The sequence below is a fragment of the Carcharodon carcharias genome, chromosome 16 (genome assembly GCF_017639515.1).
Source record: "Carcharodon carcharias isolate sCarCar2 chromosome 16, sCarCar2.pri, whole genome shotgun sequence".
Classification (NCBI taxonomy): domain Eukaryota; kingdom Metazoa; phylum Chordata; class Chondrichthyes; order Lamniformes; family Lamnidae; genus Carcharodon; species Carcharodon carcharias.
In genome coordinates this window covers 52,472,531-52,616,709 of record NC_054482.1, presented here as the reverse complement: position 1 = coordinate 52,616,709, position 144,179 = coordinate 52,472,531, and the positions used below count along the sequence as shown (strand labels likewise).

The following is a 144,179-nucleotide window of genomic DNA, read 5'->3' as shown; positions in this document are numbered from 1 at the left end:
GAGCATTTTCAATGCTGCCTGCTGTGGTTCACTTTCAGTTGTCCATCTGAGCTGACCTGCACCTCCACCACCCACTGATCATACTCCCATGCAGCATCTGATCTCACCCACCACAACTGTTGTTTCACTTTCGATTTGGACAGCATGGTTCTGATTCAGCTTTTCATGAGCTCCCCCATCTTTTCCCCTTCCCCAGTCATCCATTTCCTTACCCCCATCATTGTTGACCCCGCTGGAATCACCTTCCACCTCCTCTCCATGACCTACAATGGAGGGGGATGTCCAGGTGAACATGCACGTTCTCTTCCTTCCTGAAAATCCCACCCCCATCCAGGTTAACATACCCGACCTCCTCCTTCCCACCCACACGGTCCGTGTCTGCCTCCGAGTCCCCACCAACCACCCTCTCCGTCCCTTCTACCGACACCATCAAACTCTCACCATCCCACCCTATCATCTCACTCTGCCCTCAGTCATACTCACCATTCCCTCGTTCCACACACCCACCCTCAGTTCACTCCCCAGGAGGCAGCCATGGACCCATCAGACCCCTCCCTTGCATCTTCACCTGGACATCCCCCACCTCTGGACCCCTTCCCCCCTCGGAACACCTTCCCTCCACCGGACTCCCCCCACCCCGGACTAAACTACTGGTTAGTCCTTCCCCCTTCCTGACTCCCTCAGACACCCTTACTTCTTCCGCCACCCTTAGTCCTTCCCCCCTCCTGCCTCTTTCCTCCAGTCTTACTTCTTTCTCCCACTTTACTCTTTCCCCTTCCCCTTCAACTCCTTCCTACATTCTTACTTCTTCCTCCAGCCTTACTCCCTCTCCTCTCCACATTCTTACATTCTTTCCTCCTTCTGGACTCCCTCCCCTTTCTGCAGTCCATCCTCACCTGGACTCCCTCCCCTCTTCGCACTCCTTCCCCACTCTGAACTCCTTCTCTTACACTTCAGACACCCCTTGCACCTACCTTCCCAGTTGCCATCTTCTCCCTGTTACCCACTCCTCCCCACATACTCCCTCCTCCATCCCAACCTCCCCCCGACACCTTCATCCCCCCTCCCAACCTCACCCTATCCTGACACCTTCATCCCTCTCTCCCAACCTCACCCCATCCTGACATTTTCATTTCTCCCCTCCCAACCAAACCCCATCCTGACACCATCACTCACCCCCTCCAAATCTCACCCCATCGTGTCACCTTCATTCCCCCTTCTCAACCTCACCCCATCCTGACACTTTCATTTCCCTTCCAACCTCACCACATCCTGACATCTTCATTCGACCCCTCCTAACCTCACCCCTTCCGACACCTTCATTCCCCCCCTCCCAACTTCACACCATCCTGACACCTCTTCCTCTCCCAGTCAATTCTAGACCTTTGTCTCCCACCCCTCGGTATACTGTCCTCTCCCAAACACACCAGGACCTTCCTCTCCCCCCCCGCCTCGATCATCATCCATTGTGAGCAGACTCTCAGTGGTGACTTTCCAACTTCCGTGAGCTGCTTCGCAGCAGAGCCGTGTCCATGAGAATCCACCCAGCATGTCATGGATGTTCCTCCAATGTTCTGTTGCCGTCTGGCTCCAGCACATTCAGCTCTTTGGGTGTCCGAGATGTGAGCAAAGTCCTGGCAGTAAGTACCGACTTCTGCACATCACGCTTGTCAAGACGTATTCTGCACCAGCGTGCGATCACACTGATGTGGGCAGACAATCAAGCGGGGGGATGATTCCGGTGGGCTGACATTATAATGATGTACAGAAATATTACAATAAGGTTCCGGGTGTCCGATGGAGGGGAATGCAGCCCGCCATCAACAGGCTGAGCAGATGTTCAAAAACTGGTTTCACGATGTCGTGAAACCGATTTTTCGCCTTCTCAACATATTGCCTGCTCATGCCACCGAGCACGCCTGACACCAGCAGCCATAGAAAATTCCGCCCTTAGAGGTTCACACCTTTTAAAAAATATTCTGCTTTCCTATTTTTACTACCAAAGTAAGTAACCTTACTCTTCCTCACATTATATTTCATCCACCACCTTGTTGCCCAATCATTTAGTCTATTTGCCTTTGAAGATTCTTTGTGTCTTCCTCACAGCTTAGTTTCCACCAAGTTTTGCATCTCAGTTTCTTCACCCAAATCATAAATATGGATTGTTACGAGGCCCCAGCACTGATTCTTGCGGCATTCCACTAGTTACAGCCTGCCAACTTGAAATGCCCCATTCATTCCTACTCTCTGTTCTCTGTCCATTAACTAATCCTCTATCCATGCTTATATATTACTCCCAACTCCAAGAGCCCTTATTTTGCATATTAATCTTTTGAGTGGCATTTAATCATATGCCCTTTGGAAATCCAATTACATTACATCTACTGGCTTCCCTTTATCTACCCTCCTAGTTACATCCTCAAAAAACACTCATAAATTTGTCAGACATGATTTCTCTTTTGTAAAACCATGTTGACTTTGTCTATTCATGCTATGATTTTCTAAGTGCATTGTTAAGGCTTCTTTAACAATAGATCCCAGCATTTTCCTGATGACTGATGTCAGGCTAATTGGATTGTAGCTCCCTGTTTTCTGTCTCCCTCCTTTCTTGAATAGCAGTGTTATAATTGCTATTTTCCAATCCACTGGGGGCGTCCTAGATTCTCGGGAATTTTGGAAATTCATAACCAATGCATCCATTATCTCTGCAGCTACATCTTTCAGAACCCTAGGATGTAGACATCAAGTCCTGGGAATTTGTTGGCTTTTTGTCCCTTAAGTTTTTCTAATACCTTTTCTCTGCTAATATTCATTACCTTATGTTCCTCACTCTGATTGGTGCCATGGTTATCCCCTTTTTCTGGTACGTAATTTATGACTTCTACTGTGAAGATGAACACAAAATATTTGTTCAATTTCTCTCTCCTCCATCCCAGGATAAGATCTGTCCCACCAGCACACTGGTATAAGAGGAAGTGGCCTAAGTGTTCATAAAACTGACTCTGGATGCCATCAAGTCTCATGATTACTACCTACTTCTCTGCCTTAGTTGATGATTCAGTAGTCCTCCATATTAAACAGTTGGAAGAAGCATTGAGGGTAGCAAGAGCACAGAATGGGTGTAGGACTTCAATGTTTATCACCAAGAGTGACTCGTAGCACCACCACTGACTGAGCTGGCCAAGTCCTGAAGGACATATCTGCTAGACTGGGCCTGCAGTAAGGGAATCAACAATAGGGAAAAGCCTTCTTGACATTGTCCTCACCAATCTATCTGTTGCAGATGCATCTCTCTTTGGCAGCATTGGTAGGAGTAACCACTACATAGTCCTTGGGGAGACTAACTCCCATCTTCACATTGATGGCACCCTCTATCATGTTGCACGGCACTACTACCATGCTAAGTGAGGCTGATTCAGAACAGAGCAGCTCAAAACTGGGCATCCATGAGGTACTCTGGGCCATCAGCAGCAGTACATCTGTACTCAACCACAATCCGTAACCTCATGGTCCGGCATATCCCTCACTCTACCATTACCATAGAGCAAGGGAACCAATTCTAGTTCAATGAAGAGTGTAGGAAAGCATGCCAGGACCAGAACCAGGCATACCTAAAAATGAAGTGTCAAGCTGGTGAAGCTGCAACAGAGGACTACTTGCCATAAAACAGAAGCTGCATGTTACAGACAGAGACAAGTGATCCTACAACCAAAGGATCAGGTCTAAGCTCTACAATCCTGGCACATCCAGTTGTGAATGATGGTGGACATATGAACAACTAAACGTAGGAGGCTCCACAAATATCCCCATCCTCAATGATGTGGGAACTCAGCATGTAAGTGCAAAGTACAAGGTTGAAGCATTTGTAATAATCTTCAGCCAGGTGCAGACTAAATGATCCATCTTGGCCTCCTCCTGAGGTCCCCAGCATCATAGATGTCAGTCTTCAGCTAATTTGATTTACTCCATGTGATATGAAGTAACGGCTGAAGGCACTGGATACAGAAAAAATTGTGAGGCCCGACAATATTTCGGGTGTAGTGCAAAAGACCCCTGCCTCAGAATTAGCTGCACCCTTAGTCAAGCTGTTTCAGTACAGCTAAAACACTGGCATTTACCTGACAGTGTTGAAAACTGCCCATGTATGTTCTGTCCTCAAAAAGCAGAACACATCCAATCTAGCCAATTAGTGACTTAACAGTCTACCCTCAATAATCAGCAAAGCGATGGAGGTGTGATTGACAGTGCTATCAAGCAACACCTTCTCAACAATAACCTGGTCCCATTGCTCAGTTTGGGTTCTGCCAGGACCATTCAACTCCAAACCTCATTACAGCCCTGGCCAAACAGGGAAAGAGATTTTACTATTGTTCCTTGATGCCACGCTTGCCTCTGGAGGTGAGGTGAGAGTAACTACCTTTGACATCAAAGCAGCATTTCACCAAGTGTGGCATCAAGGACCCCTAGTAAAATCAAAGTCAGTGGGACTCAGGAAGAAAACTCTCCACCTAGCACAAAGGGAGGTGGCTGTGGTTGTTGGAGGGCAATCACCACAGCCCCAGGACATTGCAGCAAGAGATCTCAGGGTAGTGTCCGAAGCCCAACCATCTTCAGCTGCTTCACAAAAGACCTTCCCTCCATCATAAGATCAGAACTGGAGATATTCATTGATGATTGTACAGTGTTCAGTACCATTTGTAGCTCCTCAGATACTGAAGCAGACCCTGTCCACATGGACAACATTCAGGACTGGACTGATAAGTGGCAAACAATATCCTTTCCACACAAAAGTCAGGCAATGACTATCTCAGAGAATCCAACCACCTCCCTTTGACATTCAACAGCATTGCCATTGCTGAATTCCTCATAGTCCACATTCTGAGGGTTACCATTGACCAGAAACCTAACTGGACCAGCCGTATGAATACCTTGCAGGTAAGGTGGTGGGAATTCTGTGTTAAGTAACTCACCTCCTGAATCAAGAAGCTTGATGCCACCCAGGACAGAGGAGTCCATTTGACTGGCACTCCATCCACCACCTTAAACACTTACTCCTTCTACCATCAGTGCACAGTGACAGCAGCGTGCATCTCTACATGATGTAATGCAGCAATTCACCAAGGGTCCTTTGAAAGCACCTTTCATACCCATGATCTTTACCACTTAGATGGGCAAGTGCAGCAGGCACAGGGGAATGTCACCACCTTCTAGCTCCCCTTCTAGCCAAACACCATTCTGACTTGGAACTCAATTGCTATTCCTTTACTGTCACTGGGTCAAAAATCTGGAACTTTTCCATGACAGCACTATGGGTATACACCACACAGACTGCAGCAGTTCAAGAAAGAGGTTCACCACCACTTTCTCAATGATAATTAGGGATGGGCAATAAATGCTGGCCTTGTCAGTGCCACCACATTCCATGAACAAATGAAAAAAGAGAATTGCTCCCTGAACAACCTGGTAGATATGCCCTCCTACTACAGCTCTTCCTTGCTGTTTCTCCTCCCTCTTCCAGCAGTTCGTCCTGCTCTGTGTTGGCTCTGCTCATTCACTCTGTAATACTGTAATCCAAGATGGATGCATACCATATTACCCATGTCTGGGAGCAGGTTTTTTGTGCAGAATCCTTGAATTCAGGACAAAATCTTTCAGCATGTACCAAACCTCTGCCAGAAGATTTCTGTGACATTAAACAATGCTGGAAACCACCAAACACTTCTACAATTGCAGCAAGAGGCAGTAGATCTCAATCAGCAACTCAAGAAGCTTGACACCACCCAGGACAAAGGAGCCCATTTGATTGGCACTCCATCCACCGCCTTAAACATTCACTCCTTCCACCAACAGTGCACAGTGGCAGCAGTGTGTACCATCTACAAGATGCACTGCAGGAATTCACCAAGATCCTTAAAAAGCCAGGACCACTACCATCAAGAAGGACAAGGGCAGCAGATAGATGGGAACACCACCACCTGGAAGTTCTCCTCCAAGCCACCCACCATCCTGACTTGGAAATATATCGCCGTTCCTTCAATGTCACTGGGTCAAAATCCTGGAACTCCCTCCCTAACAGCACTGTGGGTGTACCTACACCACATGGACTGCAGCGGTTCAAGAAGGCAGTTCACCACCACCTTCTCAAGGGCAACTAGGGATGGGCAATAAATGCTGGCCCAGCCAGCAAAGCCTGCATCCTGTGAATGAATAAAAAACTAACCTGAAAGTGGCTGCTAATCACTTTATATAGCACTAATGGGGCGTTCTTCCTGCTGTTGAATGCATGTTAGGCTCAGGGTGTTTAAAAGACAGTGTTGGATGGAGTGTGAGCTCCAAAATGCAGCAATGATTGACATAATGATCTGCCTAATCTGACAGAAAATCTGACAGAAATTCCCTGCACGCACACTAATGCCATCATCAATATGGTCCCCCACACGGCTAGCACCAGAAGTGTGCGTGTGTGCCGCTGACACTATTTTGAAGGCAAAATAACATTTATAGTTTGAAAAAGGGGTGCTATGGAACTGAATTTTGAGGTCCCATGTCTATTTCTGGTGAGGATTCTTGTGGTCTCTATTTTTGCCTTTGCCCGTATGGCGGGTGGCACACTTCCGGCACATACCGAGTATGTGTGACCTGTCCACCATATTGGATGCTTTGTTTTGCGTCTGAAAAGTGGATGCACACTACCGAATTTCTAGGCTACAGAATCTATAAATTAGACAAGAAAGCAAACTGCTGAATGTATATTTATATTTAAACTATTTGCTGTAAAAAAAAACAAAGATCAGACCTCTCAGGCTGCAAGAGCAGCTTTAAATGATTCAGTTTTTCAAGGTGGTTTCTTTCATCTTTCAGTCCTTCTCATCTTGTTTTGTGTCATTATTGCTCCAACTCTTTTGTATGCTGCCCATCTTTCTCTAGTTGTCATTATTCAGTGCCCATCAACAGATGAGATATGTTTGGTAAAAACCTATCAGGTAGGCTGGACACCAGATAATTGAGGTGATGACTAGTGCGAGCAAAAGACAATTGATACTGATAGTGTCAGAGGGTATATCTAAAAGGATCTGTACCCTCCATCTCCTTTGCCCTTTTTTCTCATATTGGTGGAATATGGAATAACTTGGACATATCTGATATATGTCAAGTAGTGACACATCCATACATAGCAGCTCCTGAGAAACAGGCTGTGGCAACAGAGATAGCTGTTTCTATTGGTTTACAATGCAGGTGATTATTGAATACAAATTAAAGTGATGACCTGACTTCAAATATTTTAAAGAGGCTCAGATATGTAAAAATGTGTTTTGGCAAACCTATTTTTTGGTGCATCATTTTCAATTTGTGCAAATGATGTGATAGGTTTTAATTTATTTTGTTCTGTCACAATATCCTAAATAATGGTTTGTCCAATGTTTTTTTCATAATTTTTTGTGAATGTGGTGGCCCTTTGAAGGGAGATATCATAATGTTCCAGAATTGAATTCCTGAAATTAGTTTAAAAATGATATAAGCAATTTTTGTGTGTAATTCTCCCCTTTATCTCTCTTCCAGTTCCTTTATTTTTCCTCAGTTAGGAGGGCACAATGGATGTGATCAGGAAAACTAATCTAAGAATTACACCAGTCTGTACATTGCTTTTCTTTGCCTTTCTCTCTCTCAATGATCATGCTCAGGCTGATAAAACTCGCTTTAATAGGAAATGAGAGTGGAATGTTGGATGAGTTTCATTTCAATCTTAGGACTCTGAATATTAGCTTCCAGAACAAAGAAGAATTTTTATTTTTTTTGTTCCCCTCCCTCCAATTTTTGGTTTTTTTCTCTCACCTGTATGACTCTGGACAGCAAGATAACTTTCAAGTTGGGAACATGCATTTTACCTCTGAAAAATTGACACTAATGCTGCAAAAGTGACGTCCCAATCTTGCATACCTATTTTGCACACAGAATTCATCACCAATCATCATTTTGAATCAGGCCTTCTTATTGTCCAGTGGGTCTATCTAAAATCGATGGGTGTCTATTTAAGTTGCTCTTTAGGGGCATGTGCTCTTTTAGAACCCAAAACTCTTTTTTCAGCAGTCCAGGTAGCAATTCTAAAACAATCACAGAAATCAAAGGCAGTTATAAGAGAGGATGGGAAGATTAAGTTTTATCATTTGAACATTTGCATTCCTATTGTGCCTTTGTTTTCTTCTTGATTAGCTGAAAGAATGCTTTATGATAGGGAGATCTTGTTGTGCAGTGGTAGCATCCCTACCTCTGGGTTCAAGTCCCAGTTCAGTACTTGATGGCCATGGAAAGTGTGTGGCTAAATAAGTTGATTATCAGTCTGTAAATCCTCCCAATACGCCTGGTGGCAGGCAGTATGAGTGGGAGAGTTTCCTGGTCATCAGTACTGCAAAAGGCAATGCCAAACCACTGCAGTTCTTTGTCAAGCATAATCATGGACCAATCCAATGGAAGTCCATGGTTCTCCTAGGGCATGGTACCTGAAGGAGGAGGAATGCTTAATGATGAGTACTCTATATCTTGAATAAAGAACTGATTTGTCCCGTCTTGTGCAAGCTCATTTATGGTACAGCATTATAGGATTACTGCTAGCAACATTTATAAGGGTAATCAGCTGCTTTCAGGTAAATCACTGAATAATTTCTTTGACCTTCTTGTGTTCTACTTTTGAGTTTTCTTGGATTTTTGCCTCCTGAAATTGATAGTAATTGTATTGAAAGTAATTTGGTAATTCAGATACAGAAAGAGACACAGAGGCAGAGGAGCATGAGTGGTAGTCAGACACTGAAGATGATCAGGAAGAGTAAGGCACAGTTGAGCTGCTAGCTATAAGGAGTCTTCATCCGTAGTTCATTGAGGAGTGCATCAGCTGAAAGCTTATTATCCTGCAGTCGGCTGTCCCTCCCAATATCAGTCCCAGTCCTTCTATCCTCCTTAGGACTGCCACAAATACAAGCATGAACTTTCTGAAAAAAAATACATGATCATCAAATATCCACAAGCAAGCTCTGAGCAACATGAATCTTGGAAAAGAGTCTATCTTACCGTTAACTGCTGTTCACCTTGGTGCAATCCATTCACATCTGTCCTAAATGCTTTTCTATCTACTCTATTGCTCCCACAAGGTTCTCCCTGATTGGCTTCATTTTGGGAGATAGAAAGCAGCTGGGCTTCCAATAAGGATGCTTCAAATGTCCGTAGTGAGTGTCATCGAGGACCTTGTGCCTAGCTGTAGTCTGGGGCACCTCCATCTAGCCCAGCTGTTTTTCTGCACCAGTGCTGGCACTGGATGAAGGTATTTCAGGGGAAACAGGCCTAGTGTCAGCCTGAGAGAGGACATTAGTTTAAACAGATTGTTTAAAGGATTTGGAAAAGGCCATTACAACAACAAGCCTTTTCAACATTAACACGACCCCACCTGCCCATCTTCTCACTATATCCCTCAAATTTTTTCTCCTTCAAAAACACAGCTAATTCATTTTAAGTCCAACTATAGTGTCCCCTTCATGGATTTCCCTGGTAAGTTGCTGCATTTGTGAAAAAATACATTCTCCCTGAGTTGCCTTCTTATCCCAAACTACCCAAATTTGTCAGTTGTGTCCCCCAATACCGGAAACCTTGAATAATTTACTTAGATCAAGTACCCTTTAAAATCTTGAAAATTTCATTGTCAGTCTTGAAGTCCCCTCTTTTCCAAAATGGAACAAACTCAAATTCTGTTACCTTTTCTCGTAGGTTCAGTTCCTGTCATCATATTGGTTGCTCACCCCAAGCACTCACAAGAGCAATAATGTCCTTGCTATGGTTCGGAGATCAGGACTGCACATGGTAATTCCAGTTGGCATCTGATCAATGCCTTACACAGCAACAATAAGTTCATATGTTTTGTCTGTGTATCTCTTCCCATTATCCACATTTCACAGAAATGGGACCCTGCACTAAGCTGATGTTTAATGCTCCAATTGTAAGATGTGGTACAGTGATGAAGGATTACCAAAGGTGATTAAAATACAAGGAGGAACCAAGCAGTGATTACTCTCAGAAGCCTAAGATATTAAAGAAGAAAGTGCTATAATAGAAAGAAAGAAGTTACAAAGTAGTTGTTCATACATCTGGATCTCCTGTGAGAGATCATTTTTATAGCTCCGTGTCATCAGAGTAAAACATTACATGGAAGCAAAGGCGATTTCCACTTTTTTTGTTCCATTGATCAGAAGCGTTTCAAAAAGTCAGTGGCAATCGATAAATAGATTCACTTTTTTCTGCTTTGTTCAGTCGAATCCTGTTGTGCTGAGCAGCAGTCTAAGCAATGATGGGCCATTTAAACTGAGTTCTGATGAAGGCCACACCCAAAACACGATCTTACTTTTTTTTGATGCTGTGTATTTCCAGCATTTTTTGTTTTTAACTTTGAAAAATCCACATATGAAGCCCCCCCTTCATCAATCTTTGATGGGGTTGATGAAGAGGTATCAGTTATCGTGGTCTGGGAAGTAATACCTTTGCACCAGTAAGCACTTTCAGGTGAAGAGAGGAGAAAACTGAAAATGAAGAAACTTCTTCAATGTACATCTACATTTAAATTCATGATTTTTTGAAAATTCATTCACCGGATGTGGGCTTCGCTGGCTGGACCAGCATTTATTGCCCATCCCTAGTTGCCCTTGAGAAGCTGGTGGTGAGCTGCCTTCTTGAACTGCAGCAGTCCATGTGGTGTGGGTACATTCACAGTGCTGTTAGGGAGGGACATCCAGGATTTTGACTCAGCGATAGTGAAGGAACAGTGATATATTTCCAAGTCAGGATGGTGAGTGACTTGGAGGGGAACTTCCAGTTGGTGATATTCCCATCTATCTACTGCCCTTGCCCTTCTAGATGATAGTGGTCATGGGTTTGGAAAGTGCTGTCAAAGGAGCCTTGGTGAATTCCTGCAATGCATCTTGTAAATGGTACACACTGCTGCCACTGTGCATCGGTGGTGGAGGGAGTGAATGTTTCTGGATGTGGTGCCAATCAAGTGGGCTGCTTTGTCCCAGACAGTGTCAAGCTTCTTGAGTGTGGGAGCTGCACTCACCCAGGCAAGTGGGAAGTATTCCATCACACTCCTGGCTTGTGCCTTATGGACAGACGGTGGACAGGCTCTGGGGAGTCAGGAAGTGAGTTACTTGTCACAGGAATCCTAGCTTCTGATGCTACTGATACCTATCTGTATTGCAGCATTGTTACATTCTGTTGAATCTATTATTTTTAAATTCCATCAATAAACAAAGTTCAAATGAACATCTGAATGTTAATGACATTAGCAGCATGAAACTGTGTTCCACAAAGAGGCAAATACATCAGCCTAGAGTTTCCTCAGACCTGTCCCTGTAACACCATCAAAAGCGTGGTGGAAACCCCTGTATACTCATGTAAACTGTGTCACTGCCGCACACCGAGTAAAGCTACAGTGGGACCAGTGCCAAGGAAATTCCCAGCCCATGGTGAAGATACAAATGTGAATTTTGGGACTGAGTACACTAGGGAATAGGGCAATTGTACTGTGATGCCAATCATAGCACTGCCATTATCTCAACTTTTGGGTCCTGAAATTTCAAGTATGCCAGATGGTGTTTTATATAGTATCCTTAATGTAATGAAATGCCCCAAAGCACTTAATAAGGCATTAATTAGTTAAAAAAAATTGAAACTGAACTAAAGGAGATATTGATGGTCAAAAGTTTGGTCAAAGAGTTAGGTAGGGAGCATCTTAAAGGAGGCATGAGAAGTGGAAAGGTTTAGGGTTTGGATTCCAGAACCATAACTGGAATTAAGTATATCTTCAGTAAGGCAAGTACAGTAAAATTTGATGTAATAACCTATTGGACCCATTTTCTGAATTATAATTATGTTTTAATAATTGCAATAACACCGCTTTCTCATATCACGACCCATCATTCACTCCCGTAAAACTTCTGCCCACTGTGACTGGGAAAGGGAATTTCAATTTCTCTATGCTGTCCATGTTTCAGTTTTCTACCCATCGAAACAGATCATGATATGACATGCAGGACTGCATGCAACATGGACCTGTGGAGCCCACGCCTATGAGTCCTGGCCAAATGTTCTGATGGAGACTTGTAAACACAGCTCACCATAAAGTTAACTAGCATTGATTACCAGTTGTGTTAATTGCACACAGGCTTGGGCATAGGGATGGGGGGAGCATTATTTATACGACAGGTCACACCTGCCCCCATATGGTCTCATCCACAGGAACGTTCAAACAAAGCTGCGGGAATAGTGGGAAGAGTGGAGGGCACCATAGCAATGTGGGAAGACATGATGGAAGAACTTCCAGAAGTTTTTGCAGCTCTTCACAAGGTTAGATATTTAATCCTTGGGCATTTTATTACAGAATTTATTTTAATGAGTGGGAAGAATTGTGCGGGGCAGGGAGTATTTTTCTTGATCCTCTGTGCTGGAAGAATTCTCAATGCGGCATTGATTACATAATAAAGATATACAAATAGCAGTAGTTATTTTTGGTTTACCATTAATCTCTGGCAATTAGAATAAAACTAATTTAAATAAAAATAAAACTCCTACCTCCTGCTCTCACTTTCTTTGCTCGTCTCATCCATCCTTTCTTTCTCTCCACTCCTTTTTTTATTATTTACTCTTGACTAACCACTCTCAACTTTGCCCCAACAATATACCTTAATATTCCAGCAATATGGTTTTGTATTGGGTAAGAGTTGACAATCCCAGTGCATGGTGCTTATCTGACACTCTTCTGAGACTGGGGTTAAGTGATATTGCTGGGATAGAGCTTTACTCTACATCAAAGCTGTGCTACGCCTAAGCTAGGAGGAGCACTAGGTGGGCCATATAGAAGCAGCTTCATCCTCTATCTAATGTGCACTGTCCTGACATGTAAGTGGTTGCTAAATTAGGAATGTCCCATTCCTCAGCACACACATTTCTTGATGTCTCTTGACAAACACAAATCTTTTTCTAATAATTATTTTCTATGTTTTCTTTTATTGTTTTTATACAGCTGCTTTAACAAAGTTATTTCATTCATTATATACACAGACAGGACAAATTCTTAGTTATCCATTGTTAATATATTACAGACAAAAATATTTCTGAAAATGATATGCTAAGGAGATAAAACATTTTTAACAATAGGATGTTTTACAAAAACTAATTGCATGAAAATAAAGAGATTTATATTTTGTTTGAAATATGTATATTTTAATGCAACCTAATTCTGCATTTCTGGCAGAACAATTCAGTATCAACTGCCAAACAAGCAAAAAGATTTGCCAAACCCTCAATTACAACGACACAATCTACTATGCTGCAAAGATTTGTCTCATGTCTCTTGTGCAATGTAACAGAAATGGTGTGTAGTTGTGCAGCTGCCTCATTCCCTCATCCAGAACTCTACCACCTGCATTATGTCCTGCACCAAGTCTTCTTCACTTATAACATTACTGCCTGGCATTATCTTGACTGGCACAACATATCCACTCATTCTATCAAAGAAAACTTGTCACATTTTAATGCAAGTCATCATGAGTGAGATCAAGTAACTGTACTAAGTTAGTCCATTTTAAGCAAATATAGTCACCATAGACTGAGTGCACTGTTAATGATTCTTCACTAGGGGAGGAAGCTTCAACTTGTTTACCAGTTTTGGACTGAATTCTCCTTTTCCTGCCAGGGGCTGTAGGCAAACTATTCTGCAGAACACCAAGCACCTTTGTTTTTTTTCCATTTATTGGGTTACATGAAAGGAGGAATAAGTGGAATAGATGGAACTATATTGGAACATCTGTCTACAGTTTGCTTACAGGTTGGGCTGGACTTCACAAGAACACAAAGAAATGTTAGGAACAGGAAAGAGCCTTTAAGTCTTGATAAATTGACACCATCAACTCATCTTCATACCATGTCCCTCAATCAATTTTTTCTCTTTAGAAATACATCTAATTGTTTGTCAAACCTTATATTTGTACTAAGATAAAAGCAAAATACTGTGGATGCTGGAAATCTGAAGCAACAACAAAACTTGCTGGGAAAACTCAGCAGGCCTGACTTTATCTGTGGAGAGAAAGACAGAGTTAACATTTCAACTCCATATGACCCTTCTTCAGAACTAAAGAGAAGTAGAAATGTGGTGAAATTTATACTGTTTAAGAGGGATGGGACAGGTGAAGCTGTATAGAGGGCCAGTGATAGGTAGAGGCAAAGGAGAGATTACAAAAGATGTCATAAACAAAAGGTCGAGGGGGTGTTGATGGTGGTGATACTGGCTAAAGGAGGTGCTAATGGTGAAGTTAAGAGTAGAAAGCAGGATGAGCAAGTGATAGATGGCCCTAGTGGGTCTGGGGTGGGGGGAGGGACAGTGTGGAAAAAAGATCGAAATAGGCTAAAAGGTGGGGATAAAACAATGAATGGAAATAAATTTTTAAAATAATAACAGGAAGAGGTGGGAAAAATAAATATATATAAAAATTAAAAAACAAATATTGAAAAAAGGGATCAAAAAGGGGTGAGGATGGAGGAGAGAGTTCATGATCTGAAGTTGTTGAACTCAGTGTTAAGTGCAGAAGGCTGTAAAGTGCCTAATCGGAAGATGAGGTGCTGTTCCTCCAGTTTGTGTTGAGCTTCACTGGAACATTGCAGCAGGCCAAGGACGGACATGTGGGCTTGAGAGAAGGGCGGTGTGTTGAAATGGCAAGCAACAGGAAGGTCTGGGTTATGCTTACAGACAGACCAAAGGTGTTCCACAAAGCGGTCACCCAGTCTGCGTTTGGTCTCTCCAATGTAGAGGACACTGCATTGGGAGCAGTGAAAGCAGTGGACCAAATTGACAGAAATACAAGTGAAGCGCTGGTTCACTTGAAAATAGTGTTTGGGCCCTTGGACAGTGAGGAAGGGGGAAGTAAAGGGGCAGGTGTTGCACCTTCTGCGATTGCATGGGAAGGTGTCGTGGGAGGGAGTTGAGGTGTAGGGGGTGATGGAGGAGTGGACCAGGGTGTCCCAGAGGGAACGATCCCTATGGAATGCCAACAGGAGAGGTGCTTTCTACCCTTAATGTCACCATTAGCATCTCCTTTAGCCAGTATCACCACCATCAACACCCCTTCGACCTTTTGTTTATGACATTTTTTGCAATCTCTCCTTTGCCTCTACCTATCACTGGCCTTCTATCCAGCTTCACCTGTCCCACCCCCCTTAAGCAGTATATATTTCACCACATTTCTACTTCTCTTTAGTTCTGAAGAAGAGCCATATGGACTCGAAACATAACTCTGTCTTTCTCTCCACAGATGCTGTCTGACCTGCTGAGTTTTTCCAGCAATTTTTGTTTTTGTTTTTATATTTGTACTGTTGGATGCTTCTCTTTGTAATATATCAAAAAGTGAAAAATAATTTTATATATATATATTTAGTTAAAACATTGGCTGCTAGCAAAGGGTGTTTGCTCAAAATGTTTCCTCTAATATATCAATTGCCATTAAGCCAGGTGCCCAGTCTCTGACCTGGAGGCATGGTTATTAGTACTGTCAGCAGGATCTACAGGCCAAGGTAGCATTCTGCAAAGAAAGCAGCTGACTTTATATATAAAAAATGTTCCTCTGGAGAGCTTTGTTTCATCAGTTCATTTGCAGATATATAAAAAAGGTTCTGTCTCTCTGGTCCTGAGTTCTGACCCAAAATCTCACCTGTAACCTGACCGCTGACCTTATCTGCATATTCAGACCCAGGGTGGTTCAGTGGATCAAACGATTTTCCTCCCCTTTCAGTGCTCTGTTTTCCTACTGAGCTGATTGCAAATGACAATATTATATGGAGCTTAATGAAGATCCCACAAACAATTTGCACCATGGATTTACAGACCTAATATCTTCTGAAGTTCCCAGGGCTGCTGACACAACACTTTAGGAATGCAGTCCAATCTGCTTTCCTCTCTGGGGTAACAGTTTGGTTTCATCCATCTGATTTGCAGCTCTCCAGAATACAGTTTGCTGTATTCAGGAGGAAGCTTGTGTCTGATGGTGATTCTTCTTTAGGCTCTAACATCCAACCTTTCTCTATTTTTCCTTATAGCTATGCACATTGCTCTTCTGAATTTTCCTCTCCTAAACTCCAATTTTCCTCTACATCAACTGCCCTACATGCTTTTCCTTCTACCCATATCCTGCTGTATTAAAATTAATACTCATCATTCTGCCGTAGTCTAGCTGATTCTTTTCTAAGAATTCCAAAATGAAACTTCTTTTTCCTTGCATTCCATAGAATTTTAAAATTCAAGTTTAACATCATTAACTGCTACTTCTTGGTTTATTTCGTGTTGTCCCTACCTTTTTTATTCTAGGCGGGTCCCTGCATGTTGGACCTTTCTCTAGGTTTTCCAGCAAAAGAAAACAAAATGAAATCTAATTTCTGCCATTTTTATCACCACAGTTTCATATACCTGGTATTAACCTGAGCATGCAAATGTTGCATTTAGAATGTAGCAATGTTAGAAACAGGAAAAGCCATAAGGTTCATCAAGACAATTTTTATATGGATGCCTCTGACTGTCTCATATATGCCAACCATCTGCATTTGATAATAAAACATAAAACGTTAAATAAAATTGGCAAAACTCAAAATAGAGCAAAAGGTTCATCTCTCCAAATACACATACAGTAAGCAAGTGGTAACATGTAAGATGCTAATTTTTCACTGAAGATGCTGCAGCATTCTATGGGCACTGTCCATCATATAGTGTCTTGTCCAAATGACCATTCTTCACAATTTAATGTGGACAAACCTTAGGGCGCATCATAGCTGAACCCATTGCAGTCCACATTCAATAACCATGCAAGCACACTTTACAGCAATACTCAAAGCACACCAATCAGGAGCAAGAACACTGGATGAAATTTCTGTCTTCCGTGGCACAGGAGTACTGATCTCTGTTGTAGAGCCCTTTTCTCTCAACATGTTGTCCTTGCTAGGGTTAGCTGATTCAATACAGTTAAGGCATTGAACATTGAATCTTCCTGACCTATATGGCTCAGTGCTGTATTGAAAAATCTGAAATAGCTGAAAGAGCAATTCTTCCTTTCATATTATCTGATTCTTGTCTGCTTATTCAGTGCATTTTGAACATTATGCAATTGGAATGTTTTGCATTGATGTTACCAGAGAAACATCAGTATTTACCCTGTAGCCATAATCTCTCCATGCTATTTCTGAAATGCAACTCAGATGATTTTGCTTTATTTAGATGATACTTTTGTTTCTGCCCTTTCTGTAACTATTTTTAAAATATCGTGCATTTGGGATGTACAATTTCTCTTTTTAATTTTTGAATGAGAATGAACTGAGCCATTCATTCAGTTTTACAAAAAGACCATTGACCACATCTTGGTCTTTGTAGATACTAATTCCAACTAAAAGCAGCCTCAGTCCTGATATATAAACTGGCAGGGGATTCCAGCTGGAATCTGAGTTGTTTCAATGCTGTCAGAAATCATTGACAACCTTTCTGATTAAAAGATGTAGCTTGCATTTTACAACTATATCTTAAAAGTTGTTCTTGCCACATGTAATATATCACTCTATGTGCACGCTGGGAGGAGGAGGAAACTGGTTCCACTTCAGTCCAATGGAAACCAAACAGCTTTTATTTCACCGACTTAAGGAACATTGGGTTAGGTTACCATACTCAGGCTCCCAGATTGCACAGCAATTTCGGTATGCTTACAGAAAGAAACCCTGGTTAAAATGTGCCCTGGTAGGGAGATGTCAACCCCCATCCCAACCACCACCACTCTCCGCCCACCCCCATCCATTTGCATCCTCCTTAGTGGAAGCAACTTCGCATTTAAGCGATGGTCATTTTTTTCTGGAAGGTTTTTTTTAATGTTAATTATTCATGAATGATAACTAGCTATGAATCAATTATTATTGTTTAACAACATTGCACCACAGTTCCAATGTAAACTTCAGCTGCAATTAGCGTTTTAAGCAGTGCACGCAGAAAATGCTTAAAGCTACACAAAAAGATTTTCGATAATGGGCTGAGTTAGCATTAAGGGGTTAAAGTTTCCCACCATGCATCTTTCTCAATTTATAAAATTGAGATCCTTCCATAAATCAAAAGTTACAAACAGACTTTGCAACGTCATAACTCTTGCGAAGACTCGTTCTTTGATTGATTCCTGTACACACATTTCGTCCTATTACCATAACGCGTTCTTGCGGCACAATTCGAGAAGAGTGAGAGAAGAGCAACTCACACAAGTAAATAACAAATGGCCTCAGCTCCTCCTCATCTGGAGTGATTGTGCTACAATGTTCCATCATATCAACAGCAAAAGAGAGTCTTAGGGTTTGGGCAATCAATTACAAATATGTGTAGAGGCAGACACAATCATTTCCCTGATTGTCACCAGTCGCAGCTTTTGACACAGCAAAGTGATCCATCAGTCTATTTTCACTGACACACACAGAGAAAGATGGCCAGTTCTTGAGGACTAGCAGGCTCCTGGATTGGCTGATGCTATCTTTTCTTAATCTAACCAACCATGGTGTATAACCTCATTTCAATTCTATTTTTAACGTAATTCATTGGTTAGTTGAAGTAATTTTCGATCATATTCTACAACTGTTTGCCTTTTCACCAGCTTCAAAAAGGAAGAAAAGGAATCTTGAGCCTGTGTGTTCTAAACTAAACATCACACAATTTGTTTCATTTTCTAGCACTGGTACTTAAATAAGTAGCAAAGGCGATATGTTCTCATCGTCGAGATAATGGTTAACTGTTTGAAAAAAACCGAACATGGTCTTACACTTTAATTTTACTCCAATCGTATGTAAACCAGCGAATCTATCAAAGGTTCAATCTCATAGCCAAAGTAAAAGAGAATTCGTGTACATTTCAGTGCATCTCAAGAGCACATTAATCTTTAAGTGATCGTGGCACGCCTCCCTGTACAACTCAACAGTGAGATTAAAAAGCTAAAGGCATTTTTAGAAGCCTTTTAGACTTTTGATCTCGAGAAGGCATTTCTGTATTCTGTAATGTGACTGTCGAACTGTTGGACTTTGAGGGTGTAAACAAGCACTCCCAATGCAATCTTTTCTACAGACCCATGGGAATTTCGCTGTGAGAAGAAAATATTACTAGTTGTATGGGAGGGTCAAGTAACCTTGTGCCTGCAATTCAGCCACATTGTAGTGAAAAAAAATTAGACACATATCACTGCATTTGGAAAGTTTCAAGTGCTGTTGTATTGACATTTATGACATGCTGTAAAGAAATGGCGGGAGATTTATCTACCACCTTATTTCTGAATGTATAGAGGCACATCACGGATACTTTAGCAAAATTCTGCCTACTTTGCTCACTCGTGCTTGATCCAGACTGGAAGCTATTTAAGGTTTTCCTTTCTTCCTGGAGATACAGACTTAAAAGATGTACATCCTCTGAATGATTATTTTAGTGAATGAACTGCCTCGGATTGGATTGAATCAAATAAACGGGAAAAGTTTAAGATTCAATGCCCCCGGCCAGTGCTCAGTTAGCTTCGTAACAATTCACCTCAGTGTCCCTGAACTACAGAGGGTAAAAAAATGAGGGTTCTTGCTTCTGATCCCGTTATTCCTGTTGGAAAATGCAGGGATGTGGCTGGTAAATGAGGATTGGATTGGTTTGGATTGTGCTGCGATGCCCTCAATGGCATACAGCCGTCCAGATTTTATAGAGGCGATGTGAAAGAGAATCGGGCAGATTGTAAACTGGCGGCTGATTTACCAGTTTGTTAACGTCCATTTTGCGCTCCGGCTGAGGCAAATTTCATCCCCATAATCCACGTTCACATATGATCAATGGGGACTTTAGCAAGTTACCAGAGGGTAGCTGGTGTTTTTAAAGTTGTCCCCCAACCAGAAATAAAGGCTAAAAATGTACACATTTTCCATCAGTACCTGTAAAGAATATTTTAGGGACAGGCCCTTCACCAGGACATTGATGTTCCACATCCCCGGGGCTCCGACATAGATCAGGGTCCAGTTATAATGATAACAGCTATTATGAGAGCCAAGCATGGGAAAGGTGAAAGCATGGGAAACATCAATGTACATGGAACAGAGGGCTAAGAATGGATTCGCCTCTGATGTTGCGGAGTTCGTAGTCTCAGCCATTACGGGAGTAAAATTATGAACAAAAACAAAAATACCTGGAAAAACTCAGCAGGTCTGGCAGCATCTGCAGAGGAGCACAGTTAACGTTTCGAGTCAGAATGACCCTTCAACAGAACTAAGAAAAAATAGAAGAGGTGAAATATAAGCTGGTTTAAGGGTGGGTGGGAGAGGTAGAGCTGGATAGAGGGCCAGTGATAGGTGGAGATAACCAAAAGATGTCACAGAAAAAAGGACAAAGAGGTGTTGAAGGTGGTAATATTATCTAAGGAATGTGCTAATTAAGGGTAGAAAGCAGGACAAGCAAAATTAAAATTATGAAGTAAGGAATAAGAAGGGAAGTCAGGCAAAACTTTTGAAACAAAAGGTGAAGTTAAGGAATGCCATTCTGTTGAAAGGTCAGCAACCTGAAACATTAACTCTGTTTCTCTCTCCACAGCTGCTGCCAGACCTGCTGAGCCTTTCCAGCATTTTCTGATTTTATTGCAGTCTAACTGGGTTTGAAAGACAATTAAATGTGCTTGGAAAGGAGAAGGATTGAAGAATGTGGTGATAAGATGGGCAGGTAATGCTGATGTTTCATAAATGAATATATTCTTGACCTTAATAGGTTTTCCTCTTCTGGAAGATTCTAATCATCACTTTGCATCATGGATCATTTGCAACAGTAGCTCTGATCAATTTTTTTCTCCCTTACATTTATTATGGACAGGGGAGAGATAGGCAAACTGCACTGATTTCTTCTCATCACCTGTCCATAAGAAGGAGGTGTATTGAGTCAATTTTTTAAGTAAGCAGTGGCGTGTTTTCCAAAACCCTCAGTTTGTGTGATCCAGTTTACTAATAACCTGCAGCAAACAAATGTTATGATTAACTCAGAAGGTTAGTTTATTTCACGTTCAAAACCCAGGATGGGGAGCGTTAGCAACTTCCCACTTCAGCACACATACACACACACACAGAGTAAAGTGGGGGTGAGGTGGGGTGGGGATAAGAAAAGGATTTTTACAACAATAGATATTAACAGTACAAAGACCACAGAAATGAATATTAGTTCACATGATTTCCAGAGTCAGAGTCCAATGAGGAATTCTTTCACGTAGGAGTTCGAGTTCAGTTCGCCAAAGACAGGATTTGTAGGGTTCACTTTGCAGTTGGTGTGGATACCGCAGATAAAGTAGGTACACAGAGACTGGATCAGTTCTGCAGGTGATGGTCAGACACCTTCCAGCAGAGATAGGCTTGGACGAGCTCAGAGATGGTAACCAACTACTTGCTCAGCCGAGCAGCTAGAGTCTTTCCAGTTGATGTTAAAACAGCAGACTGAGGATTTCTCAGTCCTCAAAGGCATATAGAGATTTCAAAATGGTCACTCAAGTCATGTCATATCCACAACGACATCCAAAAGGGATGTTTATCCAGTTTCTGGAACTGGCTTTGGTTTCAGGACTGATAATGTCCCAGTCGTTAATTGTTGAAGGAGTTACCATCCATATTTAGGGTCTAGCATCAGGAAGCCATTACCTAGGCAGACCCACTGACCCCACTGGCAAGGTGAGCTTATCAAATGCAAATGACATCCCTTCGGTTCCCTTTTGAAATGAACCTGGACAGTCGCAGGTGTGAAATGAGTCAGTTAGCAGCTCTACAGGTATAATGAGTTTCAGTTGATTTCATGATTACAAGGGGTCTGTTCAATGAGATGTGAGATTTCACCAACTGAGAAAATAATTTTTTGGTTCTTGTAACTCATGGTGGTAGCTCCCAGAACAAAGGGCCAGCCCTATAGTCATGTGACTTGTAGCAGTCATCTTTGTTTGGTTCACTTTTTAAAAAGAATAAAGTTCTGGGTTTCTGTTCATACCACATGGAACCCAAAACATCAAAAAACAACGATGAGCAGAGGATTTAAAATCGAAGGAATTGAGGATGGAGAGTTGACATGAATCAAGTCTTTAAAATGAAAATGAATGGTTAATTAGAAGTAAGTCATTCTGCTACTTAGGGTGTGGTTTCAGGGGTAAAAGACATTGGTTGAAGATAGTCAAACTACTAATGGAGCCAGAGAGTCATAGGAATATGTTCTCAGAATGAGTCAAATGCAGAATGGACTTCTATCATAGATAGTAGGGATCATAAGATCATAAGAAATAGGAGCAGGTGTAGTCCATTCGGCCCATTGAGCCTGCTCTGCCATTCAATAAGATCATCTGCTCTGATTGTGCCCTTAACTGTACTTTCCTGCTTGCTCACCATAGCCCTTGTCTCTCTTGTAGGCCAAATTGTATTAATTAATTGATCTCCTTTCCAAAGAGGTTGGATGATTATTTGGAAGAGGGTGAGATTGAAGGTTATAGGGACAAATTTAGGCCTAGGTGATTAAATAGTTTTCACTTTGTGCTGTATTATTTTATCCATAACATGGCAAGGCTACATGAAATACATTTGTTGTTTTGGCTGTTTTGTAAATTATTCCTGGTATAATTCAACCATTTTAGAGCTAATTAAGTTAAGAGAAACCCTTTTTACATTTGGTAGTGACAGGAAGCTTGACTAAATTCCCATTCCCCTAAGTCTACGGCTTTGACTCCATTTTAATGTTCCTACCACCAAGTTGGATAAAATCAACAAACTAAACAAAGATCGGTGATTGAATCTAGTCTTATCAATGCCTATTCCGCTCAGTGCTTAGACTGAATGGTGCATTGACCAAATAAGCCAACAGAGAAGCTGTTTTTTTTAAAGATTTATTCTTTTCTTTCCTTCTAGATTAGTTGGTCCCTTGCACCTTCTTTCAGCTGGGAGAAGAGATTGTGGATTTTAGTTAGTCCAGTTTTGTTTGACGTTCCATTGTAACTGAGCAGTAGAAGACATGCAAACTCCAACAATGCAAACTGGAAAACCTCTATTTTTATTTTCTAGATTTTTTCCCAAAACACCCTGCTCACTTTTATTCAAGCCACCAACAGTAAAGGTGCTTAAAACATAGGCAACACAGTGCTCAACTGAATAGAAGCTTTTGACCATCTGGCATGAATATTTTAATAATACAAATCTTGTATTTTGAGCAACACTTGATAGCTGGCATGGCAGTTGTGGTTGTTTAGTTTGAAACTAAAAGATACTATAGCATTATTTGAATAAGTGTAGGAGAGGTTTCCCCAAAATTCTAGTCAATAATTATCCCTCAACCAACATCACTGAAACAAATTATTCATTATTTCTTTGCTGTTTTTGGGTCTTGCTGTGCACAAGCTGACTGCCGCATTTCCTATATTACAACACGGACTACACTTCGAAAGTAATTAATTGGCTCTAAAATGCTTTGAGGCATTCTGAGGTCATGAAAGGTGCTTTAAAATGCAAGTCAGTCTTTCTTTCTTATTCAGATATATTTTTTAAAATTCCTATCGGGGCATATGGAACCTTGTTCCAGAGACAGTTCCTTACAAAGAATTTAAGCAAATAGGGGAAAAAAAAGAATGGCCTCAAGAAATATGTCAAAGTCCAGATTTATACTTGGTAATTCGTGGCAATGGTGGGCAGCAATATGTGACCCTCTAATCATGGATTTGTGGTATTTATCTTTATCAATAAGCTATATGAGATGAGCAATCAAGATGATTCACAGTATCAGAAATCTAAGCTAAGCCAAAAGCATTTATCAAACTGGGTCTGCTCTCTTTGCAAAAGAAGTGCCCTTGGATAACCAAAATGGTATTTTCAAGATTATGAAGAGACTTATTGAAGTTGATCTGGGAAGATTGATGAAGAGTTCAAATTGCAGTATATACAAGTTAAACATTGGGAAGTTAGAAGTAAGAAAAGAATTACATTGGAATTTTTTATCAAAAGATAGATTATGTTGCAGGGAAATCCATACAAGTGAGGTGTACAACTGGATGCAAGGGACGATGAAGTGCATTATTAGAGATAAAAAGGATTGTGGAATACTTTGAGAAATTGGAATTAATTCATAACAAAAGAGCAGCCTAGTCTGGCATAATGGCTTCTGTTGCTGATATGTTGTATGTCCTTATGCAATATGGTACTGATACTCGACACAATAAGAAAAGGAAAAATGACAAAAAAATCTATACTGGCTACGACCACCACCAGATTGAGAAATACAATAGAAAAATAACATTGTCTACAAATCTACAAAGAGGCTTTAAGTTTACTTATGTTACCACAGTAAAAAAACTCCGATAAACCTTTATAAATATTACAGCCCAAAATATGTGACTGAAGCTTGTGATTGACATTTGTTTTATCAGTAAGTTGAAGCCTCTGTCCATAATATATCAAGTGCAGCTTATACTCTGATGTGACTTATACGAGTTCACAAAAACCAAGTGCTAAAACCAAAAGCAGGTTGTGATTTATGTTTCATCAAATACTGTACGTCTTTGTCTTAATGTTACTTTTCTGAAGGTGTCGATATATTACCCAGTGCACACAGTGCCATAAAAATTTTTATAACACATCCATCTTGCACATAAGGTGAGTCACAAAACATGAACTAGTCTTCAGAATATTAACATAACTGCATTCTGCATAAGTTGTAACTGTGATGTTGCATCAAGATTGCCAAAATATAGAGTAATTGACCAAAATTTTCTCAAAAAACTCTGGTTCATCGACAAACACTAGTTCTTAAAAAAATGTGTCTAGCAGGAATTAATAGTGATGTAAAAAATTGAACAGGCTGTTATCAGTTAAAGGCATTTTCCAGTGAGCTCAGTTGGCACATGAAGTGCCCAATGTGATACCAAGCGATTTGAAATCAGAAGATTCAATCCTTCAAGATCAAGTTATCTGATCTTAATGGGGTTCCACAATTGGATTCAACATTTTGGAATCAGGGAGGAGAAAGAAGTTCAGTCAAGATTCCTACTCCTGATGGCTATCCAGTTACATCTGCTATTGACCACTCGAGCAAGGGAATAAAGGGTTGTCAGGGCCCAAGCAATCATGGGCTGGATTTGACTTGGTGAGGTGGGTGGGCAGACTGCTCACGCCTCCCCCCAGCAAACTCTCCCTCCTCCCTCCTCCCCACCCCACCAGAAGGAAAGTCAACTCAGTGTCCACTGTTAAAATAATTATCTCCAACAGATATGTATGTTATTGTGCATGTAATACCTATTACAGTGCATTCTTTCATAGAACTTAAGTTTTGAAAGTTTGTACCAAAAAGGGAAGGCCAAGGAAAGTTCCACCGTTTTGGCATCCTGAACAAAATGTATTGAAGTAGGACACAATGAGGAAGAAGAACATGTACAATGTATATTTGGAGATTATGATAATCAAGACAACATTCAGAAGAGCAATCACCATAATAGGGTAAAAGTAGAGTTCTTGCAATAAGCATTAGATTTTTGGACCTTGAGAACTGTCTATTGGTGCCCAGTATAATATCTCCAAATCTTCTTGTGCTTTCAGCAAGAATCAAAGTCTAATGAGAATCTGCACTTGTTGGATTCTCTGTAAATTCTACTTAGCATTTTTTTTAAAAGCATGAAACTTGTTAACATGAAAAGAAAATTCAGCTTTATTAAGTTGCCTCCTTTTACGGATCAAGTAAAATTTATACAGTCAGGGACCGTCCCAATTTGTTTAATTTCCAAGAGGAGAAAGCTCTGTGACTGTTTATGCCCCTTAAAGGACTTGGGGTGAAAATCCAAAGCATTATAATCCTTTTCATTTTCTCAATTTTGTTTATAAGATTCTTGCCAGAAAATTCCTGTTAAGATACTAAGTAAAAATTACCTTACAATTCATTGTATAAATAATTATTTTCTGCCATGCATCAACAACAAAAAATAATTTATTTCCATTCACATTTCTTTTACTTAATTGCCTCCTACCTATTATCATCTTGATTAACTCCTTCAAAAAATGAGTTGCGTACATATGCTTTGGGAATGGGATTTGTGTGTTATGGGTGAGTATGGAGGTAGATGAATAAAAACTTCACAGGATAAAATGGGGGCAGAGAATGAGGTGCTGTCAGTGGAAGGCAGCTAACCAGGTTTGATTTCCCAAATTATGAATAAATATTTAACAAATTTACTCAATTAATTTTTGGGATCAGGAATAATTACACAGAACTTTCCTTCAGGAGATTAAACGCTACGAGGTATATGGGCTGGGGAGAAGTGCTTGAGGAGCTAAGTAGCCTTTTCTCATTCAATATTTTATTTTCTTTCAGTGCATTCCTTTGCTCATTTTGCTGAGGGTGATAATGCTATATAATGAAATACATTGCTAGAGCTGGTAATTTTTTTTGTTTGCCATAACAACCTGCCAACCGCGGAAGAACTCTTCCAAGAGTGTAACATTTCTCTCTATCTCAACACCAGATTTCTTGTGGCCTCTCTGGGAGAGATTGCCAATATTAAAACACAAATGGGCTAGTTTGGTATCATGGACACACGCTGACAAGAACATTTCATATTGGACCTTTATAGCCAATAGAAAAAGAAAGTGTTAGTCCCATCAGTACGGGCTAGAGGTAAAACCTGAAATCTTAAGTGCAAAGACAGATTTGCACAAAGTGCTGTAGTAGGCGGGAAAAAGGACGTTTTACCTGCCGGCCACAAAGGTTGCTTTTCACACCGTATCGTCCACTTCCTGCCTTATTAATTATGCAGGCACAGGAAAAACACCGTCTCACTGGCGGGCAGCCTTAGAATTGCCTGCACACCATTTACCACACCGTTTCCTCACTCCATATCTAAACTTCAACCATTCACATAGTTCTCAATACTTGCAGCCCAGGACTGCACCAGTGAAGACATGGCCCTGAAAGCCAAGAAGAGTTCAATGACCCATCACTGGAATGCCTTTCGGAGGCCCGCCATGATGTCCTCCACTCCCAATCTGGCCGCAGGGAGTTCAACAATCTCACCACTCTGGCTTGGGAGGCAGTGGCAGTGTGGGTCAGTGCCAACGCTGCACTGTAGATATTGGCCATCCAGTGCAGAAAGAGAATGAATGATCTCCTCAGTGCCACCAGGGTAAGGTAGCCATCTCATCACTCTAAATACATACACTCACAAGCCCATCACACATTCACTTGTATCTCACTCACTGCCAGCTGAAGGGACATCACCACTCACTCTCTCACACACACCCTCACATCTCTATCAGGCCTCATCTCCTCTGGAGGTTGTCTCCTTAGCCTTCACCACCTTGAGGTTACTTGCACAGATCAACATGTGCCCCACACTCACCCTGGGATACCCCACATCCCCAGTACAGCCCTCGCCCTGCAGCCTCTCCCCCTTCCCCAAACAAGCACTAGCCATGCAGCCGTTAAAAAGCCACCGCCCCCACTTATAGCTGATCTGATAGGTAGATACCTACCCATGAGCTCCCCTAAAAATGATGTGGTGCTGCCTGTGAAGACTGGCGCTGATGACCATGAGTGCTGCCCGAAGCAAGGTAGGCAAACAAACCTCAAAGTCCCGAACGAAGTGCAGCCCACCAGGTGCATGTTGCTTAAGTACACTTGTGAAATACATCGGCGTGAAATCATGCTGACTTGCCTGGATGATCCAACATGGAGCGATGATTCCAGCAGCCAGTAATTATTATATGCAGATGTATTAAAATGATGTTCCCGATGTCCGGTGGCAGGAAATATGGCCCGCCATTGACAGGTGGAGCGGACGATCGCAAACTGGTTTCAAGTCGTGAAACCAATTTTTGGCCTTCCTGCCATATTGTCCACTCACATCTGCCATGATGCCCGACTCCAACAGGGACGGAAAAGTCCAGCCAGTGTCTAAACAACTGAGCGATCCAGCTCCTCTGCTTCATCCTTTCTTGTATCTCGCTGCCTTGCAGGTTATAAGTTACATAACAATTGCTGCGATAATGATAATTGAATAACAGCCTGAATCTATGGACTCTTTCTGTTGTTTGGTTAATTTAACCCACTGGGGTTATTTCGCATTTCAGTATTATACTAACTGATCCTTTGTACATTTTTGCACCTGTACTTAACCTTCAAAGCTCTAATGTATAGATCTGACACTATATGATCCTTATTCCTTTGATCTTTCATTTTGTTTCTACATACTCATATTCCTGTACCTTCACTTGTGTTGAAATTAAGATTATTACTGCCACCACTCCCACTTTAACTTTATACTTATGGAACTCATTCCAAACTTAGTATAACTCATTCTTTTTATGATCTACAGATTTTGAAAATTCAAGTTGACCTCAATTTAACCACTATTTTTTGATTTCCCGATCTTCTCATTTACTCTTCTCTGCTGGTGCTGTTCTCTGCTACAAACCTTGACTCTTCACCTAGCTTTCACCAATTTTTTTAAAAAAGTAATTAGAAGCTGGGAGGGGAACCATTTGACTTTTACCACGTCAATAATTTGATCTAATTTCCATCTAAAAGAAAATCCAACAACTGGTTAACAATATATAGGTGCTTAAAAAAAAGACCGGATAATGAATAATTTCCCCTCCACCTCCACACCCCCCCACCCAAAAAAAATTCATTTGCTAACTAACAACAGAAAGTAACAGGTGAAAAACAGTAAGAAAGATTGCGGGAGATCAAGATTAAAGCCTCCACAGACAACCACGTACCAGCAAGAATTTGGTTTAATTAATAGCACATTTTACATAATGATTACACTGTAATTGCGCTGACTAGCCTGGTGTCATTAAATATATCCCTGCTCTTTTACAACACCCTTAGGCTAAAAATAATGAGTTACATTGAAAATCACCATGCAACAGGTTTATAAATAACATTAAGCCCCTACAAGATTAGTACTTATAAATAATAAATATTTGCCTTTGTAATTGAACAAAAAATGATGGCATTCCTTCCACCTTCAATGGCAAATTGTCATTTTATGCAGCTGAAAAGAAATTTTTCTCCTTCCTTGTAAGACGTGAATAATTTATTGTGGCTCCACACATCTCTATTTCAGACCCCATGCAGAGTCTAGATTGCATCCTTTACCTCTCAGCCTAACCATAACTAAACAGGGTTGATGAATGCCATGTAGCAAATCATAATGCATGCAGATTCTAAATATGATTCACTCCTGATCCTACACAGTGTGTGTGTGCAACGGTGAGTGAAGGAAAAATAACCTTTAGAAATTCTTCTTGCTGTCTCCACTGAGTATGTTTAATAGCTGGTCTTGTCAATAGATTGAAATTGCATGAAATGCATCAAAAACAGAGGGGGGAAATCAAGAAGGCTTGTCAGAAGGATCACGATAGCCATAGTTTGATGCAAATTATTTTACATGTTTCTGATCATCTTGTAATCTGGAAATACATCAGGAGTTGACATGTAAATTTCGTGGTGTTCTGCTTTCATTTCCAGCAGCAGTGATCAAATACAAGCTGGTCAGCCGCAAAATATATGTATAAATAATTTTCATTTCAAACATATTAACAGTCAAAATATCAGAATCCATCCTGTCAGGTTAACAGAATTTAAGTGTGCCAGATAGCAAAAATTGCAATTTTCAAACGCCAGCAAAAAATTAATGACCATTCTGAAAGGAAAAAAATTTGCAAGTGATTTCAGAAGAGACACGCACAGTGTTAGTGCTGAATTCCAGAGTTTATTTAGTTTAATTCTTGCTGTTATTATTAACCTGTCTCCAATTCAATAATACAGATTTTGCAATCAAAAATTACAGTAATATGGATGATCCTATTTAATGGATTTTTTTTTAAAGGTAAAGTTGGAGCTTAATACACATTGTACCAGTGATGTGTGTTACAGCCGGTCTTTTACCAGCATGAGGGAGCTATAACTCACAGGTCATGAACATACCAGCTCATTGTAAAGGTTCCCTCCATTTTCTTTATTCAGCAATCTTGATGGCTCAGTGATGAGTGTACCAACCAGTGTGGTAAAATGCCATAAAGATTAGAAAGATCCATGTTCAATCCTCAGTTTGTACTGGTAGTTCTTTGCTGGGAAGCAGCAAGAGCACAATTGACCTCAGCATAGGCAGCCAGGCTTTACATTACTAATTGCTACCTATGACCCTTGCCAAAAAGTCTGCCTGTGTGTGCATGCTGAACGAACCTGGGTTGATATGGCTGTGATGTCCTCCAATATTGAATAGTCAATAAGAATTCACTTCTTGACTTCCACATGAAGTGTACCTATTTAGGTGAGGTACCGGAAGGGAGCATAAGAAAGAGGTGTAGTTAAAGAAAATAATCTATGAAGCATTGCTTGGGATTGAGATCAAAATCAGTGAGCTGTCAGCATACATTGTATCAAAGAGTGGGAAACCCCAGGATTTCTAAATTTAGCTGACATGGTTTTAGCTCAGTGTGCATTTCATCACCTCACTATTAACTCACAAAGGTCATGGTAATATCCCCAAATGTCCGCTCTTCATCTCAGCCAAGGTAGAATCGTATAGAATATGAACACATAGTAGAACACACAGAATCATACAGCAAAGAAAGAGGTCATTCTGCCCATTCAGCTGTCTGCAACAGCAACTCAGCTAGTCCCACTCCCCTGACCTTTCCCCATAACTTTTTTTTATTCATTCATGGGATGTAAGCTTCGCTGGCTAGGCCAGCATTTATTGCCCACCCCTAATTGCCCTTGAGAAGGTAGTGGTGAGCTGCCTTCTTGAACCTTTGCAGTCCATGTGGTGTAGGTAAACCCACAGTGCTGTTAGGGAGGGGGTTCCGAGATTTTGAGTCAACAACAGTGAAGGAACGGTGATATATTTCCAAGTCAGGGTAGTGAGTGGCTTGGAGGAGAACTTCAAAGTGGTGTTGGTCCCATGTGTCTTTTTTTATTATTTATTGGTGGGGTGTGGGCGTTACTGTCTAGTCCAGCTTTTATTGCCCATCCCTAATTGCCCTGTTCCTTCTAGAAGTTGTGGTCGCGCGTTTGGAAGGTGCTGTCTAAGGAGTGTTGCTGAGTTCCTGCAGTGCATCTTGTAGATGGTATACACTGCTGCTAGTGTGCATCGCTGGTGGAGGGAATGAATGTTTGTGGATGGGTAGCCAGTCAAGTGGGCTGCTTTGCCCTGGATGGTGTCGAGCTTCTCGAATGTTGTTGGAGCTGCACTCATCCAGGCAAGGGGAGGGTATTCCATCACAATCCTGAATTGTGTCTTGTAGATGGTGGACAGGCTTTGGTGAGTCAAGAGGTGAGTTACTTGCCACAGGATTCCTAGGCCAGAGTCTTTTGCCCGGTGTGCGGGCATGTACCTGACACGCTCGAGCATAAAATGACACATGACGACATCGGGCGAGCATCCTGATGTCATCGCGCACTTGCACGATATTTCAGTTGGCGGGCACGGGCGGGAGTCAGCAGCGTGCTCGCCAACAATTAAGCGGCTTATTAAGGTCCTTAATCAATTAATTGATTGGAATTTTTAATTGCCTGTCCAACTGTTCGGTTGGCAGGAGGGCGAAAAGGCCAAGCAGCCTTTGCATTTTTGGCAAAACCTCATCCACAGGCCAGCGATTAAAAAAATAAAAACATTTTGTACTCATATTTAACATGTCCCTGCTCACGCGGGTGTCACTGGCTATTCCAGTATTTATTGCCAATCCCTAATTGCCCTTTTCCTTCTAGATGGTAGCAGTTGTATTTTTGGAAGGTGCTGTCTAAGGAGCCTTGCTGAATTTCTGCAGTGCATTTTGTAGATGGTACACACTGCTGCTACTGTGCATCGGTGTTGGAGGAAATAAATGTTTTCATTATTGTAAAAACCTTTATTTTTATTGATAAAAATCTTCAGCTCCCTGAGGCAGCTCTGTGCCTCAGGGAGCTCTTACTGTGTGCACTTGCGCACTCTTCAGCACTCAGGCTCCTCCTGCCCCCAACACCCGCAGTGCTGAGCGCTGCAATGCACATTTCATTAATTGGCCAGCCAGCGTGAAATCGCGGACAGGGCCCGATTGTGGGCAGCGGTTGGTTTCTCGGCTGCTCCCAGTCCCGCCCACCACACCCACACGACAAGGGCAAAATCCTGCCCCTAGCCTCTGACTTGCTCTTGCAGCCACAGTGTTTATATGACTAGTCCAGTTCAGTTAAAAGTGGGGGATTCAGCGATGGTAATGCCATTGAATGTCAAAGGGTGATGGTTAGATTCTCTCTTGTTGCAGATGGTCATTGCCTCCCACTTATGTGGCTGAATGTTACTTGCCACTTGTCAGCCCAAGCCTGAATATTGTCCAGGTCTTGCTGCATTTGGTCAAGGACTGCTCCAGTATCTGAGGAATCCCAAATAATCCTGCAAATTATTTTATCTTCAGATAATGACCCAATTTCCTTTCATAAACCAGAATGAATCGGCCTCCACTACATTCTCAGGCAGTTCCCTTCAGATTCTAACCACCTTCTCTGTAAAAAAACATTTTCTTTGTGTGGTCTTTGGTTCTTTTGCCATTCACCTTAAATCGGTATTTTCTGTTTCTCGATCCTTCTGCCAATGGGAACTGTTTCTCCTTGTCTACTCTGTCCAGTCTATACAGACTGGGACAATACAAAGAAATGAAACAGCAGTTAAACACATCAAAATACTGTGATTCCTAAAAATTAAATGGACTCCCCTGATGGCCTGGTGTTAAAAGCAGTGCCACATGTAGTATGTAGCTGCACCAATGTAACAGAGCTCAGGTTCAATCCCTGCAAAAACTGAATTAGTTGATCTAAACTGAGGCAGTTAGAGCACTAGAATAACAACTTTCATTGTGTAATTGGCCTCAGCACTCCTGGTCCACAGAGAGGAAAAAATATTATCCAGATTTCTTTTTCTTCATTGCTATCCGGTGATCCCTGCTGGAAAGTGTATCTCTGGACATTGGATTAAGAAAGGATTGAGCTCAGCGGCCATTCCTCATACAGTCAAATAGGTCACTCAAATTCATTCTTCAATCTCACACATGAAGAATGTATACTTGGCTGAGATACTGGAGGGATCATGGCTCTTATGGAAATGCACCTTGTCAGGGGGCTGCATCTTCAGGAGAAGAAAAAAATCACGGAAGAGGAAAACCCCAGAAACTGTAAGACCTGAGAACTCATTATAGGCTACATTCAGGAAATAAGTGAGCTGATTAACTCTGATGTCAAAAAGGCTGGAAAGCAAAATTGTTTACTAACGTATCAGTTTCTATGCTTCATTTAATAGACTGGGAAAAAAAGGTTGGAGGGGTTGTTGGGATAGGGTTTAACCTTGATGATATTTCCAGTGAAGCAGTATAATGGGCTCTAATTGTCTCAGTGAAAGAACCATGTTGACACTTGCTTTTTTTACCTTGCATTTTTCGAGCACCATGCATTTACCATTATGCTAATTCAAGCGTTATATCTGAAAGTGTTTATATGAATGACACAAGTGCCGGTGCAGGTAAAGGGCTGTGAAATGGTCTGTAAACAGAAAGGAATTGATTCTGGGCAGAAAGCAATGCTGTTAGAGTCATAGACATTGAATGCTGAGAGCCGTGTTTTGCCATCCTGATTACAAGATTGTAATAGACAGAAGCACCAGTATTGCAGAATCAGAAGAGGGAGGACAGAACAACAAACAACAGCCCCTATATTAATACTATCCAAGAAAATTAGATAGCACATTGGCGCAAAGATGATCACCACATTAATTTTCATAAATTTAACTTTAAAAATGAACACTAGAAAAGTACTAAGTATCCATACTGTTAGTTATTTAAAATTTGACCCAGTTCAATCAGGTTCTCAGTGGAATTGTGCACTGTCTAATATAGAACTGCAGTACAGGAAGACCCAGGTTTGGTTCTTCATCTGTGCTCAGTTAGTTGATCTCTGCTGGGGAGAAGTTAGGGTTAGTGTAATTACCCCTGTGTTCAGTACCTATGGGTTAGGGAAGGGGAAATTAGCCAGTATTTCTGCTTCTAATTGCTATCCAGTGACACCTGCTGGAAAATGCACGTACATGGACATCAGGTGAGGACATAATCAGGCTTAGCTAATAATGCCTTCCTAGAGTCAAACAGTCTGTCAGTGCTCACTATCAAGGGTCATGTAAGAAGAACAGTCATTTCAGCAAAGTACCAGAGGGTAGCAGGTGCTTTTAGAACCAAATCTTAGCAGAAGTCAGGTTAGAAGGGAAGAAATACAGAACCATTTTTTAAAAAAAAACAAGGGACATACAGCAGCTCAGCTAGCACCTGCAAGTGTACTGATGGAGGTTGTGTCCAAAGTATTGACTTATTTTTCCCTTTCAGTTTCAGATTGCCCAGATATGCATTTTCTATTTTTAATTTCTGATTTTTTGAAATCTCTATGTTGTTCTAAATTATTGGAAGTGGTCAGCACAAACTGTTTTCCCAAAGGCCATACTATAGCACTGCTCATGTGCAAGTTTGACCCCTGCGTCTTGACCTCATCTCTCTTTGTCCCTTTCTGACTCGTATAATTCACCGGATTATCTATAATCTTGTTATTGGACATAAATTTTACAAGCTGTTGAGAGTGCGGAAAATCAATACCCTTTAAATGCTGTTTATGTGTGATTAACGGTTAATATCCTCACAAATTATTTAATATAATAAGGTCATTTGTCTTTTGCATGAGTTTGGTATCTTGCAAAGAATAATAGAATAATAAATGAGGACACTGGAAAAAGAGGAGATTTCAGATGCTTTCCTGGGTATGTTTTATTATCCTTATCAGTTTTACAGCCACAAAGCTACACTATGGTTATTTTATGCAAGTAATAAAATTAGGCTGAGATGGAATTAGCAGACTCAAAGCCCTTTATAGGTCAAGTCGATGTTTTATGAGCCTGTGACTCCCCAGCACTATTGTCATGAGGCTAGTTAGAGGGGTCTTTAAGCATGATTTAATATGTCCATGCTTCAGAAAATAGTTAAATAGCTAATTAAATGTAGGAGTTAATTTACATATTAATTGACCTTGCAGTAATATTTATATTGATACTTACATGAGAAGCCTTTTTGCCTTCATTGCCTTTCATCATAGTTAGTCTGAGCAAATATGGTGGAACTTTTTTTTGTTTAAACTAAAGTTTCTTTTTTTATTGTCACCAGAGAGTTGTTGCAATCCCCGAGAATAGCATTGTACATCTGGCCCCAGGTTTTTCTATATTAGCACCAGCTATTGTTTTAGAATAATAGGGAAACATTTAGTAGACAAGGAAGGGTTGCAGGAAACTCTTGGATCTGCGCCTGTTTCAAAGCTGGTGTTAATTATGATAATCATCACGGCTCTTCTGTCAAGCAGTCCCTTGGGTATCAGCTTTGTGACCACGTGGAGAAATTAGCATAACATTTTACCAACAGTTATGAGTCCAGACCATCAACCCACTCCGTTACAACAGTCAGTGCCTGGCATATAAAAATAAAAGATTACAGTGATGTAGTTGCTCGACAAATACAGGCAATTGGCAAAAGCAGCTGTGTCCGGGCAAATCCACAGGAGCCACATGATGTGGCTATTACATTTTTGGGCTCTAATTTTTTTGCAGTAGCTTAATTGTTTCAATAATATATTTGATTCTAATCCCATTGCTAAAAGATATTATTCATTTATACATTGGTTGTTTTCAACTTGTGAAAATCGACATTATGCTGCTCACACAATAAGTACAAATGAGGGGTAAGGGTCGGCGGGGGAGTTGGGGGGGGGTAGAGGGGGAGGGTTGGGGGTGACATCTGTGCACTGACAATTATCTAGAGCTTCAAACCCCAGAACATGCTACAATTTCCAAGTGAATGACTCTATAAATGGACACCTGCCATGCTCAGAGCGTGAATCATTGTAGAAGGAGATGAGCACAAGTGGAGGAACAGTCACGGCTAGTTGGCTGCTGATGTGTCAAATACAATCGCTGCTCAGGGTTCAGTGCCTCTGCCAAATGTTAAAGTTATTTGTTCTTGTCAATAAACCCAAACTTTACAGTGACCCCATAGTTTTTATTATGCTACGTGTGCTTAGAGATAGATCTTTATTACTAGCACTAGCTATGAATCTTGCCAGCATTTTTTACAAAGCTTTTTTCTTAATATACCTTTTTCTAAAATAGTGGTTTAATGCATTGGCTAATTAAATGAGAAAAGCTAAAAACAGAATATTGCAATGCTTTCATCCCAAACTTTCCTGTATCATCAAAATAATGTTTATGTTAAGTACTGAATTTTTAAAAAGACTAAGTAATGATATGAGACTTTCAGATGAGATGTTAAATAGACGCCCTATTTGTCAGCTCAGGTGAACATCAAAGATCCCGTGGTGCTGTTCAAAGATCAGGCATTCTCCCAGCATCCTGACCAATGTTACTTCTTCCACGGATGCATCCAAAAACAGATTTGCAAGTCATTCATCTCACTGTGGATCTTGCTGTGAGCAAAATGGCTGCCACATCCACCTACACAACAAACACACTGCACTCCAAAGCAATTCATTACCTGTGAGGTGTCATGGAATATATCCAAACGATGTGATAAGGTGCAATACAAATGTAAATCCTGATAGAATATGGATTTTTTTTTTAAATAAGCTGGTAACCTATGGTATAATATTGAATCACCCAGACCAGATTGCTTCATGTTCCATGCCTGGTCAGTACTGAATTAGTTGATTTGAAGAAGAGTCATTCAACTAGAAATGTTATCTCTATTTCTCTCTCCACAGATGCTGCCAAACCTGCTGAGTTTTTCCAACACTTTCTGATTTTATTTTTGAATTAGTTGATCTCAGCCAAGGATGTGATGGGATGATATGCAATTAATCTTAGTCCCCCTACAGAGAAAGAAAAAGTTATCCAGGATGTCTGCTCCTGATTGTTACTCATTGAACTCCACTGGACAGAGTGTACGTTTAGTCACTGGCTAACTGCATGATCAAGATCAATGCTGCCTGCTGTTGAAAGCTGCTGAGGCTCACTCAATCAGGTCACACATAAAGAATGGCCACTGGGTAAGGCATCAGAGAACTACCTATGACTTATTTGTCAAAAGGATTCTCTGTCTGTGGCTAAAACCAATTTTATACCAGTTGGTAGGGTGACTAGTCCTAAACAGCAGGAGGGTGTAATGGGTTCCACATTATCCATACAATGACGATAGGGGGGGCAGGGGTTTGAGACCCCACACCCATGGTATGCAGATACCAGCCCAGAATCCTGGTTTCATTTGAAATTGTCTGGAGCAGGGTTTGAATCTTTAACCGGAATGATTCAAAGCAGGAATACTATCACAACGCTGAAGGCTCACTCCCCTTTAAGTGGTGCAGCTCTGAAGGTGCACGCCACTGTGCGTCCAATATTTGTGAGAACTTCAGGACTTTGCAAAGTATAATTCACCCTGCCCCAGTATTCTTCTCTTCTCCCCTCGGGGTGCTGTTTCACGCTGGGATATTGTTCCAAAAATGCTGAGGACCCTCCTGTACCTCTCCCAAGAAGCAGTTCTACATGAGCAGAGGCTATTCCACCATGTCACAGCCAAGCCAGTTTCCATCCTCACCAACACACTATACACTTTCCAACAGAAGTCACTCCAGAACAATTCACTAGCTAAGCGTTATTTAAGTGTCCATTCTTTGTGTGTCAGCCTCAATGGCAAGTGTCAAAAGGCTTTTCAACTATAAAGGAGTGACTGCTGAATCTTATCCTGCCCTCAACCAATCTCCACCTTTCCAGCAGGAGTCACAAGATAGCAATCGCAAGGAAGAACCTTGGCTGTTTCCCCTTCTGCCTATTCCAGGGGTACCAAGGACAATCACAGCCCTCCAGCGTCTGTCCTTGCCGAGATAAGCTAACTCATCACAGATGGGACTCAAACCAAAAAACCTTTTTATCTGTATGGATATGCTGGGTGGTAGTTCTATGCACTGAGCTATTAAGGGAGTTATACAGTATACAATTTTGAAACATTGCTGTCTAGCTTTTCTTATTTGAAACCATGTGACAAGTTTTATATTATTATCACTTGTGGTTATGTGAGGATTGTATGGATGACCAGTCAGCCGACACTTATCATGCTTTTGACTGGGAAATCTATTTACAATTCTTTTGAAATGTTGGTCTCTAACATAGATTTTTTTAATGCAGGAGGAAGTAATTTATTTTAAAGAAAATGTTCCATTACAGGAATGGCTTTTTTGTGCCTGGTGTTTACAGTCACTGAAGCTAAATGCTGTATTACAAATGCCTTTGCTATTTGTCTTTTGCTCACCATTGCTAAGTACTGTTCAGGGTATGTATCAATATTAGTTTACAATGTATATATTGATGCCTGTATTATTGTAACACTCATCTGAGCAATGTGTTCTGCATGTATTAGTACCATACTACATGTGTTTATATTAATACTGTATGTTGTGTGTATCAACATCACTCCCAGGTTATGTATAAGGCAGCTTAGAAGCAGAGCAAAACTTTACCCCAATAACGTGACTTAACCCCAAACACAAAATAACTATCCCAATTGCAGCTAAATAATATTTCAATTTCCCACAACAACTATCTTGCCATCTTATTAGCGCTGCATTAATGCCAATTTTGAGTTCCATACTCCGTAGAAACTGGATTGATACTGTCAAACCTTAGTTCATGCAGATCCCAGAGAAAAGAGACTTTGATCCCATCAGTCTGAGCTGGTTTCTAACAGGGACTAGGGGTAATTTGCAACTTTGTTGCCTGGGTATTTACTTGGCAGGATGGAACACTTAATTGGATGAGAATTGAGTGGTTCTAGCATGACCAGCCAATGTGCTCTGCCCTGCTCTGACCAGGTAGCAAAATTGGAAATTACTCCCAAAGTGTGTTAACTCATTATATCACTCAGTAACCCTATAGTCTGTTTTTTTAAACCATACAAGTTGAAAAATATAATTGTAACATTATAATTGTGGAAATGTATAACAGGTCAATGAATAGCCCAATACTGTTTAAAAGCTAAAATTAACAGAAAATCTAACCTGCCATAACTTCTTACAACAATATCAATGAACATTCCCCTTAAATTGGCAGAATATTAGAAATAATCACATCAAAATGTGTTCATGCATTAATATGTTTAACACAATTTTCTTCAGATTCTCTCCTTTTTTTTAATATTTATTCATGGGATGTGGCTGTCACTGGCAACGCCTGCAATTATTGTCCATCTGTAATTGACACTGAGATGATGTTAGTGAGCTGCCTTCTTGAACCACGATAGTCCATATTGTGTAGGTACACCCATAAATCTGTTGGGAGGGTGTTCCAGGATTTTGACCCAGCAACAGAGAAGAAAAGACTATATAGTTCCAAATCAGGATGGTGTATGACCTGGAGGGGAACTTGCAGGTGATGGTGTTCCCGTGCACCTGCTGCCCTTGTTTTCTGGATGATAGAGGTTGTGGGTTTGGAAGGTGCTGTCAAAGAAGCCCTGGGGCAGAATCTTCTGCTTGGTGTTTTGGGGGGGGGGGGGGGGGGGGGGGTGGCTGCCACATGCCGACATGTAAAATGATGTGTGGTGATGTTGGGCATGCATCCCGATGTCACTGTGTGTCATTCTGATCTTCCGTTTGGCGGGCACACACCTGAGTTGGCTGCGCACCCGCCAAGCTGTCAAAGGCCTGTTAAGGCCATTAGTAACCCAATTAAAGCAATTGTCTGGGCTGCCCGTCCAACCTTAAGGCGGCCTTCGCATTTCTCATGAAACCTCATCCATGGGCGGGATGAGATTTCATGAAGGATTTATAACTTAAATAAAATTTTTTATTAAAATTCATAAACATGTCCCAGCACATGTGCGAAAGAACGCAGGCCCCGACCCTCCTTCCTCCCTCCACCCACACAGATAGCACTGAGCACTTCCGGGTGCATGTCACGCTGGGCGGGCCTTAATTGGCAGCCATTACCAGCCATCGGCCTATTTATAAATCCGAGAAGCTGGGGTGCAGGACCAAAGCTAAAGGAATCACCAAGATTGAAAATTTAGAGAGAAGTAAAATAAATCAAGAACTAGCAATTAACTGAAGCCATGTCTGAATTTTAAAAGATGGTAGAAAGAAAGGAAGGTAAGGAGTTACATTGTTAAGACACTTGGCATGAATAATTTAAAGACGATGTAATATATATTTTAAAACAGTGAGAATGGATGAGAATGTATAAGCTAGAGTACGAACAATCTAGGAGGAACAAGAGAGGAAAGTCATGCAAACAACTCTGTTCATAAGTGTATCTTTAAAGTTGAAATATTGTACAATTTTCAAACTAGTGTCCATTTCTGAGTGTAGTACATTTTCTCTATCTTGTAAACATAAGGACTGCCTAGGAAGGTTTTATTTTACATTCAGTTTAGCAAAAATTTATACCTTCTTCCTGGTGCACTTTCAACTTTGTATTGAATTTTAGTTGATAAAAAAATCTATATTGTACACGAGGTGAAACTCAGTAGTGCAACAATATCCTCCCTCACAATGGAAACAAGGCTAGAATAATGCCCCTGGTGGTGAGATAGTGTTATGGTACACTTTATATACTTAACACACAAACTTACTTTTCACAACAGTTGAAAATGTGTTATAGTTAACAATAAACTATTAAAATTGTTAGCTTTTATATACAGTGGAGATGCTGTTTAACAATTTTATATGTATATACTCCTCTAATTTGTACTTACTGTAATATTATGCCCTTTCTGGTTGACAATTGTATAAAAAAAAGAAAAAAACAAGCTTGCATTTCCTGTAAATGGCACAGTGTCATGTTCTCAGGGTGCCCCAAAGGATTCGGTAAGGACACTTAAAAGTCTAATCACTGCTGTCATGCAGACAAACAGGTAACTTGCCCAAAGCAATGACTTACAAAAATTACAGTAAATGACTAGTTCATTTTTCTTGTTGCTTGAGGGAAAAATGTTGGCCAGAGCACATAGTGATTTCCCTGCTATTCTTTAAGTAGTTCCATGGCATCGTTTACATCTACCTGAACAGGTAGGTGGGGTCTTGGTTTAATATCTCATCTGAAAGACAGTGCCTCCAAGAAAACAGAAACCTCTCATATATTTTGCTGAACTAGCAGTGTAGGTTAAGTGCTCAAGTCCAGAAGTGGGGCTTAAATTTGAAATTTTCTCTGTCAACAATAAAAGTTCAACCAAATGAATGGTAATGACTGCACTTTCACTTCTAGAGACTGGTGAAATGCAAGTCTCCTACATGTGCTAACTGCAGCCAATGTAAAATTAATTTGGGTAATCTCAATGGAGTTCTAATGGATATAAGCCCACAGCATAAAATTACATCTAAACTGGTAATGTTAGCCAGAAAGACCACAGAACAGATGAATGGAAATTTAAAAATGTCATAGATGCTGCAAGAGTTAACTGAAAACAGAAAACACAGGAAATACTCAGCAGGTCTGGCAGGGGAAATAGAGACAGAGTTAGTGGCAGTATTTAATGCAGGTGACAAAGCACCTCCTTAGGGAAGGCCCAACAGAATTAAGTGCCTCTCTGGCACTTATGTGACCATCAGCGGGCCATCCCCAGGATTAAGAACCCTGGGGAGCAGAAATCCCACCTCCAAGAGCTGCTAGCCAATCAGAGGCTGGCAGCTGTGAATTACAGGCATTGCCTGGCTACTGCCTGTAATGCATCCAGGGAGTGGCCTAGGATTGCCAAGGGACCCAAGCCATAGATGAGTGTTGATGAAATAGGAGTCACGGGACAGGGATCGTGGGAGAGGGATGGAGGGGGTTGGCGGCAAGAGCACAGGGCTGGCTCCCCTCTTCCTGATGCTGGTCCCTTGATCAATCCCATGAAACTATTAAAATAATAGCAGGGAAACCACTATGTGCCCGGCCACCATTTTCCCTTCAAGCAACACGAAAAACGAACCGGTCATTTATCTTGTTTACTCTATTTTTTATAAGACATTGCTATGGGCAAGTTACCTGCCACATTTACTCTTTGTCTATATGAAGGATACCCCACCCTCACCCACCTCCACCTCCAGAATCCTGCAAGCCAACTCACCAGGATTTGGTCTTCAGGCTTCCAATGTAGCAAATGCCCCAGCACCACTGGTTGAGTACCCATTTAAGGGCCTTAATTAATGGTGGGTTGGGAAAACCATCCATGAGTCTCAGACTCGTTGCTGAAGCAGAATGATGGCAGGGACCCATCACCCTCCTGTCTGATTAAATGCCAGCCCCCATCTCCAAACTTGCATTGGAGGAATGCATTATATCCTGCCCAATGTTTCAGGTCTGTGACCTTTCATCAGGACTGGAGGTGTTCTTATTCTAAGAGTTGTCCATCTGAGATTGAAATTTAGAGATATTGTTGGAGCAAAGTAGAGGAAACATTACCTTGCATCTAACTCCCCTTTACTGAATTTACTGCTTGCATGGACTAATAATGGTCATCAATGTAATTTCTCAATAATCTGGCACATAAAATTAGACATATTTACTGTATTTTAAAAATATTGAAAATAGCACACCTAGCTTTCACCTCATGGTGCATGTTCAAAGTCAACTCAGAGCATAAAGGAATGGCTTGGAAAATGTTCAGTTCCTAGTGGGAAGAAGCTCAGAACACAAATCTGCATCTCATTTGGCACTAATTGTCAATCATACTCAAAGAGCCCACAACAATAAATGGTGGGAAAAGCAATCTAATAAAATACTGAAGCATTCATTCTTTGAAAGCAATGAAACTGTCAAATAGAGAATTATCAACCCAAGTGTGATTAAGTATTGTATTTCTTTACACACTGCGTTTCTGTATAATACATCAAAATTATAATCTTTCAATAAAAAAAAACTCTTAAAAGGGTTTTGAATTAAAGTTATAGCACTCACTCCTAGACCATACTCGCTCATTCCTCTTTATGATAAATGAATCAGTTTTGATTTAATAAAAACGGAACATGCAAACACTTATCATTGAGGTCACCATGACAAAAACAAACTCTCTTGACCATTGCAAACAAAAAAGGTTTTTGAGTTTTTTGTTTAGGAACAGAGGCTCCTTTAAAGCCTAAGTTCCATTCACAAATGAGAGAAAATAAAAAAAAGTCATCAGAGATTGTTTAACTAGGAACTCTATACAACACTATAAATGAATAATGCCTTTAACGGGTTATTTCATTATCTTGTTCCCATTTTCTCCTTCCTTCTAAAGATTTTTGACCCATTTACTTAGAATTACTTGGGCCTTCCAGCACTTTGCCCAGTTGACCATCCATTGTGTGTGAGCCTCCACAGTGAGTGTTGACTGTCTGACTGCTGAAGGCATCACAGGCCAAGCTTGATCCTGTCCTAGCCCAATTTCCACACACATTCACTCAACTTCCATGTACGAATCATTCGTACCAGCCAATTCCAGATACCCTGTTTGAATTTTTCCTTCACTAATCCAGATTGTGAGGCCAGTTGTGGTACCTCCTCTGCAACACTAGCTCAAATAACTCACTGCAATTGAACCTCAGTATCACATCACTCATTTAACCACAACAACTCTTTCATAATTTGTGTACAAGGGGACAGCATGGTAATATAGTGAAATATATCATCACATCACTCACAAGTTGTGCTTTAACAAAAATAACTCGGAATAAGTTTCTCCTGCATCCATTTCCCCCAAAAATTATTGTCTATCTCATGAAGGCAGTGCCACTTTAAGAGGGAGCAGTGATCCTAAAAAAAATTCACAGGTGTCAAGTTGTAAGGTGTTCATCAAGATGACCCTTATATAATTTTCAGTCATGTCACACTTTTCTTGTAATAGAAAATAGCTTGAAATACTAGACAGTAATAATGTTAGCTTACTCAATTTTGTTTCTGAACCTTCATCAATCATTCTGCCATGAATCAGAAGTGTGGTCAAAAGATCGCAAGTATTACCAATCCCCATGCACCGTAGGGAGACTCCTCTCTCCACCCTCCTCCCCTGTCGTATGCAGACAACCACACTGTAATCTCACTAAATAATTCCATTTTAATACCACATACACTTAGCACATCTCCAGATAATAATTTGAAACATCAGGGAGCAGTGCCAAACCACATATTATTACACAAAGCATAGCAGCAAAGTGGTGACACTGACAAAACACTGTCACTGCAACCATCATTTGCAATAAACATCTTATCCACAGTGTTAAAAGCCGACTAGGGTAAAGAGCTCTATCATTCAGTGCCTGACTCTCTACATCTCTTTAATTCTCTAGCAATTATTTTATCTTTTGAAATGCACCAAAAAATCCATTCTTACCTAGCCTTTTATCAAACAGTCTGATTTTTAGGTTTCATACATGCCTATAATTAAGATTGCTGCTTTTTAAGAAAATCATAATTTAATATTTTAATATCTATTTTTGCCCTGCTAGACCATTTGCACTGCACATCTTCTGCACAGGGTGACTTCTTGGATTTAAAATATACCAGATACTTTACTGAGTATTTTTTCCCTTCCCTGCTCTAAATGCTGGAGTTACTGTTCAATGGGCACTGGATGTCATCTACTAACTTGCTCAAATAGCCATTATTCATGTACTTGCCCTCCTATGGGGGAAAGGGGGGTTGGGGGCACCATATACAAGCCCAATCCTGTCCCCTCCCCACTGACCTCCACACATAACATTTCAAGGGAATATTACTGGATAGAATTAGCTGGAGGAACCCTGGCCAGTTTTCTAGCTCTCTAACTCCAGAAGTATTGAAATGAATTGAGGTGCCATCCTGACTGAAATCAGCTAATTCAGCAGACTGGGATTGAACATAGGACTATGCCAGTCAGTATGGCTCTACCAAGAAGTATATTTATTCCTTTGTTCTAATGATATTTTCCTTCATGTACTGACAATAAGTCCTGAACACCATAGGTAAGAGCGTAAATGTCTACACTGTTTCAGCCAAGGCTGCTCCCTAGCTAACTGAGGCTAAAATATCACCAGGTATTAAAGTGTATTGTAGTTTCTCCTACTGCTTTTATTCCTCTTTGTTTTCACTCTCTTTCTTCCTGGCTCATACCCTCCACCCTTCTCTCTGCAGTCTCTCGGCAAAGAAATCTGACACAACTTCCTTTAACTAAGTTAAACGGTTTTGAGTGATAGATCTAAATATTCAAATCACAATCTGACCGTCAACAGTCACCCCAGCCACCATGCTACCTAGTTTCTTGAATTCTGTTTTAGCAGTTTTATTTAAATTTTACTCCCAGTTCTCTAACTTTGATCCCTGCACTCCTGCGTTGATTCCATCCTGAGGTGTATATTCACCAGCTGCTCTCTGGTACCTCACTCAAGTGACTGTTTTTCCTCCGTGAGCCAGGGCAGTGGATGTAAAAATAAACTTATTCAACTATAAAGAATCAGTGTTGAGTCTTATCTGATGCTCAACCCAAGTCTGCACACACACATACACACACTTCTCAGCAGGAGTCATCAGTTTAGGAGTAAGAGTCAGAACCCGAGCTGATTGTTCCTCTTACTGGGACAAGTGCATTGAGGCCGAATGTATGCCCAATCATCTAAGATCAGTTTATGCTCACTCACTCTACCTCCCTGTCGTGCACCAGAGATTGAATGCACTTTTTACCCCTCCAGTTAGTTTTCTTTGTGCAATGTAGATCTAACCAAAAATCCTTTGTAAATATAATTGATTTTTCTTTATTCTATAATGAAAATAATTTTCAATAATCACATTGTAATCTGAAAATGTCAACTCAAAGAGACTATGATTAAGGCATGAATGCTATAAACAGTAATGAACATTAGAATGACAGAACTCTTTGTGCTAAAATGTTAAAGTGATGTATATTGCTCTGCTTATGGGGATCTAACTGAGTTCAGCTTATTTCTTAAAAATTCAGGACCACTGTCTTATTTAAATATCTTTACATTCATAGCATTTTACTGCTTTCAGTTTAAAAGAAAAAGATTAAAAATTTGCATTCTAACTGACATAACACTGAACCATAGATGTTCTTTCCCTTTTCTGAAAAGAGCTGCAATGCCTGGTGTGTTACTGAATCAGTAACAACCAAGTGGCATTTGCTTGATAGTTTCTTTCACCGTCTAGGTTGGTGTAGTTTCATATGCGATGTTAAACCAAATCTTGATTTGCTGATCAGACTGCAAATATTACATAGAAAGTCACTGTTAGAAAGGTGAATGAAGGCAATGGCTTTGTGCTTAATGTCTCAGGTTCTATCCACACCCTGTCCTTTTAGCAATTGCAGTTGATTATGGAGAGGCCACTTCACTGAGGAATCCCATTCTGGATTGCAATCCTGTGACCCTGCTGGCATCAGATAGGAACACAGTCATGCTCAGCTGGTCAAATAACTTTATACGTTTACTGATCAAGTTCCAATAATGAAATGTGTCCAGTTTTTGGGTACTGAATGGCTATTGTTGCTTGGAGTTTTGCCACAGATTAATCAATGCCTTCAGGAGGGGGGCGGGTAGAAACACTTGCCAAAACAACAAAATGAAATGCCTTTGCATGTGCTGGCTTCATCTAACTAGACATGGCTAAGCAAGTTTAGTTAGGTCAGCACATAACCCTTTCAACCCTGTGCTCTGGTTTAAATCCAGTCAATAAATGGGGTGGAAATCTTCTTTCTCTGCTGGCTGCAAGAGTCTTATGTGAAATGTGCCAGATAGAAGGTGCACAGCAGCAACTCACCAGATGCTTTGACAGCATCTTCCAAACCCACGATCTCTACTATATAGAAGGACAAGGGTAGCAGATGCATGGAAACAGCACAATCTTCAAGTTCCCCTCCAAGCCACACACCATCCTGACTTGCAACTATATCACCGTTCCTTCACTGTCGCTGGATCAAAATCCTGGAACTCCCCTCCTAACGCCACTGAGGATATATGGACTTCAATGGTTCACCATCACTTGTCAAGGGCAATTAGGGATGAGCAACAAATGCTAGCCTTCCTAGCAATGGCCACATTCTGTGATAGAATAAAAAAATAAGTTGGGGCAGATTCATTCCAATTTGGTTGTCAAGCCCCAGCATTAATCTATCCCAAGTTGCCCTAATTTTACCAGTTGGTAATCTCACTCAGGTAGGCTCTAGAATGGCTAGTATGAGAGATGGTAAAAGGTTTTGCAGTAGGGGGTGCTATTCAAGTTTGGGGCTGAAATATATTGTTGGGGCTACACCTGACCAGACAGTGTTTGATGCTCGCTAACACTGGGGAACCTGAAGTGAGAAGAATATTTGATTCCCGAGAACTAACATCCTTCACTTTGATGAGCATGTAATTCATGAAAAAGATCCTTAAAAAGAATGTCAGCTGGATCTACGCAGATTTATTTTATTAAAGAAGGAAAATGAAAAATCGTTTTGTTTTGTGGCTGCTGTGGGTTTAATTGATTGTCCTTAAAAGTTTGGAAAAATAAAAACCTAACCAATCTTACAAAGCTCCTTTTTACTGTGGGCTTCTCTGTTCACTGTAGGCTCTCCTCTATTGAAACTGGCAGCTCACATTTTAGCTTTGGACTGAGTCTGTCATCCTGCCCGGAATGTTCCTGCCACTTTACATGAGAGCTCTTCGCTGAAAGACACATGTAGTTTGAATCATACAATCAATAGAACACTTAATGGACAATTAGGAAACAGCTGTAGGCCTGTCAGAGACCCATCTGTACACAAGTTGAACAGCCTCACCCAGGACAGGACCTAGAAAACAAAGTAAATTGCTGCAGGGCATTGGTGCGTAATACAGAAATAAGCTCTATAAAATGTTACTGTGGGATTCATTCATTCTCTGTTATGAAAATTTAAACAGGTGCAAGAAATTAGACAAATTCAGTGAAGGGTTTTAGTCAACTCAGTCTGAGAAATGAGGGGATGAATTGATCAATATGTTTTTTTTTGTAATTTGATCCCGTTGTAAATAAAATGTTCCCATCTAGTTAAGAGAAAGATAGCCTTCTTTTAAGGTTATGCTGTTTTCAGCAGCAATGCAGTGAATTTCTTTTGCTTAATAAATTAGAACAAAGAACAAGCAAGCACACAACTGGAGTTATGTTTTATCTTCAGTACCCCCCTCCCACCACCACCCCTGCCTATGTTCTAAAATTTCTGCCTTTATTTTGCAGAGGGAACCGGCTCAGGCTAAGGTCCAGTTCGATGTGGATGCCACATATCCTCTGGTATCTCAACCAAGTGGCATTTGCTTGATAGTTTCTTTCACCGTCTAGGTTGGTGTAGTTTCATATGCGATGTTAAACCAAATCTTGATTTGCTGATCAGACTGCAAATATTACATAGAAAGTCACTGTTAGAAAGGTGAATGAAGGCAATGGCTTTGTGCTTTCTTGTCCTGTAGACACCTGACTTTGTTCTCCTCAAATGTTAACAGTAATTATAAACAATGAATGCAAGCAAGCTATGGAAAGCACACTATGGAAAGAAACCACAGCCAAGTTCATTTTTCTTCACTCAACAACCCCATAACTGCTTCAACCAGGAATCACAAAGTAATAAAATGCTTTTGGATGAGGAAGTCCTTTTGGACCATCTTAATTAATCCAGCCAGATCATGATCTCCCCCGCCACTGCAATCCCTGCCAGTCCCAATGCAGTGTATAATTTTTCTCTTAATGAGTTCGGGACTTTGGCTTGGAAATCCACTGCACAGTTCCATCACTCTATGAGAAGACCCTCCTGATATGGTCTGAAAGGTAAATTTTAGCAGATTGAACCTGCATCCCCTTGTTCTACTATTATTGTTTATTTTAAAGTAGTGTTCCAGGTTACATTTTCCGTACTGTTTATCATATATAACTCAATAAAATTATCTCTCAGAGACCGTCATTTCAGGCTGACAAATCATTTTGCAATATATGCTCATAACTGACATTAGAGCCCTGGTTTTAACACCCGGCCATCTCTGAACTTTGCGTTCCTCCATTCCCCCACTGAAAAGCCGGAAAGAGTTGGGCAACAGGTGAACATTTGAAAATTCTAGTTCTTGACAATAGAGTAACCTGCCAAGCTCCCAGCTGCTAGAATTCCAGTGACGGTGAATCATGCAATAAATGAGGTGGGGGCCTATTTGACATTCAAAAGTTGAAGACTGGCACGCCATCAGTGCTGCAACATAAGTCAGCTGAATATCAATAAGGACGTAGCCTTGCAGCAGAACCATGGAGATAAAATCTGGTTCCGTTAGAAATTTGCATGGGCCAGGAAGAGTAGTGTGTTCACCCCATAACCGGTCAATGAGTCCTTGGGCCTCACCAGCAAAAGATGCAGTCTGACCGGAACTGGACACAATGCTCAAGGTGCAGTCTGACCAGAACTGGACACAGTGCTCAAGGCGCAGTCTGACCAGAACTGGACACGGTGCTCAAGGTGCAGTCTGACCAGAACTGGACACAGTGCTCAAGGCGCAGTCTAACTAAAATTGGAAATAATGCACAGGGTGCAAACTGAACAGAACTTGAAACAGTGCTGAAGGTGCGGTCTGCCCAGAACTGGACGCTGAGCTCAAGGTGCAGACTGAACAGAACTGGACAGCATGTCAAGGGGCAGTCTGACCAGGACACAATAGTGATCAATTTGCATTCTGATCAGAACCAGACAGAATGCTCAAGGTGCAGTCTGACCGAAACTAGACACTGTGCTCAAGGTGCAGTCTGACAAGAGATAGACACGGTGCTCAAGGTGTAGTCAAACCAGAACTGGACACAGTGGACAATGTGGAGCCTGACCAGTATTAGACACAATGCTTATGACGCAGTCCAACCAGAACAGGATACAATGGTCAAGTTGCAGTGTGACCAGAAGTCAATAGTGAACAATGTGCAGCCTGACCAGAACTGGACACAGATCTAAAAGTGCAGTCCAACCAGAACTGGACACAGTGCTCAAGGTGCAGTCCAACCAGAACTGGACACAGTGCTCAAGGTGCAGTCTGACCAGAACTGGAAACAGTGCTCAAGGTGCAGTCTGACCAGAACTGGACACGCTGCTCAAGGTGCAGTCTGACCAGAACTGGACACACTGCTCAAGGTGCAGTCTGACCAGAACTGGACACACTGCTCAAGGTGCAGTCTGACCAGAACTGGACATACTGCTCAAGGTGCAGTCTGACCAGAACTGGACATACTGCTCAAGGTGCAGTCTGACCAGAACTGGACACAGTGCTCAAGGTGCAGTCTGACCAGAACTGGAGACAGTGCTCAAGGTGCAGTCTGACCAGAACTGGACACACTGCTCAAGGTGTAGTCAAACCAGAACTGGACACAGTGGACAATGTGGAGCCTGACCAGTATTAGACATAATGCTTATGACGCAGTCCAACCAGAACAGGATACAATGGTCAAGTTGCAGTGTGACCAGAAGTCAATAGTGAACAATATGCAGCCTGACCAGAACTGAACACAGATCTAAAGGTGCAGTCCAACCAGAACTGGACACAGTGCTCAAGGTGCAGTCCAACCAGAACTGGACACAGTGCTCAAGGTGCAGTCTGACCAGAACTGGACACGCTGCTCAAGGTGCAGTCTGACCAGAACTGGACACACTGCTCAAAGTGCAGTCTGACCAGAACTGGACATACTGCTCAAGGTGCAGTCTGACCAGAACTGGACATACTGCTCAAGGTGCAGTCTGACCAGAGCTGGACACAGTGCTGAAGGTGCAGCCTGACCAGAAGTGGACACAGTACTCGAGGTGCAGTCTGACCAGAAGTGGACACCGTGCTTAAGGTGAGGTCCATGTACTAGGCACAATGTGACCAGAAATGGACACAGTGGTCAATGTGCTGTCTGACCAGAAATGGATACAGTACACAAGGTTCTGTCTGACTAGAACTGGACACATTCCTCAAGGTGCAGTCTGACCATAACTGGGCATAGTTCGCAAGGTGCAAGCTGGCCAGGAATGTGCAGTGTGGCAAGAACGGAACACAGTGCACAAGGTTCAGTCTGACCAGAACTTGGCACAGTGCTCAATGTGCAGTCCTGCAAGAATGGGACACAGTGAAAAAGAACTGGACACAGTGCTCAAGGTGCTGTTAGACCAGAACCGCACACAATGCTCATGGTGCAGTCCAAACAGAACTGGATGCGGTGCACGAGGTACAATGTGACCAGAACTGGACACTGTGCTCAAGGTGCAGACTGAACAAAATTGGACACAGTGGTCAAATGCAGTCTGACCAGAACTAAACACAATGCTCAAGGTGTAGTATGACCAGAACTGGGTAGAAGGCTCAAGGTATAATATGAGCAGAACTGGACACAATGCTCAAGGTGCATCTGATCAGAACTGGACTCAATGCTCAAGTTGCAGTCTCAACAAAACCAGACGCAGAGCTCAATGAGCAGCCTACAACTGGACACATTGCCAACGGTGCAGTCTGACCAGAACTAAACACAATGCTCAAGGTGTAGGCAGACCAGAATGGGGAACAGTGCTCAAGGTGCAGTCTGACCAGAACTGGACACAGTACTCATGGTGTACTCTTACCAGAATTGAGCAGAATGCTCAAGGTGCAGTCTGACCAGAAATGGACACCATGCTTAAGGTGAGGTCCGTGTACTAGGCACAATGTGACCAGAAATGGACACAGTGGTCAATGTGCCGTCTGACCAGAAATGGATACAGTACACAAGGTTCTGTCTGACTAGAACTGGGCATAGTTCTCAAGGTGCAAGCTGGCCAGGAATGTGCGGTGTGGCAAGAACGGGACACAGTGCACAAGGTTCAGTCTGACCAGAACTTGGCACAGTGCTCAATGTGCAGTCCTGCAAGAATGGGACACAGTGAAAAAGAACTGGACACAGTGCTCAAGGTGCTGTTAGACCAGAACTGCACACAATGCTCAAGGTGCAATCTGACCAGAACTGGATAGAATGCTCAAGGTGCAGCCTGACCAGAAGTAGACACAGTGCTCAAGGTGAGGTCCGAACAGAAATGGACACCGTGTACTAGGCACAATGTGACCAGAACTGGACACAGTGGTCAAGGAGCAGTCTGGCCAAAACTCTTCCCCACACACACACATTCTCTTCCCTCCCCCAACACACTCTCTTCCCTCCCCAAACACACTCTCTTCCCCCCCACCAACACACTCTCTTCCCCCGCAACCAACACACTTTCTTCCCCCACCACCAATACACTCTCTTTCCCCCCCCACCAACACACTCTCTTCCTCATGTCTGACCAGAGCTAGGCACAGTGCTCAAGGTGCAGCCTGACCTGAAATGGACACAGCACTCAGTGTGCGATCTGGCAAGAAAGGGACACAGTGCACAAGGTGCAGTCTGAGCAGAACTGGACACAGTCCTCATGGTGTACTCTTATCAGAATTGAGCAGAATGCTCAAGGTGCAGTCTGACCAGAATTGTATAGAATGCTCAAGGTGCAGCCTGACCAGAAGTAGACACAGTACTCGAGGTGCAGTCTGACCAGAAGCGGACACAGTGCTCAAGGTGAGATCCGAACAGAAATGGACACCGTGTACTAGGCATAATGTGACAAGAACTGGACACAGTGCTCAAGGAGCAGCCTGGCCAGAACTCTTCCCCACACACACATTCTCTTCCCTCCCCCAACATACTCTCTTCCCTCCCCCAACACACTCTCTTCCTTCCCCCAACACACTCTCTTCCCCCCCAACCAACACACTCTCTTCCCCCCCACCAACACACTCTCTTCCTCATGTCTGACCAGAGCTAGGCACAGTGCTCAAGGTGCAGCCTGACCTGAAATGGACACAGCACTCAGTGTGCGATCTGGCAAGAAAGGGACACAGTGCACAAGGTGCAGTCTGAGCAGAACTGGAGACAATGCTGATGGGGCAATCTGACCAGAACTGGAAGCAATGCTCAAGGTGCAGTCTGGCCAGAACTCAACACAGTGCTCAAGTTTCAGCCTGACCAGAAATGCACACAGTTTTCAAGCTGCAGTCTGACCAGAAATGGACACAGTACTCAAGGTGCAGTCTGAACAAAACAGTATACAATGCTCAAGGTGTAGCCTGACCAGAACTCAACACAATGAGCAATGTGCAGTGTGACCAGAAATCGACAGTGATCAATGTACAATCTGACCAGAACTGGACACAGTGCACAAGGTGCAGTCCAAACAAAACTGGACACAATGCTCAATGTGCAGTGTGACCATAACTCGACATTGATCAAAGTGCAGCCTGACCACAACTGGACAGTTCGCAAGTTGCACTGTGACCAGAAAAAGATAGTGCTCAATCTGCAGTCTGACCAGTTGAGGACACAGAATTCAAGGTGCAGCCTGACCAGAACTGGGCACAGTTCTCAAGTTGCACTTTGACCAGAAGTCAATAATGATCAAAGTGCAGTCTGACCAGAACCGGACAAAATGCTCAAGGTGCAGCCTGGCAAGAATGGGACACAGTGCTCAAGGTGTAGTGTGACAAGAGATGGACACTGGACTCAATGGGCAGTCTGACCAGAACTAGACACAGTGCTCAAGGTGCAATCGGACCAGAACTGGACACAGTGCACAAAGTGCAGTCTGGCCAGAACTGGGCACTGTTTTCAAGGTGCAGCCTGACATGAAATGGGCACAGTGTTCAATGTGCTGTCTGGCAAGAATGGGACACAGTGCAAAATGTGCAACCTGACCAGAACTAGACACAGTGCTCAGGTGCAATTGGACAAGAACTGGACACAGTGCTCGAGTTGCAGTCTGAGCGGAACTGAACACAGTTCACAAGGTGCAGACTGAGCAGAACTGGACACAATGCTCAATGTGTAGTCTGACCAGAGCTCAATAGTGATCAATGTGCACTCTGGACAAAACTGGACACAGTACTCACTGTGCAGTCTGACCAATTGAGGACACAGTGCTCAACATGCAGTCTGACCAGAGTTGGACACAATGCTCAAGTTGCAGTCTGATCAGAACAGAACACAGTGCTCAAATGTCTAGTCTGACAAGAGATGGACACAGAAGTAAACATGCAGTCTGACCAGAACAAGACACAGAGCTGAAGGTGCAACCATACCAGAACTGGACACAGTGCTCAAGATGCAGTCTGACCAGAACTGGAGACAGTACTCAAACGTGCAGTCTGACCAGAAGGGGAGACAATGCTCAAGGTGCAGACTGACCAGAACAGGGCACATTTCTAAAGGTGCAATGCAACCAGAACTGGACACAGTGCTAAAGGGACAGTGCAAGCAGAACCGGGCACACTGCTCAAGGTGCAGTCTGACCACAACTGGAAACAGTGCTCAAAGTGCAGTATCACCATAACTGGACAAAGAATTCAACTGCAGTCTGACCAGAACTGGACACAGTGCTCAAGGTGCAGTCAGGCCAGATGTGAGCAGAATTCTCAAGGTGCAGTCTGACCAGATCTGTACAGAATGCTCAATGTGCAATCTGACCAGACATGGACACAGTGCTCCTGTGCAGCCTGACCAATTGAGGGCACAGTGCTTAAGGTGCAGTCTGACAAGGACTGGAGACAGTGGTCAAGGTGCAGTCTGTCCAGGACTGGACAGAGTGCTCAAGGTGCAATCTGTCCAGAACTGGACCCAGTGCTCAAGATGCAATCCGACCAGAGCTGGACACAGTGCTCAAGATGCAATCTGACCAGAGCTGGACACAGTGCTCAAGATGAAATCCAACCAGTGCTGGACACAGTGCTCAAGATGCAATCTGACCAGAGCTGGACACAGTGCTCAAGATGCAATCCGACCAGAGCTGGACACAGTGCTCAAGGTGCAGTCTGACCAGAGCTGGACACAGTGCTCAAGGTGCAGTCTGACCAGAGCTGGACACAGTGCTCAAAGTGCAGTCTGACCAGAGCTGGACACAGTGCTCAAGGTGCAGTCTGACCAGAACTGGACACAGTGCTCAACATGCAGCCTGACCAGCTGAGGACACAATGCTCAAGGTGCAGTCTGACCAGGATTGGAGACAGTGCTCAACATGTATTCTGATCAGAACAGGACACAGTGCTTGAGGTTGAGTCTGAGCAGAACTGGACACTGTGCTCAAGGTGCAGTCTGACCAGAATAGGACACAGTTCTCAAGGTGCAATGCAATCAGAACTGGACACAGAGCTCAAGGCGCTTTCTGATCAGAGCTTGACCCAGTGCTCATGGTGCAGGTCTGACCAGGACTGGATGCAATGCTCAAGATGCAGTCTGACCAGAACTAGAGAGAATGCTCAGGATGCAGCCTGACCAGAACCGGACGCAGTGCTAAAGGTGCATTCTGATAGTAGTGGACATAGTGCTCACGTTGCAGCCTGACCAGATGTTACATAGTACATAATGTGTAGGCTAACTAGGATAGTACTCAATGCTCAACGTGCAGTTTGAGTACATTTGGACACAGTGCTCAAGTTGCACTCTGGTCCAATCAATGTACACTTGTCGTAGTTTCACATATCATGATTGCTGAGTTGCCATAACTTGATATGTTGACTTCCAGGTCTCTTCCTCCTCATGCTTAACTAATTCAACATGTTTCAGGGAGAATATTTGCACCCCATTTCTCCTTCTAATGTAGAAGACTTTATATTTGTCTGCATGTAAATGTTCAAACAGATTTTGCTTTAACTCATGCTGCCCTTTCAATTCCACTGTCCTTTTGAATTTGGTATCTTCTGCATTTTTGGCTAATGTTGAGTTTCTGAATCCAAGTCATTGATATAAATTAGTTGTACATGAGGAAGGGCAACAATGAGGCACCTCTGTCAATGCTCTGCCCCCATCTCACCCATTGTGACATTGCCTCTCTCATTAATGCACATTGTTTTCTATCTGTCTCTTCAGTCCATTTCTCATCCATAACTAAGTTTTGTCCTGAATTCCCAGTTTTGACCTTAATTAACAATTTAGTCTGGAACTTTATCAAATGTCTTCTGGATGCCTACACACCATCACAGGATTGACACCAGTTAATTTTGGTTGTCTTCCCCATCTACAGCTTTGTTGACTGTTGTTTACTATGTGGGATAACAATCAGGGAGGAGAACTGTGATTTATTATCCCTACCTTTCTAAGGGTATGAAGTTAATTGTCATACTCCTACTACATATATTTACCCCATTGTAATGATGTATAGTTATCAACCTAAAGTGTTAACTCTCTCACTTCACAAATGCTGCCAGGTCTGCTGAGAGTTTCCAGCATTTTCTGTTTTTATTATACAGATTTAGCTGCTGACCCTAGTGTATTCTCAATTTGGTGAACTCAACTGTATTATTAACTTTGTTCTCAGTCTCCTGGGCAAGTAAAAAGGAAAAAAAAATCAGTGTTCTTACTTCTGAATGCTACCCAGGAGCTTTTGTGTGTGCCAACATGTGTGCATGTGAATGTACACTTAGTGAGGACAGGATCCAGCTCAACCATGCTGCGCCCCAAAGTCCAAAAGCCAAACAACACTCATTGCTTTGGGTACACAAAACAAGTAGCTGTGTGGTTGAGGCACTTGTTGAAAGTACTCCAGCAAGAGTCAATGGGAGTAAAGTTAATTTTTGGCGGTAGTGCAATACAGGTGACAATCAGTAGCCCTTTTGCTCACTGCCTGATCTTTTCCATTTGCTTCAATAGAAAACAAAATCAAGCAGGTGGAAAATGGGCTGTAACGTTGCTATTGTTGAAGTCCATTTTCATTCCCAATGCTTTCAGGTAAGAAGTAACTTTTTTTTATTCATCCATGGGGTGTGGGCATCGCTGGCCAGGATGGCATTTATTGTCCATCTCTAATTGTTCCTGAGAAGGTGGTGGTGAGCTGCCTTCTTGAACCACTTTGGTGTAGGTGCACCAACAGTGCTATTAGGGAGGGAGTTCTAGGATTTTGACCCAGTGACAGTGAAGGAATGGTGATATGGTTCCAAGTCAGGATAGTGTGCGGCTTGGAAGGGAACTTCCAGGCAGTGGTGTTCCCTTGTGTTCGCTGCCCTTGTCCTTCTAGATGGGAGCAGTAGTGGGTTTGAAAAGTGCTGTTGAAAGAGCCTTGCTGAGTTCCTGCAGTGCATCTTGTAGATGGTACACACTGCTGCTACTGTGCGCCAGTGGTGGAGGGACCGAATGTTTTTGGATGGGATGCCAATAAAGCGGCTGCTTTGCCCTGGATGATGTCGAGCTTCTTGAGTGTTGGAGCTGCATTCATCCGGGCAAGTGAAGGGTATTCCATCATACTCCTGACTTGTGTATGGACAATAGGCTTACGGGAGTTAGGGGATGAGTTACTCGCTGCAGGATTCCTAACCTCTGACCCACTCTTGTAGCCACAGTATTTATATGGCTAGCCCAGTTCAGTTTCTGGTCAATGGTAACCCCCTGGATGTTGATATTGGGGGATTCAGCTATGGTAATGCCATTGAATGTCAAGGGGCAACAGTTAGATTCTCTCTTGTTAGAGATGGTCAATTGTCTGGCACTTGTGTGGCGTAAATGTTAATTGCCACTTGCTGGTCTTGCTGTATTTGGACATGGACTGCTTCAGTATCACGAATGATGATTAACATTGTGCAATCATCAGTAAATATCCCCACTTCTGACCTCATGATGGAAGATCTTTGATGAAGCAGCTGAAGATAATTGGGCCTAGGACACTACCCTGAGGAACTCCTGCAGTGATGTCCTGGAACTGAGATGATTGACCTCCAACAACCACAACCATCTTCCTTTGTGCTAGGTGTGACTACAATCAGCAGAGATTCTAGCTGACTATCACATACCGTTACACTGTTTGGCATGCAAGTAGTCCTGAGCGGTAGCTTCGTCAGGTTGATACCTCATTTTTAGGTATGCTTGGTGCTGCTTCTGGCATTCCATCCTGCACTCTTCATTGAACTGGCAAACAATTTATATTAAATGCCTCTCTTTGATACAAAACTCCGATGTGTATTTAGAGATTATATTACTCTAAGGATAATACTCGTTGATATACTTTAAATTATTTTTCATATTTCTAAAGCAACATTAACATTTAAATTTAATTAACATTATTCAATCTCCACCCCACCCCTCCCCACCCCCACCAACATCCACCAATCATACTGCATATTTTGACCCTCCTAATTTAAAAACCATTACTATCCGGTTGTTCTTACTTAAACATGTTCCTTTCTAGGTTATAAATTGTGATTGATTACACCTATCATGAAAATAGTAGTAGTTTATCCTCAACTCACTAAAAATGAAAATGATTATTTTCAAAAAAAATGTTTTAACATTTTTATAAAGATATAATTGGTAATGTTCAGATCTCTACCCGTGAAGCATTACCCTTTTGTTTTTAATGTAAACATTTCATGCTCGACAAAGGATTGGATTAAAACATTAAGTTGCTGATGCTTTGCTCACTGTGATTATCAATTGATCTGATTCATGATCACAATTACAGCTGACTGCCACTGAGTTAGCACAATGTTTATTGCAGCCCTGTAACAAACTATTAATTGCTTGTGTTAAAGGTGGACAGGGGCAAAAATATTCTTCCAGTCTTTCTATGGCACAGCTGAAACCATTGTGATGAATCTTTACAAGTACACTGTCAAAATTATCTTTATCAAGAAGTATTATTAGGCCATTAAAACATCAGATGTGAATGTTTTTGTACATCATAAAATAATGATGGTTGATAATAAAATATTAACCTTTTTTCTCTTATAGATAACTGGTTGTGCTTTTCCATTATTTTCTGCATTTATTTCACTTTTCCAACATGTGTTTCTTTTATTTTTGTTGCTATATAAATGTATTACCTTCCCATACTGAACTTAACTCATGAAATTCAAAGTAGATCACCTCCTCCTCCAGGTACCATGCCCGAAGAGGGTGTTGGTGATCATGGACTTCTATTGGGTTGGTCCATGATTATGCCTGGCAAAGAAATGCAGTGGTTTGGCATTGCGTTCTGCAGTATGGCTGACTAGGGAACTTTCCTGTATTGCCATCAGATGTATTGGATGGACTTACAGGCTGATAATCAATCTTTTGGCCATGTTATGAAGAAACCTTCTATGGCCATCAATTCCTGAAGCGGGACTTGAATTTGAAGCTTCTAAGCCCAGAGTTAGAAATGCTACGACTGCACCACAAGACCCCCATTAAAACAGATTATTTCCTTTAAAGAAAGGGAATGAATTTGTAATGAAACCAATAACCCTACTATTCGGGCACTGTTTCGTACAATGACAGCACTTGTCCCTTCAGTTCTACCCACAATGCTACCAGGACTCCTTAACACCCTATGAATGTGTGGCACATGTGCCATCAGTCTCGTACATTGTGTTACTGCACACAATACGGCTACCTCAATAATGGGGAAACCAACTCTAGTGGGAAGATTGGATGGCTTCTTTTTTGAACATCTCCAACTGTCAGTAAACATGATCCTCTGTTCTCTGTGCCCTCATACTTTGGCTCCCTCATCTTTTTTATCCCACCTTTCCTTCTGTGGATTGTGATACTGCTCCAGATCAATTGTGATTTATGGTTCCACTCAAGACATTGTCTTTCTCTTTCAGATGTTCATTGGTTTGCCACGCATTTCCAGCCCTAAATTTTTATTGGGTTGAGCAACCTTCAGAAATGATTTTAGGGGTTTTTGAACCAAATGGGTCACCCATGAGCTGCAATTTTATGACTTCCTGAACTGGAGTCCCACTTGCCACGTGTAGAGGCAGCACTAGGAAAAGCAGCAGCATGGGCTGCTTCAGCTGTCAGCCAACTGTATATATAAAATCGGCCCATTAGTTGAGTTCAGTTTCTGGGCTGCTGAAATGACTCCACAAGGTTGGAATATTTGCATAGGGCAGCCCATGCTACCACTGAAGATTGAGCTGTCCTGCTTTATTGCTTTGTTTAGTGCTTCCTTGTCCTCAGTCTATGGACAACAAAAGGCAAGTGTATAGTCTGTGTACTTGATCAAAAAAATACAACTTATTTTTAAAAAAAACCGCAAGTCTGTGTATCAGGCATTTAATTTACATTTGGGAATAGGATTTGAAGGAGTTAACAGATTCTTCCAATCATCCCAAATAAAAGAACTGTGGTGGTACAAACAATTCAAAGAAGGTTTTGCTGATGGACCTTAAACTCTATGATTGCCTCTGCTAATCTCACTAGCTTGAAAGGAATATTTTCAAGACAGGAAGTTTATTTCTACGGGCAGAATCTTCTGTTTGGTGTGCGGGGGTGGGCCCCACATGCCAATGGGTAAAATGATGCGCGGTGACGTTGGGCGTGGGTCCCAACGTCACCAGGCGTCATTCTGATCTTCCATTTGGCAGACGCGCAGCACAGTCAGCTGCGCACCCGCCAAACTGTCAAAGGTCTGTTAAGGCCATTAATGAACTAATTAAGCCTCTTGAGAAAGCTGCCAATCCAACCTTAAGGTTGGCGTGCAGGCGAAGAGCCCAGGCAGCCTTTGCATTTTTCATGAAACCTCATCCACGGGCGAGATAAGGTTTCATGAAGGTTTCATTAATTAAGTATAAATTTTTATGTAAATTTATAAACATGTCCCAGCTATGTGACACTGCCACATGGGGGGACATGTCTGAATAATTTTTTTTTCCACGTTTATAACTTAAGTTAATCTCCCTGAGGCACCTTCGTTCATCAGGGAGATTTCTGCGCTCTTTCGCACAGATGCATGGAAGAGCGCAGGCCCTGAATCTCCCTCCTCACCCCCCCCACACCTGTACAGGTCACGCTGGGCTGGCCTTAATTTTCTCCCCATTGGGTGGGCCGGTTGGGAGTGCGCGCGCTCACCCGCACCCGGCCGGCTGGCCCAACTGGGGGAAAATTCTCCCCTGTATTTTTGTTACATTGCTGTATCCACAATGGATGACAACAATTATAGAGTGCACTTAGAAGACAATCTAATAAACATGTATCAATTGAAATATGTGGAAATTATTTCCCATTGCATGTTGTCCACAGTTTCTCTAACTTGCAGTGAAATAACCCTCCCTTAGTTAAAGCCCAGAACACTGCTGAACTATATAGATCATAAAGGTCACACATTTGTAACCAATCTTGTTGAGTTTCCTGATTTCAGCTGGTATGGCAATAGTGTTATTACAAATCGCCTCAGCGTCCTGTGCAATAGAGATGATACATTTTACAGGCTTCACTCCCCTGATTGTTTCTGGCTGTTGTTAAACACGTTTGGATCGACTGAGTTGCCACTTGCTAAAGTCCTCAATGCTGTTAATTCCTTAGCCACTGCACCCCATCACCTTCCCACCTCCCGCCACCGATGCTGTCTATATTTGAATCATTGATGTTGCTCACTAATGTTGCCTTTTCGTCAAGTCCCTGCTGATCTGCTGCCAGGCTTCTGCAAGACAGTGACCTGGGTACACTTCTGATGCAGGATTTGTAACATCCCAGTTCCTGCTATTCTCTGTTTCTCCTCACCTGAATGTCTCAGTCCTGACTCTTTATCCAATACAGTGGCATCATAAAGGCTATTATTTATTTTTGGCAGCAAAGGTATCACATGGGCACATCAACAGTAATTTTGAGAATTTGACCATCTTCTGCAAAGTTTCCAGATTTATGCAGGAAATAATTCCATCAGTGTTTCTTTAATTTTGTAAAGCAGATGTAACTTTTAATTCAGCCCTTTTCACCAAATCACTTTGCCTCATTTTCTTGCTTTCTCTTCTGAGTTTTAAAAACTTCCATCACAAAAAAAAATATTGGATGCTACTGGGGAGAAAGCTAATCAAAATGTTTGGGGTTAAAGTTTAAGTAGCCCGAGTGACTCTCAAAGTCCAATTTAATCTCCACCTCCCAGTGGTGATTCCTATTGGAAAGTGAGTAGATGGAAGGTACGGATAGAATTAGGCTTGACTGTGATTCTCCCTCTCGCAATGAGGGAATAGCTGGCCAGCAGTCATTCATGCATGAGGAGTGGTCACTGTGGACAAGTAGCCTAAGGCCGATGAACCACTGGAACTGAACAGGGAAAGGAAATTGATTTTTAAAAAAAACCTTGCTTCATTTGCACTGTACCTCAAACTTAAAAATTGTTTCCACAGCACTGTTTGCACATTAATGTTATTTTTCTACCATTAGCTTCTTTTAAGCAAAATGACTGAAGTTATGCGGCCTTAAGTGTCATGTGCTCAATGTGTAAACTCTGTCTCTTTCCCATGGCTACTCATTTCCGCAGGAAAAAATCTTTACAAATTAGACACAGTAAATTGGTCTGATAATAGTTCAAAACTGATATCTGAATAGTGTCACTTTATAGATCTCTTTGTAACCAGGAATTTACTCCACAGAATATATTAGATTTGGAAGGTCTGAATGTCGCTGACATTATTGGCAGCTGTGTTAACAGTGAAAGGAGCGTGCTGTGTATGCCACAGTTATTAAATTTCTCCAGAGACCATGACTCATTTAATCAAATATTCATACCTCTCTGTAAATACACACTGAACAGTGTATCCCCTCAAGAGAAAAGCATCCCAGTACAAGCAACCTTTCATGTAGAAACTGCAACAAAAAAATCCTCAGAACATGTGGTCATGTTTTTGAATTTATAATGTGTGTAACTCTCCACTGCCATTTCCAAAAAGGACATAAGTGAACCCCTCTGACCGATTACAAAATGTTCATGGTCACACAATTAAATTAAAAATTATTCTTTCATTGCTTCATACCAACCATTTTTAATCTGTAACCAAGAGGCCCACAATGAATTCTCCTTCTGTTCCCTTGTTTACCATCAATTCAATGGGCTCTCAAATACAGATGAAAAAAGCCAGGCACCAACCCATAACTACAAGAATTTGTATTTAGCATGACAACAAACCATTGCTTACACTGCCAATAGACCAGTCATAAAAACAGATTTTACATGTGGGCTGTTTCCTGTGGTTTAAGTACACAGTGTACAACCATAAGTTGAAATAACTAGATAACTTTCTCACATTTCTCAAGTTTGATGTTTGTGTTTTTCAACATGTTTTACGAATCTTCAAGGTAAACTAATGTTCTCGATTAACGGTAAACACATTTGCGTGCTGGGATACTTAATTATTTGGATCTTGAAGGTTACAGATTCAACCTTTGGCCTACTTGAGTTAGTTGGGATCAGCCAGTGGCAAAACTATAATCAGTCTCAGGATCCTTGCTCTTGAAAGGGGAAAATTCAGCCAGCATTCCCACAGCTGATTACAATCCTGTAATCTGTGGTGGAATATGTGTGGGTGTGGACATTTGGGTGAGATAGGATTGGATTGTGAACACGTTAGAATGATCACTTGAGTGAGATATTCAAGGTAGATGTTGCATTAACACTGTAGCCAAAATAAACTAGTGCTTTGCAAAAGCAAAGTGCTGTGGATGCTGAAAGTCGGAAATAAAAACAGAAAATGCCAGGCAGCATCTGTGGAAAGAAAAAAAACAGATGTTTCTCTCTCCACAGATGCTGCCTGACTTGCTGAGTATTTTCAGCAATTTTCTATTTTCATATTGTAAACTAGTGCTTTGCATGGTTGGAACTAAAGGGAGAAAACTCAAGGGAAAGCTGGAAGGAAGAAGTATTTCTGTACCTGACCTGAAAGTGCTTAATGGGGCAGGAAAAAGAAAACTTTACCCTGCATCTAATCAATGTTACGCCTCACTTATGAGTGCATGATAAGGCCACGAAGAGAGAACTTTACATCTAAACCATGCTATAAATGATCTCAGAGCATTTGATGATGACACAGGGTACCTGAAATGGATATTGCTCCATTTCCAACATTGGCCAGATAAGCATAAAAACAATTGCCACCCTTCCCCCAAAATAAAATATAACCAGACACATACATTATCTTTCATAATAATTTGCTGTAAATTGCGTCAGCGTCCATTTGACAAATGTCTTGTTACTTTTTAAACACTTGACTATCAAAATTGTTCTCACATCAAGGTGGTGATATCATCCCTGAAAATGTATATGCTGAACTCTTTGGAACTAGGTCCCATGTCCAGTTCCTATTGAGTCGATTTTGTTGATTTCCTCAAGCACAACAAAGGGAATGACATAACTGACCTCACCACCTAGGGAAAGAAAGGGGGAAAACTCCTTCGCTCCTATCCCTAATTACTATCCAGTGGTTCCAGCTGAAAGGTGGGAATGTATACACTTAAGGTCAGGATTGAGCTCAAGCCTGAAGTACATTTCCTCCATAGTCAAATAACTTGGCATTTTCCATGAATCACCATTTGAGAAATTAGATTTTTTTTTTACCTATATGATCTGTAGACCCATGCAAAGAGGGTATATCGATATAATTAAAAGATCTGCAGATAATTTGCAGTGGCACGATATCTCTTGAGTGTCACATTGGACAAACAATTTATGATTTGCCCAATTATGCCATTAACTAAATACAAATCAATCAAAAACCATACAATGAACATCAGAATAAAGTCTGTAATCATCAACCAATCGCATCGCTCAATTATGATCTTTCTAATTCTTTGATTTTTCAGGTCAGGATAACTCCCATTGATAAATTCTCTATGCCTTTTATAATTCACCAATAAGGATGCAAAGGGCTGCATCTTTTAATTCACCCATAAAGAGTGTCATCAACCCCAAAACTCCAGCTAAAGTGAGAACAACAATCTTAAATTGGGGACAGGGAACTGGTGCAGGTCAACAAGGCCAAGTGAAGGGCAAATATCACCTATTGCAGAACAGAATACAGAAAGCTGCATTTTGGATAAATTCTACCATTGAAGGAGTTAAGAAAGATTTTATCCCACAATAAAGGTGATGGAATCATGGGAGATGAGGAAGTGGTCAGAGGTTGCCTTATCAGCCTTCAAGGCCTTGGATGCAGAGGTTGCAATGAGATAGCAGGGTCAAGGGGATATGGGTGGGGAAATTTATGTTATAGGATGGCAGAGAAACTTTTTGGCTGGTACACAATTCTGGTTCAGTTATCAGTCTCATTGTGATGACCCCTGATCAATCTTTACTCTGGTCTCCAGTGGCTGTGATTTAGCTTAGAGCCTGGAAAAACAAAAGATGTATGAAGGAAACTGTAGATGAGAAAAGATGTTCAGATGGGAAAATAAACCCAATATTTACATAACTTTCTGTATGGTCAATTAAAAAAAAGTTTATTTTCATTACTATACATAGTGAGAAACTATCATTTCAGGGAAGATTACTTTTTTATATATACAATAAAATATCCACTTTGTATCTTAGCAAAGTATTTTTAAATCAGCAGCATCAAGCTATATAATTACAGATTCTTTGTATATCAGTACGAATGGATACCCACAGCAGATGCCAGCACTGACAGGGTAGTCCACTGCATTGACCGTGAAATTCCGTTAGAGCAAGACAAACTCCTCATTACTCAATCTCTCCGCTTTCCTCCTTTGAGTCTCTGAGGGCTGTACAGCTGAATCAGTTTTTGGCGTGGAAAGTTTATCAATATCATAATCTCTAGCATGTCCCCTGGAAAAAGTAAACAGTGGATATTTCTCCTTGGAAGACGGTGAATTCAGAACCTAAAGTTTAAATAGAAATAAAATACCTTTCAATTTATTTTCAAATTTGCAAATCACATCTCTTTCTATATAAGGAAAATTAATGTTTTATTTTTAACTGTGGTATTCAGTTTCATTTCCCTCCACCCCCAAATTGGCTGTGCTCTGATACCTCTACCAAAACTGTCATTGTTCATGCAGGATGCTACCGAGTGAGTATCAGCAGATTACAGTAGCCAAACCTGGTTCTTTGCACAACCTGGGCTGGAGGGGTTGGGAGGCAGGTGAGGTGTAAAATAGCAGTGGAAGGGGTTGGGAGGGGAGATTGCCACAGGATATTCTGAATAGAAAGGCAGCGACAAGGATGTCTGCTGACCAGAGGCCTTTGGTCAATTAAAACAATTAATGTGCCAATTAAGTTCTGCTCCTGTATCCATTTTACTGGTGTCAGGATGGGCCCCCCACACATGGGAGGCCACGAGGAAAACCCAGGGGCCTCCCAACATATTTCCATGTGATGGGGGATTGGGCCCTTCCTTAATGGCCATTCCATAGCTGACGGAGGGGCCTCCAGGGCAATGGCTGCCCCTGCTGCCCCCACCTCCCAGCCAGTCTTCACAGGGCTAATAAAATCCATCCCAGGGTGTGGAAAGTACCAGGTTTGGCCACTATAGCCTGCTGATGTACGTAGTTAGGAAAATGCATGAACAGTGACAGTCCTGGTAGAGGTATAAGAGCACAGTCAATTTGGGGAAGGAGGGATTCATCCTTCTAGTCCTGGTATATTAAATTAAAGTATTTTCTTGGCCTCAACATGGAGGCGTACTCTTTTCCCTACAGCCTCAGCAGCGGCCAGCTCTATCGATGGCGCTTCAGAGGTTGCCGAATGGTTGGCCCTCTGATTGGGTTGGAAGCTCTGGGAGGCAGCCACCATCCTCAAATGACAGCAGCAGCCTCTTAATTAGCAATGCTGCCCAGTGTCTTGCTACCCATCCGGGCGGGCTCAGATTCTGCTTTTAGACCCGGAGTGGGACAACCCGATTTTCAATAAAATTCTGGCTCCAAAGTCTACCTGTGCATTTTTCAGGATTCAGAGTAGCAGCCCTTGAGTAATTATTCAGAGAAAAAAACCTGGTTAATATTTCCCTATCTGCATATTGTAACACCCTACCAATGGCCAAGCTGAAATTAGTCAATTTTGCATAATCCAGTGACCAAAAGGGAAACTTCCTGTTCTGCTTGGCTCTATCACACAAAGGAGTATCACTACTGACTGAGCAATTGGGGAGCCAGTGGCCACGTTTTAACAATATTGCAAGCAGACAGTTAGATTACATCTGCTCACCTCACTGCTAAATGGCAGTAGGTAGAATTTCATAAATGTGTATTCAGGTGCACAATGTTGTTCACTGATATCTGATGAAACTACAAATGATTGAACAAAGCTGATGGAGGCGTCCACTTCTCTTCAACATCATATATTTAAAGGTCACCTGAATTGTTTTAAAATTTCAAGTCTAAAACAACTGGCCTGAGTACAATGATGTACTTACTAATTGTGTAAGAGCACCTTTTTCAGTTATCTCCCCATTGACAGAAAACTGTAAATTTTTGTTGACATTTTCAGTGTTAAATTGCATATTTTGTATTTTTGTATTGTGAAGTGTTATTATGGTGACACCAAGTCTGCAGTATAACTGAAGCAAAACAACTGTGCATTGTGAAAATGCATTAGAGTTAATGTATGAAAAGAATCTCCAAATCCTGTCAAGTGCTAGCAATATCTGACACTAAAAAGTAGTGTTCTCAAGTTATGAGATGGATGGAAAAGGAAGCAATGACGCATTCAAAGATCTTAGAGATAAAAGGGAGTTTAAAGATGAGGCAAAAATTGGAGTGAATAAAGGTGTCAAGTTGGTTTTTTAAGCAGGGCTTGATGACCAGTTTTGAAAGGGAGACTGGGTGCAATTTTAATTCAACTCACCAGGCAAAAAACCCACAGGATAGGCTTGAACACCAATTTTACATCCTGCAAAATATTACTCTTATATTGAAATATAAGGTGGGGTGGAAAAGCTGAGTTTCTATTTTTCATTTTAAAAATTTGTGACTGATTTATACTAAATGAGCAATGAAAGAAAAGGCAGAAAAGCACAAAGAATTACATAGGATACCTTTTAGAAAGCACCTGAGCAACAGTTTGCTAATATTCTGACCATTTCTGAACTACAGTTAGGTATGTATCTGCTAAATCAATAGTTTTTACATTTAAAATTGCTCATTCTAATTTTATGCAGAATTGGAACTTCAAGATAAATTAAATTTCCGTACAGTTAAGCACATTTTCACATTCATTAATAGAATCATTTCTTTCCAATTCAAACTAACTTTAATTTGTGTCACAAATGAAATAATTTATCAGAACTACACACAGTGTAAGCTTCATTTAAGTCAGACTGCTAATGTAGGTGATTTGCTAAGCTCCAATTTATTTTACTTTCAATATTGCCATCTGCTGGTGACAATATTGGACAGCTATTTGGAAAATGCCGCAAGACCAAATGAACAGCATTAATAAAAATGGTTAATTTAAACCTAGACTACTCATTGACAAGATATGTGTTTTGGAATATTGCAGGTAGTTATCAACACTTGCCTTAAAAAAAACACTGATAAGTTGGAAAGAAGAGCAACAACTATAGGACCCAAAAATAAATGAACTTGAGGATACGAGCTAATTGAACCAAATTGACAAAGGTGGCCCAGTCAAATTGCTCATTGCGCTTAAGGACTCAAATACCAGGGGATACAAGTTACGAACAGGTAGATTATGAAAAAAGGAAATGAGGCAGAACTTTTTCACTGAAAAGGTTATAGAGATGTAGAATAAATCAGAAAAGTCTCTTGAAGCGGATAATATAAATGCCTTCAAGAAGCAATTATGTAAGTTTCTACAGAGGGAACGACTAGGGGTTATAGTGAGAAGCTGGAGAGGCCATTCAAAAGAGGACAGGTTTGCTGGCCTCTTGATCTTCTTTTCACAAGAATTCTTATGTTCTTATGAAATTGAAATACAACCATGAGGATATCTCAACTCAACACCTTTTGCACTTTTGACAGAGAATAACTTGCCAGTGTCTTCTCAATAGCCTGCCAGTGCTAATCTGCAAATAAATGAGATGCACTTGAAAAGTACATTCCTATGAATTGTCTGCTTCCTACTTCCTACTACCCCTCCTCTAACACCCAAAAAGGTGTGAACAGTAGTTCTCCAACTAATCATATTTTAGCTTGAATTTGGTATCTGAAATTTGATACTATTGATTAAAAGACACTAAAATAGAAGCACAAATGTGTTAACAATGTAGTAGTGGGTAGCACAATAGGTTAGTGCACTTATTTTTAAAATAGATCCAAACTCAGGAATTACACTTGTCTGAGCTATGAAGCTTTCCTCAGCCTGGAGGCTATAAAATTCCTAAGCAACATGTTAATATTAAGCTAATGGGTACAGGTCCACCAAACATAATTGACACTCAATTACCAACATCACACAGAGGAGCCAAAGATTGGCTACTGAAAGAAACAAATTGTCATTACAGTCCAACAGTTTACATTTTCTGAGATTGGGACAAAGCACAGAGATTTATTCTGTATATAACCATATTACCCTGCCCTAGAACTGAAAAATAAGAACTTAAGAAATAGGAGCAAGAGTAGGCCATTTGGCCTCTCAGGCCTGCCCTGTCATTCAATAAGATCATGACTAATCTGTCCCAGGCCTCAACTCCTCTTTCGTGCCAGCTCCTCATAGCCCTCAACTCCACAATATTTCAAAAATCTATCTACCTCTTCTTTAAACACGTTCAGTGATCTAACCTCCACAACACTCTGAGGTAGAGAATTCCAGACATTCACTACCATCCGAGAGAAGAAATTCCTTCACAGCGGAGTTTTAAATGAGCGCCCCCTTACTCTGCAACTGTATCCCCTAGTTCGCAAGTCCCCCACTAGTGGAAACATCTTCTCAACATCGTTTACCCTGTCAAGCCCCCTCAGAATCTTGTACATTTCAATAAGATCACCCCTCATTCTTCTAAACTATAATGAATAAAGGCCTAACCTGTTTAGCTGTTCTTGACAAGTCAACCCCTTCATCCCAGGAATCAGCCCAGAGAATCTCCTCTTAACTGCCTCCAATGCCAGTATATCCTTTCTTAAATACAGGGACCAAAACTGTACACAGTACTCCACGTGTGGTCTCACTAACACTCTCTATAGTTGTAACAAGGCTTCCTTATTTTTAAACTCCAACCCCCTAGAAATGCAGGCTAAGATTCCATTTGCCTTCTTAATTACTTGCTGCATCTGCATGTTAACTTTTTGTGTTTCATGCACAAGAACACCCAGATCTCTCTGTGCTGCACTTTTTTGGAGAATCTCTCCATTTAAATAATAGTCTGCCTTTTGATTTTCCTACCAAAGTGCATGATCACACACTTTCCTACATTAAACTCATCTGCCAAGTTTTTGCTCACTCACTCAACATGTCTATATCCCCCTGCAGATTCCTTATGCCCTCATCGCAACATGCCCTTCCAGCTATTTTTGTATCGTCAGCAAATTTGAATACATTACACTCTGCCCCTTCCTCCAAGCCATTAATATAGATAGTAAATAATTGAGGCCCTAGGACTGGTCCTTGTGGCACTCCACTAGTTATGTCTTTTCAACCTGAAAAAGACACATTAATCCTGACTCTGTCTTTTGTGTGTTAATCAATCCTCAATCCATGCTAACACATTACCCCCCAATGCAGTGAGCTCTTATTTTGTGCAATAACTTTTTAAATTGCACCTTATTAAATGCCTTCTGGAAATCCAAATACACATCTACCGGTTCCCCTTTATCAACTCTGCTTGTTATATCCTCAGAGAACTCTAGCAAATTTGTCAGACATGATTTCCCTTTCACAAAGCCATATTGACTCTGTTTGATTGCATTAAGTTTTTCTAAATGTTCTATTTCTTCCTTAATAATGGACTCTAGCATTTTCCCAACTACAGATGTCAGGCTGACTGGCCTATAGTTTCCTGCTTTTTGTCTCCCTCCCTTCTTGAATAGAGGCACCACATTAGCAATTTTCCAATCCGCTAGGGCTCTTCTGGAATCTAGTGAATTCTGGAATATTTCAACCAATGTCTCCACTATCTCTGCAGCCACTTCCTTTAAAACCCTTGGATGCAGGCCATCAGGTCCTGGTGATTTGTCTGCCTTTAGCCCCATTAGTTTCTCAAATACTTTGTCCCTCGTGATAGAGACTGTTGCAAGATCTTTCCTCCCATTAGCTCCTTGCTTATCTCCACCATGAAGATTGATGCAAAATATTGATTTAAATTATCTGCCCTCATTATCTGTTCCCCATTATTAATTGTCCAGTCACATCCTTCAAGGGTCCCACGCTCACTTTAGCTACTCTATTTCTTTTGATATACCCATAGAAGCTCTTGCTGCTTGTTTTTATATTTCTTGCCAATTTACTTTCATAATCAACTTTCTCCCTCTTTATTAGCTTTTTAGTCTTCCACTGCTGGTTCTTCAAAAATTCCTAATCTTCTGGCCTATCACTAGTTTTCGCCACTTTGTATGCCTTAGTTTTTGACTGGATACTCTCCTTGACCACATTTGTTAACCACGGGTGGCTCATCCTTCTTATCGAGTCCTTCTTTTTGATCGGGATAAATTTTTGCTGAGCATTATGAAATATCTGCTTAAATGTCTGCCACTGCTCATCCACTGATCTTTCCCTTAGTCTATTTTCTTAGCCCGCTTTAGACAACTCTTCCTTCATACCTTCGTAATTGCCCTTATTAAAGTTGAGGACACTGGTTGAGGATCTGAGTTGCTTGCCCTCAAATTGAGTTTGAAATTCTACCATGTTGTGATCGCTACCCCCGAAGGATCCTTAACTATGAGATCTATTAATCCTACCTCATTACACATTACTAGATCTAAAATAGGCTGTTCCCGGGTAGGTTCTGCAATGTATTGCTCCAAGAGTGGCAGTAAATGCCTGAAGTGGAAAGTGTACTATGCAGCAATGTGGCAATCCTGGATTACTTTTCTACTCTCTAGCACAAGAACACCCAAGTTTACTGTAAATGGCCCACACCACTGTCCCTTCCCCGCTGATGAGAAAGGCTAACTCCACTGAATCTGGGATTTTCCAGGTCTGTAAGGCTCAATACCACACCACGTTTGTATTTTTCCATTAAGCCACTAGGGGAGTTCTTTACTTCAAGTGTAATAACAGTTTTGATATATTCCTAGAGAAACAATAGAGAAACACTTAGCTTAGTGGTTCCTCCTGACTTATTGCATCAACAATTCTTACCACACACCTTTGTTACCTCATCAATTATTTTTTCAAAATCATCTTCATTATGCGAGTAAAACCCGATGGTGCAGCTGGGATCCATTTTACTAAATGACATCTTTTTCGGAGAAGGACAGTGATATGACTAAAAGAACAAAGTAGCAGAATTAGTCTACCAGCAAAAGCTCTGAGAGAATAACAATTTGTATTTATATAGCACCTTCAAACATAATCAAAACATCCAAAGGCACATTAAATCTAGTTTAAGTTATTCCAATACAGTTGTATGAACATTAACCTTCTCTCCTTAACATGCATTTTTCTACAGAAAATCCACTTCATCTACTAATTATTGGTACAATGCACACTCCATAACTGACTCACTGTAGAACACAACGTATATAATCTTGTGTAGGGCAGTGTTATTAATGGAAAAGCAAGCAGAATGCAGTGAGATGGACACTATTGGGGTTTATGTTCCAGTCTAACAGGACAGATGGGATGAAAGGTTCTTTTCATTCTTTTCACTGCAAAAATCCAACATGAAATGAATCTCAGTTGCTCTCAAACCAGCTCCTGGTTAGTGTACATCTACAGTATTGAACTGAATGTAATTTAGCATCAGTCTCATTCAGAAAGGACACATAATGACTACAGTGGTAAATGGAAATGTCACACTCGTGGATATGTTCGTGAGGTTGGTGCCTACAGAGGAAGTTTTCATCTGCATCTAACTTGCATTATAACCCACATGGGAGAGGCTGAAATTGAAATATGTTCCATTCTGCCATCATGGTATCAAGAACATGCCTCACCAAGTTTATAAAAGAATTAAATTATTGGAAAAGCCAAAGCTTAAAGAACTATGCCAACTGCTACATTATTGGCAAGCAGGGCAAGATTTTACCTTGGGTGAGTTGTCCCATTGCCAACTGGTGACACGACAGATCATTAATTAAATAATTAAAAGCCCAGTCAACAGCCATTTTCCCAGGCCTTCCAGGGGGCACTATGGTCCAAGGTAGGGCTCCCAGGGCCCCAACGCTGAAGGGCTATCCTTCCGGTCACCGGGGCCTGCCTGCCTGCGAGGGTGCTGCAAAACAGAGGTGCCCTTTCATTCTCTCTACAGCCTCAGCAACGGCCACCTCTTCGGTGGTGCTACTATGGCTGCTGGGCCTTCTAATTGGGCCAGCAGTATGGAGAGAATGGGTCCGTGGGCCTGGTGGCAGTCAATTAAAAGGCTGCCACTGGGAAGATTGCCACCTATTCCCGTTACCCACTTGAGCGGGCTCAGGACCCACATTTGGTCCTGACATCGGGAGTTACCCCGGCTGGGTAAATTCCCTGCTGTAATTTTAACTAAAATGGAATTGTGTTTATATTAGGAATAAAGTGTACTTTGACATAAAATGAAATAATTTTAATTCAATCATAAAGGAGAAAAATAAAATCAACATTTCACATAATATACAAAACTTCACCTCAAGTGGAAAATCCTTTGTTGTGACATCCACGAATGATTGGCAATAATGAGGATCCATGTATATCAAACTGTCATCTTGAAGAACAAAACAGAAGATAAGAAATTCAAAAATACCTAATGAGACATCTTCTTCCAGTCTCATCTCTACAGTTTGTATAATGAGTAAAATAATACCCAGCATATCATTCTGTCAACACAGAGTTTGCTGTTTGAAGCCTATTTTCAGACAAGATTGTATTCCGAATTGTCAAATTGTGCTGTCCAAGCAAAATTTTTACATAACAATTTCAATCTTATTTAAAATTTTCCAAAAATTACTAAATATAAAAAAAAAATTGGTAAAAGAACTGTATATAGCTGAGGCCAAGTTTGAACTCCAGGCAATTGGTCTCAATGCTTTCTATACTACAGAAGAGAAAAGAAACCAGCCACTATCCAATGACTCACGATGAAAAAGTCACAAGCAGGGATGTCAAGAAAGAACAGGGTTTGTCTCATCTGACTAACATGTAGAGAATGGTGACTCATATAAGGCACTGGAGGCAACAGTCAGCACATTACAAGTTTAGAATCCTGCTCCAGACATTCCCTCGGGTGTGGTGATGCTAATCACTCTTGTAAGCACTCTAGGCATCTAAGTTTAGGGATGCTCTTGTGCTAGTGTCCAAATTTGTAGAAAATTATAAAATAAGAGGCATAGTAAAATAATTCTGAGGACCAAAGGAGTTTCCAAGAATAACACGGCTGTGCAAAAAAGTGGAAGATTTGATATAGTAAATAATAAAATAATTACTGTTTGAATGGGGAAAAGGGTGGCAGAGTCAGGTTCACAAGACATTAAAAGCAGTACCTCAAGTGTATAGGCTGTAAAAAGCTAATGGAATGCTGAGTTGTGTAGCAAGGGGTATAGAATATAAAAATTGAAATGTAATGGCAAATTTATATCAAACCAAAGGACCACAGTTGATTACTAAATGCAATTTTAGGCTTCATGCTATAGGAAGGATTTTGAGGTAAAAGTACAGTGCAGATTCACTAGGATGGTGCCTGGTGTGATAAAATTCAAATACAAATAAAGACTTAGGAAAAATTAGGCCTGTTTTCATTAACATAGAGGAGGTCATAGGTGATTTGATAGAAACAGGTTGTTTCCATTGATTGGGGGATTTGAAATGAGGGGACATAGATACAAGATTAAATGGAAAAGACTTAGAATAAAGAGGAGAAAATTATTTTTACATAGGAAGAAACAAGGCTGTGGAATGCAAATCAGAGTTAGTGATTAAAGTAGAGATCATGTCAACATTTAACATTGAATTGACAGGTGGCTGAAGGATTTAGGTATTGGAACAAAGGATCATAGAATTAGGACTTGTGCTCATGTGGAGGATGAACACCAACAAAAGACTAAAAGAAAAGCAAAAGACTGGTTGTGCAAATGGCCTATTTGTGTTTTGTAATTTTAATCTATGTTGAAATACAATATCGAACTATTCAACTGTATAATCCAAAAGGAGTAAACAACAGCATTCATAGAACATAGGAACTGGAGCAGGCCATTCAGCTCCTGAAGTATGTTCCACTGAGGTGATGGCTGATGCATTTCTTAATGGCTGATGCATTTCTTATCTCTATCCACTTGCCTTGGATCAGTATTCTTTTATAGCCTTGTCTAGTGAAAATCTACCAATCTCAGGTTTAAAATTATTAATTAAGCTAGCATCTACTGCTTTTTATAAAAAAGAGTTCTATACTTCTACCACCCTATATGTCAAGTAGTGATGCTTCTCTCGAATTGCCTGACTCTGATTTTAAAGTTATGTCCCGTTATCCGAGACTCCCCCACCAACCTCTATCTACCTTATTAAATCCTTTCAAAGTCCTAAAAAAAATCAACTCATCCCTCCTTAACCTTCTATAATCCAGAAAAGCAACAGCATTAGTGAATTAAAAGATAGGGGAACAGAGAGGCATGTCTGCAGCCACAGACTTAATTCCAAGATTGGATGTTGCTTCCCTGGTACCAAGATCATGGATGTCACTGTGCAGCTGTAGAACAGAGGTGGTAGGGTGAACATCCAGAGGTTATGTTCTACATCAGTATCAATGACATGTGCAGGAAGGCAGACAAGATTCTGCAGGCAGATTTTAAGGAGCTAGGGAGAAATTAATAAATACAAACTCTCCAGATTAGCCCCGGTGTCACCCAAGTACAGAAATTGTAAGACTGTGCATGTTGGGGAAGGAAACAGTTAAAGGAATTCAATTGTTAGTTATTAGTTAACAACCTAAGTGTCCATTTGGTTGTATAAAAGGGATAACGGGTGAGACACGTTCTCTCTGTGAAGTGTTTTATGCATTAGAAATAAAACTCTATCTGAAAGTCAGTCTTGGTCTCAGTCTTTATTGCCTGACAGCTACTGGAGCTTAATAGTGCAGATGGACGTGTGACTTGACAGGTGGTGCATGAGGAGGACTTTAGATACCTGCGGCATTGGGACTGATTCTGGGGGAACTGAGAACTGTACAAGTTGAACTGACTGCACTTGGACTGGGATCAATATCATTGTCTGGAGATTGCTGGTACTGCTGGATGTGGGGAGGGAGAGGGCTTAAACTAGCTTATATAAAAGCAAAATACTGCGGATGCTGGAAATCTGAAACAAAAACAGAAAATGCTGGAAAAACTCAGCAGGTCTGACAGCATCTGTGGAGCAGGTAACAGAGTTAACGTTACGAGTCCGTATGACCCTTCTTCAGAGCTTAAACTAGTTTGATGGGGGATGGGAATCTGGGAGTAAATTCAGAAGAGAGAGAAGCAAAGGTGGAAATATAAGGCAGAAAATTAGTGACTATAGAAGGCAGAGGAAACAATGACTAGAACATAGACAAAGTGATAGTGCCTAATGGTATATACTTCGATGCAGAGAGTCTAGTGAACAAGGCAGATTAGCTAAAAGCACATTTAGACACTTGGAAGTATGACACTATAGCTCTTACTGAAACATGGCTTAAAGGAAGGCAGGTATGCCAGCTCAATATTCCTGGTTGCATGATTTTGAGGTGAGATAGAGTGTTAAGCATCCATCCATCGCAGGAGGCAATGGATTGCACCCAGGGTGTACGTCACTTATCTACTGAACATAATCCATTGTGGCTGTAGAGGCCGACTCGAGAGTGGCAGTCCCTTCCGCAGCTGGCACAGATGAATAGCATAGGTCTGAGGTCAACTAATGATCTTCCTTCCCGGAAAGCTCTTTTCCACCATTTGGTCATTTATTTTGTCCTCTGCTTTTTCCACCCCCTTCCTGGCTACTTTGTCTCCAGGCACTGTGGTCAGCAAGGACTTCCTGTGCATTGACTCTGATCCCGGTCAACTTGAAGCTTTAGGGAAAACATGCTGGGGAACCCTGCACGTTGGTGTATTTCCATATTTGGCAATCTGTCTTGCCAGGGGATGCCCAATATTCATCTGAGGTTGCAGAGGTAGAAGCTGTTCAGCTGCTTTTCTTGGCTTGCACAAGTTATCCATGCCTCTCTACTGTAAAGGAGGGTGCTGAGAACACAAGCCTGGTAAACATGGAGCTTTGTATTTTTGGTAAGTTTGTTGTTGGCTCACACTTGACTTTTCAACTTTGACATACCAGCTGCGCCTGGTATCCCTTACTGAAGTTCACTTGTAAAAGCTTGTAGATCGGTTTTCCTGGGCCTGCAAGGATTTTGGCCTGACAATCAGCATCAGGAAGTCCAAAGTTAGGGCCAGGACGTAGAGACTTGACTTTCCATCAACACTGACAACTTCACTCTAGAGTCTGTTGACAGTTTGGATCAACAATTAGCAGGAACCTGCCCCCTTCAGATAGAGAGGGATTTAAAAAAGGAAGGGATTACAATATTGGTTAAAGGAACAATTATAGCTGTGAGGAGGGATGGTATGCTGGAAGGATCATCAACAAGACCATAAAGGTTGAATCAAAGAACAAAAAAGGGGCAATCACATTGGGGGTCTATAGTAGACCCCAAGCAAACAATCAGAGGGAAATAGAAGAGCAAATGTACAGGCAACTTTCTGAGAGGTACAACAATAGATCAGTGATTGCAGGGGATTTTAACTACTCAAATATTAACTGGGTTTGCATCGTGTAAAATGTATGGGGGGGGTGAAATTCTCAAAATGCATGAAGGATAACATTTTTGGCTAGTATGGGGCAGTTCTGGGCTTAGTTTCAGGGAATGAAGCTGAACAGGTAGAAGGATCAGTCTGACTGCATTTTAGTGACATTAATCATAACTCAGATTTAGCATAGCTATAGAAAAGGACAAAAATCGACGAGGAGTAAAAGTTCTCAACTGGAGAAAAGGAAATTTTACTAAACTGTAATGCAATTTAGCAAAAGTGGTCTTAGAAACAGCTACTTAAAGTTAATGTAGTGATAGGCAAGGGAGGCATTCAATGGCATGCTTTCCTGCACTCCTCAATGAAGCCTCTCGGATGCCCAGATAACTCCTCTATGTTGAACACCACTTGGAAGAAGCACTGAGGGTGGCAAGGGTGCAAAATGTACTCTGGTGGGGGACTTCAATGTCCATCACCAAGAGTGGCTTGGTAGCACCACTACTGACCGAGCTGGCTGAGTCCTAACGGACATAGCTGCTAGATTGGGTCTGCAGCAGGTGGTGAGGGAACCAACAAGAGGGGAAAACATACTTGACGTCATGATGCAGATGCATCTGTCCACGGCAGCATTGGTAGGAGTGACCTCCGCACAGACCTTGTGGAGACGAAGTCCTGCCTTTACATTGAGGATACCCTCCATCGTGTTGTGTGGCACTACCACCATGATAAGTGGTATAGACTTTGAACAGATCTAGCAACTAATGACTGGGCATCCAAGAGGCTTCAATGAGGAGTGCAGGAAAGCATGCCAGGAGCAGCACCAAGCAAACCTAAAAATGAGGTGTCAACTTAGCAAAGCTTCAACTCAGGACTGCTTGCGTGCCAAACAGCGTAAGCAGCATGCAACAGACAGAGCTAAGCAATCCTACAACCAATGTGTCAGAGCTAAGCTCTGCAGTCTTGCCACATCAGCCGTGAAAGGTGGTGGACAACTAAACAACTCAAAAGGAGGAGGAGGCTCCACAAATATCCCCAGGCTCAATGATGGGGGAGCCCAGCACATCAGTGCAAAAGATAACGCTGAAGCATTTGCAACGATCTTCAGCCAGAAGTGTCGAGTCGATGATCCATCTCTGCCTCCTCCAGAAATCCCCAGCATCACGGGTGCCTGTCTTCAGCCATTTCAATTCACTCCACGTGATACCAGGAAATGGCTGAAGGCATTGGACACTGCAAAGGCTGTGGACCCTGACAATATTTTGGCAATAGTACTGAAGACTTGTGCTCTAGAACTTGCCACGCCCCTAGCCAAGTTGTTCCGGTACAGCTATAACACTGGCATCTACCTGGAAACGTGGAAAATTGCCCAGGTATGTCCCATCCACAAAAAGCAGGACAAATCCAAGCCGGCCGATTACCGCCCCATCACTCCACTCTCCAGCATCGGTAAAGTGATGGAAGGGGTCATCAACAGTGCTATCAAGCAGCACTTGCTTAGAAATAACCTGCTCAATGATGCTCAATTTGGCTTTCGCCTGATCACTCAGCTCCTGACCTCATTACAGCCTTGGTTCAAACATGGACAAAAGAGCTGAATTCCAGAGATGAGGTGAGAATGACTGTTCTTGACATCAAGGCAGAATCTGACCAAGTATGGTAGCAAAGAGCCCTAGCAAAACTGGAGTCAATGTGAATCGGTGAAAAATTCTCTGCTGCTTGGAGTCACACCTAACGCAAAGGGTGGTGGTTGTGGTTATTGGAGGTCAATCATTTCAGTCCCAGGACATCACTGCAGGAGTTCCTCAGGGTAGTGTCCTAGGCCCAGCCATCTTCTGCTGCTTCATCAATTACCTTCCTTCCATCATAAGGTCAGAAGTGGGGACATTCGCTGATGTATTCAGCACCATTCGGACTTATTCAGTATCTGAGAAGTCACATGTCCAAATGCAGCAAAATCTGGACAATATCCAAGCTTGTGCTGACAAATGGCAAGTAACATTTGCACCATTAACCGATGCACAGTGGCAAAGTGAACAACTTCACATATTCCCACATTAAACTCATTTACCAGATCTTTGCCCACTCATTCAACCTATCTATATCTATCTGCAACCTCATGTCCTCTTCACAACATACTGTCCTATCTATCTTTGTGTCATCTCCAAATTTAGCTACCATGTCTTCACTCCCCTCATCTAAGTCATTGATGTAAATTTTAAAAAGTTGAGGCTCCAGCACAAACCCCTCTGGGATTCCACTCGTCACATCCTGCCAATCCGAAAAAGACCCATTTAAGACCATAAGACATAGGAGCAGAAATTAGGCCATTCGGCCCATTGAGTCTGCTCCGCCATTCAATCATGACTGATAAGTTTCTCAACCCCATTCTCCCGCCTTCTCCCCGTAACCTTTGATCCCCTTACCAATCAAGAACCTATCTATCTCGGTCTTAAATACACTCAATGACCTGGTCTCCACAGCCTTCTCTGGTAATGAATTCCATAGATTCACCATTCTCTGGCTAAAGAAGTTTCTCCTCATCTCTGTTCTAAAAGGTCTTCCCTTTACTCTGAGGCTGTGCCCTCGGGTCCTAGTCTCTCCTACTAATGGAAACATCTTCCCCATGTCCACTCTATCCAGGCCTTTCAGTATTCTGTAAGTTTCAATCAGATCCCCCCCTCATCCTTCTAAACTCCATCGACTATAGACCCAGAGTCCTCAAATGTTCCTCATACATTAAGCCTTTCATTCCTGGGATCATTCTCGTGAACCTCCTCTGGATCCTCTCCAGGGCCAGCACATCCTTCCTGAGATACGGAGCACAAAATTGCTCACAATATTCTAAATGTGGTCTGACCAGAGCCTTATAAAGCCTCAGCAGCACATCCCTGCTTTTATATTCTAGTCCTCTCAAAATAAATCCCAACATTGCATTTGCCTTCCTAACTACAGACTAAATCTGCAAGTTAACCTTAAGAGAATCCTGGACTAGGATTCCCAAGCCCCTTTGCACTCCAGATTTCTGAATTCGGTCCCCATTTAGAAAATAGTCTATGCCTCTATTCTTCTGACCAAAGTGCATGGCTTCACACTTTCCCATGTTGTATTCCATCTGCTACTTCTTTGCCCATTCTCCTAACCTGTCCAAATCCTTCTGCAGCCTCCCCGCCTCCTCAATATTACCTGTCCCTCTACCTAGCTTTGTTTCATCTGCAAACTTAGCCAGGATGCCCTCAGTTCCTTCATCTAGATCATTAATGTATAAAGTGAAAAGTTGTGGTCCCAACACTGACCCTCACGGAACTCCACTAGTCACCGGCCACCATCCTGAGAAGGACCCCCTTACCCCCACTCTCTGCCTCCTGCCAGACAGCCAATCTTCTATCCATGCTAGTACCTTGCCTCTAACACCATGGGCTCTTATCTTACTGAGCAGCCTCCTGTGCGGCACCTTGTCAAAGGCCTTCTGGAAGTCCAAGTAGATAACATCCATTGGCTCTCCTTTGTCTAACCTACTTGTTACCTCCGCAAAGAATTCTAACAGATTTGTCAGGCAGGACCCCTATTTGTGCATACTCTCTGCTTTCAGCCAGCCAGCCAATCTTCTATCCATGCTCCACCATGAGCTTTTATTTTCTGCAATAACCTTTGATGTGCCACCTTATCAAATGCCTTCTGGAAATCCAAGTGCAGAACGTCTACAAGTTCTTCTTTATCCACAGTGCATGTTGCTCCTGCAAAGAACTCCAATAAATTGGTTAAACATTATTTCCCTTTCACAAAACCATGCTTACGCTTCCTGGTTACCTTGTGTTTCTCCAAGTACCCAGCTATAACCTCCTTAATGATCAATTCCAACACCTTCCCCACGACAGACGTCAAGCTAAACTGGCCTATAGTTTCCTGTTTTCTGCCTCCCTCCCTTCTTGAATAGAGGGGTTAGATTTGCTACTTCCTAGTCAATGGAACTTTACCAGATTCTAGGGAATTTTGGAAAATGAACACCAACACATCTACTACCTCATTAGCCACCTCTTTTAAGACCCTGGGATGAAGTTCATCAGGACCCGGAGACTTGCCAGCCTGCAGCTCAGTCAGTTTCGCAGTACCGCTTCCCTAATACTTGTAATTTCACCAAGTTCCCCTCTCCCTTCCACCTGATTTACAGCTATTACTGTAATGATTTTTGTATTTCTATAATGAAGACCGAAGTAATATATTTGTTCATTTCATCCACCATTTCCCTATTATCTACTATTAACCCCGCATTGTCACTCTCTAGAGGGTCAACACTCACTTTACTTATTCTTTTCCTCTTTAAATACCTGTAGAAACTCTTGCTATCCATTTTTACATTTCTAGCTAGCTTCCTCTCATACTCTTAATTTCTTATTCCTGATTAACCTTTTAGTCATTCACTGCCATTCTTTATATTCTGACCAATCATCTGACCTGCCACTCATCTTTGCGCAGTTATATGCTCTTTCCTTGAGTTCTTAAGTTAACCACGGATGGTGGGTCCTCTCCTTAGAATTTTTCCTTATAGTAGGAATATACTTATTCTGAGTATTCTGAACTATCCCCTTAAATATCTGTCACTGCTACTCTACTGATCTATCCCCGAGCTTACTATCCCAGTTCATTTCAGCTAGCTTAGCTTTCATGCTCACATAGTTGCCCTTGTTTAAGTTTAAAATATTAGTCTTAGACCCGCTCTTCTCCCTTTCAAACTGAATGTAAAATTCAATCATATTGTGGTCAGTGCTATCTGGGACTGCCTTCACTCTGAGGTCATTAATTAATCCTGTCAAATTACACAATACAAGTCTAATATAACCTGCTCTCCGGTTGGTTCCAGAACATGCTTCTCTAAGAAACTCTCTCAAAAGCATTCTATGAAGTCCTCTTCCAGTTTACTACTGCCAACCTGATTTTTCCAGTTTGCATGCAGATTAAAATCACCCATGATTATTGCTGTCCCTTTATCACAAGCACGCAATATTTCTCTTTGTATACTTTGTCCTAAATTGTGGTTACTGTTAGGGGGCCTGTAGGCCACTTCCACTAGTGACTTTTTTCCCCTACTATTCCTTATCGCTACCCAAACCAATTTTACATTCTGATTTCCTAAACCAAGATCATCTATAACTATTGCACCAATGCCATCCTTGATCAACAGTGCTCCTCCTCCACCTCTACTTAGCTTCCTATTCTTTTTGAATGTCATATATCCCTCAACATTCAGGACCCAATCCTTGTCATCCTGAAGCCATGTCTCTGTAATGGCTATCAGATCATTCTGTTTACTTCAATATCAATTCGTTTACTTTATTATGAATGCTATGTGCATTCAGATACAGAGCCTTTAGTTTTGTCTTTTTGTTATCTTTGTAACATCTAGTCTTGACTATTGGTGTATTCTTAGGTTTTATCTCTCTGTCCCTTCCTGCTATTTTATGACCCTCATTTCCCATATTACTATTATGGTCTCCTGCCTTGAATCTACCCCTTGATTTGCCACATCTGCCCAAACTTGATTCCCTTCCCCTCCTTGTTTAGTTTAAAGCCCTCTCTACTTCCCTAGTTTTGCAATCCGCAAGAACACTCATCCCAACGGTACAGCCCCCATTTTCCCCAGTACTGGTGCTAGTGCCCCACAAACTGGAACCCACTTCTACATTTTTCTCTCTAATCTTATTTGCCCTCTGCTAATTTGCATGTGACTCAGGTAATAATCCAGAGATTACCACTTTTGAGGTTCTGCTTCTTAATTTGGTACGAGTGTTTCTTAATGACCATGCAGAATCTCTTCCCTTGTTCTGTCTATATTGTCCTACATGGACCACGACAACTGGATCCTCCCCTTCCCACTGCAAGTTCCTCTCCAGCCCTGAGCAGACGTCCCAAACCCTGGCAACAGGCAGGCAACACAACGTCTGGACTCTCAATCTTTGCTGCAGAGAACAGTGTCAATCCCTCACTATACTGTCCCCTACTAACACTACATTCCAGTTTGTGAGCACCTCAAACCAGTTTGACAATTTGAAAGTCTGAAGCTCCTCCACTATTGTCTACTCAGTCCCATTACCTGCCTCACTCATTGTCACATCCTCTTGTCCCTCACTGCTGATCAAAACAGACAACCCTATTCTAAGAAGCATGCCCATCTTCTGGAACAAAGCGTCCAGGTTTTTCTCCCCCCTTATGTTGCTCAGTGCCTGCAGTTCAGATTCCAGGTCAGTAATCCTGATCTGAATTCCTCCACCTGCTTACACTTTCTGTAGATGTGTTTGTCCTGGATTGCCTTAGTGCCCAAAAGCGCCCACATTCCACAGCTGCAACATAACACCTGTCCTGCCATTGTTACTTGTTATTTAGTTAACTTAATTTAATTACTCACATAATTAACTTAGGATAGTTCCGATATATACCACATCTCTTTTCCCCGTGTATCAAATTCCCATGTGAACCTAATTCACTACTCAGTCTCTGTCTCACACAGGTGTAGTCGCCTGTCGCTTTTATAGACCCTCTGATGAGTCATTAACTAGTTTAGCTTACTGCTACAGTAATTAACAGTTGAACCAACTGCTTTCAGATGACAGGCAGATAACTGCCACTCCAAGCAGTTCTCTACTTAACAATCTAACCTAGCTTACTTAAAGGTTAGTACTATGTCAGATCTTGATTGTTAATCTATAGTTAAAACCTGAAAAGGAATTACCAGAATTTACCACATGAACCTAATTCGCTACTTATTCAGTTTCCATCTCATCTGGTGTAATCACCTGTCTTTTCACATGGCCCTTACTGATCAAGGGTAGCGAAAGCAGTCGGGGGATGGCGAGGGCAGTCAGGGAGGGTGGTGGGGTTAGTCAGGGGTCCCTGGGATGGGAGGGGGTGGCGGATGCAGCAGGTGGGATTGAAGTCAGGGGTTGGGAAAATGGTTGGAAGGGTCAGGGGAGACCAGCGGGGGTTCATGGAGGGGTGAATGGGGAGGGAGTAGTTGAAGGTCCTGTGGAGGGCTGGCTGGCTGGCTGGCTGGCTGGGTGGCTGGGTGGCTGGGGGGATTTCTGTGGTTCTATGAAGGGGTCAGGATGGGTCAGTACCATAGTTATCCAGGACTTAGAAGCGGTTTTAATTCTTCTAACTTTTTCTGGGTAACTTGCTGTGAGACAGTTGGAACCATCTGAACTTTGTGATTTAATTGCCGTGCGATCCTTACCTGGGGACATCCGTGGGGGTTCCCCAGTGGTATAACGGCCAGGAACTCGAAGTTATGGGCCATTGTAACTGTGTTCATGAAAGACAAGTAAGGTACAGACATTGTAGTTAAGCAGGAGCGGTGTGAAATACTGGATGTCATAAACGGTGAGATGGGCAATATTAAGGGATGTAGCATCAATGAAGGTATATCAATCATCAGATTTGGATGAAATGCATGCCAAGCTGTCATAGAGAAGCAAAGGAAGAAATAACAGAGGCTCTGACAAACATTTTCCAATCCTCTCTGGTTACAGGCATAGCGCCAGAGGACTGGAGGACTGCTAATGTTGTATCATTCTTTAAAAGGGAGAAAAGGATTAGGCTGAATAACTACAGGCCAGTCAGCCTGATTCCAGTGGTGGGCAAATAAATGGATAAATCAGCATGGATTTGTGAAGCAAAGGTCATGTTTGACCAACGTGATTGAATATTTTGAGGTAAGAAGGGAGGATGATGAGGGTAACGCATTTTATATAGTCTAGATTTTAGAAGGCATTTGACAAGGTTGCAAATGGCAGACTGATTAGAAAAGTAAAAATTGGATCCAAAACTGCAAAACACCTTAGATGCTGGAACTCTGAAATAAAAAGTAGAAAAAGCCGGAAATACTGATTATACTTGACATCATCTGTGGAGAGAAAAACACAGTTAACTTTTCAGGTCCAAGATAATTTTGATGAAAGGTCACAGGCCTAAAAAGCTAACTGCTGTGTATTTCCAACATTTTCTATATGGATTCAAAATTGGGAAAGTGGGAAACAAATGGCAATGCTCAACAGCTGATTTTATGACTAGAAGGCTGCTTCAAATGGGTTCTACAGGGGTCAATACTAGATCCCTTGCTTTTTGTGGTGCATATCAATGATTCAAACTCAAATGTAAGAGGCATGATTAAGAAGTTTGCAGATAATACAAAAATTGGCCACGTATTTGATAGTAAGGGAGAAAGCTGCAGAGTACAGAATGACTAATGAACTGGTCAGGTGGGCAGAAAAGTGACTAATAGTATTCAATCTGAACAAATGGGGGATAATACGTTTGGGCTGGGGAAGCAAGGCAAGGAAATACACAATAAATAGTAAAATGATACTGAGAAGTGTCGAGGAGCACAGGGACATTGGCATGCATGACCACAGATCCCAGAATGTAGCAAGACAGGTAGATAAGATGGTTAACAAATGAATCAGGCAATTTGGACTCTTGAGTCTGCTCTGCCAATTAATAAGATCATGGCTAATCTGATTGTGGTCTCTACTATCCTGTCTACCCCCTATATCCTTTGGCTCCCTTGTTAGTCAAGAATCTATCTATCTCAGCCCTAAACATATTCAATGACTCTGCCTCCACTGCTCTCTGAGGAAGAGAATTCCACAGGCTCACGACCATCAGAGAGAAATAATTTCTCTTCATCTCAGTCTTAAATTGGAGACCCCTTATTCTTAAACTGTTTCTCTCACTCTAGTCTTTCCCACAACGGGAAACATCCTTTCGGCATCCACATCCCCACAGGATTTTATATGTATCAATAAGACTACCTCCCCTTCTTCTAAACTCCAATGGATATAGGCCCAACCTGTTCTCATAACTCCTTCATCCCACCAATCAGTCAAGTGAACCTTCTCTGAACTGCTTCTAATGCAATTATGTCTTTTCTTAAGACCACCAAAACTGTACACAGTTCTCTAGATGTGGTCTCACCAATGCCCTGTACAACTGCAGCAAAACTTCCCTACTTTTATATTCTATTCCCCTTGCAACAAATGACAACATTCCACTTGCCAACCTAATCATTTGCTGTACTAATTTTTTGGGATTCAAGTACCACAACATCCAGATCCCTCTGTACCATACAGTTCTGCAGTCTCTCTCCATTTAAATAATGCTGCTTTTCTATCCTTCCAGTTAAAGTCTAACTAGGCCATTGTAAAGTGTAACAAAAAAAACACTCCACCTTCTATTCTAGTGCTCTAGTCAAAAAGGCTAACATTCCAACAGCCTTTTTAATTATATTTTATACCTGACTGCTACATTTTAGTGATCTATGCACATGGATCTCTTTGGATCGTCAATGTTCCTAGCTTTTCGCTATTTAGAATAATCCTCAGATTCATCCTTTTTTGCTCCAAAATGGATGACCTCACACTTAACTGCAATGAGTCCATTTGCCATTGTTCTGCCCAATCACTTAATCAATCATCATCTCTTTATGATTTTATGCTTCCATTGCACTATTTCTTATACCACCAATCTTTTTGTCAGTGGCAAACTTAGATATCAGGTTCCAAAAGCCAAAACTGCAATGCTTGAAATCTGAAATAAAACCAAAAATGCTGGAAATATGCAGCAGGTCTGGTAACATCAGGGAGAGAGGAAAAGAGTTGATGTTTTAGGTCAATGATGAATGTTCATTAACCTGCAACTTTAGATCTGTTCCCTTCTCCACAGATGCTGTCAGACCTGCTGAGCGCTTCCAGTATCTTCTGTTGAACATATGGCTGACTATTGTGTGATCGAAGTCATTCACAAGTATAGTGAAAAGTTGAGGAACCAGCATGGATCCTTATGGGACAACACTAATCACTTCCTTTCAATTCAAGTACATACCTATTAAGCATAATCTCGTTACCCTACCATCTAACCAATCACCTAACCAGGTCAATAATTTGCCTTTAATTCCATGAGCTTTAATTTTAGTTCATAGTCTTTCCTCCATTATAAGGTCAGAAGTGAGGATGTTCATGGATGACTGCACAATGTTCAGCACCATTTGCAATTCCTCAGACACTGAAGCTGTCTGTGTCCATATGCAGCAGGACCTGGACAACATTCAGGCTTGGGCTGATAAATGGCAAGTAACATTCACACCACACAAGTGCCAGACAATGAACATCTCCAACAAAAGAGAATCTAACCATCTTTCCTTGACATCCAAAGGCATTACCATCACTGAATCCCCCCGTTATCAACATCCTGGGGTTACCATTGACAAGAAACTGAAATCAACCAGCCATATAAATACTGTGGCTACAAGAGCAGGTCATAGGCTGGGAATTCTGTGGAGAGTAACTCACCGCCTGTCCACCATCTACAAGGGACAAGTCAGTGTAATGGAATACTTTCCACTTCTCTGGGTGAGTGCAGCTCCAAAACACTCAAGAAGCTCAAAACCATCCAGGACAAAGAGCCCGCCTGATTGGCACCCCATCCACCATCTTAAACATTCACTCCCTCCGCCAGCGACAAACAGTAGCAGCAGTATACCATCTACAAGGTGCACTGCAGCACTTACGAAGCCTCCTTTGACAGCACGTTCCAAACCCAAGAACTTTGCCACCTAGAAGAGCAAGGCGGCAGAGGCATGGGAGCACCACCACCTCCAAGTTACACACCATCCTGACTTGGAAATGTATCACTGTTCCTTCATTATTGCTGGATTAAAATCTTGGAACTTTATTTTTAACAAGATGGGTGTTCCTACAAAACATGGAGTACAGTGGTTCAAGAAGCACACCAGCACCTTCTCAAAGGCAATTAGGGACGGGCAATAAATGCTGGCCTAGCCAGCGATGCCCACATCCCATGAGCGAATTTTAAAAAGTCTCTTAACGTGAAACCATATCAAATGTCTTCTGGGAGTTCATAAAAACGACATCAATAGACATTCGCCTGTCAACTATTTTAGTTATTTCCTCAAAAAAGTACTTCCTTTGTAAGCTGAGTTGGCTATTCATGATTTCAAATTATATCTTGTTAAAATATTGATGGATCGTAATACATATTTACACATCAATATCTTTGAAACTTAAGTAAGGTTCCTTTTTTTACTCATCTCTGACTACCCTAAAAGGTTGATGGGGCTTCTCTTTGAACCACTACACCCTTCTGCTGATAGGATTAATTCAGAAATTCTGAGATAATGACCCAGCAATAATGAAGCAACAGCTATATTTGGTCAAGACAGGACACTCTAACTTGGGGTGGAACTTGGAGAAGCTGGTGCTTACATGACATTCACGTTCTTGTCCTTCTTGGTACATGTTGTGGGACATGCACATACTTTTGGAAGCCACAACATGACAGAGCTCCTGATATATCCTTATACACTCTTGACTGAGCAAGGGTTGGTCTTCAACTGGGAAGTTAATGGGAGGAGTGAGGGGTATGTAGGCCCAGGATGTTGCAGATTGTGATCACAATTCTGCTCTTGCATGGATGTTGAGTTCTGGACTGCTAAATGCGTCCTTAGTCTGCACCACTTAACACAGCAATAGTGTCACACTGCAGAATGGTAGGTGTCCTCACTGTGAAGATGAGCCTTTTGTCTTTACAAGGATAAGGACTGCATGGTGGTCATTCCTGCCAGTGCTACTATAGACAGGCTGATGAGGTTGAAGTAAGCTAAGTTCCTTCACCACCTGATGCAATCCCAGTTCGACAGCCATAACCTTCAGGTACAATATAAAGCAGTACCGGAATTGTCAAGTGAGTGGAGCGGAGGATTGTGGGGGTTGGTCGGGGGCACGGAGAAGTAGAGGCTTATAGGCAGTAATCATCATATGTATTTGGTAAGCCTACTCAACTGTATGCCACTGTGCTAACTGTATACCAGTGATGGTAATGGCAGAGTTTGGGGCTTTTGCTTATAGATAGGATTTTGAGTATGACTGTCAGTCAATTGCCCGACTAGACAATTCTCCCAACACAGGCACCACATGTTAGTGAAGAGGATTTTGCAGGGTTGACTGAGCTGGGATTGCTGGAGTCTCATCCTTATCATTGCCAACAGGTGCATTCAACATTTCTCTAATGATTTTATTCTATAGTGATTGTTTAAGACTGAATGTCATGCTGGGTCACTTCAGAGAGCATTATGATTCCGCCACATATTAACAGAATGAACCAGGTGGATATTTACAGCTTTGATGGCCATTCTTCCTACTACAAGCCTACAGATTACCATATTTATGAATTCAATTTCTTGTTGTTATAACTCTGAATCAAGCACTAATATGACGCTAGTACAGCTTCCTAAGTGCCAAAAATTGTCTTATTTCTGAAATTTTTAAAATTATTTTTCCATAATTTTCAATCATCCTTTCCTGATGTCCTTTACTCCTTGTCGGAATTCCAGAGATGTTGGTATTCTCTGGTGATTCACTTAAACAGGTATTATTCATATGTAATGAGAACGAGTATCAGCAGGCTATTTGATTATAGGGAAAACACAACAAAGTTACCTCATTAGCCCTTCAGGCTATTTCTAACTATTCCCATTTCTAGGAGTTACAGCTTTAATCAGTGATTTGGATGTTTTTCTCCTCCTTAATCCAAGAGCACGGAGGCCAATTTTAGCATCCTTGTGCCAGCTAATTTAACACAGCCCAGGAACATTCCTGGCCTGTGTGCCTCAGTTACTATTGGATAAACTTGTTAAGCCATTGGGAAAGCCATTACAGCAGGAGTGCCCAATATTTGAGAATTATTTTGGTTCGGACATGAACACAATGTTTAAACTCATGTTTCCATTAATCTGTGCAAATATCAAACTGCTGTTAGTAATAGACCTTGGTGTTGTGATTTAGATTTACCCATTAATCAAGCAGCAGTGATAGAAACAACTTTGTACAAACCTAAAAAAGTTTGAACAGGACAAACCAGGAAGTAAGAAATATAAAGAAAAACACAAGTTGCTTGAAATTCATGAGCTAGATTGCCAGTGCTCGCAGGCTAAACATGGGTACAGTTAGAATTTTAATGCTAAACTGTATTAAAATTAACTCTAAAAAGATTCAAGATTAAAACAACATATATCCTTTATCTGTATGCACCCCATCAACCTTTTTTCTTACTTTTTAGATTTTCTAATTAAAAAAAAACTTTAATGTCACTTTGTTCTTGCTTAATATTTTTGTTAACCTTTTATCTTTTTTGGAGGCAAGAGCAAATTGGAAAAATATTGTCAATTGATTCAAAAGCCACTTTTCAAATAATTCATGCCAAAAAATTCAGGATTAACATGGCTGTGGAGAGGACCAATTACTATTTAACACATTTCTCAATCTTAAACAGAAAGATACTGCTATTTTATAAGTACGGTTGTCAGTGGGCTCCGAAGGAAGAGTACACTCTTCTGAATAAAATCATTTACAGGGTATTAGGTCTTAACATTAGTCTTTTTGGTTGCATTAAATCTGAAAAAGTTATTTATCTTGATATTATAATTTTGTATATTAAAATTAACTTTATTTTATAAGCTGCTTAGAAGCACTGTGCAAAGTTATTAAAGAATATTGCACTAAATTATGTGCACAATGATAATTCAATTCACATCAAAACATATTACAAAAAGTTGGCATTTTTGCATGATATTATGTCAGAAATTACATTTGGATATTCTATCCTCTTATCCTTCAGGACAATAGATAACATCTCTCCAGTTTGCAACACTGAAACAAAAGCAAACTAATGAGGTACATTTTGTTATTTTAAGAAGTGAATAGTCTCATGTTGTCACTTTATTTAGTATATTAGAACCCACACTCTTGCAAAAATAAAACATCAGCAAAGACAGTTAAAATAACAAAGTTAATATAAAAACCTCATCTAAACGTAACCCCATCACCGACAATGTCCTAATATTAGACAATTCAAAAATACTGTCTTAACACAAAGATGGGAAGGGCAAAATCTATAATTATATTGCTAAGTATTTACAGAAAAATATCACATTAAGTAAAATGCACGAACCTTGGAATCCTACAAAGTAGAAAGACTGTTTTGGTTTTCCACCAATAATTCCAACGCAGAACTCAAGACTCAAGATCCCCTATTCAAAAAAAAGTGAAAGTGTGATAGGGTAGATTCAGCTTTTTCCAACTCATGCCAATATTACCAAACACTTTTTTTTCCTTCTTTTCTGCTAAACGATAACTGCATCAGTGCCGCTTCATGCTCTTGTCTGGATCTGGAAAAAATTATCGATTTTGCTTCCAATTTCCATCCTCTCTCACCTTCACATGGTCCATCTCCGACACTTCCCTTCCCTTCCTTGGCCTCTCGCTCCTTGGCCATTTCTGGTGATGGACTGTCCACCAATATTCATTACAAGCCCACCAAAACCCCACAACTACCTCGACTACAGCTCCTCACACCCAGCTTTCTGTAAGAACTCCATCCCATTCTCCCAGTTCCTTTGCCTCCGTCACATCTGTTCTGATGATTACCTTCCAAAACAGGGCTTCTGACATGTCTTCCTTCTTTCACTTCTTTCAGGTGAAGCAGCACTATATTCGCTGCTCCCATTGCAGCATCCTCTACATTAGAGAGACTAAGCACAGGCTGGGTGACCACTTTGCAGAACACCTTCACTCAGTCCATAAGTTTGACCCAGACATTCCTGCTGCTTGCCATTTCAACTCACCATCTTGCTCTCATGCCCATATGTCTGTCTTTGGCCTGCTGCAGTGTTCCAGGGAAGCCCAACGCAAACTGGAGGAACTGCGCCCCATTTTCCGATTGGGCACTTTACAGCCTTCTGGACTTAACATCAAGTTCAGCAACTTCAGATCATGAACTTTCTCCTCCACCTTGATGCCTTTATTAATCCAATTTTTTCCCCAGCTTAAAATCCATCATATTTCTACTCTCTTCAGCTCTGGAGAAGAGTCATATGGACTCAGAATGTTAATTCTGTTTCTCTTTCCATGGATGCTGCCAGAATGAATGCTCATCAAAGCCCTGGACAATTGTAGCAATACTTCTTTATTCTTTTACTCCATTCCCCTTGCAATAAAGGCTAACATGCTATTTGCCTTCCTAATTTCTTACTGTATCTGCATACTTTGTGTTTTCCTTGTTGAACATACCCAAGTCTCTCTGAACATAAACATTTACAAGTTTCATGCCTTTTAAAACATATTCTGTTTTTCTGTTCCTACAACCAAAGTGAATAACCTCACATTTCCCCAAATTATATTCATCTGCCACCTTGCTGCCCACTCACCTAGCCTGTCTAAATTCTTATATGGATTCTCTCTGTCCTCCTCACGGCTTACATTCTACCTCACTTTTTTATCAGTAGCAAACTTAGATACGTTACTGTCCATCTCTTCATCCAAGTTACTAATATAGGTCGTAAATAGTTGAGGCCTATAGCATTGATCCTAGTGGCACTCCACTTGTCACAGCCAGCCTACTTGAAAATGTCACATTTATCGCTACTCTCTGTCCATTAACCAATCCTCTAATCATGCCAATATATCACCCCAAACTCCATGACCCCTTATCTTGTGCATTGGCGTTTTGTGTGGAACATTATCAAATGCCTATTCGAAATCTAAATACCGCATCTTCCGGTTTCCCTTTATCTATTCTACTACCGTAGATCGTGGTGTCAAAATCGAGCTTTGGGGTCTCTAAAAAGCCTTCCAAAAACTTATTCGCTAAGCATAAAATGCAAATCGCCAGTGTTGGTGCAGGTGGTCGCCATTTTGAAATGTGAAAAAAGCACCAGTAATTCATACTAAATTAATTTGGCATGGTTTGTTGAATTAATTAATTTCACAAAGATACCTTAAGCCACAATCAAAGCATTTTAAAACTGTCACATTCATTGTCTTTGGCATCCGACGCAAAGTGCAAATCTCTCCCAATTTTTATTTCCAGTGCATTTGATGGAATCAGGAGATATAAACCAGGCTGCACTATTCTGAGTCACTTTGGCTATGGCATCATTGTAAGGATTCCACTCTGGCTCAGATAGAAATGTGTTGCTTTTGCTTTCAGAATCATCTCTCACAACAAATCACTTTCCTCTCCATCCAATGAATTTTGATATTCCGCATTTTTAAAAATGATCTGATGACACTAGTATCCCACAATTTGATAACGAAACCACACAAAACATCAAGTGGGTAGCACACAGATTTCCACTCTTTGTAAAGATTTTTTTCTCTGTCAGCCATCTAGCTATTCCACTTGATGCAAACATAATCCTTGAATGGCTTGTTGAGGCATACATCCTAAGGTTGAACTACAAATGTTAGACACCTGATAACTGCAATGTGGGTGTTATTTCTTCACAGACACCTCTTGATCTCATTGATTATATGGGATCTGAACATGTCCTACAATAAGAAGCTGCATTCTTAATATAGGCCATTTGGATACCTATTCCACACATTATCAATCCATAACTTCACTCCATCTTCATCCATTCAACCATTGCTATGGAGATGCACAATAACCTCAACAGGGTTCTTGATGTTCGGCATTGTTTTACATTTGAAGATTACCATAGGATTTAATTTCATTCTGTCAGCCATGCGGGCTAGTACCTCTGTGAATCTTGTCTTCTCATATCCTGCCACTTTCATTAGAACTGTTTTTGAACCTCTCCACTCCACAGTTTGGCTGCTGGGCATATCAAAATTCACGGGTGTTTCATCCATGTTGCTGATGTGACATAATGGGTACTTGTGTTTTTGCCTACGTCTGATGATGAGCCACTGAAAACTGACAATTTTAATTTCGAGGTCTTTTGGTATTCTCTGAGCAACCTTGGTCTTCTGCTGCCACACCAGAATGTTTTGTTCGATAAAGCAGCCACACCAACTAGCTGTTGGTTTGAAATCTTTGCTGGACTTGGAGTTTGATTTGGCCCACTTAAGTGCGTATATAGGCATTGCATTTCTGGATAAGTTGTAGCCATTCCAATGATTTTCAAGGACCAATTCCTTGTTCTCAAGATCAGGCCAGTGGCTGGTTCCTGTCCCGATGGCACATTTGGATTTCAGCATCTCCTTCAGGGCAGATTCATTCTTCTTCCATTCTCACGCCAGTTTGTCATTAAAACCGAATCCCCTCGCTGCAGCAGTTATTTGATGAGTAAGCAAATGTTATAACTTTTAGCCTGAAAGCAGCTTCATACTTCATTTGTTTTGCTGGAGGACCCATTTCTATTTATCATTCACCATGCCATGCACGGTTTGCCCTCTATGGGCATATCTTAAACTTCCGTGCATCTTCTTCGTAGCACAGCTTGTATTCCTGCTTGATCCCATGTGCTGACTCACAGTATAAGGTAAGTAAAACTTGCATTTCTGGGGTGAAAAATTGAGGCCGACTACTACTGCGAGTATAGCATTTCGCAGCTGAAAGGAGAGTTGACTTATACACTGAGTATATGCAAAAGCATGATTTTTGGGACTGAAAAACGGGGTCGCCTTATATGCCATGATCTACAGTAGTTAGATCCTCAAAATACTCTGAGTTTGTCAAACAGGGTTTCCCTTTTGTAAAACCATGTTGACTTGTTCTGATCATACAATGCTTTTCTAATGCATTGTTAGGACTTCCTAATTAATATATTTCGTTTTCCCAATGACTGATGTCAGGCTAAGTGACCTGTAGTTCCATTTTCTCTCTTCCTCCTTTCTAGAACAGCAGTGTTACACTTGGACTTATACTGAAGTATGGCTCCACAAGCGCTGTATTTCATCCAACATCAATCCAAACAAATTTGTTGTGCCTGTTCCTGAAAAGTTGGCAGGTTTTACAGAGGGCACCTCTGCCAAGCCTGATTTTACCCTTATCTGATGTACTCAGTTTCCTACTGAGGGTGATTGTAATACATCAGGAGCAGGTACCCTAGCTAACTTTTCCCCTCTTAACAGGGGGAAATACTCTGATAGATACTAGCTAATTTAGGAATCTGGGACTCTACTGATCTGAATGGGTCATTAATATATTGGAAAATTCAGTTATCCACTGAGCCATCAGGAAGCTTCAAATTTTTTTTTAACCAGAATTGATTTTTTTTTTTACAAATTAAGGGATTTATAAATATTCAAACCAAATATCTCCACTGATCACAAGAACACAAATGTTACTCAGCTGTTGGCCTTGACTTTCATTTATAGATAACTCCCTACAATGAACATAGAAACAGTGTATTTTTTAAATGACGAAGCAGCCTTGACCCTGGAAATACTCAAAAGTATTTATTACCTGCCCAGTTAAGCATGCTTAGTTAGCATACTTTTCACATGTTAAGTGAAGTGCAATAAAAGCTTATCATGTGGATAAATTCAAGGCCACAGGAAAGGGTAATTTATGGTGTGGTTCAAGAGGCTTTTAACACAGAAAAAGACAATATTCTTATAGGACGATTCAATGATGCCTTAATGGTTTAGAAAATGTTGCAACTAGTTTCAGTAAAAATACAAAATAAGCATGTACCCATGCTCAGAAGCTGGGCCAAACAAAGAAATGTCCTAGATTCAATTCCAAGTCAATGCTAAACAGGTTAAACTCAGCTGGAATAACAGAGGATGTATTATAATTTGTCTCAGAGTTAGTGAGCTGAGGAGTTTCCCCTTCTTAATTCTATCAAAGAATCTCTGTTGGAAATGTGGGTGCATCGACACCAAGGGCAGAATTGGTTGTGATTCACCTTGCATTCCAAACTACAGGCACAATTAAGCAACAGCCATTTGGCCAAGGTGGTGAAGTCACCTTCTGCTATGGAACTGCAGCCCAGCAAGAAGTGAATATCCTAGGAATAGATTATGGTTTTCACCTCAATGTATGTGTCCCAACTGGGAGGTTGGAGGTCAGCTGGAACATGAGCTTTGGGTCTTGTTTACATTATTTAGATGAACTGTCAGCACCTGTTCACCACCAGAAGCAGCTTGCCCATTTAACAATGTTGTACCTCAGTCCATTTGCCTCACCACCAGCAGGCCTAAAGAAAATGGTATTGCCTGAAAAGTGACTTTAATGACTGGTTTTAAACTATTGAGAAACACAGAGTCTAGAGATTAACAAATCAATCTTTGACGTGAACATTAAATAAAAACCATAAAGTGCTCGCTGACAATAAGTAAGCTCAGCAGCCCCTGCAATACGTGGATACCAATCTGGTCAGCAAAGCATGTATTTATTTAGGCGATTAATTATAAATTATTTCACAATACCTTGGTCTGGATACAGTTGCTTCAGTAAAATTACACAATATCATGTTGTAAAATGATTAGAGTAAAGGCCTTTCAACTGACTGAGTTCAAGTGATGCAAAAATTGGAGGTCAAGATGGTATGCTTATATTTATTGGCCTTCCAACACCTGACTCCCACCAATCTGATTACCTTTAAACATCAATACCCTGGTAGTTTATTTGCCCTTCATTCTATCCATCTCCTCACTACTTCCTGTTTCAGTGCCAACCATTCTCCAGTATCTTACTCAAATTGAAATTATTTACGAGAGGTGCGACACAGTGTTACAAGCTATGTAACCGTGGATGGTGCAACAATCAAGGTGAATATTGTTTTCATTAGATGCGTACACACACACAGTACTCGGCAGAATTACTGGAGAATAATCAGCAACAGGAAGTTGACTAACTTTTCTACCCCTCCTTGGCCAGAGATACCAAGGCTTATTGCAGCATCCCAATTGCCCTTCCATCTCAGACTAAAACCAAGCAGCACAGAATGGATTTTAAATGAATTTTTCTTCATAAATCCTCATCATTGGTGATCTAATATGAGTCCTTTTGGAAAATGGAAGGATTTGAAATTAAGATGAGAAAAGGATTTATAAAACACCACAGAATGACAGATCCTAAAGTAAGAGGTTCCATCACCATTACCTTTACAATCTCTTTGTACTCGGGGTTGACCTTCTCCCCTCCAAGTCTTACTGGTATTAGGATAACAACAGCTCTCTTGTCTGATGACTTGGGTATTCCAGATCCAATAGCTTGCAAGTGTTTTTCTATTACATCAGCAATATAAACTGAAAAAGACATTGAGTAACACTTTAATAAAAGTTTTATTCTTCCAAAAGTCCAAATGTGCTTTTCTACATGTTCTTCCTTTCCCCTGTGCCTTCTATTCCCTTTCCTCCTATTCCAATTTATTCTCTCTCAGGACAGTGAATTTGTGTCATCTCCTTTAGTCTGATATACTTCAGGCTTTAGAAACCCAAGCTTAATGGACACACTTATTTAATAGTTTCACTCTTTTCAACTATGATGATGTCCTCACAATGGCTCTCAGGCTTTCATCTCAGTTTCTCATTAATAAAAATAACTTATTTTACTTAGTCACTGACTTTGGACTCGGTTTTGGTCTTCACAACTAAAAATGGTTATATCAGATTTCAGTGATGTAAAAATTATTCTATTATCTTTTTGAAAATAATATAAATACAAATAGCATATTCTATATAATTAAATTCAAAGAAAGCTTCTGCTGGTCTACCGTTATGCATCTCAGCCTTTCTTCAGAATTTGAGAAATATTTTACCTTTTAACACACCAACAATCTTGTAGCCCTGAGGGAGGTTGCCAATTTTTGAGTCAACCTATGCCAAATTAAAGCTAGTTTTGTACTGTGGGCCCAGGTTGAGACTTCACCAAAGTTCTTTCATGTAAGACGTTTTATCCGTAATACATTAGACAATTTATAAACTGAAGTAACATCACAGGTGCTACCACAACTGTTCAAATATATTACAGGATTAGAAATGCATAATTCATAAATATTAAGTAGTGACATATTTCAGTCCATCACCTTATGATTCTACATAAGAACATAAGAAATAGGAACAGGAGTGGACCATTCAACCCCTCGAGCCTGCTCCGTCATTCAATAAGATCATATTTGATCTTCTTGTGTTTTGATTTCCACATTCCGATCTACCCTCGATAACCTTTGATTCCCTTGCCGAAAAAGGATCCATCTACCTCCGCCTTAAAAATATTCAATGACCCCCGCCTCCGCAGCCTTCTGAGGCACAGTTCCAAAGTCGCACAACATTTTGAAGAGCAAAAAATTCTCCTCACCTCTGTTCTAAAAGGGGGACCTCTAATTTTAAAACAGTGCCCCCTAGTCCTGGACTCACTCACAAGAGGAAACATCCTCTCAACGTCCTCCTTGTCAAGGCCATTCAGGATCTTTTATACTTCAATCAAATCACCCCTCACTCTTCTAAACTCCAGTGGAAACAAGCCTAGTCTGTCCAACCTTTCCTCATACGACAACCCACTCATTCCAGGTATCAATCTAGTAAACCTCCTCTGAACCGCCTCCAATGCATTTACATCCCTCCTTAAATAAGGAGACCAAAGCTGCAGAAAGTATTCGAGGTGCGGTCTCACCAACGCCCTGTGTAACTGAAGCATAATATTCTTACTTTTATGCCCAATTCCTCTTGTAATAAAGGATAGCATTCCATTAGCCTTCTTAATTACTTGCTGTACCTGCATACTATCTTTTTGAGACTCATGTACTAGAACACCTAGATCCTTCTGCACCTCAGAGTTATGCAGCCGTTCTCCATTTAAGTAATACTCTGCTTTTTTGTTCTTCCTGCCAAAGTGAACAATTTCACATATTCCCACATTAAACTCCATTTGCCAGATCTTTGCCCACTCACTCATCCTATCTATATCTATCTGCAATCTCATGTTCTCTTCACAACATACTTTCCTACTTATCTTTGTGTCATCTGCAAATTTAGCTACCATCTAAGTCATTGATGTAAATCATAAAAAGTTGAGCACAGACCCCTGTGGGATTCCATTCGTCACATCCTGCCAATCCGAAAAAGACCCATTTATGCATACTCTCTGCTAGCCAGCCAATCTTCTACCCATGCTAATATGTTACCCTTTACACCATGTGCTTTTATTTTCCATAATAACCTTTGAAGTACAGAATACTAAGAAGCAATAAACACATTTCAATGAATAAAAATGCATTTTTTAACATTTATGAAAAGGCTAAGCCAATTGCAATTAAACAGTCAGTTAAAATAGAGGAAAAAGATTATAAATGGTGGAAGTTTGGAACAAACAGAATGCACTCACCTTTTTAGCACTGATTTTATCCTAACTAGCAGAGTTTAGTTTGGATGCTCAATTTACACCCCACCTGATTTCATGCGGGTTGGGTGTAAACTGAGGATCTGACACAAACCAACTTACTCTCATCAGGTGAGTTAGGTTAAAACCAAGTCTGTTGTCTTTCTTTTGCCTTTTACATGCCTGTTTGAGTTGACATTTTTAAGCATATAGCCCTTTGTACCATGTTTCTAAGATGTAAATACTGTACATGAATTTATAAATTTACAAGTAATTAAAATGCATCACCACATCGGTAGCCTAGATTTTTTATTCTCCTCTCTTTATTTCAATCATGAAGCTCTCCAGTTGCATGATTCCAACTAATCGTTAACTTGTTTTTTACTTTCTATTTCAGATGCTGATTGACCATTGATTCAAGCATTTTTGATTTTTACACTAAGTGAAAATGGGTGTCATAGTTTACTAAAACAATGACATTGTTTATACAAGACTGAATATGCAGCCACGACCCCCCTGATCTTCATTTTGAAGTGAAAGTATTAAAAAAATGATTAAAATTACCCTCATGTAGAACACAAAAGCATTGGCTTAACACATCAGACATGAGTTATGTTCAATAATGTTAAACACTGCCTGGCATCATCAATTTCAGATGACTGGCAGAACTGGGCAAGATGCCCAGTCAGTTTTTCTCATTACCATACCGTGTCACTCACCCGTACAGTCCTGAGCAACGTAAACTGTTATTCCTTGCAGCTCGGGCTCCACTGCATCTTCCACCGCTCTCCTAAACAATGGATTTAAATAGATTTAGACAGTCACCTTGAAATCAATGCTAATTGAATTGGACTGATTTTATTTTATAAAAACTCAAAACAGCTGAATTTTTACTGTAAGGAAAAGATCCAAGGTCAGAGTACAATGCATCTATATTGTGCAGCAATTCGAGCAACTTTTTTTTATTTAAAGTGCATTTTTTTGCACTCAAACTGTTAGTTCTTTTCCATTTCTGGAACCCTATTTCAACATCAAGAATTTATAGTTATAGTATCATTAGATGCTTAGTTAAAAAGCTCTGCTCCAAAATGTACCGTAACCCCAACGTCAAACAAGCACACTCTCTTGGACCACTATGTTTTTTCCCTATTTTCCTCATCTTTACAGCCTTTCTGAGTGAGCTTACCAGTTTAATATTGATTTGGAATCTGTAATGAGATCAGTCATTTTCTCACAGGATCCTTATAATACATCAGATTGAGATTGGTTTTAAAGCCTAAGCAGTAGATCAAAGTATGACAATCTGTATCATCACTCAGTCTCCCTACTGGTTAATTTTCAAGCAGTTCTCAAAGAAGAACTTTTAAAATTCTTAATACTATGATAAAACGGAGTGCAGCTAAATAACTGAAGATTTGGGCCTGAATTTTTCGCTTGTCGGGCCCAGGAGCAGACAGGAACAGGCTCCCGACTGCGATTTCACGCAATTAATGGCCAGCCAGCGTGAAACACGCACTGAGAAAGGCTCAGCACTGCCGGGGGTTGGGGGGGGGGAGCGGGGGGGGATGCCAACGTCACTGTGGGTGCTGGTGAGCATTTCCAGTGAGCTCCCTGAAGACAGACAGCTGCCTCAGGGAGCTGCATACTTCCATAGAATAAATGAAACAACAAAAATGCTGCAAAATATGTCCATGCAGCACGATCAAGCACCTGAAAGGATGCCTCATTAAAAAAAAGTCCCCAAATATCTCTTTTTATTTTATTTCCCCACAGAGATTTCACCCCACCCTGGGTCGAGGTTTGAGCAAAGACGTAAAGCCCTCATGGCCGAATGGCTCGTCCGCCAGCTGTAAAAATGGATGGGCCACAAAAAAATTGCTTTCAATTTCCTCCTTAATGGGCTTAATTGTCAGCTGATGCGCTTCTGATTGCCACGCTCACCCGCCAAGCAAGGTATCACACAAGTGTGCGATGACATCCGAACATTCGCCCGACAACATCTCACGCTATTTTGAGGCCAGACGGGTCGGACAAGTGCCCACCTGCGGGGTGTAAAACTCTAGCCTTGGAGTTTGTTGAGAGGGGAGTTCGGTGAAGAGGGGAGGAGTCGTTTGTTTCCTCTCTATTTTTTTCACCCAATAGAAATTGGTTCTTGCTCTACTACTAGCTGTTTGGTGAATAACTGGTAAGTTCTATTCTATTCCTAAGGTTTAAACTACTACATAACTTGGTCATAAGGTTAATAACATATGTCAGAAAGCAACATAAATGATTAATATAATTAAGTAATTATTTAAAACACATCAAGGATGGCAGGTCAGCTGGTGTGTCAAGGCTGCAGCATGTGGGAGCTCCTGGATAAAACTGTGATCCGGGGGAAACATATCTGCAGTAGGTATTTGCTGCTCAAGGAACTGCAGCTCAGAGTCATTGAGCTGGAGGCTGAGCTGCAGATTATGCAACACTTCAGGGAGCGGGAAAGTTAACTGGATACTTTATACCAGGACAAAAACAGAATTACCTGGAAAAACTCAGCAGGTCTGGCAGCATCGGCGGAGCAGAAAAGAGTTGACGTTTCGAGTCCTCATGACCCTTCGACAGAACTAGGTGAATCCCAGGAAGGGGTGAAATATAAAATATAAGCTGGTTTAAGGTGGTGATTTGGGGGGGGGGGGGGTGTGGTTGTAGGCAAAAGCAGTGATAGAAGCAGATCATCAAAAGATGTCACAGACAGCAGAACAAAAGAACACATAGGTGTCGAAGTTGGTGATATTATCTAAACGAGCTATACATTGAGCGCCCTACCATCCATTCTTAATTAGCACATTCATTTAGATAATATCACCAACTTCGACACCTATGTGTTCTTTTGTTCTGCTGTCTGTGACATCTTTTGATGATCTGCTTCTATCACTGCTTTTGCCTACAACCACACCCCCCCACCCCCCGCCCCCCCAAAATCACCACCTTAAACCAGCTTATATTTTATATTTCACCCCTTCCTGGGATTCACCTAGTTCTGTCAAAGGGTCATGAGGACTCGAAACGTCAACTCTTTTCTTCTCCGCCGATGCTGCCAGACCTGCTGAGTTTTTCCAGGTAATTCTGCTTTTGTTTTGGATTTCCAGCATCCGCAGTTTTTTGTTTTTATAACTTTATACCAGGAGGCAGTCACACCACTTAGGGTAGGGTTTTCTGATTTGGTCAGTGGCCAGGGACAGGAGGGTGTGACTGCGAGTGAGGCAGATAAGGGGACCCAGAGGGCAGGAGTGAGCCTTTGCAATTGTCTAATAGATTTGAGGTTCTCTCAGCTTGTTTGGATGAGAGCAGGGGCTGCAGGGTGGATGGGCCAACTGACTATGACACCGTGGTACATGAAGCCATCCAAGTGGGGCAAGCAAAAAGGAAGATAACTGGCAAATGAGGTTAAGGGATATGCCAATGGAAGTTCAGTGGCAGACGTTTAAAGGGATATTTCAGAATACGCAGAACATGTACATTCCAATGAGAAAGAAAAATTCCAAGGGGAGGGCCCATCATAGGTTAATTAAAAAATTTAAAGACAGTATCAAACTTAAAAGAAAAAGCATATGATTATGCAATGGCAAGTGGCAGGTCAGAAGATTGAAAAGAATATAAAGAACAGCAAACATTGACAAAAAGTTTAATAAGGAGGGAAAAATTAAAGAATGAGAGAAAGCTAGCTAGTAATTTAAAGATGGATATTAAGAGTTTCTATAGGTATTTAAATAAGAAAAGTTAACAAAGTGAGTGTTGGTCCGATAGAAAGTGTGTCTGGGGAATTGATAATGGAAAGTAGGGAGGTGGCAGGCAATCTTCACTTTAGAAGGCACAAGTAACATCCCAGAAATAGCTGTAAATCAGGAAATGGAAGAGAGCGAGGAACTTGTGAAAATTACAATCACCAATGAAGAGTTACTGAGTAGATGAGGCTGTGGGCCAACAAATCGCCAAGTCCGGATGGACTTCACCCTAAGGCCTTGAAAGAGGTGGCTATTGAAATATTTGATGCATTGGTTTTAATTTTCCAAAATTCCCTAGATTCAGGGAAAGTTCCATTAGTTTGGAAAATAGCAAATATAACTCCTTTACTCAAAAAGGGAGGGAGACAGAAAGCAGGAAACTATAGGCCAGTTAGCCTAATATCTGTCATAGGGAAAATGTTAGAAGCTATTATTAAAGGTGTTAAAGAAGGGCACTTAGAAAAATTCAAGGCAATCAGGCAGAGTCAACATGGTTTTGTAAAAAGAAAATCAAGTTTAACCAATCTATTGGAGTCCTTTAAAGGAGTCACATGTGCTGTGGTTAAAGGAGAACGAGTGGATGTACTGTACTTAGATTTCCAGAATGCATTTGATAAAGTGCCACATCAAAGGTTATTTCAGAAAATAAAAGCTCATGGTGTAGGAGGTAACATATTGGATAAAAGATTGGCAGCCTAACAAGAAGCAGAGAGTTGGCATAAACGGGTCTTTTTCTGGTTGGAAGGACGTGATGAGTGATATGCCTCAGGGATCAGTGCTGATGCCTCAACTTTTTTTGGTTAACAGAAATAACTTGGATGAAGAGACCAAAGGAATGGTTGCTAAATTTGCTGAAGACACAAAGATAGGTGGGAAAGTAAATTGTGAAGAGGACGTAAGGAGGTGAGGAAGTGACATAGACAGGTTAATTGAGTGGGAAAAGATCTGGCAAATGTAGTATAATGTGGGTAAATATGAAATTGTTCATTTTGGCAGGAAGAATAAAAAAGTTTATTACCTAGATGGTGAGAGGTTGAAGTGCTGAGATTCAGGGGGATCTGGGTATCCTAGCGCATGAATCACAAAAGGTTAGTATGCAGGTACAACAGGTAATTAGGAAAGCTAATAGAATGTTATCATTTATTGTGAGGGGAATTGACTACAAAAGTAGGGAAGTTATGCTTGACTTGTACAGGCATTGGTGAGATCACACCTGGAGTATTGTGTACAGTACTGGTCTCCTCATTTAAAGAAAAAGTAAACATGTTAGAAGCAGTTCACAGAAGGTTTACTAAACTAATACCGGGAATGGGCAGGTTGTCATATGAGGAAAGGCTGGGCAGGTAAGGCTTGTATCCACTGGGATTGAGAAAAGTAAGAGGCGACTTTACTGAAACATTTAAGATTCTGAAGGGTCTTGACAGGACAGATGTAGACAGAATGTTTCCTCTTGTGGGAAAATCTAGAACTAGGGGTCACTGTTTAAAAATAAGGGGTCGCTCATTTAAGACAGAGGTGAGGAGAAATTTTTTCTCTCAGAGGGTTGAGAGTCTTTGGAACGTTCTTGCTCATAAAGCAGTGGAAGCACAGTCTTTGGATAGTTTTAAGGCAGAGCTAGATAATTTCTTGATTAATAAGGGGGTGAAAGGTTATCGGGGTAGGCAGAATGTGGGGTTGAGGTTACATTCAGAGCAGCCATGATGTTACTGAATGGCAGAACAGGCATGAGGAGCCTACTCCTGCTCCTAATTCGTATGCTCATGTGATGGACGCTCAAATGGAAGGAAAATGTAGTAGATTTACTTTGTGCTATATAGTGTCAATGTTAAAAGAAAAAAATCAAGTGCTGCTATTTCTTTTAAAAATCACCAATTTTGCCCCAATGGAGACACACCTTCCTCCAATCACTGCAAGTGGGGCTAGGCCCTTAGACCAATCCAGACCTATTCAAAGTGGGGAGGGCAATGGCATAGTGGTATTGTTGTTGGACTAGTATTCCAGAGATCCAGGGTAATGCTCTGGGGACCTGGGTTTGAATCCTGCCGTGGCAGATGGTGGAATCTGAATTCAATAAAAATCTGGAATTAAAAGTCTAATGATGACTATGAAACCATTGGTGATTGTTATAAAAAGCCACTAATGTTCACTAATGTCCCTTTAGGGTAGGAAATTTGTCGTCCTTACTTCATTTGGCCTACATGTGACTCCAGATCAATAGCAATGTGGTTGACTCTTAAATGCCCTCTGAACAAGGGCAATTAGGGATGGGCAATGAAATGCTGGCCTAGCCAGCGGTGCCCACATCCCTTGAATGAATAAAAAGCACCTGTGGGGCTCAAACTGTGCAGGGCATTTATATCACACAGCGCAATAAATTTACATCTTTTAAAGTTGTAATGCACTTAGATCACTTTTGAAGAGTGCAATTTTGTTGAGGATTAGGGAGGAGAGTAATGTATGAGCTGTTCCAATGCTCAGTGTTGAAGCAACTTCCCAATTCTGAATTCTATTTTGAACTCGAGCTGGTGGTCCAAATTGGTCTTTTCCAATCTTTGTGATACTAATGAACTTGTTCAAGAAAAAGGAAGAGAATTCCCCAGCTCAAGGGTAGAGAGAGAAAGGGAAGGGATAAAGAAAGATAAAAGAGAGACCAACCCCATTCAGGGACATGATGGAAGAAAAAATTGGAACAAATCTTATTGAGATAGGGTGGGTGGGTGGGGCAGGGGAAGCACTAAGAGTGAAAAGGACTCTTGTCAAATGGAAAAAAAAGACAAGACGTTCTGTTGGAGTGAGAGTACACAATGTGCAAGGGGAAGGAAAAGATCCTAACATGGGATACCTGAAATGCAAAAGAGTTTCATTACCAAGCAGTTCATTGGTCACTCATCTTGTCAATTAGTCACAATTACTATGGGCTATTTTAATAGCAAATGCTATTGGCTCGAACTACATCCTGCCTGTGATGTTGAAGACCTGAACCCCAGAACTAGCTGCCCCTCACCCTTGCCAAGCTGTTCCAGTACAACAACACTGGCTTGCAGCCAACAATCTAGAAAGTTGCCCAGGCATGCCAATAGCTGCTAAAAACCCATGATAAATCTAACTTCACCGATTATCAGGCTCCTCCTGATCAAAGTGATCATTAAGCAACACCAAATCACCAATAAACTGCTCAACAATGGTCACTTCAGGTTCAGGCTGAACCACTTATTTCAGAACTCAAAGGTTGATCCAGACATAGATGCAAGTGCTGAAGGTCAGAGAAGTGGGAGTAGTTGCCCTCATGAGCAAAGCTGTATTCAACCAAAGCCGAGTAAAAATAAAGTCAACAGGTGTTGAAGGAAAAACCCTCTGGCAGTTTGTATCATATCTGACACAAAAGAGGATTATTTTAGTTGTCAGAGGACACTCATCACAGCCCTGAATATCACGGCAGTAATTCATCAAAGCAATTGCTTCATCAATGACTTTCCCGCCATTGTAATGCCAGAAGTGTGTTTTTTCACTGACAATTCCAGCTCTCGGCTCCATTCACAACTCCTTTGATAATGAAACAGCTCATGCCAGCTCTGACAGCAGGACTTGGACAACATCCAGACTGCAGCTGACAAGTGGCACATTTGTGTCACATAATGACCATCTCAAACAAGAGAAAGGCCAAACATCTCTTCTGAGCATCAAAGGCACCATCTCGAAGCACCCTTGTCATCAACATCATGGGGGTGACCAGAAGCTTAACTGAGTCAGCCATTTCAATAATGTGCTTACAAGAGTAGGGCAGAGGATTGGTAATGTGTGTTGAGTATCGTACCTCTTGAACCCTCAAAGCCTCTGTGGCATCTACAAATCTCAACCCAGGAGCATGATGGAATACTCACCGCTCTCCTGGATGGTTGAAACTGCAACAATACTCAAGCAACTCAATGCCACCCTGATCAGAGCAATCCACCTGATCAGTACTCCTGACGGTGGACTGAATATCCATCCCCTCCATCATTGTCGCACTGTGGCTGCAGGATATACTATTTAAAGGATTCACTGAAGCAATTCACCAAGGTGACAGCAGATCCCTCCCCGTGACCTCTATCAAAAAGCACAAAGCCGTAATGTTATGGAAATACGATTACCTCCAAACTCCACTCCAAGCTGCACATTATCCTGATCTGGGTATATATAATCGCTGTTCCTTCATGGTCACTAAGACAATATTCTTTAATTCCGCACTGTAGGAGCAAGGACCGTAGTAGTTCAAGGAGGCCTACCATCACCTTCTCAAGACTACAAATTTGAGCAATAAATGCAGTCTTGCCAGCATCACCCACATCCCAATGACAAATTGATCAAAACATCTACAATTATTACTGCAAGGTTCTTAGTTGCTACATTACAAAAAAGTTCAAAGGAATAAAATACAATAATAAACTGAACTGGGCACAGTGCCACAGCATGCAAATAAATCCAAATTTGAGTGTTACTCCATTCAGCCACTTTAGGAGGGCAAGGCAGAAGGAAGAGACACAACTTAGTATCATCCAGATGGTATATGCCAGCTCTTTTGGCTGTAGTGACCTGGCTAGGTCAACAAAGCAGGAGAGAAAACTTACTCAAAATAGTGAATATAAAGCAAAAGTTGGTCAAATTTTGATCCCTCTTTAGTTTCCAACTTTCCTTATCGCCCTCTCTGTTTCATTGATACAGTAATTTCTCTAACCATTTTTTCTTATTTCTTCAAAGCTGCAAATGTGCCACTGCAGGCTCCCCTTTTTCCTCTTTAAAATCTCACTATAGAATAATCAAGATGCATTGCGATCTGCTACTTGAATTTCCAGCATCCAAAAACTCTAGAATCTCTATCGCGCCATCAGTTCTTCCCTTTCTTCTACTTGTCTTGTCTACATTTTTAAGCCTTGGTAGAGTCCTGAACTAAGTTTGTCAATAAAAAAACCGTAATGTCCACTCACCTTAAAAGGTGGGCAACAACAGCTGGCCCATACCAATCCCCAGCTCGCTTGCCAGAGTTTTCTCCCAGCTCTATCAGTCTGTGCATTCCAAATATAGCTGCTGGGTTGTCTGCTAACCAGGAGATTATTTTCCTATGCAACTTCTCATCCTCACTTGCTGTATTGACAGGATTTAACTTCAGAGTTTGTTTCTTGTTACCCAATGAACCCAGCTGTTCACTCATATCCTGTAGTGGTCTTCCTAAAGGTGGCAGGAAGGTAAAACCTGCATCACTATCAGACATTGTTGATGACTTAGCTTTGAATAGCTCAGATTCTAAAGTAACCATTTGAAGTGCATCCGGCCAAAGCCAATCTGCAAGGGAATATGATCCATCAATTAGACTTTGAAAAAATATATTCATAGAGATTCTCCTAATGGAACAACAGGTAAATACTTCACAGATGCAGCAGCGGGGAAGAACGCAGGTGCCCCAGCGTCACCATGTCCTGAGTTAGTCAATCTTATCCAGCACTGCATTAGAGGCACCTCAATTCGTCTCAGTGTCCCTAGGATAATAGGAGAAAGTCTGCCTGGGTTCCCCAGTCCTCACTGCTGTGCAATGATTCTTGCTAAGTACAAGAGTGGGATTAGCACTGGGAGAGGTACCGGATCAGGTCATCTACCTGATCTCTCTGCCAAGGAATATAATGGGGCAGTGCAGAAATATAGAAAATATTAAAGTTTATGCATGTTCACAATGTCTGGCACTACAATCAAATGAGTTAAGGCTTTTAATTTTGATAGACATAAATGGTACACTACTTCTCTGCCATTGAATATGCCCTCCCTGTTCCTTCTTTGCCTGTTCTGAAAGCTTTGATTCTCCTGGGGTTGGGTCCACAAAAGCCTGGTGCCTACTGGTACATCGTCCAGTTGGCTATTCTTCATAGCAGAGCCTTATCCTGTTTTTATTTGCTGTATTAAGCATGTGTATCTCCAATATAGGTCACCAGATAGCGATTTGCAATTGAGACTTCCTTTCAATGGTCAAATATTGCAATGCCATCACCACTCTGACACAGGGCAGCTAACATAGCACAGAACAGTGATCAAGCTAGGGTTCATTCTGACATGTAGGGTTCATTGAATTCAGCCACCAAGCATTTTAACAAATTACTAAACCAGCAATGTAAAATCTAATATAGGTTTGCATTAGAACAAAACAAACTCACCTCGCCCAAGAAAGTGGAGCAGAAGGCTTTGGGCCAACAACATTTGACCAGATCTCAGCGTGCAGCCCCAGCCGCAGTCTGTTGTGAGTGTGCACCCTTTTAACTGTGGGAACTCACGGCGGTACGTTAGCCAGATCCTAGTGATGAAGTCCTTACGGAATTGATTCACATTACACAAAACCGTTTCAGTGCTTGCAGCTGCATCTATGCAGCCTGATGCACTCTCATCCCTTCCTGGAAAACGCAAAGAGCAAAACATTAAAAAAAGTTCCTGAAGTGCTTAGTTATAATAAACTGACAGGCACAGTAATGGTGTTTAATTCTATCTGTAGAGGAGTGCAAGCAAGGCTTGAATGGTAGAGACTGAGGATGGATGAACATTTGAGACTTGCTTGATTAGCTTTGCGGATCAGGTACTATTTATCTAGAAACTTCCCTAATGCACATGTAGCATATTGTACATAACAAAACCAACATTATCTGGGAACACCATGGCAAACTACTTCCCTGCCTCTCCTGTCAAATTTTCTCTGATTCCTCCCTTTTATATCCCCTGTGCTTAAGGGTTTTATTCATTCTGAGGTATGGATTCACAAATGGCCGCCTCTCTATAATACAATGTCCAAGTTGCTCCAGCACTGACATGCAGCTTCCTGCAGAAGCTACATTCTTCAGTAAGTGACAATTCAGATTTATCTAGACATCTATTGGCACCAATGCAACTTGATGAAAAAAATCCTATTCACTGGATGTTGTTGCACATTTGATGAATAATGCCCTCCAACTGTCAGACGGTGGAGGGGGGGCAGGGGTGGTCATCTCTGGGTATGTCTATTATTGCAGCCCCATGTTACAATTAATACACTGGCTTTATGAAACAGATGACTGCTGTTCACCACTGTAGCAGCTTGCAGGCAAGCAGTTTTTCCCTCCCTTATTTAGGTAGAAATTTGACTTTAAAAAATTGATTTTTTTAAAAATGGCAAACATTGGGGGCACACTTTAAAACAAATCAGTATTCCTCAAGACTGCCCTTCCTCAACAGTGGAGTGAACTGCTAAAATACACTAACAACAGAAAGAATGAACTTGCATCTATTAAGTATCATATGTAGAGTAGTCAATGCTATATTTTAGGGAAACGTGGTAGCTAATTTGTGCTCAGCAAAGCGCCACAAACAGCAATGAGATAAATGACCAGTTCATTTGTTTCTGAAAGAAGGAACTTCAACAAAACAAACCATCTGAAAAATGGCATCTTCAACAAATGGCACTCAATAGGATGAGGGGAAACGAGAGATTGATTCTGCGTTAATATACGGGCCCCCTTTAATTTGCTCTTGACCAAAATAAGAAATAGTTAACAGCAAAAGGCATAAATTGGGAACAGAAATCAGGCTGGTGCCAATAGAAACAACATAATGTCAAATTCTATGTGAAGATATTAATCTGACTCCTTGTACACAACTCCAAAATGTCCTCATCTGAATTGGAAGTATTCTGAGGAATTGCATTTAATGCAAGCTTCTCCTCTTCAACGATTCAAATGCATAAGAAACTAATTCCTTAATATTCGAATTATTATTGATAACCAATATATTACAAAAATACTCCATTCATATTTTAAAACTGTTCCCAATACTAACTCAGTGATACTAAACTGTGAATCTCTTGATCTTGTGATATCCTGCATACAATTTCTGGCTGCTGTTGGAAGTGGATGACAAAGATATATGGAGTTATACCCATGATGAAAAAGAAAACCTATAGGTAGATTTAGTCACATGAAAGGGCCCTTGTCACATATTTCTTTCAATATAGATAGGCACAGTGCACTGTATTAATGGTATATTGATTGTTTAACTGTATGTAGGTGGTGGGACATTCACTTGTGCTCCAATCAATATAAACAATGCTTCTCAAAGTGCGCAAGATTGGCTCCAGTTCTATCCTTCATCAACTGGCTTTCCAGATAAAAATGTGTGCAAATAGGCAGGGACAATTCAAGACAGAGACAGCAAAAAAGTTTGTGGACTCAATGCTGCCGAACATGAGGTGGTCCTGGGTGTTCTAATTAATAACAAATTTAAGGGTATGAGCTGGTGTTCTGAGGCTGTTGCAAAGCACCGAGGATGTATAGCTAGGACAATTAAAAATGAAACCAGGAATATAATTACTAGCTTGTAAAAGGTCACACCTAAAACAGTGTGTTCAGTTTGGGTCTCCTTACATGATAGGAAATAGAGGGGTCCTGGAAAATGTTCAGAAAAAGGCCACTAACTAGATTTCTAGTTCAAGGGCATTTATCAGGACAGGCTTGAAGAACTGGGGCTTATTATGCTAAAAAAGCATGATTGTTGCTTTTAAAATAATGAAGGGATTAGGTTCTGTTCAACTGAAAAGGTTATTTGAACTAGATAAACAGGGCATCGCTAGGATGCAACTGTAAAAATTGTGAAAATAGAATCAGATTAGCCACTAGGAAATACTTCTTTACAGAGAGTTGCCAACTCTGGAATTGGATGTCCTTATGGAATCTGATTCCATTACCCTTTTAAGCAATGTGTTCCAGATCTTAACAATCCTCTATTTGTTTTGCTAATTATTTTATAATCAATGACCTCTTACCAATCCACTTGCCAAAGTCAATGGTTTCAAAGTGAACAGTTTCTTCCCACTTACTCTATTAAAATCCCTTAATTTTGAATAATTCAAAAAGATATCCCCTCAGCCTTTCTATTCAAAGGAGAATAATCACAGTTTATCCAATGTCACCACATAATTGAAGACCTTCATCCCTGGTCATCCCTGGTATCATCCTGTCCCCTCTCTCAGGCCTTGACAGCCTTCCGAAAGTGTGCTGCCCAGAATTATCGCAATACGCTGGCAAACAAAGGTCTAACAAGAGTTCTGTAAAGGTTTAGCATCTCTTCCTTGTTTTTGAATTCAATGTTCCTACTTCCAAAGCCTAGTATCACTCATGCCTTCTTAACCACTTTCTCAATTTGCCCTGTGGCCTTATGCATTCCCCCCAATAAAACAGAGCCATTTAGACTAATACTGCTTCTCCATGTTGTTTTCTCTCAATGTGCATTCATATCGCCTCTCCATGTAGTACTCTTATGCATGTGAATGCAAAAAATATGGCTGAGGTATTTACCACCAACTTCAGCCAGAGTGCCAAGTGGGAGACCCTTCTCTGCTGCTTTCTGAGTTTCCCATTATTGTAGATGCCAATCTTCAGTCAATTCAATTCATTCCACATGATATCAATAGACAGCTAGGTGCTTTAGATATGGGAAAGGCTGAAGATGTCCCAGCTATAATGCTGAAGACCTATTCTCCAGAATTAGCCACACTTTTCCAGTACAGCCACAAACTGGAATTTACCTGACGTCATGAAGAATTGTCCAGGTATATCCTGTCTGCAAAAAAAAAAAGGACAAATCCAATCTGCTAAATTACTGCCCCATCAGTCTACTCTCAATTATCAGTAAAATGATGGAAGGTTTCTTTGACAGAGGTATCAAGTGACACTTAGGCAATAGCCTGCTCTTCAATGCTAAGTTAGAGTTTTGCCAAGACTACACAGTTTCAGATCTTTAATGGCCATCTTTATTTCCTTCAACAGCACCTGCCAAACCCACCCAACCTCCACCACCTAGAAGGACAAGGGCAGCAGATGCATGGGAACACCACCAACTGCAAGTTCCCCTCCAAGCCACCCACCATCTTGACTTGGAACTGTACCACTGTTGCTTCACAGTCGCTGAGTCAAAAATTGGAACTCCCTCCCCAACAGCACTATGGGTATACCTACATCACATGGGCTGCAGCTGTTTAAGAAGGCAGCTCACCACCACCTTGTCAAGAGCAATTAGGGATGGGCAATAAATGCTGGCCTAGCTCGCAATGGCCACAGCCCATGAAAGAATTTTTAAAAAGCTTTAGTCCAAAATGGGCAATAGGGCTAAATGCAAGAGGCGAAGTGAGAGTGACTACCCTTGATATGAAGACAGCATTTAACCTGAAGCCATCAGGGATCAGGCAATAAACTCTCCACTTGCTGGAATCACACTTAACACAAAGAAGGTTGGTTGAAACTGTTGGAAGTCAATAATCTCAGCCCTAGGGCATCATTGCAAGAGTTACTCAGGGTTGTGTCCAAGGCCCAACCATCTCCAGCTGCTTCATTAATGGCCTTCCCTCCATCATAAAGTCAGAATTGGGGGATGTTCACTGACGATTCAGTATTTGGTTCCATTCATAACTCCTCAGATAATGAAGCAATCTATGCCCACATGCAGCAAGACCTGGATAGCATAGTAATACTGTGGCAGGTCAAAAGCTGGGAATCCTGCAGTGAGTAAGTCAATTCCTGATTTGCCAAACCTGTCCACCACCTACAAGGCACAAGTCAGGGATATGATGGAATACTCTCCACCTGCCTGAATGAGTGCAGCTCCAACAACATTCAAGAAGCTTGACACAATCCAGGACAAAGCAGCTCACTTGACTGACAGCCTATCATCGCTTTAAACATTTACTCCCTCCACCACTGATCCAGAGTAGCAGCAGGGTATACCATCTACATGATGCACTGCAGTAACTTGCCAAAATTCCTTTGACAGCATGTTTCAAACCTGCATCCACAGGCTTGTCCAATGTGCAGCCTTAGGGCTGGGTTGTGGCACTCAGCCCTACTGGACTCAGACCGCCAAACATCGCTGGACATAAAATACTCTATTGAATAGACTCAGATTTGAAAAATGCAGCTCACTACTCATCTGATCACAGACTGGATTCTCACTGCATTTTCTGTTGATAGCTCACTATGAATGAACTTGTGATTGGATAAACAGTGAGCAGTGGAAAGATAAGTAAGTTTTTTTTCAATTTCAGTTCCCTGCTTCCAGAGCTCGGAGCATGGCAGTAAGTACGGGGTGACACTGGGGATGGGGACTCGGGTGGGCAGGATGGGGTGGAAGAGCACGGAGCCTGAGTTGGGGCCTGGGAGGGCCCGAGGCGAGAGGAGAGCCTGAAGTAAGATCGGGGCCGGGGTGGGGGGCATGGGAGGGCCCAGAGAGAGAGCAGGACCCACTGGAGTGTGAGTGGGAGAGCGAAGAGTATGAGTGTGTGTGTGAGAGAGAGAGTGAGTGAGTGTGTGTATATTCAAGGCTGAGTTAGACAGATTTTTAATCAGTAAGGGAATCAAGGGTTATGGATAAGAGAGGAAAGTGGAGTTGAGGATTATCAGAGCAGCCATGATCTCACTGAATGTTGGAGCAGATTCGATGGGCCGAATGGCCTACTTCTGCTCCTACATCTTATGATGTGCAAGAGAGAGAATGGAGAGTGTGTGACTGAGAGAGTGTGTGTGTGTGTGTGTGTGTGAGAGAGAGTATGTGTGAGTGAGAGAGAGTGTGTGTGTGAATGAGACACTGTGTTAGAGAGTGAGTGTGAGAGAGAGTGTGTGTGCATATGCGTGCATGTGTGTCTCTCTCTCTCACTCCCAGTCTCAGGGTTCTCATTCACCCTCAACCCCCCTCCACCCCACATGCCAAAGCATACTCTCACCCATTCTCTCAATGGGTGTTGATGAGCATGCTGAGACTGGGAGTGAGCCAGACAAGCACACACTCATGCTCTAATAACCGTCTTTACTTCTTACTCACTTTTTAAAATGATCAATTTACTGCTTTGGCATTATTTTTTGCTCAATAAGTTATTTCTTTTCATATCTCAGCATTTTAAAAAATTCATGTTTAGTGTGGTGCCAAACCTTATCGTTCCGAAATTTGCTCATCAGTCTCTTAAGTGAGGAAAAAAATTGAAATGTGGCCCCCATGCAAAACAGTTGGACAAGCTTGACGTAGAAGAACAAGGGAGCTGATGCATGAGAATATCACCACTTGCAAGTTCCCCTCCAAGTCAGACATCATCCGGAAATATAATGCCATTCCTTCATCATCATTGGATCAAAATCATGGATCTCCCTCCCTAACAACAGTATGTGTGTACCTACACCACACGCATTGCAGCGGTTCACCACCAGCTTCTTAATTGCAACAATGCTTGTGCAACAAATACTGACCTTGCCACCCCATGAACGAATATAAAATTCCCATATTTTCTGAATCATCAGCTTTTGTCTCTCACTTCAATGGTTGAGATTCATACTCATAGTTATTAAAATTGTTAGTGTTACAGAAGAGGCCATCAGACCCACCGAATCAATGCCAGCTCTCTCAGAGCAATTCAATTAGTCCCACTACTCTGCTATAACCTCATGCAGGTTTCTTTCTCTCAAATGCCCATCCAATTTCCTTTTGAAATTCTTCAATTTTCCTTAATTCTCATTTTCTTTTCCAATGTTTAGCAAATCATTCCCCCCAAAACACACAATTTATTTAAACACCTTTGCACTCACAAATGTCATTTTTTGCAAATTCCTGATACACATATGCCTCATTCTTACACTGGATGTCAAATGACAATGCTACTGGGTAGTGCTGTTAAGCACTGCCACACACAACTTGATTTCTAGCAATGCCACTCAGTGGCGAGAATCAGGCATCACAATGATGTTACTTATTTCAATCTAAATGTTGGTTGCAGTGACATCAAGTGATGATAATAACACACTGCACTATTAAAAAAAAATGCCATCTCAGACATTGTTATTTATGTTCTTACAAAATGAACAAATCACACTGAAATACTCTTCTATTAGCTTCAACCAGCTCAGCTAAAATAATGATCTCCTGAAGAAGACATACAACATCAAAAGGAGTTGGAATGAGTGATTACCATGGATCAACATTCTCAGAACGGCACAATACAAGCCAAATGGACAAAACTTTCAATAGTGAGTAACAATTTTCAAAGCACTCCAAGCATTTTGAGATTATGCAATTTTTAAGTTTCTTGTGGAGAACAAAGTCAAATTTGAGAGTTTTACACATTACCTATTCTTAGGGAGTTTCAAAGTGTAAAATCAAGATAAAACAATATTTGTTGTATGTTTCCCTGAATAGCATTTGGAAGTTTTGAACTGAACCACTGGATCATTACTTCTATTTTCTCCTTTGATATAATTCACTTCATATCAGCTTGGCTCAGTTGGTAGTACTCTCACCTCTGATCATAAGATTGTGGAATCAAACCCTCCTCCAGCAACTAAACACAATCTTTGTTGACAAAGCAGTACTAAGAGAATACTGTATCGTTGGAGATGCTATCATTCAGATAAGTACTTGATTTTGTTCTGGTGACTTTTAAGAACTCAATGGTACCGTTCAAAAAAGAGCAGGAAGTTTTCCCAGTTTCAGGCCAACATTTATAACCTCAAAAAACAGATTTGTTCATTGTGGAATCTTTGTCTATATAGTAATTGTAATTCAAAGTATCATTGTATAGTCGAGCACTTTAAAAGGTTTGAGAGATGTGATAAATTATATAAATACAAGGCATTATCTTCGGTCCCCACCACAAACCTTGTTCCTTTGTCACCAACTTTATCCCTTTCCCTGGCAACTGTCTTGAGCTGAAACCAACCTGTTTGCAACCATGGTGTTACACTTGGTGGAGGTGAGTTTCCAACCAAGTATCTGCACCATTACTAAGACCATCTATTTTCAACTCCATAATAACATTGCCCAACCTCACCGCTCCTCAGCTCAGTTGCTGCTGAAAGCCTCATCCATGCCTTTATTACCTCCAGACTTGCCTATTCCAATGTACTCCTGGCCACCTACCACATTCTACCCTCCATAAACTTGAAGTAATGCAAATTCTGCTGTCCGTGTCTTAACTCACATCAAGTACCATTTACTCATCACCCCTGTGCTCATTGACCTACAATGGCTCCCGGTCAAGCAATGCCTCGATTTTAAAATTCACATCCTTGTTTTCAAGTTCATTCATGGTCTTCCCCTTCCCTATCCCTTTATCCCTCCGGCCCTACTGCCCTTTGCAATCTTTGCACTCCTCCAATTCTAGCCTCTTCAGAATCCCTTATTTTAATTGCTCCACATTGGCAGCTCTGGAACTGCCTCTCTTTTCTCCTTTTGGATGCTCCTTACAACGAGTTACCTCTATGATTAAGCTTTTAGTCATCAGCTCCAATATCACATATTGCCTGGTATCAAATTTTGTTTGATAATGTTCCTGGGAGGCATTTTGGAATGTTTTAGTACAAGTTGTTATGGTGTGTTTTATTACCATGTCTCCTGTGGTGTTGCTCTTACTCAGCCAAAGGTTACACAGTTGTACAACAGAAATATCATATCATACATTACCCAATGTGTCAGTCTACTGTTAAAGTGCAACTCTGTTTAATGAGACTCTCCCAAGCTCTGTTGGAAGTTGGGAAAAAAACAACAAATTTCTCATTTTAAAAAGTGACTTCAAAGTCGATAGGAGGGTATTTCCTTCAGCTGTGGAAATTTCTTTGAACTCTATCACTCAGTTATAACTACCAGAAGTGGATTAAATAAGCCCCCTTAACATGAACGGCTGTAGTTGTACTCTAACATCCTGAAGCACCTTTGTACGATATGGAACCATCTTCAATACAGGGGGGAAGAAGAATCAGAATCATATCATTTTTAGATTCAAGTATCATGACAACTTTACTGCATTTCTGTAACATGATCCAATCAGAACTGCATTTGGTTAACAGAAATGAAAGAATCAAGTATTTCCTCTTAAGGAAATAACAAGATAGGCGCAACAGAGGGCTCCTATAACTTCATCCTAACTGTACCCCTTGACGTCAACTGCAGAATTGGGACATTTTTTTCTAGTTTTCCCAGCCCACAATTTAGAGTTAATTGGTGTTTGGCCAATGTTATTCTACAAGTAAGCATGCTCTGGAAAAGGGTTGCTGCCCCAAAACTCATTTCACATATAACCTTAATATCCAGAGGAGTAATCCGACATCATCCCACAGGCAAAAAAGAGAAACTACAAACATAAAGGTGAATAAAAACTGAAAATGCTCAGGAACTCAATCAACAGGAAAAAGGAAAGCCAATGTTTCAGGTGGGACCTAGTTCTCAGAGAGATCTATGCCTATCATGCAACCTTTCTCTTTTGGAGGCTGATCAACATGCTATGGATTATATAGTCTACATACATACATATGAACATATGAATAAGAAGTAAGGGTAAGCCACTTGGCCCCTCGAGCCTGCTCCACCATTCAATAAGACCATGGCTGATCTGAATGTAACCTGAACCCCACATTCAAATATTCAAAGACTGCTTCCACCATCTTTTGAGCAAAGACTCACAACCCTCAGAGAAAAAAATTCTCCTCATCTCTATTTTAAATGATTGACCCCTTATTTTTAAACAGTGACCCCTAGTTCTATATTCTCCCACAAGAGAAAACATCCTCTTCATATCTACCCTGTCAAGACCCCTCAAGATCTTAAAGGTTTGAATTAAGTCACCTCTTACTCTTCTCAATTCCAGCGGACACAAACCTAACCAGTCCAGCCTTTCCTGATAAGATAACCTGCCCATTCCTGGCATTAGTCTAGTAAACCTTCTGCGAACCGCTTCTAAAGCGTTTACGTCTTTCTTTAAATAAGGAGACAAGTACTGTACACAATACCCCAGATGTGATCTCACCAATGTCCTGTACAAGTCAAACATAACCTCTCTACTTTTGTAATCAATTCCCCTCACAATAAATGATAACATTCTATCAGCTTTCCTAATTACCTGTTGTACCTGCATACTAATCTTTTGTGATTCATGCACTAGGACACCCAGATCCCTCTGAATCTCAGAGTTCTGCATCCTCTCACTGTTTAGATAATAATATATAATATATATTGTACATCAATATTTAGTCCCAGAATTGAAGTAACACTGTGTAACCTATAGCAGCTTTAAACCCATGCTACCTCCCCCGCCCCAAATTATAAACTGAAAACATTAAAGCATTTAAGAAAATCAAAAGCAAGTATTTGTACTTACCCTCTGACTTGAAATGATAGCATTTTCCGAGCAAAAAGACAGGCGAGTTTCTGCTAAAATTTGTTTTGGTTCTCACAACCCAGCCTGAAGGGAGAGAAGACAGAGAAGAGTATTATTAGCTAGCAACACTACAAAGCACTTCATGCGACATTTCCAATTATTTCCAGAGTGACCCAGAAAACTTCACTCACAAACAAAATACAGAAGACCATTGTTTTAACTTTCTTTTAAAAAAATTGCCATTAGCAAAAAGCTGCACAGTTGGCATCTAAAGAAATTAGATTTCATTAAAGCATTCAATGGCAACGGCGGGGGTGGGAGGGAGAAGCGGGCAGCGACATAAGAATTGACTTTGTTGCTGAGATGGGAGATGATGTATCGGTCATTTATCGTGTTGGCACCACCAACATTTTCAAAAATACTTAAAGTGAACTGGTTGCAGAACAGGGCACCGAGCTGAATTGCACATTGAAACCTGCAATTGCCAAGCAAATATTTGCCCATTGTCTCTGAAGGCTCAGTTAATAATTCCACTATCTAGCAAGGAATTGAGTCGTGCAGACCAGTTTTTGTCCCATGTTTGTGTAAAGTTAGTTGATACAGTCAGGGCAACAGTAGGAGCACTAAATTTGGTCTCAGAACCTGGGTTAGAGAAAGGAAGTTTTAAAAAAGCTCCCATCACCGGTTGCTACCCAAGATTCCTTCTGGAAAGCTTGCATGTCTGGAAGTCCGGTAAGGACAGGATCACACTCAGCTATGAAACTCATCTGGGTTGAATATCCCTCTGAGGAAGTTTACTGACATTTCATTTTATTGGGAGTGACAGTCAGAAGATTACACGCACACTTCATAATTTTAAAGATTGAAATATAGTTTATATGTACTGACGTTTTAAAAAAATCTGTACTAACATTTAAAACCATGTTTTTCAAACATATTTCACACCCAAATTTAAAATACCACACATTTTATAAAACTCTATCGTGATGAATAAGGTCTTTTGTCAAGAAAGGTTACAGAACAAACTTAGCAGCTAGAGCATTTTATTTGATTCCAAAATACTTTACACAATAATCTGAAATTTAAAGAAAATCAACTTCACTTTGTTACAGAGCAGCAGTGTAAAGGAAGTGTATTTGCATTTATATCATAGAATTATACAGCACAGAGGAGGCCATTGTGCCCTTGATACCCCTCTGAAAGAGCTATCCGATTAGTCTTCCTGCCCTGCTCTTTCCCCATAGCCTTGCAAACATTTCCCCTTCAAATATTTATCCAATTCCCTTTTGAAATTTATTACTGAATTTGGTTCCACCGCCTTTCATACCTTTATTCCAGATCATAACAACTAGCTGTGTAACAATTTTCTCCTATTGTCATCTCTACTTCTTTACTCTTTTAATCCTTAAATCTGCATCCTCTAGTTACCAACTTTTCTGCAACTGGAAACAGTTGCTCCTTATCTATTCCAGAAAAACCACTTGCAATTTTGAAAATCATTAACTTACACAATGGGTTAGAAAGCCACATACACAAAATTGTAGATGACAGAAGGATAGATGGCCTTGTAAATAATGTAGACGGAAGCATAAAATTACAAAGAGGTATTGGTAAATTAAGTGAATGGGCAAAACTGTGGCAAATGGATTTCAAAGTAGGAAAATGTGAGGTCATCCTCTTTGGACCTAAAAAGAATAGAACACACTACTTTCTAAATGGTGAAAAGCGAGAAACAATGGAGGTCCAAAGAGATTTGGCAGTCCAATAATCACAAAAGCCAATGAAATGCTGGCCTTTAGATTTAGAGGGATAGAATACAAGGCAGTAAAACTCATGCTTTAGCTATACAAAGCCCTTGTTAAATCACACCTAGTATTGTTAGCTATTCTGGGCATCATCTATTGGCCATGGAAGGAGTGCAATGTGGCTGAAATCTTTCATCCCTGGTACCATTCTAGTGAATATCCTCTGCACTTTATTTGAAGCTTTAACATCCTTCCAAATGTTTGGTGCCCAAACTGGACACAATATTCCAGCTGGGGACTAACCAGTGTTTTTTTCAGCATGATCTTTTTGATTTTGCATTCTTTACTTCTATTTATAAAGGCAAGGATCCCTTTATAACAGCCTTTTCAACTTGCTGTGCTACCTTCAAATACTTATTTTTCCCTTCATTCATGAGATATGGGGCATTGCTGACGAGACCAGCATTTATTGTTCATCCCTAATTGTTCTTGATAAGATAGTAGTGAGTCACCATCTTGATTCCAAATGAATGACTTGTTAGGCCATTTCAGAGGGCAGTTTAGAGTCGACCACCTTATTGTAGGTCTGGAGTCACATTAGCCAGACCAAGAAAGAATGGCAGATCTCCTTCCCTAAAGAACATCAGAAGTTTTTTTGGCAATGCAGCATTTTATGGTCACCATTACTAACACAAGCTGTTATTTAATAAAATGAATTTAAATTCCTCAACTGCCATGGTGGAAGCTGAACTCATGTATCTGGATCATTAGCCCAGGCCTCTGGATTACTAGTCTATAATAAAATCACCATGCCACTGTGTCTCCTAGCGTACATATATCCGCAGGTGTAACTCTGTACCTGCACCACCTTGAAATTGTACCATTTAGTTTATATTGCGTCTCCTTATTCTTCTTATCAAAATAAATCGCTTCATACTTCCCTGCATTAAATTTCATCTGGTATGTTTTTCTTTTTCAACCAGTCTGTCAATGTCCTCCCACCCTCCTCACTGTTTACTATATTTCTGAGTTTTGTGTCATCTGCAAACTTTATAATTATGCCCCGTATACCCAAGTCTAGATCATTAATATATCAAAAGGAGCACTGGCCCCACATTGGTCCTAGGCAGACACCACTGCACAAATCCCTTCAAATTGAAAAACAACTGTTTACCACTACTCTCTCCTTCCTGTCCCTTAGTCAATTTTCTATCAACAAAATAACTGCCCCTTTAATCCCATGGGCATCAATTTGCTAACAAGTCAAACATCTTTTAAAAGTCTTTGTAACACAACATAAATTGCATTGCTGTCATCATTCCTCTCATTACTTCATCAAAAGTTAGTCAAACACAACTTACCTTTTACAAATCCGTGCTAACTTTCATTTACTAACCCATATTTTTTCCAAGTGCCAATTAATTTTCTTCCAACTTAATGTCTTTAAAAGTTTCCCCATCACCAACTTTAGGTTCTCTTTTCATATCTTTAGTATGTCCTGAAGATCTTAACAGCCAATTAATCATATTTGAAATGGATACACTGTTGCTTTGTATGAAAATATCGCAGCAAGATTTCACAAACAGTAATGAAACAAATGATTAGTTGATTTGTTTTTTGGTATACATTGGCTGAAGAATGTTAATCGGAAACCTGGGAGAACTCTTCTGCTCTTTTTTAAATAGTTCCATGGGAGCTTTTTATATCCACTCAAACGGGCTGTCAAGGTTTCCGTTTAATGTTCCATCTAAAAGGGGGCACATTCAATAATATCTCACTCCCTCAACAGAGAACTGGAATGTCAGGCTAGATGCCCTGAAGTCCTGAAGCAGGGCTTAACCTTCAGCCCAGAAGCAGGAATTTTCAGTTATCCACATGGTCTCAACTACTGCAGCCTTTATTTATTTTGTTACCACATACTTGTTTCTTCTCCATTCCTGAAGGTGTTGGGTTATGCTGGGATCTAATTCCATTTCTGCCAGTCACTCTACACTTCCGCTTTCAATGGGTCATTTGTAAAAGGCGGATCCTGCTAGTCTAATCTAATTGAATTTTTTGATAAAGAAGGTTAGTGAAGGGAATGTGGTGGATGTTGCCTATATGGATTTTAAGAAAGAGTTTGACAAGGTACCACATGAAAAACTGGTTAATAAAATTGAGGCTTATTGAATAGGCGGGCCAGTGTGTAACTGGATAAAAATATATGGTTTAAGGACAGAAAGAAGCAAGTTGTGGTGGATGCTGTGAGCTGATACACACTGGCAGAAGGGATGGAAGAAGCAACATAGATTCAATTGCACAATTCTAAAGAGTGTGCACGAACAGAGGGACCTGGGGCTTTAGGTGCAATAATTTTTGAAGGCAGCAGGACCTACTGAGAAAGTGGTTTGCAAAGCATAAGCAATCTTAGACTTCATAAAAAGAGGCATTGAGTACAAAAGCAGGGGAGTTATGTTGAACCTATATAAGGTTCTGCTTAGGCCCTAACTAGAGTATTGTATCCAGCTCTGGTCACCACACTTCGGGAAAAAATGTGAAGGTCCTTAAAAGGTACAGAGGAGATTTACCAGAATGGTTCCAGGGTTGGGGTGGTTTGGTTACAAGGTTGGAAAAGTTCAGTTTGTTCTCCTCGGAGCAAAGAAAATTAAAGGCAGATTTGGTCAAGATGTACGAGATTATGACAGGCTTAGATAAGGTAGACAAGGAAAACTCTACCCATTAGCTGATTGTACAAGGACTGGGGACCACAGATTTAAGCTTTTGGGCAAGAGATGCAGGGGAAGAATGTGAGGAAGAATGTTTTTACACTGCAAATGGTAATGACTTGGAACTTGCTGCTCACGAGAGTGGTGAATGCAGAAACAATCAATGATTTCAAAAGGAAACTGGGTGGATGCTTGAAGGAAATAAACTTGCAAGACTACAGGGACCTAGCATTGGAGCGGGACTGACTAGATTGCTCTGTGTGGAGCAGGCATGGACTTGGTGGGCCGAATGGCCTCCTTCTGTGCCATGAATTACTCTATGACTCTTCACCTGGGGGACCAGATTGAGTGTCGATAGCTTATTCAATCATAGCAGCCAAACCCAATTCTATCCTCATTTGACATCCACATAGGGTCACTGAAGCAAGATCAAAAAGAGGAACCCCACCCAATGTTTCTTATCCCAGCCAAGGAGGGGCTGAGGATAACTGTACCACTTGATGGCTGTCCCAGCTGAGAACAGCAAACTTAGAGCTGGGATCAAACATGGCATTGTTCTGTGTGTATGGTTCATACGAGTCATTATTAGAGGTGATTTGTAGATTTTAAACACAGGCATTTGTTTTGAAATTTAACAGCTCTTTGTTAACCCGATCTGTACCCTTATTCTCTTCACTCTGAACATATACGAACAGTACCTACTGTACTTCACATTGTGCCATGCTGACATAAACTTCGCCTTCAGTTTATCCACTTCATCAGGTTCGCTGTCTTCCATTTTCAGCTTTTAGCAGATGTTGCCATCCCAGCTTCCCTTGCTTCGATGCAGGAACACTTTGCTGTATTCCAGAACGAAGCAGACTTCAAACACAAGACAGAAAACTCACTGAGACAAAAGAATGAAATATTAGCATTGTAACATTAAAATTGATAATGGTTCTCCTGCAATTCAAGAAACAAACATTGCTCTAACGGCTCAATGAGTAATTGCACTTTCCAATGTGAAACTGAGCTAAGAGCAGCAAGTAAACCCTCTACTCACCAGCTCCCCACACCCACCCCCTAAATGGAACAATTCATTTTGCTTAAATACTTTCAACTCAAAATCATGCCCATGACAAAAACTTTTACAACAACCCATATTTATACAGCATCTTTAACATAATAGAACATCCCAAGGCACTTCACAGAAGCATTATAAAACAAAATACTGAGTCACATAAGGAGATATCAGATCAGATGACCAAAAGTTGGTCAAAGAGATACATTTTAAGGAATGTCTTAAAAGAGAAAAATGAGGCAGAGAGGAAATGAAGAGCAAAGAGGTAATTCTACAGCTTAAGGCCTAGTGTTATGATGTGGCAGATGATGTGTGCCAGGCAGACCAAATCCACAAGGGAAACTTCGCCACGCTATCACAATGGCTTTGCAATTTGTATTTATTACAAGATGTGTGCACTTAATTTGGAAATAATGAGCCCACCAAGACCTTGAGAGTTTTTAAAAATAAAAATATTTATTAACAACATAAAAGATTTCAAGCACATACTTAAGACTACAATTACTTAATACTATAACAAATTCTAAAATTTCTAATTAAACTGACTCCCAGTTACTCACCCCTTTTAAGGCAACAGTCCAGAACAGGTTTTTAAAAAAAAAAATCCATTGAGTTAACACAGTACCCACTTGACAGTGGAATTCCAAATAACTTTCTCCAACTTTAGTTACTGTACACAGCCGACTTATGTACAAAATGGCTAGAGGCTTCTTCTTCAAGGCTGTTTCACACATTCCTGTTAGATCTTACATGGTCCCCAACATAGCCTTTCATTCTCCTTTATATATCTTTCTCTTTAATATGTAAATTCCATTGTTCAATATGTCTTTGGAACTGTACATTTCCCTTAATATAAAAATTTTCATGTTGCCCCAATATTGTCAGTAACCTTTGGGGAAAATAAACACACTCCTTAGCCTTACTTATCTGGCCAGTTGTAAACAGACTAACATCCCTTCAAAATCCAAACAATCCCTTCACTTAGCTGAAAATGCAAATTCCCTTCACACCTTATATGCTAAGACAGCATTCATGTTTACTCATTAGCGTTACAAGTACATTTTGACACCTAGTTTCTTCTGAAAATTCCAAGCTTGCAGTCTACTTGACTCCAAATGTAATTAAACCACACAGACAGAACCATCTACACTCACACCCTTAAACCTATTTTACAACAAACCCCAGAGAAAATCATGAAAATTATTATCCTTTCATAGCACTAGGTAACTGAAAGCATAGTCACCAATGATGCAGCAATTGAAATTGGGGGTGCACAAGAAGCCAGAATTAGAAGAGTACAGATATCTTAGAGAAATAAAGCTACCCAAATATGGCTTCATTACCTTAATATTAACCATACACAATTAAGTAGACACTTCAAAAACAATTTTAGATAGAGAAAAAATATTTTGAAAACTTTGTTCATATTTTTCTTCCCTCATTCCTGTTATTTTCTCTTAATATTTACTTTATTTCTAACATATTAACTTGATGGTGGCAAGACAGGTGGACAAGGTGGTCAAGGAAGCATATGGAATGCTATCCTTTATTGGGCGAGGTATTGAATACAAAAGCAGGGGTGCAATGATGGAACTCCATAAAGCTCTAGTCAGACCACAGCCGGAATTTTGTGTACAGTTCTGGTCACCACATTACAGGGAGGAAATAATTGCTCTGGAGAGCGTGCAGAGGAGATTTAAGAGAAGGTTGTCAAAGCTTGAAAACTGCAGCTATGAGGAGAGATCGGATAGGCTAGGGTTGTTTTCCATGGAACTGAGGAGGCGAAGGGGTGACCTAATTGAAGTGCACAAAATTATGAGAGGCCTAGATAGGGTTGACAGGAAAGACTTGTTTCCACTTGCTGAGGGGTCAATTACCAGGGGGCACAGATTTAAGGCGATTGGTAGAAGGATTAGAGGGAACATGAGGAAAAAATTTTTCACCCAGAGGGTGGTGGTCTTCTGGAATTCACTGCCTAAGTTGGTAATTGAGGCTGAAACATTCAACTCATTTAGAAGCTACCTGGATCTGCATCTGAAGAACTGTAACCTGCAAGGCTACAGACCAGGTGCTGGAACGTGGGAATAAAATGAGCAGCTAGTTTCTTTTTTTCCTTTTTGGCTGGCGCAGACACGATGCATTGAAAGGCCTCTTTCTGCACTCTAACATTTCTATGGTTCTCTGATATTCTCTAACATCTAAAACTGCGATTTTAAAAACATACCTGTTTTACTCCATCATTCTGACATTTTTGTCCATAAAGTCAACACTTGGAAATATGTTTTTTTAAATTCGTTCCTGAGATTTGGGCATTGAAGGTAAGATCAGCATGTATATGATTGGCTGAAAATAGCTCCAAAGATGGTTTTATTCAGCTAATCGAGGTTTGAAGTGCAAATATTGATGACTGCACTTATTTAGAAGTGCAACCACTGAACACCCCAACAATACCAAGAAGAATGGTCATTTCATTCTGAAATGAGCTCCAAACAGAGAGGTTACTAAATTATGCCACATGAGCAAGGGTCACAAATTGGATCAATAGGAAGGAGAGTTAATTATAAAAATTTCAGCAGTTGTTTGTAATGAGATATAATGAAAGAGTTAAGTCTAGGATTGAAGCAATGTTTAGAAAAAAGACAAAGAGGATAAAACACTTATACTTAGGGTCCTGTCTTGATCTATAATTAATTATAGAAACATAGGAAGCAGGAATAGGACATTCAGCCGATCGAGCCGCACAGCATTCAGATCATGGTTAATCATCCGCCTTTGTACCATTTTCCCCCACTACCACCATATCCCTTGATTTCATTAGTAACTCCGTTTTGAATATATTCAATGATTGAGGTTCCACAGCCCTCTGGGATAGAGAATTCCAAACATTCACCACCTTCTGAATGAAGAAATTCCTCCCCATCTCATTCTTGAGTGGCCTGCCCCTATTCTGAGACTGTGTCCCCTGGTTCCAGACTCACCAGCCAGGGGAAACATCTTATCCTCACCTACCCTGTCATGTCCTGTAAGAATTTTGTATGTTTCAATGAGATTACCGCTCATTCTTTGAAACTCTAGAGAATACAGGCTCAGTTTCCTCATAAGACAATTCTGCCATCCCTGGGGTTAGTCTGGTGACTCTCCGTTACACTGCCTCCATGGCAAGTACATCCTTCCTTCGATAAGGAGACCAAAACTGTACACAATTCTCCAGGGGAGGTCTCACCAAGGCTCTATACAAATGCAGCAAGACATCTTTACTCCTATACTCAAATCCCTTTGCAATGATGGTCAACATACCATTTGCCTTCCTAATTGCTTGCTTATCTGCATGCTAGTTTTTAATGACTCATGAACAAGGACACCCCAGGTCCCTGTGGACATCAACATATTAAAGAAATACTCTGTCTTTCTGTTTTTTTTCAACCAAAGCAGATAACTTCACACTTATTTACATTATATTCCATCTGCCATGTTCTTGGCCCTTCACTCAGCCCGTTTAAATCCCCTTGAAGCCTCCTTGCATCCTCAAAACTCTCATTCCCACCTAGTTTTGTGTCATCAGCAAATTTGGAAGTATTACATTTGGCCCCCAAACCATTTATGATTGTAAACAGCTGTGGTCCAAGCACTGATCCTTGCAGTACCCCACTAGTAACAGCCTGCCATCCCGAGAATGATCCACTTATTCCTACTCTCCATTTTCTGTCTGTTAACCAATTCTCAATCCCCAGCAATATATTACCCCCAATTCCATGTGCTCTAATTTTGTTTACTAACCTCTTGTGTGGAGCCTTATAGAAAGCCTTCTGAAAATCCAAATACACCATATCCACTATGCTACAGGTAACATACTCAAAAACTCCAAAAGGTTTGTCAAACATGATAACCCTTTCATAAATCCATGTTGACATTGTCCAATCATATCAGTTTTTTTTAAGTGCCCACCTATCACATATTTTATAACAGATTCTAACATTTTCCCTACTACTGACGTCAAACTAACAGGTCTGTAGTTCTCTGTTTTCTCTCTCCCTCCCTTCTTAAATGCTAGGGTTACATTTACTACTTTGCAGTCTGCAGGAATCTTTCCAGGATCCAAAGAATTTTGAAAGATAACCCTAAATGCATCCACAAACTCTACAGCAACCTCCTTCAATCCAATTAATTTTTCAAGTGTTACCTCTTTATTAATACTATTTTCTTTCAGCTCCTCATTTTCACAAATCCCTTGGCTCCCTCGTATATCTGGGAGATCTTCTATATCGTCCTTCGTGAAGACGGACACAAAGTAATCATTTAGTTTCTCCACTATTTCCCTATTCTCCACTGACAAATTCTTCTGTCTCCATCTGTAATGGGCCTACATTTGTCCTTGCTAATCTTTTCCTTTCCATATACCAAAAGAAGCTTTTACAGCCTGCCTTTATGTTGCTTGCTAGCTTGCATTCATATTCTCTTTTCCTTTTATCAGTTTTGTAGTCATCTTTTGCTGGATTCTAAAGTGCTCCCAATCATTGGGCTTACCAATTTTCTTTTCTGCTGGTAGGTAGAGGAGAGAAACAGTCTGTGATTGGAGGAGGAGCAGCACAGGCGGCAGTATGTGTGTTCTGGAGGAAGAGGTAATGGGGAGGAGGGGGTGGTGAAGGGAAAAGAGGGGGCCGGGGAAGACTTGCGGTCGAGGACAGGGGAGGTGGTGTGGTGTGTGAGGGGCAAGTGGTATGGGGGAGGACAGGTATGGGGGAATCAATGGGGGGCACAGGGGAAGTGGTGGGGAAACAGTACATGGAACGTATCTTTTTATTTTTCTTTTGGCCCGGGAATTAAAATTACAATGATTGCTATTGAAAGACATGTTTACTGGAACAGGATGAGAGATATATACAACGTTGCAGTCCTGGAACAGAGTGTGCCATGAAAGACAGGATGGTGCCAGAAAGGAGTCCTGGACCAAGGCAGCTGCCTGACAACAGCATTTTAATTGGCTCCTGGCCGGGTGACCAGGGAGCATGTGTATGTCTGGCTCACTTGCAGAATTCCCAATCACACTCTCTCTCATCAGCACACACTAACACACAATCATACTCACACACTGGATGACTGTAAGTGAGTGAGTAACCATCAAGAGATTGGGAGTGAGCCAGACAAACAGACTCTCACTCTCTAATGCTCATCTTTATTGATTGCTCTATTTTAATTATCTGTTTATTGCTTTAACATTGCTTTATTTTTGCTCAACATGTTGTTTCTTTTCTTCATACCTCAACTTTATTTTGAAATTCATATTTAATGTGGTGCCAAACCTTATTTTTACAAAATTTGCTCATCAGCAAATTGATGGTGAAAAAATGGAACTTTGCCGCCCCCCTCACCCCCCACCCCCGCCCATCCCCAATTGAAAAGGTTGGACAAGCTTGTTCTTGTGCTTTATTCTTCACCAACTCTCTTGTGTTGACACAGTAATATAGGATCGTCACCTAAAGGTGAAGGCTAGAAAAACAACCTTTTTTGGGCATAAAACTAAAATCCTTGTGGCTATGGTGGAAAATTGCAGAAATCAATTTTAAATTGTTGGGGTATAATTACCATCTAATATTCTCTGAGTTTGAACCCATACGACCAATGGTAGAATGAGGTTGATATGTGGACCCAGGTTACTACTTCAGAAAAGAGAAAACAAGGCATGGACTTGGTGTTGTAGCTTCCAGCACAAAGTAAAATCAGAAATAAGTTATTCTCTGAGATAGATGTGAGTCAGTTAAATGCTGTTGAAGATTTGCAGCTTCTAACAGAATATGATGGTACTTAGAAGAAAGATCAGCTGTTAACTTTCCATGAGGCCTGGTTAGAATTTTTTCCACTCACTCACGGGATGTGGGCTTCGCTGGTTGGGCCAGCATTTATTGCCCATCCCTAGTTGCCCAGTGAAAGTGGTGGTGAGCTGTCTCCTTGAACCACTGCAGTCCATGTGGTGTAGGTACATCTACTGTGCTGTTAGGAAGGGAGTTCCAGGATTTTGACTCAGTACCAGTGAAGGAACAGCGATATATTTTCAAGTCAGGATGGTGAGTGATTTTGAGGGGACCTTCCAGGTGGTGGTGTTCCTACCTATCTGCTGTCCTTGTCCTTCTAGATGGTAGTGGTCATGGGTTTTGAAGGTGCTGTCGAAGGAGCCTTGGTAAATTCCTGCAGTGCATCTTGTAGATGGTACACACTGCTGCTACTGTACGTCAATGATGGAGGGAGTGAATGTTTGTGGATGTTGTGCCAATCAAGCGGGCTGTTTTGTCCTGGAGGGTGTCAAGCTTCTTGAGTGTTGTGGGAGCTCTACTCATTCAGGCAGTGGGGAGTATTCCATCACACTCCTGACTTCTGCGTTGTAGATGGTGGACAGGCTTCGGGGAGTCAGCAGGTGAGTTACTCATCGTAGGATTACTAGCCTTTGACCTGCTCTTGCCACAGCATTTATATGGCTAGTCCAGTTCAGTTTCTGGTCAATGGTAACCCCCAGGATGTTCATAGTGGGGGATTCAGTGATGGTAATGCCAATGAACGTCAATGGGTGATGGTTAGATTCTGTCTTGTTGGAGATGGTCATTGCTTGGCACTTGGGTGGCGCGAAGGTTACTTGCCACTGGTCAGCTCATACCCGGATATTGTCCAGGTCTTGCTGCATTTGGACATGGACTGTTTCAGCACCTGATGATGGCACAATGTTCAGCACATTCGCAACTTATCAGCGAACATCCCCACTTCTGACCTTATCATGGAAGGTGATTGATGAAGCAGCTGAAGGTGGTTGGGCTGAGGACACTACCCTGAGGAACTCCTGCAGTAATGTCCTGGAGCTGAGATGATGGACCTCCAACAGCCACAACCATCTTCCTTTGATTAGATACGATTCCAATGATTGGAGAGTTTTCCCCGATCCCCATTGACTCCAGTTTTGCTAGGGTTCCTTGAGGCCACACTTGGTCAAATGTGGCCTTGATGTCACGGGCAGTCACTCTCACCTCACCTTGTGAGTTCAGTTCTATTGTCAATGTTTGAACCAAGGCTGTAATGAGGTCTGGAGCTGAGTGGCCTTGGTGGAATCCAAACTGGGCATCAGATAGCAGGTTATTGCTAAGCAAGTGCTTCTTGAAAGTACTGTTAATGACCCCTTCCATTACTTTATTGATGATCAAGAGTAGATTGGTGAGGAGATAATTGGCTGGGTTGGATTTCCTGCTTTTTGTGTACAGGACATACCTGGGCAATTTTCCTCAAAGCCGGGTAGATGCTAGTGTTGTAGCTGTACTGGAACAGCTTGGCTAGGGGCGTGGCAAGTTCTGCAGCGCAAATCTTCAGTACTATTGCCGGAATATTGTCAGGCCCTATAGCCTTTGCAGTGTCCAGTGCATTCAACCTTTTCCTGACATCATGTGGAGTGGATCAAATGGGCTGGAGACTGGCATCTGTGATGGTGGGGACCTCCGGAGGAGGCCGAGATGGATCATCCACTTGACACTTCTGGCTGAAGATTGTAGCAAATGCTTCAGTCTTATCTTTTGCACTGAAGTGCTGGACTCCCCCATCATTGAGGATGTGGATATTTGTGAAGCCTCCTCCTCCAGTGAGTTGTTTCATTGTCCACCACCATTCATGACTGGATGTGGCAGGACTGCAGAGCTTAGATCAGTTCCGTTGGTTGTAGGATCGCTTAGCTCTGTCTACCACTTGCTGCTTGTGCTGTTTGGCATGCAAGCAGTCCTGTGTTGTAGCTTCATCAGGTCGACACCTCATTTTTAGATATGCCTGATGCTGCTCCTGGCATGACTTCCTGCACTCTTCATTGAACCAGGATTGATGGTAAGGGCAGAGTGGGACATATGCCTGGCCATGAGGTTACAGATTGTGTTCGAGTACAATTCTGCAGCTGCTGATGGCCCACAGCACCTTATGGATGCCCAGTCTTGAGTGCTCGATCTGTTTGAAATCTATCCCATTTAGTTAGTGCCACACAACATGATTGAGGGCATCCTCAATGTAAAGGTGGGGCTTTGTCTCCACAATGACTGTGCAGTGGTCACTCCTACTGATACTGTCATGGACAGAAGCATCTGCGGCACGCAGGTTGGTGAGGATGAGGTCAAGTATGTTTTTCCCACTTGTTGGTTCTCTCACCACTGCTGCCGACCCAGTCTAGCAGCTATGTCCTTTAGGACTCGGCCAGTTTGGTCAGCAGTGGTGCTACCAAGCCACTCTTGTTGATGGACATCGAAGTCGCCCACCCAGAATACATTCTGCGTCCTTGCCACCCTCAGTGCTTTCTCCAAGTGATGTTCAACATGGAAGAGCACTGATTCATTAGCTGAGGGAGGGCAGTACGTGGTAATCAGGAGGAGGTTTCCTTGCCTATGTTTGACCTGATACCAAAAGACTTCATAGGACCCAGGGTCAATGTTGAGGACTCTCAGGGCAATGCCTTCCTGACTGTATACCATTGTGCCGCCGCCTTGATAGGTTATTAGAAAATTAATAAACATTCTGTGGAAGAACATATCATGAACTTTGATAACCTTTTGTACAATTTCTTAGAGTTCAATTTAGGGAACCTGGGTTTGGTACTAGTGTTTGAATAACTAGATTGCACTATGGTGTCTCACATGGACAGGCAAGTGGTTCTAACTGATGCCTGGTTCTCGGAAAGGCAGCCGCTGTTGAACACTGGCTGCTATCTTCAAAAAGGATCCTGGGGAAATGGTAATTCCCTTTGGTCTTCATGGAGTAAATGAGGTATTCCACTGTGACACAAAGAATAGAAGACTTGATGGTTACCAGGTTTCTATAGAGTCCAGACACCATCACAGGAGCCATTGTGACTGAAGGATTGAAAATAGGCAGAATGATGTTATGAAAGCACATACAGCAAATCTGGTCATGTCAGCGGAACGTGAAATTGGAACAGTGATAATAGTTAAATGAATCCTAGGAATGCCCAAGGAAACATTAATAGGTGCTTTAAATGTGACTCTAAGTATCATGATGTGGTGAACTGCTCAGAATAAACAGGCAGGGTCTTTGAAATGACATGTGAGGAAGAGGATAAAGATAACAATGAATCTGAACAGCTTATACGGGTCACAAGGAGTTTTAATATTGTGATAAATGTATTAGTTGTGAACTCCTTTTAATTATGCACTATTTAATAGTGCCTATACTTCAATGGTATTTACACAGTAGTGATTATTGAAGCAAGGTTAAGGATTATCAAAGTACTACTTGCTTTAGGTTTGGCAATGACAGCATCTTGAGGTCACTCCAAGAGTTGTAATTCCAAGTAAAATACCTGGAGTAAACCATTTTATAAGTACTCATGAATTGTCCAGTGAGATATCTTTGCTGTTGAGTAAATCTTCTGTGAAAAAGGCACAAATGAAGCTTGACAATTATTTTTGGGAAATCAGTTAATTTGCAGGTTAACTCAATCGCAACATTACTGCATCCCCTCAACAACTATGACAATTACTAGGTTAAAGGAATATAGATGTAAGTTGCTGTTCACTGTACAGCCTGGAAGGACACTACAAAGAAATATTCACCTTAAAAATTAATAGGATACTTTAACCACAGGTTTTATTCGCAGAGTATGTTACTGTCTTGGTTCCAAGCCATTGCACTTTCTGTCCTATTTGAATCTTACCATGAAGATAATACCACTTCAAAATCAAATGGAGAAGAAATTGATATAGAAATACAAATCAACCAGAGTGACATTACAATTACCACTTTCTACCAAGTAACCAGGCTTTAGCAGAATTATCAGCTATGCTTTCTCTTTTAATATAGTACATCAAACAGTTGGGATAGGGTTGACAAGAAAATATCAAAATTTAAACTGCAATTGCATCACTCTCCTTACCCTGGCCCCATACAGTTTTGGATATGGTAAAATATTCCCTTCGCTACCGACACACAGTGGCAGCAGTGTGTACCATCTACAAGATGCACTGCAGGAATTCACCAAGGCTCCTTAGACAGCACCTTCCAAACCCACAACCACTGCCACCTAGAAGGACAAGGGCAGCAGATAGATGGGAATACCACCACATGGCAGTTCCCGTATAAGTCACTCACCATCCTGACTTGGAAATATATCGCTGTAACTTCATTGTCGCTGGGTCAAAATCCTGGAACTCCCTTCCTAACAGCACTGTGGGTGTACCTATACCACATGGCCTGCAGCAGTTCAAGAAGGCGGCTCACCACCACCTTCTCAAGGGCAGCTAGGGATGGGCAATAAATGCTAGCGAAGCCTGCGTCCTGTGAATTAATTTTTTTAAAATGCCAATCAAAGCTGGATATAGAATAAGTGCAGCATAGGTCATTTAAAACAATTAAGAGATGTGTTAGCTCATCAATAATAGTACTTTAAAATGACACCAAGGCTACAGAAAAAAAAGTAGCATTTAACCTTTTTGGTGCCTTTACCAGCTGGGCAGTTTCGCACCCAGATGGCCACATGTAGGAATCGAAAATGATCCACGGTGCTGTTTGTATTCAGCAACAAAGAAGCTAAATCAGTACTTGGTAAGCTTTCCCTCCGTAGTCCTCCACCAGGGAATTTTCACAGGAGGTGCACAGTAAGTGCATTCGATGATCGCATTAATTTAAAAAGTTCAAGAGATTTTCCCCAAATTAATCCTTAGAGCGCAGAGAGATTAAGGTTTGTGGAAGATTGTTGATTGTTCTTGGGAAAAAGGAGTTAGCAAAAAAAGCACCTTGCTCAGTCACTTTTGGGCTTAATGTGCTACATAAAAATATTTAACTGTTCATTCAAAACTGCATGGAGGCATGGCAATCTATGGGGGCTTTTCTTCAGTTCTGGGGGCTTTGCCAGCCCAGTAACGTGACCAAATGGGAGACATTAGTATATCATAATTAATTGTTTTAACAAAATGAGCTGCCTGGTGTTGAACTTTCTCAGGAAGGGTGATGTTTTTAGCAGTACATGGCTCCAAAGTGTCTATTCTATACTCTTAAGTGTAGTCTAACCAATGTCTGGTATACCATTTCCTTTACTGTAGTTCAAGACTGACAGAAGTTCTGTTTCATGAATCCAAATTTTAAATGGCAATTGGTACGTGAAATAATGCATTTGGTGGACTATACGACGCTGCCTTTCAGAGAATACCCAGCGTAGTTTTCCTTTGATTCACTTGTCAATCATGCAGTGACACTGAACAGAAAACGGCTGAACAACAGCAAACACCCGAGTCAAAAAAAATTACCGATAAACTAGGCACAAGTCACTCGTGCCGACTGCAAACTCCATCTGGTGAAGTAGACTTGTACATACCATCACTGCGCGATTTCTATTTTGATGCACAGTATGAATATCATTCATATTCACAGTGAACACGACATAGCAGCGCCGCTTCCGGCTCCGTGCTCCTTCCCCAAGATGGCGCCGCCGAACATCCGGGACCAAGGGAGGAACTGCGCATGTGCGGCACCGGCTTCACATGACGTGATAGATTGCACCGGGAAGCATACGTTGCACTAATAAAAACAAAAAAACTGCGGATGCTGGAAATCCAAAACAAAAACAGAATTACCTGGAAAAACTCAGCAGGTCTGGCAGCATCGGCGGAGAAGAAAAGAGTTGACGTTTCCAGTCCTCATGACCCTTAAACAGAACTTGAGTTCGAGTCCAAGAAAGAGTTGAAATATAAGCTGGTTTAAGGTGTGTGTGTGGGGGGCGGAGAGATAGAGAGAGAGAGAAGTGGAGGGGGGGTGGTGTGGTTGTAGGGACAAACAAGCGGTGATAGAAGCAGATCATCAAAAGATGTCAACAACAATAGAACAAAAGAACACATAGGTGTTAAAGTTGGTGATATTATCTAAACGAATGCCTACCTCCTTGAAGAAGTTCTGTTCTTTTCTGCGACAAGATTTCCATTCCTCTCTTTTGCCTTGTTCACCTTCATTGCTTTCCATTTCCCTCCTGGTGTTTGACAAGGTGTTTACTAAAACCCGCTTTCACAGCCATATCTCCTTTCTCAGTGACTGTCTCCGTCTCCGACTTACCCCACGTGGATTTCAACTGAAATTCCACCCCTCATATTTCGAACCTACCCAGGATTACAGGTATCTCCGGGACATAAAACGTTTCTCGGACTACTGTTCCCGTCACATTCTGAGATCCACACTCAGTGCCATGCGCCGCCAAATGAACACACTCAACCTCTCCCTCCAGCAGCACCGCCGTACCCTTTTTCAAAGCTGCGCGTGCCCCCAGTTTCATTTTATTCTTCGGCTCATCTGACGCCTCAACAAGAAACTTTTTCTCTTTCTCTCAAGTGCTAAGGAACGCAAGCTCCAACAACTCATCGACACCAACACCCATCTAGGACCCTTCACCCCTGCCTGTCCCTCCATCCCCACCCCATCTTCCAATCCCAACCCCAGCCGTGTATTCACTATACAACCTGACCTTCCCCTCTCCGATGCTGAACGTTCAGTGCTCAGCAAAGGACTTAGTTTCATACCCTTACGCCCTCACCTCAATGAATTTCGGGCTCGGCATGATGCTGAACTCTTGTTACGCCGTCTTCGTCTCCGGGCTCACTTCTTTGGGCAGGAGTCCTCTCCCAGTTCAACGGATCCTTTTACCCATCTCCAATATTCTCCCTCCACCTGGACCCCTCCCTCTGGATTTTTACCTTCTCTTGATCTTTTCAATGAGAACTGTCGGCGCGACATTAATCGTCTCAATTTCTCTGCTCCTCTCACCCATTCTAACCTGTCTCTCTCTGAACTTACTGCACTCCATTCTCTCAGGTCCAACCCTGACATTGTCATCAAAGCCGCTGACAAGGGTGGTGCTGTAGTTGTCTGGCACACTGACCTCTACCTCGCGGAGGCTGAGCGTCAATTTGCAGACACTTCCTCCTACTTCTCCCTGGACCATGACCCCACCAGTGAACATCAAGCCATTGTTTCCAGGACTGTCACTGACCTCATCTCCTCTGGTGATCTCCCTCCCACAGCTTCCAACCTGATAGTTGCCCAACCTCGGACGGCCCGCTTCTATCTCCTACCCAAAATCCACAAACAGAACTGCCCCGGTAGACCGATTGTCTCAGCTTGCTCCTGCCCCACAGAACTCATTTCTCGTTATCTTGACTCCCTTCTCTCTCCCCTTGTCCAGTCCCTTCCCACCTACATCCGTGATTCCTCTGACACCTTACGTCACATCAACAATTTCCAGTTCCCTGGCCCCAACCGCTTCCTCTTCACCATGGACGTCCAATCCCTCTACACCTCCATCCCCCACCAGGATGGTCTGAGGGCCCTTAGCTTCTTCCTCAAACAGAGGCCCGAACAATCCCCATCCACCACTACTCTCCTCTGTCTGGCTGAACTTGTTCTCACGCTGAACAATTTCTCCTTCAACTCCTCTCACTTCCTCCAAATAAAAGGTGTGGCTATGGATACCCGTATGGGCCCCAGCTATGCCTGTCTCTTTATGGGGTATGTGGAACATTCCTTGTTGCAGTCCTACTCCGGCCCCCTTCCACAACTCTTTCTCCGGTACATCGATGATTACTTCGGTGCCGCTTCATGCTCTCGTCGGGACTTGGAAAAATTTATTAATTTTGCTTCCAATCTCCACCCCTCCATCATTTTCACGTGGTCCATCTCTGACACTTCCCTTCCCTTCCTTGACCTCTCTGTCTCAATCTCTGGTGATAGACTGTCCACCAATATCCATTACAAACCCACCGACTCCCACAGCTACCTCGACTACAGCTCCTCACACCCCGCTTCCTGTAAGGACTCCATCCCATTCTCTCAGTTCCTTCGCCTCCGTCGCATCTGTTCCGATGATGCTACCTTCAAAAACAGTTCCTCTGACATGTCCTCCTTCTTCCTTAACCGAGGTTTTCCACCCACGGTCATTGACAGGGCCCTCAACCGTGTCTGGCCCATCTCCCGCGCATCCGCCCTCACGCCTTCTCCTCCCTCCCAGAAACTTGTCCTCACTTATCACCCCACCAGCCTCCGCATTCAAAGGATCATCCTCCGCCATTTCCGCCAACTCCAGCATGATGCCACCACCAAACACATCTTCCCTTCAGCCCCCATATCGGCATTCCGTAGGAATCGCTCCCTCCGGGACACCCTGGTCCCACTCCTCCATCACCCCTACTCCTCAACCCCCTCCTATGGCACCACCCCATGCCCATGCAAAAGATGCAACACCTGCCCTTTCACTTCCTCTCTCCTCACCGTCCAAGGGCCCAAACACTCCTTTCAAGTGAAGCAGCATTTCACTTGCATTTCCCCGAACTTAGTCTACTGCATTCGTTGCTCCCAATGTGGTCTCCTCGACATTGGAGAGACCAAATGTAAACTGGGCGACCGCTTTGCAGAACACCTGCGGTCTGTCCGCAAGAATGACCCAAACCTCCCTGTTGCTTGCCATTTTAACACTCCACCCTGCTCTCTTGCCCACATGTCTGTCCTTGGCTTGCTGCATTGTTCCAGTGAAGCCCAACGCAAACTGGAGGAACAACACCTCATCTTCCGACTAGGCACTTTACAGCCTTCCGGACTGAATATTGAATTCAACAACTTTAGGTCGTGAGCTCCCTCCTCTATCCCCACCCCCTTTCTGTTTCCCCCCTTTTTTTTCCAATAAATTATATAGATTTTTCTTTTCCCACCTATTTCCATTATTTTTAAATATTTTAAAATCTTTTATGCTCTCCCCACCCCTACTAGAGCTATACCTTGAGTGCCCTACCATCCATTCTTAATTGGCACATTCGTTTAGATAATATCACCAACTTCAACACCTATGTGTTCTTTTGTTCTATTGTTGTTGACATCTTTTGATGATCTGCTTCTATCACTGCTTGTTTGTCCCTACAACCACACCCCCCCCCCTCCACTTCTCTCTCTCTCTCTCTGCCCCCCACACACACACCTTAAACCAGCTTATATTTCAACTCTTTCTTGGACTTGAACTCAAGTTCTGTCGAAGGGTCATGAGGACTCGAAACGTCAACTCTTTTCTTCTCCGCCGATGCTGCCAGACCTGCTGAGTTTTTCCAAGTAATTCTGTTTTTGTTTAGCATACACTGCACAATTGCAAGACTGCAGATATCATTTAGTATACATTGTAAATATAATGCACAACATGAATTACAAATATCATAGTACACATTAAAAATATACCGCACAACAAGGATTGCAAATATATCGTACACATTATAAATATACTGCACAACATGAATTACAAATATCATAGTACACAATGTAAATATACTGCACAACAAGGATTGCAAATATATCGTACACATTATAAATATACTGCACAACAAGGATTGCAAATATCATAGTACACAATATAAATATACTGCACAACAAGGATTGCAAATATATCGTACACATTATAAATATACTGCACAACAAGGATTGCAAATATCATAGTACACAATATAAATATACTGCAAACAAGGATTACAAGTACACAATATAAATATTCTGAACAGGATTGCAAATATCATATAGTACAAATTATTCAAATACAACACAATAATGATTTAGCAAATATATAGTACACGTTATAAATATACTGCAAACAAGGATTGCAAATATCATAGCACACAATATAAATATACTGCAAACAAGGATTACAAGTACACATTATATATATTCTGAACAGGATTGCAAATATCATACAGTACAAATTATTCAAATTCAGCACAACAAGGATTTAGCAAATATATAGTACACGTTATAAATATACTGCAAACAAGGATTGCAAATATTGAGTACACATTATAAATCAACTGCACAATAAGGATTGCAACTACCATGTAGCACACATTCATATACAGCAAAACAAGGATTTAGCAAATATTTCGTATATGTTATAAATATACTGCAAACACAGAGTGCAAATATGCAGTACACATTATAAATATACTGCAAAACAAGGATTGCAAATATAACACGTTATAAATATACTGCACAATAAGGATTGCAAATACAATATACATGATAAATATACTGCAATAGAATTAAAACTATAAAATAGTACACATAAATACACTGCAAAAGAATGGCAAATATCATATAAATACACATTATAAATTAACTGCAGAACAAGGATTACAAATATGAGTATGGCTGAAAAAAGACATTTTGGGAATCAAGTGCAATGTTTGAATTGAAGACTGTGGCTTCTATTTCGTTGGCCTTAATGGCATCAAAACTCAGTACAGGTATCTTTGGATTCTGCAAGGGTCATTTGCTCTTACTGGGTGAGTTCAACCATCTCTGCCACATCTGTGCTGGGTCGGGTGGAGTCAAGGTTTGCTGGAGCATGGAAAAAGATGTCTGGATTTTAGACATCACCGATTTTCGGGTAGCTGGATTTGAGGTACTCTACGTGTATACTTACTGTAAATGTATCATACAGCACAACAGGCATTAACAAATAGCATAAAGTACTCAGTGTAAATATATTGCACAACAGGGATTAGCAAATGTCATGTACAGACTATAAATGTATCATATGCTCTGCAACTGGGATTAGAAAATAGCATATAATACAGTGTAAATGTATCATATATTCCACAATAGGGTTCAGAAAATATCATATGGTACACACTTTAATTGCATCATTCCGTGTAACAGAGGTGTACAATTATCATGTGAAGTTATCCATTTTGGTCGAAAGAATAAAAAGGCGACTTATTATTTAAATGGAGAGAAATTTCAGAATGCTTCAGTGCAGAGGGATCTGGGTGGCCTTGTGCATGAATCGCTGAAAGCTAGTATGCAGGCACAGCAGGTAATAAGGAAGGCAAATGGAATTTTGGCATTTATTGCTAAAGGAATAGAGTATAAAAATAGGGAAGTGTTGTTGTAACTGTACAAGGCATTGGTGAGACCGCCCCTGGAGTACTGTGCACAGTTTTGGTCCCCTTACTTGAGGAAGGATCACAGAATCACACAGTGCAGAAGAGGTCCTTCGGCCCATTGAGTCTGCACCGACACATGAGAAATACCTGACCTACCTACCTAATCCCATTTACCAGCACTTGGCCCAAAGCCTTGAATGTTATGATGTGCCAAGTGCTCATCCAGGTACTTTTTAAAGGATGTGAGGAAACCCGCCTCCACCACCCACCCAGGCAGTGCATTCCAGACCGTCACCACCCTCTGGGTAAAAAGGTTTTTCCTCACATCCCCCCCTAAACCTCCTGCCCCTCACCTTGAACTTATGTCCCCTTGTGACTGAACCTTCAACTAAGGGGAACAGCTGCTCCCTATCCACCCTGTCCATGCCCCTCATAATCTTGTACACCTCGATCAAGTCGCCCCTCAGTCTTCTCTGCTTCAAGAAAACAACCCAAGTCTATCCAACCTCTCTTCATAACTTAAATGTTTCATCCCAGGCAACATCCTGGTGAATCTCCTCTGCACCCCGTCCAGTGCAATCACATCCTTCCTATAATGTGGTGACAAGAACTGCACACAGTTCTCCAGCTGTGGTCTCACTAAGGTTCTATACAACTCCATCATGACCTCCCTACTTTTGTAATCTATGCCGCGATTGATAAAGGCAAGTGTCCCATATGCCTTTTTCACTACCCCTCTAACATGCCCCTCCGCCTTCAGAGATCTACAAACACACACACCAAGGTCCCTTTGTTCCTCAGAACTTCCTAGTTTCATGCCGTTCATTGAATACTTCCTTGTCAAATTACTCCTTCCAAAGTGTATCACCTTACACTTTTTAGGGTTAAATTCCATCTGCCACTTATCTGCCCATTTGACCATCCTGTCTATATCTTCCTGTAGCCCAAGACACTCAACCTCACTGTTAATCACCCGGCCAATCTTTGTGTCATCTGCAAACTTACTAATCTTACCCCCCACATAGTCATCTATATCATTTATATAAATGACAAATAATAGGGGACTGAGCACAGATCTCTTTGGTACGCCACTGAAGACTGGCTTCCAGTCACTAAAGCATCCTTCTGTCATCATACTCTGTCTCCTACAACTAAGCCAATTTTGAATCCACCTTATCAAATTACCCTGTATCCCATGTGCCTTTGCCTTCTTTATAAGTCTCCCATGTGGGACCTTGTCAAAGGCTTTGCTGAAATCCATATAAACTACATCAACTGCACTATCTACACACCTGGTCACCTCCTGAAAAAATTCAATCAAATTTGTTAGGCATGACCTCCCTCTGACATTGCCATGCTGACTATCCCTGATCAAACCTTGCCTCTCCAAGTGGAGATAGATACTATCCTTCAGAACTTTCTCCAATAGTTTCCCTACCACTGACGTGAGACTCACTGGCCTGTTGTTCCCTGGCTTATCTCTGCAACCCTTCTTAAATAGCGAAACCACATTAGCTGTTCTCCAGTCCTCTGGCACCTCCCTGGTGCCCAGAGAGGAATTAAAAATTTGGGTCAGAGCCCTTGCGATCTCTTCCCCTGCCTCCCTCAACAGTCTTGGGTACAAATCATCTGGACCTGGTGATTTATCCACTTTTAAGCCTGCTAACACCTCCAATACCTTGTCACTCCCTATATCAATTTGCTTAAGAACCTTGCAGTCTCTCTCCCCGAACTCAATACTTTCATCCTCATTCATCAACGGACGTGAAATATTCATTCGACACTCTACCAATATCCTCTGGCTCCACCCAAAGATTGCCCCCTTGGTCCCTTATGGGCCCTACTCTTTCCCTGGTTATCCTCTTCCCATTGATATACTTATAGAATATCTTGTGAATTTCCCTACTTTTACCAGCCAGTGCTTTCTCATATCTCCTCTTTGCTCTCCTAATTGCTTTCTTAAGCTCCACCCTGCACTTTCTGTACTCCACTAATGCCTCCGCTAATTTGCTTCCCTTGTA

At 41.4% G+C, this 144,179-nt stretch overlaps 1 protein-coding gene across 4 annotated transcripts; it reads right to left on the bottom strand.

The window, feature by feature from the left end:
- Window positions 1-65,288: 65,288 nt before the first annotated feature.
- atg4c (autophagy related 4C, cysteine peptidase) lies at window positions 65,289-136,703 on the bottom strand. Of its 4 annotated transcripts, none has more exons than XM_041207542.1 (11): window positions 136,578-136,703; window positions 124,882-125,065; window positions 119,730-119,813; window positions 109,741-109,974; window positions 108,526-108,880; window positions 100,517-100,587; window positions 97,581-97,726; window positions 91,677-91,755; window positions 73,545-73,621; window positions 72,089-72,208; window positions 65,289-65,708 (listed from the first exon to the last, which is right to left on the bottom strand). In XM_041207542.1, the coding sequence occupies exons 2-11, from the start codon at window positions 124,955-124,957 to the stop codon at window positions 65,529-65,531; spliced, it is 1,422 nt and encodes a 473-aa protein (XP_041063476.1). In that variant the 5' UTR covers window positions 124,958-125,065; window positions 136,578-136,703; the 3' UTR covers window positions 65,289-65,528. The 4 variants fall into 4 exon arrangements, with proteins under 4 accessions (XP_041063476.1, XP_041063475.1, XP_041063477.1 ...); XM_041207541.1 differs by having other exon boundaries at window positions 124,882-125,040; window positions 136,578-136,691; XM_041207543.1 differs by having other exon boundaries at window positions 108,526-108,766; window positions 136,510-136,591.
- Between the last annotated feature and the right edge of the window lie 7,476 nt (window positions 136,704-144,179).

What these genes read in the sequence shown, in the direction of transcription:
- atg4c (XM_041207542.1), bottom strand. Translation starts at nt 124,957, where the DNA reads ATGGAAGACAGCGAACCTGATGAAGTGGATAAACTGAAGGCGAAGTTT. An exon ending in CTATCATTTCAAGTCAGAGG is followed by an intron (nt 109,975 to 119,729) that starts GTAAGTACAAAT and finishes TGCGTTTTCCAG; the next exon opens with GAAGGGATGAGAGTGCATCA. An exon ending in CGTTGCTCAGGACTGTACGG is followed by an intron (nt 97,727 to 100,516) that starts GTGAGTGACACG and finishes TGTCTTTTTCAG; the next exon opens with TTTATATTGCTGATGTAATA.